The sequence below is a fragment of the Harmonia axyridis genome, chromosome 3 (genome assembly GCF_914767665.1).
Source record: "Harmonia axyridis chromosome 3, icHarAxyr1.1, whole genome shotgun sequence".
NCBI classification, from domain to species: domain Eukaryota; kingdom Metazoa; phylum Arthropoda; class Insecta; order Coleoptera; family Coccinellidae; genus Harmonia; species Harmonia axyridis.
In genome coordinates, this window is record NC_059503.1 from 37,191,509 (window position 1) to 37,313,404 (window position 121,896).

The 121,896-nt window shown below is 34.3% G+C and overlaps 5 protein-coding genes, 1 long non-coding RNA gene and 1 pseudogene across 8 annotated transcripts in view; 3 read left to right on the plus strand and 4 right to left on the minus strand.

Moving 5' to 3' along the window:
* Positions 1–100, plus strand: part of LOC123675856 — a 1,034-nt gene extending 934 nt beyond the window's left edge. The window contains exon 2 of the mRNA XM_045611397.1: positions 1–100. This exon is cut by the window's left edge and continues 671 nt beyond it. The gene's annotated coding sequence lies outside the window, so the exon portion shown is untranslated.
* The window catches only part of LOC123675855 (protein MLP1), a 5,307-nt gene extending 51 nt beyond the window's left edge, over positions 1–5,256 (minus strand). The window contains exons 1-10 of the mRNA XM_045611395.1: positions 3,904–5,256; positions 3,579–3,846; positions 3,180–3,525; positions 2,830–3,127; positions 1,780–2,201; positions 856–1,050; positions 718–798; positions 579–660; positions 317–512; positions 1–254 (exon numbers count right to left, since the gene is read on the minus strand). The exon at positions 1–254 is cut by the window's left edge and continues 51 nt beyond it. Coding sequence (XP_045467351.1) covers positions 117–254; positions 317–512; positions 579–660; positions 718–798; positions 856–1,050; positions 1,780–2,201; positions 2,830–3,127; positions 3,180–3,525; positions 3,579–3,846; positions 3,904–5,093 — 3,216 coding nt within the window. The 5' untranslated portion in view covers positions 5,094–5,256 and the 3' untranslated portion in view covers positions 1–116. The remainder of the gene's footprint in view (positions 255–316; positions 513–578; positions 661–717; positions 799–855; positions 1,051–1,779; positions 2,202–2,829; positions 3,128–3,179; positions 3,526–3,578; positions 3,847–3,903) is intronic.
* A 336-nt stretch (positions 5,257–5,592) lies between these two features.
* On the plus strand, positions 5,593–5,870 carry LOC123676502. The gene is made up of 2 exons (XR_006746955.1): positions 5,593–5,653; positions 5,710–5,870. It is a non-coding gene; the product is annotated as an uncharacterized LOC123676502 (long non-coding RNA).
* Positions 5,871–8,639: 2,769 nt separating this feature from the next.
* Positions 8,640–9,152, minus strand: LOC123676484. The gene is made up of 2 exons (XM_045612386.1): positions 9,016–9,152; positions 8,640–8,942 (listed from the first exon to the last, which is right to left on the minus strand). The coding sequence occupies exons 1-2, from the start codon at positions 9,122–9,124 to the stop codon at positions 8,749–8,751; spliced, it is 303 nt and encodes a 100-aa protein (XP_045468342.1). The 5' UTR covers positions 9,125–9,152; the 3' UTR covers positions 8,640–8,748.
* A 7,147-nt stretch (positions 9,153–16,299) lies between these two features.
* LOC123675908 (fatty acyl-CoA reductase wat-like) lies at positions 16,300–50,188 on the minus strand. 2 transcript variants are annotated; one of them, XM_045611468.1, is made up of 9 exons: positions 49,930–50,188; positions 30,546–30,760; positions 30,209–30,457; positions 25,811–25,956; positions 25,575–25,684; positions 21,084–21,288; positions 20,788–21,027; positions 16,706–16,963; positions 16,300–16,574 (listed from the first exon to the last, which is right to left on the minus strand). In XM_045611468.1, the coding sequence occupies exons 2-9, from the start codon at positions 30,735–30,737 to the stop codon at positions 16,439–16,441; spliced, it is 1,536 nt and encodes a 511-aa protein (XP_045467424.1). In that variant the 5' UTR covers positions 30,738–30,760; positions 49,930–50,188; the 3' UTR covers positions 16,300–16,438. The 2 variants fall into 2 exon arrangements, with proteins under 2 accessions (XP_045467424.1, XP_045467425.1); XM_045611469.1 differs by lacking the exon at positions 49,930–50,188 and adding an exon at positions 40,341–40,590.
* Positions 50,189–63,725: 13,537 nt separating this feature from the next.
* Positions 63,726–64,135, minus strand: LOC123675228 (annotated as a pseudogene).
* A 20,101-nt stretch (positions 64,136–84,236) lies between these two features.
* On the plus strand, positions 84,237–120,303 carry LOC123675837 (fatty acyl-CoA reductase wat-like). Of its 2 annotated transcripts, none has more exons than XM_045611380.1 (9): positions 84,237–84,255; positions 102,130–102,349; positions 102,455–102,703; positions 105,634–105,779; positions 106,983–107,092; positions 113,963–114,167; positions 114,224–114,463; positions 119,694–119,951; positions 120,040–120,303. In XM_045611380.1, the coding sequence occupies exons 2-9, from the start codon at positions 102,158–102,160 to the stop codon at positions 120,155–120,157; spliced, it is 1,518 nt and encodes a 505-aa protein (XP_045467336.1). In that variant the 5' UTR covers positions 84,237–84,255; positions 102,130–102,157; the 3' UTR covers positions 120,158–120,303. The 2 variants fall into 2 exon arrangements, with proteins under 2 accessions (XP_045467336.1, XP_045467335.1); XM_045611379.1 differs by lacking the exon at positions 84,237–84,255 and adding an exon at positions 93,864–94,012.
* Positions 120,304–121,896: the final 1,593 nt, after the last annotated feature.

Consider the following 121,896-nt stretch of genomic DNA (forward strand, 5'->3'; position numbering starts at 1 on the left):
TTTTATTATTAAAATACTTTAGAAATATACAAAGTCTTGACAATTTCCTAAATAATAATTATATACTTTTTTACAATTTTCTTACAATTCAATAAATTATTTGATTCAAATTCATTTCATTCAATGGTTTCTCCCGTATCCAATATAATATCACCTTCGCTATTTTTCATCCTAATTCTTCCATTAGAGTATCTTGTTTCTTGTGAACCATCTGGATATAAAATTTTAACTGTACCATCAGGATATTCACGTCTCTAAAATGCAACAAGAGAATGTGAATAAAATAAATAAATTACTTAAGGAAAAACTAACACACCTTCTGATCCTTAGTGTGTATTTCAACTTGTCCATTAGCCAAGAATAACATCCGATCACCATCTTTTTTCGTTAGTAGCTTCGAACCATCTGGATACTTAACTTCTTCTGTGCCATTGGTAAAAATGGTCTGAATCAAACCGTCTGGGAAGAATATAATGCATTTACCGTCTTTAAACCTTTTCTCCGACTGCCCACTAGAAAATTTATTTTAAATTCATTATTATTAGAATCTATGTGACCTTTTTTTGCTTTCAACTCACTTTGAAAACTCTATAACTTCGGTACCATCAGGAAAATTTGTATGCCATGTGTCATTACTTGCATAATAATACCTTACAGTACCTGAAATTAATTCAAATTCAAATAAATTTATAAAATATTTTAAAACATGTCACCTACCATTCTCAGATATCCTCTTAACATTCCCATTTGAATATTTTATTTCTTTAGTTCCATCTTCGAGAATTTTCTCAGTTTTTTCTTGAGGAAAAATTTTACACATAAGTTATTTTAGACTAATTTTTTATTAGCACTTACCCAACCCAACAGATCTTGTGGAATTTCCAAAACTAGTATTTTTTCTGTTCTCTTCAATAATGACTTCATTTCCACAAAATAAACTTTTATACTTCTCTTCTATATTATTTTCTGCTATGTTCTGAGAAATTTGCTTTTCATCATAATTCTCAATGGGACCTTCATCTTGTGGTTTCATCATATTTTTTAAAATACCTATATACATAAATTAATAGTATTATGTTCTTATTGTACTTACTTAGAAATCGTTCATTGAATGATATTTGATGTTTGAAATGAGAATTTAAAAATTTTGAAATTGCTAATACACCTCTCTCGGAGCGGCAATTACCTCCTCCTGAACAACAGTCGCAACCTCAGTTTTGTGAAAGGAACCAGTGTTGCCGGATATACAGATTTCTGCGTATTTATACAGATTTTCGGTACAACAGATTACCACTGCATTATTGAATCGAAATCTGCCAAGGGTCATACTATGAGTATGACCAATTTGATATAAGATTCATTGGTTCTTGAAATTTTTATCATTTTTATTTTGTGCTTTAAAACCTTTTCCCTTTTTCTCATTAAGAAATACTATTCTGACCAAAAAAAAAATATATGCATTGCTCATTCTTTCAACATTCAAAAATTCAAGTATGGAACCAAATGAAAGTTGAAGTTTCAGGATTTGTTTAAACAGTGAATATTGGAACAATACATGAATTAAAATGAGGAAACCGCATTCAACACACATATTTAACCACTCTTCATAGATCAGCTTCTGACATATGAATTTTATACACGTTTCAGTTTAGTTTGACTACTTTCATTGTTTCATATATATCTTTTCAAATTATTCAATCCTATTTTGAATTACTAGGATCAAATACTCAAGAAAATAATAAGAATGTTTTTAGTAAAATCTACAGAAGAAAGTTTTACCTTGAGAATTGCTCAAAGGCTTCCTTGTATTTATTTGAGAATTTCCTCTGTCAATCTTCTTCAAATTATCCTCAGAACTGGTATCTAATTTGAAAACCTGGTTTTTGAAAGTCTCTTCTGTGAGTTTACTTATGTTTTTACTAATCTCTTTCAACATTTTTTTCTCAGTAGTTTTGCTTGAATTTTTCTGTTGAGCTATCAGTTTGGACTTTTCTTTAATAAGTTTTTCATTTTCTGCTTTGAGTTCTGAATTATTTTTCTCCAGCATTTTGACCTGATTTCTCAACCTAGCTATACACATTGCATTTTTAGTGTCCCTGAGTTTCATCAATTCTTTTGTTTCACTCAATTCCATTCTAAGATTATTCAATTCTTCTTTGTCTCTTCTATGCTGAGCCTTAGTTTTGATATCCTTAATAGGTCTGAAAAAATTCAAGTTAATAACCAACCAAAGGATTCTTACAATTGGATTACTTTTACAAACTACATTCTAGAAATGTCTGAAGATGCCTAATGCAGCTTGAAGAAAAACTTTAGAAGAAAAACTGACTAGACCACAGCTAGAAATTCTCAAGTATGTAATAGATGATTTATTAATTTCATGAAAATGCATTATGAATGAAAATATCAAAACATTCTTATCTTATTTCCGTAAACACTTCATTCTTACTAATTACAAAAACCCAATATAAATAATAATAATATATTCCTATAAAAACAGCCTAAATCACGACCTAAAGAATACTTTGAGAACCAGTTGTAACTAGAGATAATGAAGAATAAGTGGCAATTAGATAGGTATTTTGACTAGTTGATGAGCCACAATCATTTTATTACACCTTCAAATTTGATTTCTTCAAGTTCAACCGTTCACAAGCCAGAGAGGCTGGAGGCTTTTGGCTAACACTTTGTGTAGCACTATTCTGCATATAACAATAAAAGATATTTTCCAAATAATCACAGTGTGCTCATATACATTAAAAGGTGAAATTATGTCCTACTTCACAATGTATCTAAAAAAATGGTTTTCAATAAAATCATATTACTAACTTATCCGATGCTGGTTTCTCTACCATCTTTTTCTTCTCCTCCTCTATTTCAAGCTGATATCTTAATTTCTGCTCTTCAAACTGCATCCGTCTGAGCTTCATCTCTTTTTCAAACTCTCTTTTATCTTTATCCATTTGCTCCCTAATAGCCAGGATCTTATCCTTCTCCACTTTCAAACTATCCAGCTCGCTTTGGCATTCCTCAATTTTATTTTTTATTAGGAAGCCACAGCTGGCACAGCTCTCTGAAGAGTCCAAGTTTTTGTGATTCCTTTTTATAGACTTTGAAGATCTGTAAGCTAAATAATAAATTCATTTACAAGAAAATTTAATTAATGAAGGAATGTATACCTCTTGATTTGTTTACCGAATAATCTTCAGATATGTCACTACTAGTACTTGAATAATTTGATGACGGCATCAATATATTGTTTGAGTTAGTCAAACTACCATTTGTGTGTCTCAAGTGATTGTCCATATTTTTATCAGTGTATGTGTCTTTTTTGGGTGTTCCATCTTCAAAAATTTCCTCAATTTCTTCTTCAGTCTCAAAATTTTCCTCAGATTCTTCAAGTTGAACTGCATCAATATGAGTATTGTGTTCTGGATGCCAATTAAAATTTTCATACTTTGGCATCAACTGATTATTCAAATCACTAGAAGTTTCAACATGAAAATTTTCAGAGTTTTGAACAGGCTGGAAAACTAAGAATAAATACCAGTCAATGATCTTCAATTGACTTTACTCACCAGTTTATCAACCCTATCACCCTTGTTAGTGATTTTATTCAGAACATGCTCTCCATCAATCTCATTATTCTCAAAATTGAATTTGCTTGGAGTACTAGCTAACAACTGAATTATGCTGGTATTGGTGGAGCAAAATCCACTCTGTTCAGTTCTTCTCTCTAAAGCTTCAAATATCCTGAGTTCAGTTTCTAAAGCTCTTTCATGCAAACTATTTTCGTTGGGAGTATAAGATAAGCTTTTACGAGCAGGGGGATCCCTTCTCTCTTGGCTAAAACAATGAAATTCAAATCAAGAAACTAACAAATGAATTATTTATTGAACTTACGGATTCCTAACCATTTCCACATCAGGCATTGTGCTTTCAATTTCTTTCACTTGTTGCACAAATCCATTTCTCCAATGGGACTGTACCAAAACTTGTGCACATTGCGAAGTGTATCTATCATTCAATAAAATCTTGTCATTTTGCTGCAAAATGTCATTAGCGTTTTTCCATACTTCATTTTGAAAGTTATTTGTAGTAATATCACACCAATTACCTCTAGGCTTTATTTGGATCTTTGGAATACTCAATGGTGTATGTTCATCTGGCTTATTTGTAACATAGTCTGTGAGATCAGGTGATTTCTGGGAACATTTTTTTTGAACTTCCAATTTCTCATTTCTAGTTTCTTTGTTGGATAGTTTCAGTCCTTGGGGATCAATTGCATTATGTTTCTTATTACAAAATTTTGGTTCTTCAGGATGGAATTTAACACTATTTTCAACTAACTCTGGATATTTTTCAGAAAAATCCCCATTTCTATTTATCTTGCTATGGTTTGAAGCTCTCTGTGATCTATTAGTGTTTTCCACAGTTGTCTTTGAACTTTTATCCCTATTTTGAGTACTGTTTCTTGAGAAGATGCTACTGGAAGTTCTAGGCCTTTGAGATGAATTATTGATTGTTCTAGTTGGTTTAAGAGTGTTTTGAGTTCTTCTAGAATTCAAATTAATATTTGAAACATTTCCTGCAGTTCTAGGTCTCTCTGTTTGAAATTGTACTGTTTTCTTTTTAGATTCAACAGACTTAGGCCGACTTTTTGGAGGTATTATAGTATTTGAATACTTATTGCCAATAAGTTTTTTATATTCTTCTGGCTTCAAATTATATTTCATTAAACCTGTTCCTTTTTTTAGAAATGGTTTTTTAGGAACAGAAGAATTATTTGTTGGTACATTATACTCATTGAATTCATTCAATTTTTCCTCAAGCAGTTCTTCAAAGTCTTTATCCAAAGGAACATTGATAAATTCTTCTTCCGGATTCTCATATGAATCTAAGGGCAATTGTTCATTTCTTTCCAAGTATTTAGTATGTACATTAATTGAATTGTGATGACTAGAATGATTATGTACTGATGTTTCTTGGAAGTCTTCATCGTTACCTGAACGTTGCAATAATTTTTCATGAGTTTCTTGCCATTTCTTCAGTTCGTGAAGTCGTCCAAATATTTGGTGAGGCGACAAAGACATTCTATTAATGAATTATCAGAAATTATGAAGATAAATTGAAAATTTCATTTGTAATACATTCATTTCATTATATTCCGTATGAATTACATGCATATAAAGAATTTTTTGACTTTTCGATCAAGTTAATAGGTTAGGAAATTGTTATATTTGAAAATTCAAACGATAAACAGAAATAATACATAGAAGTTTAAGAATCATAGATACGTAATAGATTAATAAAATTGTGTAATGAGGTCTACGACATAGATATCGATAGGCATCTGAGATTAAGAATGCAGCGACAAGGTGAGCAAACGTAGAACTATAAATGTTGCCATTGGAGTGTTTGGTTGTATTAGTTGTGTGTGTATTTGCGTTATTAAAATTCGATTTTACAATAAATATAACAACTTTTCAGACTTCTATAGTGAACAAGTGTGTTACTGTGTATATTTTATTTTAATTTTAGGTAAAGGCGGTAGATATCATCATTTGTTTCAGTTCAGTCTAGTGATATTGAAAGTTATGCAAGGATGGAAGACTTCGAAAAATGACGAATAACAATCGTGTGCATATAATATGTGAACGGTTCAATCAACATTATTATACTACAGGATTCTAATAGTACCTTTTTTAGGTCCAAATGGCAAGACTGAGTAGAATACTTGGGATATCTTAAAGGTACAAACACTTCTAGAAGTCTTTATGAAGGTGAAGAAGTTTTAAATGCTGGTCACATAATAAAAATGTTACATGTTATTTGCATGACTAATAAACTTTAGTTGAAAGGTTTTTTTACTTATCAGAATTGATCATTTCACATTACCCTTCAATTATACAGTCCCAACAAAATATTACAAATGCTAATGTATTCAATATTTTTAGGAATACTACAGAAAGTCGCATATCCATTTTTTTTATTTATTAAGAGATAACTCAATTTACATAAAATGTTTCTAAAAATAAATTCAAATAACTAGGTTACTTAAAACTACTCATATCGATACCTATTTATCGAATTAAATTATTGCTTGACTAATGAATCATCAAAAAATAATGAGAATTCAATTGAAAATATTTCACTTATGAAATGTATTTATTTTGAAAATATATTCGGCATATTATACGACTATTTTAAAATAATTAAAATGTGATAGAGAAGTATCATCAGTGTGCCCTGAAAAAAAATATATAGAATTTCAGAATACATGTCCAAATATTTCTGAGGAATTTTTCCAATATAGTGTAAAGGTACCTTAGATTTGAAGACAATGTATCTTTGGCACAATTCTTGTGAAATGCCAAATAAAACAGATAATGTCACATATGAAAGATCACATTTCAATTTTGTTAAAACTAAAACAATACACTGCTTGATCGTTAAACGATCTGATCTTTGATCACTGTAAATAGATTGTACTGCTTCTACTATTGTATCTTATAGTTTCATATTATTGAGACCAGTAAAAACAACTGTTCAGAGCACTATCTGTTGTTATCAGATCACACAAAGAAGATACTTCAGGAGTATTCACTTGCACTTCGTAATCCTTGAAAGTTTTAGGCCCATTATAATCAGGCTGACCCTGAAGAAGCTGTAATAGACCTTGTGCAGCTTCGATTTCATCTTGGGAAGTAGATTGTAGAGCAGGTTCGATTTCTTCACTAGAGCATTCTTCAGCAATAAGTTTTTCTTTGTTGATATTTCTTTGATTCAATCTTTCAGATCTACTACTAGAACATTCAGGTTCTTCCTTTGTGGTAGTGGATCCAACAGAAAGATTTCTGGAAGGCACAGCAGTCTTTTTCAAACATTCTTTCTGTGTAGAACTGGAATCTGTAAACGATTATTATTATTATTATTATCCCCATAAATATAATCTAAAATTCCACGTGCTGTCAGTGCTTACCTCGATAAAATAATCATCATCGATAAAATGCAGGGAACATACTTTCATATTTCTTGTCACTGGTTTATCGATTTTTAGTTTCAGTTGCCAAGCTTTTTGTCGATCCATCAGCACTTTACTCCCCAATTTCCCTTCCATCCAAACACGATATATATTACCAGTTTGAGGGAAAGCATGGAACTTGATATTTGACCTTTTTTTTCCCAGGAAGAACACTGAGGAACTGAACAATAGCGATTTGAACGACTCAGAACTATTGAAATGATTTAAAAAATATATAAATATTTGTAGAATATCACACAAAAACAAAGCAAAATACTAGAACCTCAGAGGAATGAAAAGGACCGACTACCTTTCAGGTAAGAGCCATAGCAAACCATGGCAACATTTATAGTTACTCTGATTGTCACCAGGTGGCGTAGCGCTTATCTTGATTCGCCTATAGGCATCTGAAATTAAGAATGCAGCGCCAAGATGAGCAGACGTAGAACTATAAATGTTGGCATTGGAGTGTTTTGTTGTATTAGTTGTGTGTGTATTTGCTCTATTTAAATTTGATTTTACAATAAATATGAAAACTTTTCAGACTTCTATAGTGAACAAGTGTGTTACTGTGTATATAATATTTTCATTTTAGGTAAAGGCGGTAGGTATCATCATTTGTTTCAGTTCAGTCTAGTGATATTGAAAGTTATGCAAGGATGGAAGACTTCGAAAAATGATGAATAACAACCGTGTGCATATAATATGTGAACGGTTCAATCAACATTATTATACTACAGGATTCTAATAGTACCTTTTTTATGTCCAAATGGCAAGACTGAGTTTAGTAGAATACTTGGGGTATCTTAAAGGTACAAATACTTCTAGAAGTGTTTATGAAGGTGAAGAAGTTTTAAATGCTGGTCACATAATAAAAATTTTACATGTTATTTGCATGACTAATAAACTTTAGTTGAAAGGTTTTTTTACTTATCCGAATTGATCATTTCACATCACCCTTCAATTATACAGTGCCAACAAAATATTACAAATGCTAATGTATTGAATATTCTTAGGAATATTACAAAAAGTCGCATATCCATTTTCATTTATTTATTAAGAGATAACTCAATTTACATAAAATGTTTCTAAAAATAAATTTATATAACTAGGTTACTTAAAACTACTCATATCGATACCTATTTATCGAATTAAATTGTTGCTTGACTAATGAATCACCAAAAAATAATGAGAATTCAATTGAAAATATTTCACTTAAGAAATGTATTTATTCTGAAAATATATTCGGCATATTATACGACTATTTTAAAATAATTAAAATGTGATAGAGAAGTATCATCAGTGTGCCCTGAAAAAAATATATAGAATTTCAGGGTACATGTCCAAATATTTCTGAGGAATTTTTCCAATATTGTATAAAGGTACCTTAGATTTGATCTTTGGCACAATTCTTGTGAAATGCCAAATAAAACAGATAATGTCACATATGAAAGATCACATTTCAATTTTGTTAAAACTAAAACAATACACTGCTTGATTGTTAAACGATCTGATCTTTGATCACTGTAAATAGATTGTACTGCTTCTACTATTGTATCTAATAGTTTCATATTATTGAGACCAGTAAAACTGTTCAGAGCACTATCTGTTGTTATCAGGTCACACAAAGAAGATACTTTAGGAGTATTCACTTGCACTTCGAAATCCTTGAAAGTTTTAGGCCCATTATAATCAGGCTGACCCTGAAGAAGCTGTAATAGACCTTATGCAGCTTCGATTTCTTCACAAGAGCAGTCTTCAGCAATAAGTTTTTCTTTGTTGATATTTCTTGGATTCAATCTTTCAGATCTACTACTAGAACATTCATGTTCTTCCTTTGTGGTAGTGGATCCAACAGAAAGATTTCTGAAAGGCACAGCAGTCTTTTTCAAACATTCTTTCTGTGTAGTACTGGAATCTGTAAACGATTATTATTATTATTATTATCCCCATAAATATAATCTAAAATTTCATGTGCTATCAGTGCGTACCTCGATAAAAATAATCATCATCGATAAAATGCTGGGAACATACTTTCATATTTCTTGTCACTGGTTTATCGATTTTGAATTTCAGTTGCCAAGCTTTTTGTCGATCCATCAGCACTTTACTCCCCAGTTTCCCTTCCATCCCAACACGATATTTATTACCAGTTTGAGGGAAAGCATGGAACTTGATATTTGACCTTTTTTTTCCCAGGAAGAACACTGAGGAACAATAGAAATTCGAACGACTCAGAACTATTGAAATGATTCAAAAAATATATAAATATTTGTAGAATATCACACAAAAACAAAGCAAAATGCTAGAACCTCAGAGGAATGAAAAGGACTGACTACCTCTGAGCCCTGAGGCAAACCATGTCAACATTTCTAGTTACTCTGATTGTCACCAGGTGGCGTAGCGCTTATCTTGATTCGCCTATAGATTTCATTTCGTTCGAGTTCACCAAAGGTATTATACAAGAATCGATCACTTTTGGAATACAAGGATTCTAAATGGTCCTTACGATGAGAATGAGATGACTACTTCAGTTCATGTCCCATTTTGGAGTACCAGAACTGAGTGATGTTCAAATTTTTTTTATATGTATGTCAGGCTCTTTTTTTTAGAAAACTGTACCATTGAACTTCTATTGAAATCAAAATATTTTTTTTTTTGGACTAACTTCTTATTATCATCTATTCCGGTCTCCGGAAGCTATTGACAACAAATTTGAACAATTAGGCCAACCAGTTTCTGGAAAAAACTCATTGTCCACGAGTGTTCTTTGAAAGGCTTCAATGAAAAATCTGATCAATATTTTTGATTTATGCCATTTTTGAATTTTTTTCCAGAATTCATTACCATATCCGAATTCAGTAACCAAAATTATCATTAAACACCTCGTATTTCGCTTATGCTTCGAAAACGGCATATTAATCTTGTAAAGCAAAAATGATTATCCCGATGTCATCTACACGACTATACAGGGTAATTCACCGCGATGGTCTAATAGAGGTTTGGAAAACTAATCATAATTTTGTTATGAAAATTTGTATATTGGGGTTTCAGACAATGATATTTCTCCCAAATATATTTTCAGATCTTTAGAACTTCCGGTTATAAGTAATCGGAAACATTGCATCTTTATAAAGGTATCTCATTTGATTACAATTTCACCAGAGTACCACCATAACTTGGGTATAAACTCTTTGGTTCCTGAGTCAATGAGATTCTCATGAAAAAAATTGTTGCGTCGAGGACTCACATTTCTTGAATATTTCTGCAGAAAAATTTTTTTCGAGAAAACTTTTTCATTTTCGATTCTGCAAATACTTAATATTATAAGACTGCGTTTTGGACCAAAAATGTACAGGGTGTTTATGAGAAGATCGTGAACTCAAATTTATTACAACCTATATTTTTTTATTCTTTCAATTGATTTTATGTATAAAAAGGAGGGAGGTTACTTAAGAAAACTTTCTACCTGAAATAAAAACTTTAAGAATTATCGAAAAAAAACTTGAACTAAGGAGAAAACCTCAATTTCTGAGTGGATCGAGTAATCTGTGACTTCTGAAAAAAACTAAATTTGACCTTTCATGAATTGTAAATAATTGTTCATAATTGAAAATTTCATCGGCTTGAGGATTAACAATCCCTACGACCAATTAATTACAATTCATGAAATGTCAAATTTAATTATCCAAACATCGAATTTTAGTTTCTTTCTATGTTTTTCGGAAGTCACAGACTACTCCACTCAGTTAGAAATTGTGGTTTTTTCTTAATTCTAGTTTTTCTTTGATAACTCCTATGATAAGTTTTCATTTTAGGTGAAGAGTTTGCTCAAGTAACCTCCCCTCTCAGAGCCGTATCTAGGTACTATTGCGCCTGTGGTGATATAATGACAGCGCTCCCCCTTTTCGATAATTTTTTTCATCTATTATATTTTCTTATAGTATTTTTTTGTTCATAATTTGAGAAATATATTTTCGTTAAAGTTTTTATATAATACACAATATTATACAGGGTGTATATGAACAGTTGCGAAAAAATTTAGGAAACGATTTCTTGTCGAAAAATGGGGTGGGTCTTTCATATTAACTTTTTTTTTGAGTCCTCCCTGCCTATTAGTTACAGCCTCTTTTAAAGATTTGGCAGAAATTTGTGAAAAGTTGATAATTGTTTTTTTTTTTTGTTACAATTATTTTATATTTGTACTAATGAAAATATCGTTTTGACATGCGTCTATTGGAAAAAATTTGAGGTCGAAAATAATTCCAACCTCCACAACTTAGGCGTATCATCTCTTGATATTTTTTTCTTTGCGAAGCAAGTTTGAGGGTTGGCTATTTCTATCCCATGGAATCATAGAGGAACATCTCCAAAAATGTTTTTGAATGCCTTCTCGCCCGCATAAAATGTCAGCTTAATTTCATTTTTGAATTTATTGGTTTTCAAGAAAAAAATTGAAAACTACTTTTCGGGCGCCATATTTGGGGGGCTGTAACTAAGTGGGAAGGGGCTCCAAAACACTTTAATTCATCAATATTCGACGCTCTAACAATTTCTTGCTCATTAACAAAATTTTTCAGATATTTCCAAAGAACTACTTTGTTATTTACTTTTACTACAACTTTGTTGTCTAATAAAATAAGTAACTATTGTGTCAATGAATATTTCTAGTTTTATTAACTGATTTTGCGCCCCTATATACAATTCGGCGACCCGTCAAAATGTACGGTATGCCGGTCCTGGCGGCGAACGCGACTCATGATGGTAACTCGACAATGTTGAATGTTGATGTTATTGTATTCGAGAATACAATACAAGACCGATTAGAAAATTTTGGATAGTAATTAGCCTTAAGCGGGTTTATTTTAAATGTCACACTCTATATTTAATTTTCTCATTCGGTAGATAATTTTTCTTGGATAATAAAATTTGCTAACTAATAAAAAATTAAGATAGTCAGTTAATTAGGTTTTTTCAAAGACCCTCCAATTTAAGAAAGATTGAAATATCTCGAAAAAAGTATATTTTAAGCAAACGAAACTTCCTTCAAATTTGGGTCTATTTATTCCATGCAAATTAAAAATTCAATAAAAAAGAGTTGTTCCACAAGAAAAAACATATTTTTGATCATTTACTATTTTTCGGTACACCCACACTGTGTTTTTCCAAAAATTTTAAGAATCTAGCTCTAAAGCAGCCTAATTATATTTACTGTGTAGAAAAAAGTTTCAGGTAAATAGTAAATAAATCGTCATCTCAATAGTGAAACACTCTGTATATATATTCCAATGAGTTAGGAATTATTTTCGTTTTCCCAATATGCCCCTAACGGGATCGTAATGTGACACAGTATACCTACATATGCAATGTGAGTTTTTGACTTGTATATACAATTTCAACCGAAGATTCCTGAGGTCAAAAGAAGCACTTTTTTTTACTATTTTTCCCAATCAATTTTTTTTTCACTTAGTAAGCGGCCATTCTGGAGGTGGATGGACTTTGGTGGAATTTTATGTTCGCAAGCCTGATGAGTGCATGTGTTTTTTAACGTTAATAACTCGTAAACAGCACTATGAAGGTATTACGAAAAATCAGGATAATTATTGAAAAAAAAAATATTCCAAAGACCGCCCCAAATAGGCGATAAAATTCGACAATGTTCAGCAGAGCAAACGCCGACAAGCCTGATGAGTCCATGTATTTTTTAGCGTCAATCACTCGTAAACAGCACTATGAGGGTATTACGCGACATCTGGATATTGAAGAATATTGAGTATATAGATAATGCATAATGCGGCACCTTTGATGGTTTTTGATGCTAATTAAATTTGTCGGTATTCCTTCCTGTTGTTGCTGACCGAATTAAATATGATTCGGTACATGCCCCTGAGTTTTTGTCACCCTTGAGTTTTGGCGCCCTAGGCGACCGCCTACCCTGTCTCCCCCCTAGCGGCGGCCCTGGTTTCGAACAGGAAGGATCAGAAAGAAGTGTGTTGACCGTCAAAATCATTTGATAGAATGTCTATTGATTTGTTGATTCTATACTTTTGGTATTCATTGAAATTTGTAACTATATTCATTGCTTTTTCTTAATTTAAAGGATACTGAAAAAATACAAATCAATGACTTTATCTTACTTACCCACTTGTAGTAAACCAGAAATTTGGAAATTATTGGAACTATTGAAATTATTGGGATTTTTATTCAGAAAATTATTGGGATTAAAATTCAAAAGAGCGATCGCGACTTGTGTAAACTGATCTTATCTCAGAATAAGGATGTTTTATTTTTCAATCAATGCTTTTCTTAGTTATCGTCTCACTGCGTTGGTGAAATCGATATATTTTCTACGGATAAGAAAAATAATTTAGATATGGGGAAATTTTGACTTATCTGAGTTCGATACATGCGAAAAACCGTCATGGTCGTTCTCAGATGACACAGCAAAAAGTTCGTTAGGAAAAATCGAAGTATGGTTCTTGCTGAGACTGCATAAAAATTTAGTTTGAAGTAGACGTAGGATCTCTTATTGAAAAAGGATAAAAATCTTTTAACCAATGATCTAATTGGCATGGTAACTTGGGCAATTGTTGGGGCGGTCTTAGATAAGTACGATGTTACGACTTTTGTGGAGGTCGAAAGAAGAAATCAGTATCGCTTAGGGTCTCTTATTGAGAAAGGTTGAGAATTTGAACGTCGGTCGCGAAACCGGACTTAGAGCAAAACAATTTCTTTTCAATATCAGAGTAATATTTAATGAGGATAAGTTAAATAGACGGTAAATTGGTATATGTGTGAGTTTTTGAGATTTTGAGTATTTAGGAAAAGGGATTGTTTTGGCTCTGAGAAAAGAAGAATTAGGTCAGAAATAGAAAAATAGGGATTAGTTTTTTTTGGGGATAAAGTTTAGAATTTGTTTTGGAATAAATTAGGTTAGATCGGAGTTCGCGGATCGGGAGTGAAGTTATTATATAAGGAATTACACTTTTCGAGTGAACAGCTTGAAAAACTAGGTTTAGGCAGGGCCTTAAATACTCACCTAGCATCATGGGATAAGGGCAAGTCTTTTGGCTATTTACTTTTTATTTGATTTGTTGATGTTTGAATGCTTTTTCGATGAAAATAAGTTTATTTGAGTAGTCCTGATTCTCCCAAATTCAAAGTTGGTCTTTTGTTTCTTTTGTTTGAATAACAGATTATTTGAGACATTTTTTGTTTTTTCATAAAGTTTTGGCCGTTGAGTAAACATAGAAATTTCGGGGATATTGTAATTTTGGGATATTTTAATTTTTTTTAATTATATTTAGTCTTAAAATTTAAATCGACTTTTATTGACCCAGTAAATTAATCCTGTCCCTAGAGAAAGAAAGTCAAATAAAACAGACCTGTCCATTGAAGCGACAGGCCGGACTCACACATAACATCTTTGTGAATTTACATAATTATTAATTCTCCGAGACCTCTGGAAAGCCGCTCTTCCAGGGGTTAAAAGAACATCTCAACCGGAGATAAGTGAACGTTGGTCAACATTCCCTGACCAACCCGTTCATGACACACTTTTGAAGACAACTTGTATGCCCATAAATCATCCGTTGATGGTCATACTTACTTCGATTTCGATTCCTGTGAAATTATATTGAATACATGTCGTATATCATTCAAAATAATTGAATTCAGGATGATTCCAAACTACGGTACGAAACTTCGGAGGGTGTTTCGTTAGATCGTTTTAAGAAGAAATGTTCTACTAACATAATATATCCGCAGTTGCTTCGTTTTCCAAAAGTTAAAAAAAATGGTACGTATTTATAAATTATCGAAAATATCCTTAATCCTTTTTGGCAAAGTTATTTGAAGTAGGTAATGAGGTGCTTATTTAGCCCTAACTAGATTGAAATTTAGTCCAGTGGCGTCTTTGTACTCACAACACCCAACAGTATTGAGGAAAAAAGTACGTCACTGATGTTTTTGCAGTTTTTTGATTTTTTTAAGATTGAGCAACTTAAAATATGTACAACTCTTTGGTCTTTTGGTTTTTTCGTATTCCCTTCGTTTTCGAGTAACAAAAATTGGAGCCAATTTATTGCTTATAATGAACACCTGCTTTGGACATCAGCTGATAGTGATATTATTGTCATAACTCGAAAACGAAGCATGATAACACAGGAAATTGAAAAAATACAAAAATATTTTAACCGTTTTCCTATGAAGAAAATGAACTATTACCATAAATACAGCGCGGATACTTGCAGAGTTGCTGAACGCAGGCAACAACTTTCTAGTTTGTGCAGTATACCCTGCAATGAAACAGCTCGAGAAAGGAAAAATGGCGTTGGGTTCCTATATTATCAGACATGTGAAAAGCGGATAACACAATAAAAAACATTCAGACACAGAAAAAGGCCACTTGGTTTTTTTTCAAATTGAGTTTTAGAGGATCTCGTAGAAAAAAATTCAAAGAGAAAAATGTTTTGACTGCTTTGGTCTCTATTTTTGAATGCTTCTTGTTCTGAGATAAAAAAATGTACAAATTCCTTGGAACAAATGTATGAGGTAAGATAAATAAATAAATGAATAACGTCTTTTTTCAGAGAAGCAGGATTTTAGAGATAGAGCCCTTGATAGAGAAGATCCCTTGATAATTCTTTTCCTGCACAACGCAACGGCTATACTTAACTACTTAACTGAAAAATGTCCTGCACACCTGAGTAGATATAAGAGCTTTCAATAAATTACGAAATGACATCAAATGCATAAACGAATGAAAAATTTCCAGGAACAAAGTTAAACATCTTCTGATAATGTTTGTGTTTTTGAAAGAGTTTGTGTTTTTTCATTTGTGACGTTATTCCATTCAAATCATGAATTTTTATCAAACATTTGTATTTTTATTTGAAATAAAATAATGTGTTTATTGTTGATATCAGATTTTTCACTATGAAAATATTGATTTTTTATGATATACTCATTACAAAACAGCTAACTTGGTATTATGTTCTTTGACGGCACATTTACTAACTATTGCAATGTTACTATTCGATGCCTGACTGATGAAAAAGCCGAATAAGTATATCAAATTATTTGGCTAGGCAGGAAATTGAAATATTAACGATACCCCTCAAATCCACCAGTTAATGAACTACTCCATCGAGTTCTAGTACCTTCAGGTACTTGGTAACTTTTTTTGATTTATTTAAGAAGCCATAATTGAAATCATTTAATTGTACCTGCTTGAAATGATGAGGAGGTAGGTAGTGGTATATATAAATCAAGTCTTGAAAACAACGATATATTTTACTACAAAATTAACCTATATAATGATGCTTCTTTTGGTAACTCCTGAATCTAACTATCCACAACTAAACATTCATGCGAAGAATAAATATAATACAATAACAACCAGATGATTCTTAGTTAAATAGCTATTGAATTATTTATATCCACACAAGGTTCTTGATGGCCTATTATCAACTTCTTAAAAATAGTCCAAACAAAAATTGACATCGTAAAGTAGAGGAACGCAAGTAGGATATTATGGAGAACGTAAAAACTGAAAAAAGAAAAAAGTTATGAAAAAAGAAGGTATCAATGAAAGAATACAAGAATTGAATTATGTAAATGAGAGTTATTTGAATTCATTAAAATATTCAAAATAGAAATAATATCAATTATTATTCTTACATCCGTTGTTTACTCTTTGCTGCTTCTAATGAATCAGGGGAGTCCTTCAAAATGTATTTCCTTATACCATGAACATAGGTCTTGTAATACGCCCATAGGTCCAGGGACTTCATATCAAAGAAGAATAAATTCTTCTCTGTGTCGTCCAGTTTGTTCCACAATTTAACAATATTATCATTTGAAAATTTCCACTGTCGCAGTGAGAAAAATGTGAGAACATCTGATAATTTATGAATTTTTTTGTACATTTTCAACATCCTGAAATAAAAAAGTAATATCCGATCAGAACTGATTGATATTATGGTAGACTGAGATCTTTTGCAACTGGGAAAATATCATACATAAGTTCATCCATTATCACCACTAAAAATCAGAAAATGCTCAGGCAATTCAGTTTTAACAGCTTTATATGTCATTCTGATTGTATAATTATCAGTTCAAAACTAACAAAAAAATGGATTGAACAATTATGGCCAATAACTTCGAATTATTGCATATAAAAAAATCGAAGATGGTCTCGTATGATAAGGTTCTACTCACTGATGTAAAATACCTAGTATTTGATCAACAGCATATCGAAATGGATGGTAATTTGTATTGGTAAAATAATTATTCGAATGTTCATTAGTCCAGTAGACAAATACAAAAAAGTGCTGGAAAAAAATCCGAACTTAATGAAACTTCTACAGGTTGTTCGGGGGTGTTGTGGGATGACTCTGTCAAGTTATCCAACACGAGGACTCTGTGCTAACTTGAGGGCGGCCGAAGAACCTCAACATTTTCGGACTTTTTGCAGTTTTTTGCTCATAATCTCAACTGAGTAGTTTTCGACCAAAACATTCATTTTTAAAATTGTAGATCATTAAATTCTCTACAATTTTGTATTCACAAACTTTTTCGTAAACCTAATAACAATTGAGATATAGTCGATCAAATTTATTGTCCAGTAGTCAAAGTAAAAAAGTTAGGTCTGCTGGGAAAAACTTTATGAAACTTCTACAGATTGTTCGGGGGTGTTGTGGGATGACTCTGTCGAGTTATCCAACACTAGGACCCTGTTCTAACTTGAGGAAGGCAAAAGAACCCCAACATTTTTGGACTTTTTTCGGGTTATATAGAATAATTATTTTCAATTGATTCTTAGTTATTATTCATTAATTTACCCAGTTGATCTGATTATTAAGGTTCAAAATAATAATGGCTTGATAGGAATTTACAGTAAGGTGATAACATGCCACGATAACATTGAAATATCTACTCTTCACATAAACATAGGCTTTTAGTCAAAGCTACCTCCCCCTCCACTCCCCTATGTTCAATATGTTGAGATTGATGAGTAATTACTATAATTATCATATAACGGCTGGTAATTGTTAGTTAGTGGGTCAAACCCTTTGTTTTTCACCAATTTTTGACATTTTGAGATAATTCGTCTAGTTTCTATTGGCTGTATCTCGGTTGATATAAGGTTTAGAAAAAAGTTTTGAGAAACAAAATTATAAGGAATCTACAACTTTGAAAATTAACGTTTTGGTCGAAAACTAATTAAGTTGAAAGTTTTGAGCAAAAAACTGCAAAAAGTCCGAAAATGTTGAGGTTCTTCGCCCCTCCTCAAGTTAGCACAAGGTCCTCGTGTTGGATAACTTGACAGTGTCTTGCCACAGTACCCCCGAACAACCTGTAGAAGTTTCATTAAGTTCGGAATTTTTTCCAGGGAAAATGTATTTATCTACTGGACTACATGCTGAATTACTTGAATACTGCTTCGTCAGAACTACTCATCATGATGAAATAACAGAGAAAATGATATTATAATAATTTATATCTCATGTGATATATTGAAACAGATCTGAGGACTTTAAGAGCGCTCGAAAGCTTTACGTCAGTGTGTTTTTTTTTTATAGTCTTGTGGGTTGTGGTCCTTATACTGTGATTATCAAGTAGTTCACGGCCAAGGACAAATTATGGAAATAAAATAACGGGATAAAAACACTTATTCAATTTATTTTCAACCCACTGAAAATGTGTGGAAAAGATGATGTTTAGATCTAATCGTTTTTTAAGGGTCACTGGACACTTGGGTCGTTGCGGCTCGGTCGCAGGTACTTTTTCGCCGGTCTCGAGAACAGTTGTGAAAATCTTTACTCTTCTCGTTGTCGGTGCAAGTGTTGCACATATGTTGTAGTTGTAGACTGAACTGAACTCAATTCCCTTATAAGCCCTGAAATGCCGAGTTTTATGGGCATTCAGGCCATTTTCCATTCGACCGTTAGCAAAGCCAGATCCCTAAGGAGTGTGGCTTTGATCATTCCAAGTTTTTAGCATTTTGGTTCGAAATTTAATTCAACTCGAATATTTTCGAAGGAATCGATAGATTCCCTACAGTCTGTTTGAATTTTTATACATCTAATATGTAGTTGTGATTGATTACGCGAACAACATGGACTTCTGTATGCAGCTCGAAACTCCTATTCCACATCTAAATTTTATCGAATGTGTAGTTTAGAAATAATCGGGAAAAACATTCTGAACGGGACACCATAAACATTGGCTGAGAATACATCGTCAAAGTTAGGGCCGGCGTTAGGAGTGAAACAGTAAAGCGAACGTATCGGGCGCCTCTGTTTAAGGCGCGGCAATTCGGCCCAGTTTGCTAGCCACCTTTTCATATTGCATCCTGCACTAAAAATCTCCAAATGGCCTTTACTAAGAGGAAGGTCATGTTGTTATTGATGCTATTTCAGCAGGGGCATCGAAAAATTCTTCGTTTCAGCACCAAAAATACTCGCGCCGGCCCTAGTCAAAGTGGTGATAGCGCTGTTGCGATTCATTGCCCCACTCAATGTCACAGCGCAGGTCACCACTCAGAGCCTTTCATATATCTTGCCTCTCTCTAACATCGAATATATTTTTGTACCCCCTTCCTTCGAGGCGTTGTTGATACTGGCAGGGGAGTGTGTAGTGAATCTTTGCTTGCCCGAGAGATGTCATCTGCTGCGTATATCTCGCTAAATTGCCTGCTTGGGATATAAACATAACAGTCCCACGGCAGAGTCAGCATGCTCCGCTATGGAAGAGGAAGGTGTATTTGGCAGGGACCACTGAGTGCTAAACTGACGATTCCACCAGTGATCCCGGGATAAAACACCGCAATCACTAGGTGCACTTTCGAAATTGGCTGAGATATGTAGGTATTCAATGTGGCTGATAGGCACTATGCAGAGTGAGTTTTAAGTATAGAATATCTCAATTATCTCAGAAACAAATTTCACGATTTTATGGATTTTGATGTGCAAGGATCTTGCGATATGGCCGATAGTATGGTGATATCATAACATTCCTTTATTTTCCTTTTTCGGAATAATAATGAAATTTGTTATTTCAAATAGATAATCCTTCATAGATTTGCGTTTTGAAATTCTTAAGAAATACTGAATATTTTCCATGTAATGTTCCCTATCTCATTATTTCGGAGTTATCTTTGCCCATGTAAAAATAATACACATGGATCTAACTGCTACAATATATAATCTAAAATTCCTAATTTTTCAACTAATCAAATGTGGGTATATCTCTAACATGATACAAACATTTAAAGAATTCAAATTATACACAAAAATATATAAGGTGGTCCATTTGAAATGAGAAAGTTCATTATTATTCAGGAAAATGAAAGATCTGACTTGGATGTTGTAAATACCATCATAACATCGGCCATATCACAAGATCCTTCTACACCAAAATATATAAAAATCCTACTCTCTATATCCGAGATAAATGAGGTGTTCCATACTCAAACACTCTGTATAGAGTCTATCTGCCAATAGATACGTACTATAGTACAAACTGCCAAGTTGAGTTTTTTCAAACTATAGAACTCTCATTCTGCAAAATTGTCATTCATAGTGAGGATATCATTCATAATTTTTTTTGTGATTCTTCGTTTCTATTGAAAACTAATAACTTATTCGACTGGCTTCACCAGTGCGAATTAATTCGAGCTAATTATGTAATTAGCTCGACAAAAATTGGAATTAATTCGCACTGGCGCAGCCAGTCGAATACGCTATAAGAAAACTTACCCCAAATTTTTGAAGAACAACGTACCGATCAAGTCGAAAATAATGGCAGGTATCAGGTGGTAAAACAGTTTTAAAATTAAGTATATGTAGACATTACACGTGAATGAGAGATTATGTATCCATACAATTTTGCTCGAGGGATATTTGTAGCCGTACATTGAATTTATGTTACAGTATTCTCCCCACGTTATATTGTTATCCATCGAGACGTAGTTATATATAGGAATTTCTTTGGTGTTGCTAAAAAACAAAACTGTTACAATTTCTTGGGAGGTTTTTATAACATTTTGACTTACCTTTCTCCTTTATGCTTCTGCGCAGTGTCCCACGCTGCAGTTATCAACGCCGATACACACATATCGCCTGGTACTAAATCGGCAGTTTTTTCAGGATCACAGAGAAGCACTCTCAATAGTCCTAGTGCCACCCCTGTGCATATGCCAGTTGGACCGTACAAGTTGTCGATCCATCCTTCTAATGGTTCTTTGTAGGTGGAAATAACTGCAAATATTACAGTTTTCATGAAAAATTTCCAAAAACGTGATATATAGATATAAAATGATAATATGCCAGCAAATAGTACAACATATAATCTAGGTATCTGATTTTCATATTCTAAACCCAGTGGAGGCTCTTGTGTATTTATCAAGAGTCGACAAGTTCAACATCTGGCAAGTTACTTTTTCATAGCGGAAATTTGATTGAGTTATGTCTTGTTTGTTGTGTCTTTGATACATGATAACTGAAATTGTCAAGTCTGCAAATATTTGATACGAACGAAGAACCAAAATCTTCAAAGGAACGATAGGCAACAAAAAATTCCTGAATCCACAACCGATATCACTATACCCCAAACTTAAAGTACAAACAGAATACATTTCAAGTATTCATTCAAGTCAAGTACTTAATAAATACTTGACTTGACATTGAAGAACTACTACTTGACTTGAACTTGAGTTAATTTCAAGTCAAGCTCAAGCTACTTGAGCTCGAGCCAAGAAGCTTGAATATCGAGCCAAGCCGTGAATCTCTACTACTCACATTACACAAAAATATTGCATAATACACTGCTCAACAATTGATAGGGATCACTTACTTGTTCTTAATTTATTTTTGAAATATTCGCTCCAAGATTATAAATTTAGTCAGATATCAGAGTATTTTCAGTTGATAATATGGTTCACTTGAGAAAAGAATGAAAAAATGGAAAGTTGGAGAGAAAAAAAGACTTTATTAGGAACACTCAAAATTCTGTGTTTGAATAACATAAAAATTTTATGATGAAACCACAAGAAGGCTGTAGTTTCGGTTAAGCTAGTACCTAGTTGGTCCCCCACGAGCTCGTCTCAAGCATTCTACCCTACGAGGCATACTTTCGATCAAACGATTTATAAAATTCGTCCAAATATCCCGTAAAGCGTTAGAAAGGTCCTCCAGGTTATTGATCGGTTGTTCTTAGGTTGACAATTGTCTAGACATCTTAGACCAGACATGTTCGATGCAATTCATGTCTGGAGAGCGAGCTGGCCAGTCCATTCTATCAATAGCATGAGTTTCTAGCACTTCATTAACCAGACGACTACGGTGTGGACGGGCATTATCGTCAATTAAAATGAAATTCTCGCCCACGGCAGCCGCAAATAGAACAATTATGGGTTCAATAATCATATCGTGATATCTCTGGCTGGTCATGGTGGTGTTCTGCAGAACAACCAACTCTGTGCGTTGGTTCAAACAAATGCCTCCCCATACACATATAGAACCTCCGCCAAAAGCTGTTGTGGGTACCATAAACTGTTCTGCATACCTTCGACCTCTTTCCCTCCAAGCAAGAATACGTCCATCGGAGTTGACCAAACGAAATCCAGACTCATCCGTAAATAAACATCGGCTCCAATCTTCAAGTGTCCAATTGCGGTGCTCCTCAGCCCATTGCCGTCGATGAACCCGGTGTTCCCTATTCAAACGGGGATGTTGTACCCTTCTACGTGCTCTCAAACCACGAACATGAAGTCGTCGTCTTACAGTCTGGTTCGAAATTAGAACTCCTGTTGCAACTCTCAGTGATCTATTGAGCCGCGACGCCGGGTAAGTGGGATTTCTCCTAGCATTGAGCATCAAAAGACGATCTTGAGCAGCTGTTGTACTGCGCTGCCGACCTCCCCCATGAACATAAGCTACTGAGTCGTTTTGGATGAACCTATTCCAAGCCCGAATCACGACAATTTGCGAAACATTCAACCGCCGGGACACTTCTCGCTGGGACAAACCTTCCTGTATCCACCGTATGATTTGGTCCAGTTGCACAGGAGCCAAACGTCTTCTCGGCATGACTGATAAGCTGATATTGTTCTCATTTCTTCAATTATTGTCACCTTATGTGTTTGAACGAGAGAAAAAAATAGATTTAATAACAAGTACCACATTGCTTTTCACTCCACCTGTAACAGCCTAGAGATAATAATCGATTTTGTGAACAAGAGCCGATGAAGTGGGGAAGACTTTGATATAATCAACTCACAACATCTTACTTTTTCCTTAGAGAACATGTAATGTACAGATATTCACGAGATAACTTGAAAAAAATACAAATGAAGAGAAGTTCATAAGTGATCCCTAGCAATTGCTGATCAGTGTATTTGTCCTCACACTCTCAATATTTTTGCACAATGCCGAGATCTTCAAAATTTTGCCAGTGTGAGAGCCCTTCAACAACAGAGTGAGATTATTATTTTTTTAATTTTTTGGGGGGTGTCATCAATCCCTCTTGATTCAGAAACTTGAATCGTGCAGAAGTCGCTATCTATCGATGATGTTGAAGGAAAGGTTAATAGAGTCGTGATGATCATCGACAGTGAATAGGTTTCTTTCTAACATTAACTTTCCAAAAACCTACTACTAACATTTGATTCTGCGGTTGGAACTTCCTCGGTGGCTCGATTGGTGAGAGCGTAGGACTAATCATTCGGAGGTTGAGGGTTTGAGTCCCGCTCGAGGAGGTACTTTTTTCATAATTAAAAACTGTCTTCAAGCAGTGATCTTATTTTCTTATATTAATTCAGACATAAAATCATTATTTCGTATTGTACGAAATAGGGCTGGGAATCATGAATGAATGATTAGAATATTCGAATAATTGAATTTTGCATTATTCGAATATTCATGAATATTCACTGAATAGTTGAATATTCACTAAATAGTCGAATAATCAATGACTACTTTTCTATTCATGAATTATCAGTGAATAGTCGAGTATTCACTGAATATTTGAATAATCAATGACTACTTTTCTATTCATGAATAATCAGTGAATAGTTAAATATTCACTGATTATTCAGTGAATAGTTTTCTATTCAGTGAGTAGTTGGATATTTATGAATATTCGTTACTATTCATAAATATTCAATGGTGATGAGTAGTTAGTTGAGTAATCAATCAATACAAAACTGTATCAGAAAACAAAGTTTTTTGAAAATTTCATATAATTGAACACGAAGTGTATTCTTGAAGGATTTAATGTTCTCAGAATCCGCTTCATCATTCTATTTTGCACCTGTAGACCTGTAATGGGCCTATGTATTGTCCCAGCGAAGGTTTTACTTCGTCTATTCAAGGATCTATTGTATTTTGTACGTTGTGATGTAATACAAATAATTTATGTATTTACCAAACGACAATTTGATAATAAAAATATGACAATTTTTTCGGTAAAACCAGAGTAGAGTAGTTTTTACATTTATGCATCAGATAATAGTAAACTGTGTTCAGTATTACCTGTTCGTTATAGTTCTGTTAAATATTTATGAATATTTTGTGCTAGATATCAACGAAGATTTAGTCCAATATCGGAGGCTAGATTTTTCGAGTGGAATATTAGAATGAGTATTAACTGAATAATCATTGAATATTTACTTAATATTCATTGAATAAACAGTTATAATATCATAAGAGCATAGAAAATATTTGATTATACACCGAGTCACGATAACGCAACTCGAGTGGTGTTTCGCGAAATACGTCGAGTAAAGAGGTTCGTATAATAAAAATATAAATAAAATTTTTAATTTCTTAATAGAACTATAATCGTAGCGCTGCCTATTGAGAAATTCAATGACATTTCACTGAGCTCGACTTGTTTTTTAGTGAAAGTCCAATTACGTTAATGTGGAAATGATGGCAATATGGAGAGAGACGAAACACCAAAACGATTATACCACGTCGCTAAGGGTATATTCACTCATCAAAACGCGGGGATTTTATTGGTCCATTAAAACATGAGTTTAATAATTGAATATTGACTGAATATTCATTGATTAATCACTGAATATTCATTGAATAATCACTGAATATTCATTGAATAATCTCTGAATATTTATTGAATAATCAATAAATATTCAACGAATAGTTGAATATTCATGAATAATCAAGCATTAATATTTGTTTGAATGAATTATTCGAATAATCGAATAAATTTGAGAATGAATATTCGAATACAAAAAGGTGAAAAAGTCCCAGCCCTAGTACGAAATAAAAAAAAAACGATTGGTCGGAGAACGAGTATTAAAAACCTCTTTTTTCAAAATTTTTGAATGAATCTCATGTTCTATGATCTGACAAAGCACTTGACGATCTACTTTAAAGTCATGGGATAGACAATCAGAAATAATTAGGTACAAGGGCATTGTGAGGGTATTACAAATCACTATTATATAGCTTACACAGAAATAGTCATGGAATAGAATAATTGAAAATCCAATTTCTAAATAGAGACATAATGGCAAACCTACCTATCGATGGTCTGAAAATTCCTATGGGTAGTGCTCCACTTGAATCTTTTATCATTATCTCAGCTACTGATTTTGTAAAGGTGTAGGTATTGGGCCACTGTCCTATGATACTAAAATGAAATCATGACATTCTTAAAACGGATATGAACTGAAAGTCTAATATTTTCTTTTATTTCATATGTAGGTAATTCGAAATGATAACAAAAATAGCTCTTTTTAGATGCCTGAGAACTTACCTTTTTGTATTTTGATCAGCTTCCGAAGGTGTCATTTGTTCTAATATTTGTCCTATTTTTTCATAATGCAGAGGGTGATCGTAAAATCTTTCTTCAATTTCCTCCCGATGACAATTTGAAAAGGCTGTCGAAACATGCATTGAACTCTAGAAGAAATAAAGTTTTAAAAATATGATGGAAGAAAAATATTCAGGAAAAAGATCCATTATGAACATATTTCTTAAGAGATTTTTCAAGTACTAGATTCATATCAATATAAGACTGAATTTCTATGGCAATCTATAATCGAAGCATTTCTTCATTTCGAAATAGTGAAGAATGAAAAATTCTTCAAGGCCCAGTTATTCGATTCCGTGAAATGATCTGATAAAAATTCATTATCAATTCTTGACACGTTTAAGACTTTAGAAAATGTACGTCTATTCCAACTGAATCACAATTATTTTTCATTGTATAATATTAGCATACAGTTTGCACTTTTGACACTGAGCTAGTTCTAATAGACCTTGGTTTCATCATCTTTGCAAAATAAACGGAAAGCCGATGGAAAAAATCGTTTACTTATGTAACTCGTTGAATATTGATACACCAAAGTAAATGCTTCCAAAACACACAATAATTTTTTCTCAGAATACAAATATTAATAATTAATAAAGTGTGCTGATAAAAGGAAACTCGAACTATCTCCGCTTAAAACTAAAAAATTAGCAATTAATGTAATATTAGAAGTTGAAATTTTTACCTCCCTTACTCAAATTCACTAGATACCCTTTATGGAGTACTCTTACCCTGAACAGATCGCTTTCGTCATAATAATATGAAGTTCTTCTCACTGATGACAAATTCGATGCTAAAAAGCCCAGAAATTCAAAATTTTCGATAAATGTCGCGTTGAGTTTGTTGATGGGCAAAATCTGTCTAGGGTCTCCTTGAATATGGCCATCCGAAATTTTGTTTTCTTGATGAAATCAAGACTTCATGTTTGATAGCAATGAATGATAGAATTGAGATTTGAAGTAATAATTTAGTAATAATTTCAAGCTTCATGCGAAATTTTATGTTGATTGCGTACCAAAGCCAGAGAGAATTCAAGAAGAATATCGCACAAAAATAACCTGATCTTTCCGCTACTACAAAATCCATGGTGTTGAGATTAAGCTTTGTAAAAAAATTTAAGGTTGATCACATTAGCGTTTTGAATGGTTATATATAGGGTGGGCCACGGTTGATGCACAGAACACCCTAACTACACAGAAGCGTAAGACCGCCTTCCCGCCCAAACTTTATCTGAAAGCGCTTGTGCTATGCTAAGTGTTACAAATGTCAACGTCAAATTTAATATATTAAACTAATGGATTTTTTGTGTATACTTACGAAAGTAAACGGTCAACTGAGAAGAAATCCCAGAATGTATTTTCCAATTGAACTGATTTAACTGCGCCTAGACCTACATTAATTTCATTCAATTCAAATTTTCCGCTCAATAGTGACAGATGTAATACTTAGCAGAGAAGCAAGGACACGAAAATTCGCCACTTGAAGATCAAAGTGCCGCCTTTTACTTACGCTTCTGTGTATTCAGGGTGTTCTGTGGTTGATGGTATACCCTGGTCTCTTAGGGGTTGTCCATTAATCACGTGATCTTTTTTTAGCATTTTTTAACCCCCCCTCCCCCATTGGTAATACGTAGTGAGGTTTAAGACCACCCCCCCTCCCCCTTCTCAACATCATGTGTATTTTTAGTACCTACAACGAATCTTAAAATTTTCTGAATATTATCTTAATTCAAATACAGGTGTATAAACTATAATCTTATTTTATTCTGAAATTAAGGACCATAATAAAAATGTCTACACCAGGTTGCAAGTTTTTTTTGATTGCCATAACAATAATAATAAACGAAGAGTGTAATCATAGGAAAAACATGTATTGTACTAGTACATGAATATATTTAATGTAGTCAAGGTCACTACACGCCGCGCCGTGCCGCTTAATATTTGTTTAAAAATCGCGCGTTTGACGAAAAAATAAATACACGTGATATCTTACTACACCCCCTCCCCTTGTGATATTTTCGTGATTTTTATCAAACCCCTCCCCCCCCTTTCAAGCCTCACATGATTAATGGACAACCCCTTACGGAGAACGGAAAGTACGATTTTATTAAAAATTTGGTTTCTTGGGTAGGAATAACTGCTCTATCGATCTGAAATATTTTCAACGCTGGAGTGTTGCCGCTTATATATAAAATAAGGATTCACGGCTAGGCCAAAAAAAAAAAAAATTGCGCCAGTCTCACTCTGTTGTTAAAGGGCTCCCACACTGGCAAACATTTGAAGATCTCGGCATTATACAAAAATATTGAGAGTGAGAGGACAAATATTATGCAATATTTTTGAGTAATGTGAGGGGTAGGGATTCACGGATTGGCTTGATATTCATGCAACGTGGCTCAATCTCAAGCTCAAGTAGCTTGAGCTTGAATCCCTAATCAAAAAGTATTTACAACTTCGATATTTCGAATAGAACAACCTATAATTTATTACTTTTTCGGTTTTCCGTAGGCTCTTGACTAATAACATACTAACTTTCTTGACCCTACCACAAAAGATTTTCAAGTAATTGATTGATTTACTTCACTTCTTTTTTTGGGCGCAACATAGCTTTAATTGAACATTCATCTTTTCGGCATACTTGCAATCCTAGAAAGCTGAAATTTCGGATATAGATAACGTATATACCATGTATCATTTAGGTGTAATAACACAATAATAGGTCCTTAATCAAACAGGACTGTTCGAAATTACAGGCTTCAACGAGACATACTGAAAAGATGAAAAGTACGTTTTTCCAAATGAAATGACAGCATATTATAAGACATAAGAGGCCAATTGAAAAGTCCCCGGTCTACCATAGTAAAACACATTTTTTGGCAAAATTCGATTTAATTATTTAACATAGTTGACTTTGAGGACGATACAGCGATAACAGCGATGTTCCAACTTTTCGATACCACTTTTGTAGTACGATTTGTCTTTCGCTTCAAAATTTGAATAGGCCTCAGTTTCGGCGATTACTTCTTCATTGGCGCTAAATTTATTGCCAGCTACCATTCTCTTGAGGTCAGAGAACAGAAAAAAGTCGTTGGGGCCAGATCTGGAGAATACGGTGGATGTAGAAGCAATTCGAAGCCCAATTCATGCAATTTTGCCATTGTTTTCATTGATTTGTGACACGGTGCATTGTCTTGATGACACAACACCTTTTTTTCTTCAAATGGGCCCGTTTTTAACGATTTCATCCTTCAAACGATCCAATAAGGCAATATAATAATCGCTGTTGATGGCCTGACCCTTTTGGAGGTAACATCCAAAACATCCAAGAATAGTGATGCCATAACCTTGCCAGCTAACTGTTGTGTTTTTCCTCGCTTTGGATTCGGTTCATCGTGTGCAGTCCTCTTAGCAGACTGTCAATTGGACTCCGGAGTGAAATGATAGAGCCATGTTTCATCCATTGTCACATATCGACGCAAAAATTCAGGTTTATTGCACTTACACACACATCTTCAAACACTACTCAGAATCATTAACACGTTGTTGCTTTCGGTCGACTGTGAGCTCAGGCGACAGCCTTTTTGCACACAGCTTTCTCATGTACAAATATTCGTGAATGATATCATGTACACGTTCAGATGATATCTTCACAATGTCTGCTATCTCGATCAACTTCACTTAACGGTCATTCAAAAATTATTTTGTGAACTTTTTTGATTTTTTCGTCGTTGACAACCTCTTTTGGGCGTTCACTGCGTTCGCCGTCTTCGGTGCTCATTTCACCACGTTTAAACTAGGCATACCAAACACTAGCATACCAAACACAAACGGTTGTTTTTCCTGGTGCAGACCCCGGAAACTCTTTATAAAGCCAAGATTTTGCTTCAACCGTATTTCACCTTCAAAAAGCAATATTTTACACACGAAATTCTTTTTTTCCATCTTTATTCGAATAACTAACGAAGCTACACTCACAACGCAATATCTTACAAACTAATGGAAAGACTGAGCTTTAATTCACACGGCTAATGGCCCTAGCAGTCGAACCCGGAAACTTAAAACTAAATTCAAGCTTCGTCCAATATTTCGTCTTGGGAGTATTGTAAAAGTTATAAAATAAGTATTTAATCAATCAATCAAAAAAAACTTTCATCTTTTAGATACGTCCGAGTTCAAGTTTTGCGCGTATATATAGGCAAATAGCATAACAACTTCCTTCGTTCATGCACCAATTGTACACTTGGATATAGCTATATACACTAGTCTCCAAGGTTGAAATTGATGCGTGAACGAGCAGTCAAAAGCTCCTAACTTCATGTCAGTGCTTGCCTATTGTCCTCACCTTCAGATTTTTCATATCTTTTCCGAGCTTGAGGACTTCCTGGGCTCCTTTAACGTTGACGCAGTAGGCGTGTTTAAGATTTTCGTCGAATCTCATTGTGGCGGCAACGTGGAAAATTAGGTCGATCTTTTCTACCAGCATCTGTCTGTCTGTTTTAGATATTCCTAAGTCCGGCAGAGATACATCTCCGCTAACACCCACGATTCTGTGTATAAATTTTGGACACTCCTTTTGCAGATTTTCGAATACCTGAAATCGAAATATTTGTGTTTTATATCGTTCAGTAAATAATGTTTCCTTTTACAATTTATGGGAATAGTAGAGATTATTAACTCACCACATCTTCGAATAAATTTTTTAGTCTCGTCTCAACATCTTTACCTTTCTTGGGCCTTATTAATAAATACAATGTAGACACCGAAGTACTCCTAATAAGTTTTTCTATGAGTATCTTCCCCAGAAAACCAGTACCACCTGTGATAAATACATTGGTATTCTCGTAGAATTTCAAAATCGGCGAAGTTGCCATTTCCAGAGAGGGGTAGGAAATGCCTATAAAAATTATTACAAATGAGTGACTGAGTTTCATAATGAAAATACATGAATTAATCCGTGAATGATTTGAGTTGTTCGATAAATTCAAAATCTTCATGATTTGAATACTTGCGTTATAAATTTGTGTAATTTAGTTGAGTTGAAATTTGATAAGATATGTAATGTTATGACATATCTTAAGCCTATAATTCCTGGCATCTGGAGACGCATTCTTTGGAACAGTACGCTCTCCATTTCTCAAAGATAAGTAGAAAGTAAAGTTAGTAAAAAAGTCGAAATTATGCAAAAAGCCATGATTTACTTCTGCTATTTTATTTCCAGAACAATTTTTTGTCATACCATGACATCTTCAGGTGAGTATTACCGGATACTCACTGCATTATCACTTGAATAAGTCATGGTGAACTTTCATCAAGTGAAGGTTGAAACAATCAAAAAGCAGAGGTTTTTTTGAACACTATATCAGCTCTAAAACGATTGATTGTCAGAAATAATCTTATAGGATTAAAGAACTACATGATCATTTGAACTGTGGAAAAATTAATCGTTTGATCGAAAACATGTTGTCTGATAGGAGACTTTCAAAACGTTGAATAATGGTCTTCCGCAGGGTTCGGTTTTCTCTAACATACTTTTCAATTCATACTTGTGTGATATCCCTGTTACTTCATCTGAGAAATTCATTTATGCCGTTGATATTGTTCTTTCGTTTCGTCATTCTGATTTTGGAATTATTGAAAATACTTTCAATGAAGATCTAAAAATTATGGAGAATTATTTTCTTGAATGGCGCTTATGCCCTATAATCCAAACGAAACAGTAGTATTCTGTTTTCATTTAAATAATCAACTAAAATACAGAAAATTGAAAGTAACTTGCAATAATTCCGCCTTGAATCATAATTTTGCTTCCAAATATCAAGTTAAACTCGATTCTTCTTTGAATTTCAAGGTTCACTAGGATATTTTGCGTTTGAAAGTTGAGAAATATATCCTCCAAAAATTAGCAGGATCTTCATGAGGTGCTGATGCCAGCACTCTTCGTACGGCAGCCTTGGCCTTAGTTTTTTCTGCTGCTGAATACTGTTGTACTGTTTGGTTCAATAGTGCTCATGTTCATTAAATTGATGCACAGCTTAACGTTTCTATGAGAATTATTGGTGGAACTATTAGACCTACACCTTTACATTGGTTACCGGTGCTATCACATTTAGTTTCGCCTCATATTCGTAGACAGGTTGCACACAAGAAATCTTGGGATAAATTTCATTTCTTCCCGAACTTATTTCCAATTGTATCCTACCTCCCAGATTCTAGAACTGATAGATTAAGGTTACGCAAACCTTTATGAATTAATACCTTTCTTCAATCTAATGAAAGCGACAAGGAAATTTGGCGTTCGGAATGGAGTTCTTCTAATGTCTTCAAAAAAGTCTTATCGTTGATCCTTCAGAAAAAGTTCTAGGTTTCAATCTTCCCAGGAAAATTTGGTGTATTTTGAATCGACTAAGGACTAGTAATGGTCGTTGCAATAGCAATGCTCTGCAACGGGCATTCTATTGAAAGCCCACTGTGTGAGTGTGGTGTAGCAGAAACCATTGACCACTTGGTGAATACTTGTCCAATTTATAAATTACATGATGGTTTCCAAGCTTTTGTTTGTTTTAGGTTCCAATTATAAAGTCGTCAACCGTTGGTAAAGACAGAGGATGGAGAAAATTTTGTTTTGGTTGAAGAGGAAGCCCTTCAATATAAATATATCAGCTTATTCTGTAAAAGTTTACACAAACAAGTCACTACACCGATACGGGAAGACAGAGTTCTTGCTGAGGTTTTTATTTGTTCTCTTGTATCATACGTTGAAATGTATGAGGCCTCGTTTATATTTCCTCTGCTAATACTGAAATTACATCTACACATGCTTTGTTGTTTGAAGTTGATAATTTTTGTATACACTTATTTTCTGATTTATATCACTTATTTTCTGATATAATGTTTTCAGAATTTATTTGTTCTAGTTATTTTCGAAGTTGGTTATCTAACAGTCATCATCATCATTATCATAAAGTTTATCTAACAGTATTCGTAAAATAATACTTTTTATGGAAACCGAAATTTTTTCAAGATGATTTTCCCAGTCCGAAGAGTATCTTAAAAATAGTATAAGTCCAAATGATTCAACCTTCCTTTTCGGTTCTTTCATGTCTGACCTCATGTTATTAGCAAAATAATCAGCAACCAAGGTAAAAGCAGGACGAAGATACAGTCGAACAAAAACTTTCCTTGACCTTGCATGAAGCCAACACTCGATATAAATACTAATTGACCCGTATTTAGCATGTTGATCAACAAAATGAAGAAGTTGTTTTATTACATTCATTTTTGAGCAGTCGTTCCCAGAACAGATCATTTCGTCACGATTAGAGTGAGTATTCTATGGTTCCGACTGTCCGGCCAGCCGTAATCGCTATAACATTCGAACGGAAAAACCTATAAACATAAAATTTTCCTTTAAGGTTCGGACCTAGAATGCCGCGGTCAAGTCTGTTAATGGCTAAAATCCAACTAGGGGTCCATATTTATGGACCTTCAAGATTTTGTTCTTCTGATAATTTCATTATAACAGATTCGATGAAAATCAAACCTTGCATTCTGATGTGACATACCAATTCCTCTAATTTTGTTTGTATTTTTCAATATAAAAATCACTATCATTGAAATTATTTTATCGATTTCAATAAAATTTCAGTGAATTAGAGAAAATAATGTATGATACTCTTACAGAAGACTCGTTCATTCAAAATTGAACTAATGGAAGAATATCATAATGAGAGTGCTCTTGTATTATAAATTTATATTAAAGCTTCATGCTAAATTTCATGAAAAAACATCGTCAGAATTGAGATTTCGGGTGAAGATATAAAATAACAACTTTCGTGCTGAATTTCGAACTGTTCACATCATAGAACAATAAAATTTCAAGAAGAATATTGAAAAAGAAAAAGGAATCCAATATTTTTGTGACAACAAATCCGATCGGGTTAAGATTTCACCTGTAGCAATAAAGTAAAAAATTCAAATTTAATAAAGAATGTTTTGTTAATCGCCACAATAGAACTAGAAAAAATTCAAGAAAAATAGCGAATGAAAATACCGAATATTACTGTAACAATAGATCCAACTAGATTCAAATTTAGTTTGTTCAGTAAATTAACTACTGAAATGTTAAAAGGGTCATATTATATGAACCAATCATCCAGAGCCTTTGCTAGCCAAACTACCGCCCTAGACAAAGATCCAATTTGCCACTCTAACATAAGTCAACTTTGGAGAATGCAAAGAATTAATATTTAGTAATCGGGGATAGAGAGAGAGAGAGAGAGAGAGAGCATCAACGATCCATCAACTGGACTAACGGAAAATATGAAGAAGCAAATGAACCTCTCTACAGATACTGGTGCAATATTCTTGGATATGGAAAGGCATTTGATAAAATGTGGTATCAAGGTATGATATACGAAATGTAGTTGATGAAATTTCCAATTAATACAATCCTACCTGGAAAATAGATTATTTAGAGTGAATATCGATAGTACTAGGTCAACGATCCGAGAAATTGAGTTCCCGGAGTTCCCCAAGGATCGGTGATAGGACCGCTGCTGTTCAACTTATACATGGCAGACATACCAAAAACGAATAGATGGAAGATAGCTCAGTTTACAGATGATACTGCCATATACTATCACAGTATATGGCATATCTAGATAAACTGATGAAATACTCCAAGAAATGGAGATTCGAAGTGAATAGATCGAAAACAGTTCTACTTCGGAGGAAATCAGTAAAAAAAGAGAAAGCAGAAAACGTCAAAATAGAAAATCAGATGACAGAATGGAAAAAGGATGCAAAATACCTGGCAGTAATACAAGATGAAAGAATGAATTTTAACAAACAGATAGAAGAAAACAGAAAAAAGGCAAGGCAATTGCACGGGAGACTGTACCCACTGCTCAACCCCAAAAGTAATATTTCCTTAGAAAACAAGCTGAAGATACTAAAAATAGTGCAAATACCAAGCAAAACGCATGCAGGAGTAACCTGGTATAAAACGAAAGATAATAATAAGGATCAATTGCAAAGTACGCTAAATACATTGATCAGAATAGCTGTTGGCGCCCCATGAAATTGAAAATATTGAGGAAATATTTAACAAATGAAGAAAGAAGACAATAGAGACGCTGAAAGAACATGAGATCAAGGAATTGAGAAAGATACTGCAAATCAAAATAAGAATGACAGATAAAAGGAAATGCCTCTTTTAAAGTACCAAATAGAAGAAAAAAGTGACATTCAGTAGGTAGGAAAGTCTCCTAATCAGACAACTACATTAAGAAATAGGAGAAATTAAAGTAGAGGCATAGGGAATAAAATTCAAGTCCTCATACAAAAAGAAGATCTGAGAATCTACCGAGAGATGAAAAAATTGAAGGCATCCCTTTGAAAAATGTCGATGATAACGTAGGAGAAATATTCATTAGCAGAAATCAACCATTCCAAACCTGTACAAAAAATTGAATTCATTTAAGAATTCGCAGGAAAAATAAACCTTTGTCCTTCCTTTTCATATTACTGCTTTATCGAATCCCTGTACTCTTATATTTTTGAGAGCTTGATTAATACTTTTTTTGAATATAACATTTTCAAAATTTTCCAAGTTCTTATGAACATATGTGGCACATTCCAGGTATGGTAGGAATCTTGAATTCTTGAAATACATCCCTAGCCATACAGATATCTGTCTGTTTTAGTCTTAAGCAGTGTTTTTTCACCATCTTTTCTATCGAATGAGGATGTCACTTGCATGAACAACGCCAACGTGTCCTATAAGAGAATTCCATACGTTTCAAACGGATAGAGAAGTAAGAGATGCGTTCCTAGAGGAGACTATTCAATACCGAGATTGTGTCAGTTTTCTTTTTTGTACCCTGATATGAAACTGCTCCGTCAAATATTATTCTTGATAATTTGATGTTCTCATTTTTGTGGTTTTTATTTTTGGATGTTGCGTTTAGAAATCATAGGTGGCAATAAAATTACAATAAAACACAGAGTCATCCCGCAACAACCTCGAACAATCTGTAGAAGTTTCATCAAGTTCGGAATTTTTTCCAGTAGACCCCACTTTTTTTGCTCTGACTACTGGACTATAAATTTGATCGACTATATCTCAATTGATATGAGTTTTACGAAAAAGTTTGTGAATACAGAATTGTGGAGAATTTAATGATCTACAACTTCGAAAATGAACGTTTTGATCGAAAACTACCTAGTTTAGAGGTTATGAGCAAAAAACTGAAAAAAGTCCGGAAATGTTAAGGTTCTTCGGCCGCCCTCAAGTTAGCCCAGGGTTCTCGTGTGGGATAACTTGACAGAGTCATCCCGCAACACCCCCAAACAACCTGTAGAAGTTTCAGTAAGTTCGGAATTCTTTCCAGCAGGCCCACTTTTTTTGTATTTGTCTACTGGACTAGAAGTTGAAATTGTAAAAATAGCTTGTGATTGTGATTTTTTGTGGTTTTGGAGTTTGTGTAGCAGATTGTTTAATGTGTCGATGGTGACCAGCCAAGTACATGGTGAAAAGATACATGGATGAATGAAAGTCTTCGATGATGCGAATAGGGGAAGTCATACTTTCTTTGGAAAATCGTGAAATACAGATGAATTTGATTGAGATCATTAAAAACATATATTCCGAGAACAGCGTACGGGTACAAATAAATGATAAACTATCCAGAAGAATACCTGAAAATAGCGGAATCCCACAAGGCGACCCTTCGAGTCAATTTTTGTTCGATACCATAATAGATGAGATCAGGAGTTTACGATCCTATGTAATGCCTCTAATCCAACCCTTCAGTAATTCAATATGTACATGTTTTCGGGCAACAACCAACATCACCACGTGGGAAGCTATAGCTACCTTCGTGAAAACCTAGACCTGGTAAAGATATATGGAAAGGTTATCGAGGGTCAAATTACAAAGCAAGGAAAAAAAAATTATAACTTGTATATTATTTATATATTTATATTTGTAATTTGACCCTCGATAAACTTTCCACATATCTTTACCAGGACTAGGTTTTCACGCAGGTAGCTATAGCTTCCCACGTGGTGATGTTGGTTGTTGCCCGAAAACTCATTGGGTCTTTCTGCGGAAACCACAAATGGACGGCTGGCTTCTGTTGTGGACTCCGTTTGTTTGTTGTTTTTCTTCAAGTGTTGCTCATCTAACACTTTTTCACCGTACTGATGAGGGCCGAAAGCCCGAAACACGTGTCTACGGTTAGCGCTTCTCCTGAGGGCATGTCCAATATTCTTTTTCCTTGCTTTGTAATTTGACCCTCGATAACCTTTCCACATGACTATAACAGTTCCAAACTTCCGTCAATTTGACACTTTCCCTAATAAATTGAGCGGTATCCTTTATTGCTTGGGTATAGATATTGACCAAATGTTGAGGTCGTTGATGTGGTGACAGGATATATAGGTTTATGAGTTCGGCATGAAAAGAAGTCAAGATGCTTCGAATTCGCGCTTTCAAACTCAGTTGAAACCTATGTTGTCAGTTTTTCTCATTACCTACCGTGGTGTTGTGCATTAGTTGTTAGAAGATGAGACAGTAAATACAGAATATCGTCTGAGTATTATGCGGCGTTTGAAAGTACGAATGAGGTCGGATTGTGGAAATAAAACTGATGCAGTATGATTACCATTACGAATTATTGGCGAACTTTTTCGGGAGCATACTTAAATGATTACTTGTGAAGGTTATATTGAAAAGGGCAATAGAAAATTACAAAAGAAATACATATTTAGTATTTATTGGCTAAAACAAGAACTTTTCAGGCAATTAATCGCCAGTTTTCTCCTTCGAAATGTTTGTTTGTGCCGAACAACATTCATTTCGGATCAAACCCCGAATTTTTGTTTCTTGAAACGAACGCAAACACTTCAGAGGTTTATTTTCTGTTCCCAACAAATGATCTCATCTCATTCAAAATTTCTTTTTATAAATAATGGAATGGAATGGAATATTCAAAAATTTTGTGTACCCGAAAACAATAGGTCGAAGACTTTGAGGTTAACATAATGTAGGTATTCAGTATAATTCTACCAGTAAAACTTTCCAATTTAATGATTGTGTATTGTCCAGTTAACAACGAATTTGTTTTTTACATAAGGATTTTTGATTTGACGTGTTCTCTAGCTTGGGTCGTCATATTGTTGAAATAACCAATTTTTATATTATAGATATTCCATCCACCGCCTTATCATAATACGATTAGGTTTAGTATTCATAATATAAACCTTCGGAAAATTCCAAAGCATCTTTCATAGAAAGACCAATATCTATAAAAATTTAACAGTATGCGAAGAATGAAGAATTACAAAAACGAATATTTCATCCATCTGCCGACTAAAAGTTTTCTTTGGAACTATAAGGGGTATTTGCAAGAGAAATTCTCTTGCTATGCCACTTTATTCCTTCCAGATGGAGAATCGAGAGATTATCGACTTCGAATAAGCTTTTGGCGATTACTTTCTGAGAAATATGAAAATATACAACCATATTGTTGAAATAAATTTTTGTTGCAAACTTATACCAAACAAAAATTCATTCAACGTCTTCGCCATGTACTTTTGAAAATTATTTGGTCTTCAATATTAATGATTGATGATAATTTTTATAATTATATTTATTCTATGATTTTCTATAGATATATGGTGATATTTCGAAAAATTAGAGAATAATAAATAAAAAATAAGTGTAGTTTTTCTGAAGATCATTTCCGGCAAATAATGAAAGTCAATCATTTCGCTATTTTTTCAATTCTGTTCTTATTTTCTAAAACGAATAAAAATTTATTTTTTTTACACTATGCCTCCTAAAAATTCTACACGCTTTTTATGAATTCCAAAACGTAAAACATGAAATCAAATATATTTTAAACATTTCCGAAGGTTTAATTAGTGGGGTTGTATAATAATAGTATATTGTGCAACAAGTGTGGAAAGTCCAACTTTTCTCGCGAGTGTGGAAGTTTGTGGCACGAGCCTGAAAGGCGAGTGCCGCAAACACACGAGCGAGAAAAGTTGGACCAATTTCATTGGTCTACCAAGCGAGGTGTTGGCAAAGTGCCGTGGGGAATAATATTTCCCACAGTATGAGCAATACATAGTTTTGGAATTGAGTAAACTATGCAGAATACGCTACTTTTCATAGCAGTTGTAGGAAAAAATATTTTAGCGATCAATTTCAGATCATTTTTTTCATTAATTATCGCGTAGATCAAATGATAACATTTCTGTTTAAATAATTACCAGTATTATACACGGTGTCCGAGAAAATGTGGGAAATCTCTCGGATTCATTCAACATTTTTCTTCCTAGCGGCCCTCCCTATGCAGAGACGGCCTCCTGAACGACGTCACTGGAAATCCATTTTAGAGGAATACATTTCAAACTACTCAATATAATTTAAAGAAAATTTGATATGATGAACTGTTCTAAGGACCTCTTAAAATACTGCCTTAAATTTAAATTAGCAGTGGACTGTAACCCCTTAATAACTATAAACTACAACGTGCCTTTCTGTGCCAAAACTGCATAGTTAAGAATCTTTGTATTATAATTTTGTTGGATTCAATAACGTAAACTAGAACTTTTTTGTTCCTCGCATAACTTTCGTATCACAACTTTGTTGCCGATAAAAACAATTAGAAATCATGGTTCTTTTTCATAGAAATAAAAAAATTAATTCTTTAACTGTTATTTCGTTTTTCGAAAACGGTTCATCTTATCGATGATAAACAAGAGTTTGTACCTTTTTTCAGTTCAATATTCAAGCTATCGAAATTTGTTCTTTTCTACTCTTCATCATACAGAGTGTTGAAAATGTAAGCATTAAAATGTATCCGCTCCTGGTAAACTAAAAGAGCTAATTTAAATTTAAGGGCAGTATTTTAAGAGGTCCTTACTACGGTTCATCATACCAAATATTCTTTAAATTATATTAAGTAGTTTGAAATTTATTCCACCAAAATGGATTTCCAGTGATGTCATTTAGGAGGCCCTATCTTCGTAGAGAGGGCCGCTATGAAAAAAAATGATGGGAACTTGTCATATAATTTTTTTATGTTTCATCTCAATCCGAGAGATTTCCCACATTTCCCGGACACCCTGTATAAAATATCTAACTGAAATAATAAAAAAAAATCATGGAATAACATACTAATAGATATAATAATAATAATGAAATTTGTAACAATTTTTCCATATCGATGAATAAATTTCTGAATTCTGAATAATAATATGTAATAAGGGTAGCGGTATGAAATCCCTAGCGATACACCTATCAGGAAAGTTGAATCGACTCCTGCCCACCCCAGGATAATTTTTTATGTTTTATCTGAGTCCGAGAGATTTACCACATTCTTCCGGACTCCCTATATATAACGAATCGAAATTGATTTTTGATTCATTAGTATAATTTCAATAAAAAAAAACTATTGATTTACCCAATAATCTCCAATTCTGCCAATGCCGGATACTATTTTCACTAAGAAACCGTTTTCTGCGACCACACGAACAGTTTCAGCAACAATGAAAACACTACAACACTCATCCCAGTCGGAAAACTATGAAAATTTTCACGTCCTTCTCCCGAACACCAAGGTGTTCAGTATCGCCGTAATTTTTAAAAGTTTTGACGAATCCCTCAGCTTCAGTCACGTCAAGTGATAAATAAACATTCGGCGTGTTTGTTGAGAAATATTTTTCAACACTGACGATTTTGTAACGGTCGCAAGTAGTTGGTGCGTGGTCAGCATTTCATTTCGAGATTGTCCCATTTTCGAGACCAACTGAAAATTTACCAGGAAATGGGTGTTGTTGGAATAAAAAGAGCCGTGTGACTCACCAATGTGTCTTCTGGAAGAACGCGATCAATTGGGAATACCTGCCTAATTGAATAATTTCGATCGTTAATTCTGCTATCTTATGTTGCGAAAATAATTTTTTGGTCGCATTTCTTTGAAAAAAGAAGTGAAAGGCAAATCGTAATCGGATGGAAATTATGATTTAATTTAGTTATGTGACAACAAGGTTTTTTTAGTAGGAAAATACGAGATGATGCGGTTTCAGATCGGTAAAACTTCCACCAAATTGCGTTTAGAGTTCATAGCACTATTCTGGAAAGAAGTCACCGTCGCACTCAATGAACTGACAATTTGATATCAAAAGAATAGTGCATAATTCGAAACATTTACTTTTTATAACGAATAGGATGTACGAAAGTAAAAAATTTTTGTTCGCTCACCATCCAGAATTTTTCTTGGAATTTACAAGAAATACATAGGTACCCCGGCAAAATTTGGAGAACGGACAAAATCTCAACGCATTTTGTAGTTAATTTTATCTTGAATCCTTCATTCGATTTGAGCAATTATTTTTTTGCATTGTAGCTTGAATACTTGAATAACATAACTGTCCTTACAAGGGCGTAGATCTTATTTTTCTTGGGGGTAATCGAAAAAAAAATATTTTACAACAACGCAGGGCCCCCGCAAGGGTCATCAACGCCCTCGTGCCGAAAATATTTTGGCGCCCCTTAAGGGGGGAAAGTGGAGAAAAACGTCGCAGGATAATCGGCAAAAAATGTTTGAGTTTTTGTTAGGAATTTATTTGTAGAAGGGTTAAAAAAACTATCAGCAACCTTTATTGAATGCCTTAAGAACTTTATGCTGTCAGTTGTTGCAAAATACATTTTTTAAATGTTTCATTATTTTATTCAAGCATTCGATCAAAACCTGAGCTTTATTCTTCTTTAAATTATTCATAATATTATATTAAAATATTAATATTATTATTAATAATTATAAAATATTATTCCATACTCCCAGCCATCTTCTCCCTTTGTTGAAGTCTAGCTTTTTTTTGCTCTCGAAATTTTGCATCAGAAGGTCGTTTTCTCTTGTATGGCTCCTAGAATTTAAGGAAAACTTGATCCAAAATTGGTAAGGACATTCACCCATGATTTACTTTGCGCCATCCCTTTGAGAATAACCCGTATGTTTTCATTTTTATGAATTTAAACCTTAAATCCGAGCCTTTAAACCTAAATGGAGTTAATATTAATAATAATAATAAGTTAAGACCGATCTGAAGCACATACCCTGTTCCTGTTATAATAATTAATTTTTGGCAAAGGTGAAATATAATTTTTTTAGAATGTCAAACGGCTACGAACATCAAATAAATAATACAGATCCAGGGTGCATATTAAAAAAAAATTAAGTATAATATGATGGTGGCCCCAGGAAACAAATTCAAAATATCAAAGTCGATTCAATTTTTTCACAATTACAAACAATACTTCCCTATTTGAAGCAAATAAAATAGTAATTTACGTAACAAGTCCGGAAAATAGGGTTTTTTTTCGGACGAATAGACAAAATTCCAGGACGAGCGTAAGCGAGTCCTGGAAGTCTGTGAGTCCAAAAAAACCATTTTCGGGCGTGTTGCGTGCAATATTTTTTCGGCAACCATGTAAAATAACACTATCGCTGCTGCTTTCCATATTTTATTGCGATTGCGATAAAAAAACATGCAAATTTTTGACAACTAATTTCATATGAACTGTCAGCCGTTATCTCGGTTGCTATGGATTCTATGATTCTTTTCCGGCCTAGTCCGGGAAGTACGTACTTTCCGGACTAGGCCGGGAAATGCTACTTTCTCAGAGAAAAAGCGTCCGGGAAGTGAGCACTTCCCGGACGGTTGCCGAAAAATAATATTATAGTATATAGGTATGGGCTAATTTAGGATGTGCACCATTTTAAACAGAAAAAAAAAATATCGAATTGTATAGACTAATAGAAATGCTAATACTGTATGTGGATAGGTACTTACCATTTCATAAAATTTAATTTAATCACAACAAGAAACAGTAAAACAAACCATAATTACACAAAATACAAATTTTTCCAATTATCTGAGTATTTTAATTTTTTGCGTCTTGACCTCAACCCCTAAACGTTTCGAAACAAAATAACTATTCTTTGGATAGGTTTCTGCTGTTATAGCATAGCAAGCAGATTTTGGTAGTTTCAGAAATTCTCTGTAACATGTAGTATTTTTCCTACAGATGGTGGCGAAAGTTTCAGTAATTCCCCTGGCTAAAAGCTATCGCTTCGGTATTTATGATTGTTTATGTGTACCATATGCGTTTTAGTGATGATCGAAGAAATGGTGCCCGCCGTCCGGTGCAAGGTGGTCCATAAAGAAATCACGTACCGACAAAGGGATGATTATTTATGATTTGTTTACTCGAAAAGAATCGTATAATTGCAATCTGTGGCTGAGGTTATTTTATAGGGATTGTGACGTTCGGGAACTTGTTTGGATGTGTAAAAGATGTCTTAGCACGTTTAAAATTGTTGAAAAAATAAAAAAAATCTTTTTCAAAAATCTTTGGTCTTTCGGATTTTCATGCGGTCTATAAGAGATTTTGGCGCCCCTTAAGAGTGGCGCCCGCGTGCGGTGCACGCGTTGAACGCGCGGTTGCGGGGGCCCTGCAACAACGTTTACTCATATCTGTAATGTCAGAAAAAAAGTAATCAAGATGTGAATGATCATTAATATGTGGTACTATTGGAAGTATTGTTCTTTAGTTACATTTGGTCAATTGTACAGGGTATTCCAGCAACTTACAATTTTTCAAGTTCAATCATAGGAAAATGGTTACAAATCGCCTTAGCGATCTACAATCAAAACATGATTATGAATCCTATTCTACACCTTATTCTACATCACCTTCGTAAAAATATGTGTGTTCCTTACAAACGAAAGCGAAAGTTATATATTCGAAATGTCCCGAACTGAAAACTGTTTCGAATATAACTTTCCCAAGCTTTTTTGAATATAGATCACTTAGGCGATTTGTAATAATTTTCGAATAATTGAACTTTAAAGAATGTAAGTCGCTGGAAGACACTATATAATCGAATGTAACAACACCAAAGAATAATGCTTTCAATAGTAGAAATCTCATATTAAAGACTGATCATATCTCGATTACTTGGAATAGTGATGATCATACAGGATAACGTTTTGTTTTGTTTAACAATAGAGAAAAACTTTTCGGGGTCCTGGGGCCTCTAGCGTCAAACTAGCGTATAGAAAAACTTTTGACTATTGAACTTTTTGTTTGGAATGACTTGGACATCATCAAAATTCAGCCAATTTGTCGAAAGGCCACTTTCCCTAATAAAGATTGTCCCATTTTCGAGACCAACTGAAAATTTACCAGGAAATGGGTGTTGTTGGAATAAAAAGAGCCGTGTGACTCACCAATGTGTCTTCTGGAAGAACGCGATCAATTGGGAATACCTGCCTAATTGAATAATTTCGATCGTTAATTCTGCTATCTTATGTTGCGAAAATAATTTTTTGGTCGCATTTCTTTGAAAAAAGAAGTGAAAGGCAAATCGTAATCGGATGGAAATTATGATTTAATTTAGTTATGTGACAACAAGGTTTTTTCAGTAGGAAAATACAAGATGATGCGGTTTCAGATCGGCAAAACTTCCACTAAATTGCGTTCAGAGTTCATAGCACTATTCTGGAAAGAAGTCACCGTCGCACTCAATGAACTGATAATTTGATATCAAAAGAATAGTGCATAATTCGAAACATTTACTTTTTATAATGAATAGGATGCACGATAGTAAAAAATTTTGTTCGCTCACCATCCAGAATTTTTCTTGGAATTTACAAGAAATATATACCCCAGCAAAATTGGGAGAAAGGACAATCTCAACGCATTTTGTAGTTCATTTTATCTTGAATCCTTCGGTCGACTTGAGCAATCATTTTTTTGCATTGTAGCTTGAATACTTAGGAACATAACTGTTCATAAATAATATGCCGTTCTCAGTTACTTCGTTTTCTGTTACAGTTACACAGGGGTGAACAAAAAACATTAAGAGTAAGCTTTTAAGAAAGTTTACGAACACACAGATGATGCCTCATCTTTTATTTACATTTCTTTTTTTTATTGATTGCGATATCTTAATTTTGAGACAATTTACAGCACTTCATATGGTACCGTAGTTGAACGAGAAATTAATTTAATTTTTATCGCGAAGGTCTTGAAGCTAATGTTAATAAATTGATATACTGAAACGATAGTATCTATGAACAAATTCCATGAAAAAGTCTATTATAATATTGAATTCAGTTATCATTTCTCAACAGATGAATAGTTACAACTTCCGTTAAACCAACTAAATGTTCATTATTCGATCGATTGTACTTTGTATCAATAATGTATCATTAGGAGTACAACTTTGATTCCGCCGTTTTGCAATAGATGGCTGTAGCGGTAAGTGGAAGTTGAAATGAATCGATCGTTCTTAGATGTCATACAATAAGCTTAGGTATTCGTAAACATGACGCCATCGAAATATTAGTCGATTTGTGTCTGCATCATGAAGTTATTCTCGATTAAACATTAAACAAATTCTCATCATTTGCGGGAGGTTTTAATTTTCTGCTTTAAAATGAAGAAATCTGCGACTGAGACTCATCGAATGCTCTGAAATACCTTTGATGAGGCCGCTATTAGTGAAAGAACGTGCCGAAAGAGGTTTCAATTCAACGCTTCAAGATCGGTGATTTTGACGTCGAAGGCCAGCATTGCGGTTAAAGAGAGGAGGTTTGCGAAGATGCAGAATTGGAGGAACTACTTGATCAAGATGCGTGCCAAACGCAACAAGAATTGGCAGGATCATTGGGAGTGACGCAACAAGCCATTTAAAAACGCCTGAAAGCAGGGGCGGATCCAGGCGATGTCTGAGGGGGGGGCCATAGAAAGTCACGGCTGATATCGATTAGCAAAATAGCGGAATTTTTTGTTGGTGCCTATCAAGACACGTGTTTTTTTATAGAAAGATGTATTTTAGTAAATCATATCATATTCAGTTTCCAAAATATTTGTAGTACAAAAACAAGTTCGAACAATTTCATGAATATATGTAGATGTATTTCATGAGAAAACTCGGGCACAAGAAAGTATGAGGTATAGAAAAAAATCATTATTTTTGCATAAAAATCAAGATTTAATTACCACAGTTAGAATGATCCGTTTCCTTTCGAATATGCGCCGTTTTGTTCTATAACTTGTTGCTTTTTTGAAGGTTTGTGTATGCCTCCCTCATAGAAGCCCTAGTCGATATTGGCGAAAAATTGAGACAGTCGAATTTCACAAGCCTCTGTTAAAACGAATTTTTCACCAGCAAAATTGTTCGCCATGGACATCAAGATATGATAATCCCTTGGTGCCAGGTCCGGATTATAAGGTGGATGCATAAGAACTTCTGGCGAGTCACTATTGATGTGTGTGGCCTTACGTTGTCCCCAAGGAACACAATTCCTCTCCTGGTGGTTGCTTCTGGGCAATTGCTTCCTTCAGAAGGTCTAAAGGTTGACAGTACAGATCCGAGTCAATATTTGTGCCTTAGGGGAGCAGCTTATGTAGATAATTCCCTGCCAATCCCACCAAATACACAGCAAAACCTTCCTGACCGTTTCCGACAGCTCACCGCTTTTTTACTAGGACCGTTTTCACTTGACGTTGTCGTAAGTCATTCACATTTCATCACCAGCCACCAACCGTTTCCACAATGGGGTTATTTTATTGCGTTTCAGCAGCGATTCGCAAATGGAAATTCGGTCCAAGAGGTTTTTTGCAGTAACTCGTGTGGTACCCATACATCTAGCTTCTTCTTGAGACCAGCCTTTTGCAAATGGTTCAAAAAGGTTTTTTACGCAATCTTCAACTCTTGAGCAATGGAAACAGGACCCGAAAATGTCCTTGATTTTGTCGATATTTTAGACAATTGGTCTCCAGCATCAAGCATCTTTGACATAAAAATTACCGGAACGGAATCGACGAAAACAAAATTGCGCGTAATTGGCTATTACAGTATCAAGAACATAAAACTATTTAAATTTTCAGCCGCTTGGCTCGCATTTTCGCCTTTATCGAAGAAAAACGCAAATATAACGTATTTTTTCTTTGTTATTTTGTCCATCTTCAACGCGCGCTGAGTAAACTTATCACAAAACTGTCGCAAAAGATTATGTAGTACAAAATCTCATCTTTCTAACGCCATGTTGTGGAACCCGATCGGACTTATTAAACGCGTAATACAGATAACTAAAGCTATCTATTGGAAAAAAAAAATTTAAAACTTAATGAGTGCATATTTTTCGGGAATTCAGGATACACTTTTATAGTTATAAGGTCCGCGAGGGGGGGGCCATGGCCCCCATGGCCCCCCCCCTGGATCCGCCCCTGCCTGAAAGTCATGGGAATGATTCAGAAACAGGAAAATTGGGTGCCGTACGAGTTGAAGCCGAAAGATTGTTTGCTTCTGAACATGAACATGAACATGCTTGCAAGGCAAAGAAGGAAGGGATTTCTGAATTGCATTGTGACTGAAGACGAAAATGGATTCATTTCGATTATCGCACGCGCAAAAAAAAGACTACCTTCGGTAGCACAGTGGTTTGGGAGACGGCTGTGATGCTGAAGGTACCGGGTTCGAATCCCGGCTAGGTCATGGATGTTATGGTATGATGAGGTTACATGTAAGAGTATCTAATTGAAGAATAAAGTCGTTAAAAAAAAAAACATCATGGGGATATTCCGGCTATGCTTCCACTTCTATGGCCAATCCGAATATTCACGGTTCCAAGTATCCTCCTCAGTATTTGGTGGGACTAGGTATCATGCTCTGTATTTGGTGGGACCAGCTGGGCGTAGTGTGTTATGACTTATGAGTTGTTGAAACCGACTGAAACAATCACAGAGGATCGTTATCTATCGCAATTAAAGCGTTCGAGCCGAGCATTGAAAGACAAAAGGCCGCAATATACAACGAGAGACATGATAAAGTGATTTTACAGCATGAAAATGCTCGACCCCATGTTGCGAAAGTGTTCAAGATAGGAATATTGGAAACGTTGAAATGGGAAGTCCCCGCCGTATTCTCCAGAAAGGACTCCCTCGGACTATCACTTATTTCGACCAATGGCACAGGGCCTGGCTGACTAGCACTTCCGGTCTTATGAAGAAGTAAAAAATTGGATCGATTCGTGGATCGCTTCAAAAAAAGACCGGTTTTTTCAACGCGGGATTCGTACGCTGCCCGAAAGATGGGAGTAAGTAGTGGCCAGCGATGGACAATACTATGAATCATAAATGTATAACCAGTTTTTTTACAATAAAGCCTCGAATTTCGGAAAAAAACGGCGGAAGCAAAGTTGTACGCCTGTAACAAAAATGAAGTAACTGAGGACTGTTCATACGAACAGTTATGTGTTATGTTTCAGAGGGATCAAGTTACAATAAAAAAAATAATTGCTAAAATCGGTCAAAGACAGAGACACAGGACTGTATAGGTAAATATGCACATATGAGATGTGATTGTTGTCAGTTAGTTCATCAAGATGACGGGTTCTGATGATCCGATCATTCATGCCATTTTTCGGCACGTGATTATTTTATAGTATAAACGAACTGAATGTCAACCTAGTCGGATCTTTTGTTTTGAAAATAATATTGATATTATCATCATTGAAAATTTTTTTTTTTGGATATTTTGGTTAAATTTTTATAGGTCTGACGATACGATTCACACATTTTGCATGAAGCTTGAATTTTTTATATTATATCTGCACGTAAAATCTTAAACCTATCGAATATGCTATCTATGAAATATTGAGTATTCATTTCCGATATTTTCTGTGATTCTGGTGACATGACCAACATGAAATTTTCCGAACGAATAACCTTGGGGTAAAACTCTACGGCATAATACCTATATTCATTGTATTTTTTGGTATTTTGTCTCGTATTTTGTGAAAGTTCAGAAAATAATATTGGGAATTTTTTTAAGGGTTTGGGGAGGGGCGAACAAGAATGAGAGAATCCTTGACTAATTTTGCCAAAAAGAGTCATGTAAGCAGGAGCCAGCAAACGCTTTGTTTTTCAGATGACTGATGAAGGGTGTCCTAACAAGCTTTGTTTTGGAGATATACAGTGTTAAAGTTCGAAAAAAAATCAGTTATTCTTTATAACTCCAGTATTATTACATTAATTGTTTCAATTTTTAGGTATTGAATTCTAGATAATGTTTCGAATGAGGTAAATGTCTTCTGCCAAAATTATTCAGTGGCGTAGATAAGGGCGTGCGATGATCCTTTGCCTATTGAGAATCTACTCCACTGTCTTTTTTTCGATAAAATAATTCCATTTGTGAAATAAAAAAATTAGAATAAGAGAGGTCTCCTGAATTTTTTTCATAGAATCTACCGTTTTTGAGAAAATTGAGTAACTACGAAGCAAACACTATCTAAAAAATAAATTATGGTTAATCATTTAACGAATTTAAATCGATCAATTTTGAGTCGGTACGAGGTGTGTGTTGAAAGAAATCGCTCATATTTTGAAAGAATTTTGTGAATATTTTTATCATTTAAATGTCCGGCAAATGTTTTTCCTGAAATATTCAATTAAATACCAAAATACCATCTGAAAGCGATGTAATAAACTACACCAATTTTTATACTTTCATCTATCACTAATTGGGAAAATTGGACAAATTTATTTTTTTTTATTTTTATAAACAGTTTTTACTATGTAGGTACTCGATCATCTCGAAAATGATACATTCTATGAAAAAATTTGAAGACCTTCTTTTTAGTAAAACTCTTATCTATTGATACTGATATATTTTCAATGAAGAAAGCATTGCATCGCATCCCTGTATCTACGCCACTGGATAATTTTGGCAGGAGAATATTACCTAATTCAAAACATTACATAATGTAGATTTCAATATCTAAAAATTAAATCCATGAATGTATTAAAACTAGAGTTACCTTTAAGTGAAAAACTGTAATAATTTGAATCTTAAACAGCCTGTATCTCAAAAACGAAGCATATTAGGAAATATGTTGTTCTATCTGACGCCAAAATTATTGAACTAAAATCTGGACCACCTTGTATATCTGGATCATTGAGTGAAATCAGAAACTTACTTTCTTAGCTTCCTGGTACCTATTTCTGAAGCACAGATTCTGCAGTAAAAACACCAATGATGTACAATTCTAAATGAAAAACCTCACAGTAAACAATTGGTGATTTTGCAATATCATGCCCAACGACAAACAGCATAAAAGAGGAACATAATTCAGTTGAGAAAACGGAAAGAACACACGCGTTAATTTCTGTAGTCCGTTTTCGGCCGAGTACTGAGGAAGTGTGTGTAATCAGGGACAGAAGTTTCACCAAATTCAACTCCCTCACTATATGTATCGAATATCAATTGAATCTATCGTAATTAGCGCTTATATTTATTCGAAATCTTGTGGTTCAAGGTTTCACACGTAAAAATACTGCAAATTCCAAGAGCCTTCTCTAGGAATTTGCAGTATTTTTTCCTAGGAAAACGTGATGGTGTTTAAATAACATTTTTCTTATTTGCACACTATCTCGTTTTCCTTGTACTACAAAATACTAAAATGGCAGATGGAAAAACTGAAAATTTACATACACTAACTATGGTTCAGTTTTTACTTTTTCCTCATTTGTCCGAATGAAATTCGGAAAATTGATACCTATCATCAAAACTATGAGGGAAAGGAACTAGCATTGAAAGTTTTGAATTGTATTATGGTGTAAGATATCAAATTTCATTTAATAATATAAATTTTTCGTTCAGACGAATAAATTTTTTTTGAGAATGACAATTTTCATTCTGCGAAAGGCTCCAAAAGGGCAAATGAAACTAAGAACTAGGGAAATGGTGTGATGTTGATACAAGAAAGAAAAGAGAGATTTCCAGAGGTAGGGATGTATTCTTTTCTCCCAAAATCTTATAAAATCACGTCAGTGCTTCCTCATTTTGTTTTCCATATTCTAATAGTTGAATATCCTCTATGGTTAGGACAAAGTTTAGTAAAAATGTATGACATAAATTACAGAATACAGATTTTAATTCATACAATCAATATTGCAGAATTCGTCAGGTGATTAATGATAAAAGATCTCATATAGTTCAAATACTAAAAGTAACAAAAAAAGCACACATAAATCAAACACAGATATACAAAGGTCACACGAAACCAACAACTCTAGGTAGGCACATGAAAACAATCGATGCTGATATTCATGGCGAGATACTCTTCTACCGCATAAAAACTCTGGTTGATGATGAACCTCTTTACCAATCTAGTAAACGATCTCACAGGTAGGGTTCTGATTTCTTGCAGTAGCTTATTGTACAATTTGGGTCCCCAGACGTCTATGTATATAGTATTTCCAGACAGTCGATGGAAACGAGTAGACAGCTTGTCCTTATTTCGTGTGACGTATCCACATGAACCTGTTCGAAAGATTTCAACATACCTGTGAACATAAATTAGACAAGTGAGTATATATAACCTCGGCAAAGTGAGTATTTTCCAATTACAAAGTAGCCCCTACAACTTTCCCTAGATCCCGTCCCCGTCAGCGCTCGGATAGCCCTCTTCTGCTGGAAAAATATTTCAGCAGAGTGCGTAGAGTTGCCCCAAAACACAATTACAAAGGAAATGAAGCTCTAGAAGAAGGAGATATAGGCAATCCTAGCATACAAATGAGTTGAGGTTCTCTTCATAGGTCTAATGGCGAATATTGCTCCATTCAACTTCCTTTTGATACCCTCAATATGCTCCTTCCAGTTTAGTTTGGAGTCTAGAAGAACGCTATTATTAATCAAACGATTCGCCGTGAACTATATCTCTATTTCGCCCATCCGCCTCCTCGATTCAAGTCTCAGCTACAAATTTGAATCACCTCGCAATATGAAGGAGCTGTCGTCAGCAAACATAAATACCCAAGTCATCCCAAGTCATTTATGAAATCCCAAGTCATTCCAAGTCATTTATGAAAATGAGGAACAGCAGGGGGCCCAAAATTGACCCCTGAGGTACTCCCATCCTTATGTGACTGCTGGAGGAGCATCGTTTCTGCCAGTAAATAGACTAAATAGTTCTACCACTTAAATAGCTCTTCATTTTTTCCAAAGTTACTCCTCTTACACCGTAGTGGTGTAGTTTATCCAATAATATTTAAATAATATTTTGTGGCTGACAAGATCGAAGGCCTTCGTGAGGTTGTAGCAAATTTGCTGGCATAGTTGGTGATTTTCAGGAATTCAGTCACCAGCAATCTGTATAATCCAGTATTCTATACAATACCTAGGAAATGTATAGAATTCCTATAACGTTCAAGCACTAGAGGAAATATAATGAATTACTAATTCCTTTACCTAGGTATTCATACAATACCAAATGTGCTGCAGTCAAAGAGTGTGGAAGACGAGAAGAGGAAAAGGTGACACGTGCAGGCAGGTAGTAAATGCGATGAGACATGTTGAACGTTCTTGCAAAAAACACTGAGATGCTGAAAAGAGTCTTCAAAGTGAGATTTCAAGCAGTTCAAAATGACACAATAGTTCCTGATGTAACAGTAAATAAATCTATTTTTACTTACTCAATTTTTTTATTTTTCGGTCTTTACCAATGATATAACTTATTCATAATTACCCATTTTTCAGAATACATCACATCTGCGTCATAGTTTTAGATAACTTTTTTGCTTCCTTTTTCTTTTTTTTGTTAGACCTTGAAGTCTGTTTATTGCGAAGGTCGGGTGGGGCGCGGCTTCCTAGGAGATATAACCCTAGTTATCTTTTCATCCTTTGGATCTTCCTAATGGTAGTCAGCTTGTTGGTTTCTGTCATTAGCGACGTGTGCTAATCTATATCAATATATTCTCCTCTTCCTTTCCTACCGCACTATATCTTCTTTTTTTTCCTCCCCTTTTAAAAGATACATTGCCTGAATATTTCCTGTTTATTTTCTCCATGTATTCGTTTCCTGGGATGTATATTGCTAGCTGCTCCACCATCGTTTTGGTGGGCGCCCTTACGGCCTCCTTCCGTGTGGTATGTTGTCTCTTGCAATCTTGGCCATCCTGCCTGGACTCATACTGTCGATGTGCTGGTTCCATATCCTTCTTTCCTCTCTAATCCACCTCACAACATCGCCTCTTTGGCACTTTTCTCTAATGGTTGTATTCCTCTGCCTATCGTTCAGTGTATATCCTGTGATTGTCCTCAGGGTCTTCATCTCGGTTGTTATTAAGATTCTCTTCGCACCGATGTTTCAGCTCTTGTTTCCGAGCCATATATCATATCAGCCATTTTTAGGATAAGTTTTTTCTGATGTTATTTTTTAGTATAATTGGGTTGGAAAATGAATGCTTATTATTATTATCATTATAATAAAGGCTTATTATTATAACTGGTCTTACACATGTTTATATCCTCGACTTACATTCTGTACTCAGATGTTTGTTATTCCAGATTGGATATTTCAGATATCCTGAGATGGCAGCGGTTTTTTTAGTCTGTTTCCTCACTTCATCTTTCGGGAAAACTGATCATGCCAATAGATGATAACCAAGAGGAATCAAATAAAAGACCAATCTACGCTGAAAAAAACAGCAAAAGCACCGCGATGAGAAAGTTAAAAAAGCAGAAAGTTGACATTTTTAGAGGCAATGGAATCCCCAACAGTTTGCTTAAACCAGCTCCAAGAGGAAACTGGATATGGTTGGGAGGTTTGTGATCCCAGATAACAGCTGAGGAAAAATGGCCTGACAAGGATATCTTATGTTTTGATCTGAGGTCGAAAACTTCGAAGAAGTCCTTCAAATTCGGTAGCAGCAACCTGACACTCGAGGAGCTTCTTCAGCCTGGTACCTAGCCTGAGGGAGTAAGAATTAGATTATTTTGAAATGTTTGATATAGGTATCTGAAACAAATCGTTCAGTTTGTACCACCAACCACAAACATAATTAATTCTCTAAAATGCTACTACCAGAATGTTAGAGGTTTGCGTACCAAATTGAATGAGTTTTCGAAGGCAGTATTTAATACTAATTATGATATAATTTTTTTAACCGAAACGTGGCTTTCCCCCGATTTCAATATCGCAAAACTAGGCTTGTATAACTATAATATTTATAGGAAGGACGAGGATACAAACATGTGAGTAATAAAAAAATTGGAGGTGGTGTCTTGGTTGTCATTAGGGTAAACTTTGTTTCTCATCCAGTATTGATTGATTCTTACGTTAATAGTATATTATTTCATAAGGAGGAGAAGTGTCACTTTTCATGGCGAGCTTATGTTTACCCGCCGAACGGAGTGAGGCGGGTAATTTAAGCGAGCCATGAAAAGTCACTTCAACTCCGAATGTAATATGCTATTTTTTTTTAACCTTTTTTAATTCATACAATCAAATTCTGGACATAATCGTACGAGAATATATCAGATTTGCACAGTTTTCATGGTTATATTTTATATGTTGGTACTAAGATGTTTGAAAACATGGTGAATACACTCGTCAAATTTTGAATGCAATGACATTCGACCAAATTGAAAATATTAGTTTTAGTTCGTGGCGGCGCCGCAATGTCATACTTGTCATTTCGATCTTTTTCCGTTGTTTTTGATTGGATACATTAATTAAAACCCGATACTGACCAATCAAAAGCGACGTGTAACCGAGTATGATCGTGCAAAGTCGTGAAACAAAACACGAAACGTTTACTGGAATGAATTCAAATATTTGTAATAGAGAGAGTTTATTGGTATTTCAATTACAATTACTTCCATAGATCATAACTATAATGAAAGATATACATATATGTACATAATGGCACAAAACTCGTAAATAATAAATAACAAGAATCTTAATTTGTCGATAGCGCTACCTACAGTTGACATAACGAAGCTTAACTAATATTCTCAAAATTGGCAAAACAAAAGCTAATCAGTTCATACACCTGGTTTTTAGACATCTTAGTTTATACTTCGAACTCTTCGTCTCCGGATTTATCTGTCACTTCATCGTTTATTTTCATTTCTGCTCAGAAGTCAAGTCGTGAAAAATAACAAATACAATATCTACTCTATACCTAGTAATATCGAAATTCCTGGACCTTACCTAAATAGAAATATATCAAGTAGATCCTGTGTTATCTCGAACTTATCTAATAGTATAGAAGAAGTTGTTTCATAAAATGGAAGGTAGAATAAAGCAAAATCATTACATCTCGTATGGCTACTATTTACATTTATTTTGCAGAATTGTTGAACTATCCAGGGTGAAAAAAATCGAAAATACTAATATGTACAATCCACACATACGTATTTATACATATATTTAATAAATGCATTGGATAACCAAAAGGATTGAAATAACTAGAAATATTTTCGATGAAGAATATTGTTTACAATGTTTTCTTTACGGATAAGTTATCGAAAAGCATTGATGAAATATATTTTAATATAACTAACCTAACAATTTTAGGATAAATATCATTAGTGTTCAGAATAAATGATTGAGAGTATTATTATTCTCATCAACAATATTAATGCACTTATATTTTTGATTACTAAAGAAGAATTACTGCAATTGTGCTAATATGTGATTTTATAAAAATACATGAGATTTGTTTTGATATAGTCTATTCATTCTATAATAATTTGAAGATTGAATGAACTCTCAGTCCATATTTTTGAAAGTATAATTATTGAAAACTTTGATTGTTACATTAGAATGCATAATATATCCCTGCATTGAATGATAATCCAGGTATGAAGTGGTTACCTTTGTCAATTGTATTTATAATGGGAACGTTCAAAATTTGACTACTCGATGCAAGAATATAGTTAGCCAAAATTTTAGCAATATCCATTTTTTTCTGTGCTGCAGTTCTACATAACTTTCAGCAACAGAAGAGCTCTTCCATCCTCCATGTTATTTGAAGGATATTATATTTTCTCCTTTATTTAGCAGGTGAGAGGTAAATAATTATTTATTATTATACTGCTCAACTCGATTCTTCTGAATGCACCAGAATATCTGATAATTAATATTATCTGCAATTTTGTCCCAAAATTATCAATCAATCAATGTTATTTATTTTACCAAATTTAGTACAATAATTTTCAAGAAATACTGTGAATTAAACCATTGGTTTGTGCCTGACAGTAACAATCATTACATCTAAACAGTTTCAAAATCAACAAATATACATGAATATACATATATATATTTTCATTTCACTAGCTTATAATTATACACACATATTCTCCTATTTATTATTTCCTTTTTTTTACCATTTTCTCCCCATTTTATTGATTCCCCCCCTATTTTTGTTCCTCCCCCTATCGACAGAGATGAATGCAGCACAGTACAACTCAAGAATTAAGTATTGTGTTTTTTATTTTTCTGACAAAATGTCTGAGGTCACTTACACGCTTTATCTCCTGAGGTAAGGCGTTGTATAATCGTATACCTACGTGTGAGGCATGTTTTTGAGAAATTGTTTTCTGTATTTTCGGCGTTTTTATTTGATTTTGGGATTGACTTCTTGTGCTATAAGTATGCTCATACCTTACATAATCTACACGGTGTTTATATATCATCAACAGAGCATTTTTGTGGAATAATTGTCCAATTGTGTACACTTTAGCTTCATTGAATAGAGAGTGAGAGGGGTATAAACGATCTTTTTTCATTATTATCCTCAGAATGAATTTCTGAGTGGTTTCCAAACTTTCGAGATGAGTTCTATAAGCTGCCCCCCAACCAACTATACCATATTCCAAAATTGACTGCGCTAAGGCAAAATAAATTGTAAATATTGTTCGTTGTGATAATATATTGACTAACAGTTTGAATTTTGGTAATGTACACCTAAGTAATTTTACTATATGTTTAATATGCTCATCCCATCGTAGCAATCGGTCTATGTACACGCCCAAGTATTTTATCTTACTGGCTTCTTCGATAAAATTCCGACAATCGCAATTATGGTCACAGTTCTTTTTCTTATGTATTTTAATGGTTTTTATATTTTGATCATGTCCTGCCAAAATTCAGATAAGATAAAAAGATAAGATGTGATAATAATATTGAGGATGATATACATATCTTGACATCGAGGAATCCAAAACTTCTCAATGTCTTCAAATTCTAAAACCTCAGATTTTTTTGGAATATATTTTCTTTTACAAAGATTTTAATAAGGGTTGTCATTTCGAATAATTCGATTTCGAAAATCAATATTATGTTATCGGTTGAGTACCTATACAACAATACAACGAATAGGTTTTCTCTTCCACAAATTTGACCACATTGAGCCTTTTGAACATAATTCTAACCGTCCGTTACCTACTATTTTTCATAATGCAACATCAATCAATTGCACAATATAACTTTGGTCAATAAAAATGACGTTTGAATTAGAATTATTCATTCTTGTCCTTAGTAACCAATTAATCGTTTCCTCAGCAACCACTTTTCCCTCCGCCCGCCGCGCCGGAGGGAATTAGTATATTGTGTTGCGCATAATGTGGGAAATATTATTCCCCACGGCACTTTGCCCACACCTCCCTTGGTAGACCAATGAAATTGGGTTTTTGAGTCGTTTCTATGGAAACGCAATAAATTAGCACATACTGTCAACGAAGGTCATTTTGATTTGAATCGAGTCCATTACTTGAATTATTGAAATTTGTGCAGTTGTAGGAAAAGTATAGTGTGCAACATGTGGAGAGAGTCCTTTTCTCGCTCGTGTGTTTGCGGCACTCGCCTTTCAGGCTCGTGCCACAAACTTCCACACTCGCGAGAAAAGTTGGACTTTCCCCACTTGTTGCACACTATACTTTTCCTACAACTGCACAAATTTCAATAATTCAAGTAATGGACTCGATTCAAATCAAAATGACCTTCGTTGACAGTATGTGCTAATTTATTGCGTTTCCATAGAAACGACTCAAAAACCCAATTTCATTGGTCTACCAAGGGAGGTGTGGGCAAAGTGCCGTGGGGAATAATATTTCCCACATTATGCGCAACACATAGTTTTGCAATTGAGTAAACTATGCAGAATACGCTACTTTTCATAGAACTTTTCGATGATCCTGTCAGTCGAGAAAAGACGTGGTTATTGTACGTTTGAAAAAAAAACAAATTTTTGTATCTATATGCGAAAATGAGGTCCATAGTATTTATATTGTCAAATGTTTATTTTACACCCGGCAGTACTGATACATTATATGAATCCTTTTTATTTATTTATTTCTTTCTACAACAGGAACCTCAATAGAAAATCCAATAACTGAGGTTCACAATGATTACAATATAAAAAATAATTCCACACTCTATGAGAAAATCATCAAATCATCAATCAAACAAAAAAATTAAATATTTCTTAAAAGACGAAAATATAAAAAACAAATATTAATGTTTTTCGGAATCAAGTCATGTAACTTCTGACAGATATGTCGTAAGCCTTCTGGTGAAAGTTTTTAAATCAAGATTGAAAAGGTCAAGATCATTAATAAGGCAGTTGTAAAATCGCAGTATTCTGGGGAAAATTGGAAAATTATGATGGAGATTAGTTCTTGATTTGAGAATCCAAAATTAAGCTCTAATACGACCAGGATACTGTGGTACAATTATCATATGTGAGCATACTAACGGATAACTGAAAAAATTATTTGATATCTTGTACAAGAACATAGCATCAAGCAGCGCCCTCCTCCCCTCTAGGCTAAAAAAAATATGTTCAATCAATGTACTTTTATAGTCTGTAGGTGAGCTGGTTGGATTGAATCTATAATTCAAACTTCTAAAAAAATTTTTTAACTCATTCAATTCGGTCAATATACTTGTGGTAATGAGGGTTCCAGATTTGGGTAGTGTACTCTAAGCTGCTTCTTACGAGGGAAATATACAGGGTTTTCAATGTGATCGCGTTTTTGAAATCTTTAGTTCTTCTTAAAACAAAACCAACCATCCCGAAACTTTTTTTGACCACCGCATCTATATGAAATTCAAAAGACAATTTTCTATCTAATAAAACCCCGAGATCTCTAACAATATCTACTCTTTTCAACTCAAGCCCGTCAAGAAAAAAAAGACAATCTGATAACTTTTAGGTTTCTTGTGTGGCGGCTTCTCATAGCAACAATAAACACAGCACTCGGTGGCCTAGAGGTTAAGAGTGTAGACTCACTCACCGAGATGCGACAAGGTGCCGGGTTCGAGTCCCGGCGGCTCCCGATAATAATAAATTCCCCAAGCGTCTGTGACACGGCACACACAAATATACCAAAGTCACACTGATGAGTCCGGTGTGTGTGCCAGGGACGAAACGCATAAATAGGCATATATGAAATCCTACACTTGTAAAAGTTATATGCTGACATGTTTTTACATTCAACTTAAAATATCTTTCTAAGCAGAAAACGAATAAACGGTCCAGGTCTTCCTGGCAGGCAACAACATCTCCCATATTTTAATAATATTTTATAATTTTTTTAATCATCGGCATATAAGCTATGATGGGCATTAAGAAATTATTCTGAGAGATCATTGAAATAAATTGAAAAAAGAAACGGTCCAAGATGGGAACCCTGCTGGACTCCTGACGTGACATCCACCTGCTCAGATGATTGACCATTAACGACCACGTACTCTCTTCTCCCATCCAAGTAAGATGCGATCGATTGAAGAAGCGATACAGTGATCCCAATATCCTCCAATATCAACATTATGATGCACCTTATCAAAAGCTTTTGCCATATCTGTGTGAATAGCTTCTACTTGAAAACCTTCATCCATTGACCTTGATAGGTAATCAACATATGGCGACAAATTGGTCAACACTGAACGACCCCTGAAGAAACCATGTTGATCTTTTGAAATTCTACTCTTCTACAAATGAAATAGTCTGTCTGTCACCAAGGATTCGAACATCTTGCCAAACTGGTCGAGAATGGAAACAGGTCTAAAATTGTTGATATTCTTCTTATTGCCAGACTTGTGTATAGGAACCACCTCGGCCAACTTCCACATGTCTGACAACAATCCTTCCTTGAGGAATCTATCATAAATTATGTGCATAGGTTTCACCAGGCTGGCCTTACTGACATTTAAAGATGTTATTTTTGCCTCTATCTCTGCCTCAGAAATGTCGTTGAAAAATATTATTATTAATCTTTTTTTTGTAAATGACCGACTTATAAGGATCTTCAAAAAAGTATGAGAAGAATCCACTCAACTTATTTGCTTTTACAATGAGAGTTTTGTTGTTGTGTTCCAATACTTGCGAAATTTGTTCATTTCTTCTAAATGCTCCCACATCATTTATGTGGATATACGTTTATTGTAGTCTTCTCTTATACATAAATCCTCCTTAAATAATTTCGAATTAGTGGTTGATAAATATGAAAACGTAAAAATCATATGCCGTGGGGATTTTAACATTTCTGGGGAATGAATTTTTCCTAAGTACTACGGCATCGCTTCTTCAGAGCCGTATCTAGGGCGTGGTACATCTGTATTTCGATTTTGTGCTCACTTATGGGAAGTTGTGACCCTGATATTTCCTTAAAAAAATTGAAGAAAGTTAGTCTTGCACTTTCGTTTTTCTTCGGCGAAAATTGCTTCAGATACTTTTGCTACATTTGTGCAGTTGCCTTGATCTGGTCAGATTTTCAGAAATAACTCTCTACTTTTTCTTCAAAGGATTGAAATCAGTTATCAGTAAATTGTTTGAAAATCTGACAGACATCAGTCAGCAGCATATATAGCCCAACTATACAGGGTGAGTCTTTGCTTGTACAGGGTGGGCAAATAAGCGAGGTAAGCGGCTATATCATATCATAAACATATATATATCTATATCATATAGCTATATCATAAACATTAATCGCAGAAGCCTCTGCGATTAATGTTTATGATAAAATAAACTACATTATTATTTTTATTATTATTATTATATCTCAGGATCCACTCATCGTAGAGACTTGCGGTAAAAAATTTTACCACTAAAGTGTACAAGAGTAAACACTGGAAATTGTTTTGAAGTTCATACCTCTACCGCTAGGGGCCGTAATAGCTACCGTCGAGTAGAAAAATGAATTTTACTCGAAAATGTTTCATATGAAGTTGAAGAAAAAATATCATCACTGTAATCCTTGGAAAATTCTCTATCTTTTTGAATTGTCACTTTCGATTTTACGACATCAAATAAGGGTAGGTGAAAGGGAGAAATCTGACTGATTGAAACGCCTGTAACTTCAGTTTGGCTCAACATTTTTGAACAAAGTAGATCTCGTTTGTAAGATAATATCTTGTTGATTGAGGACAAAATATAGTCATGAGAAATTTGTTTTTGCTGCTTTCGATAGGGCGCTAAGTCAGAAGTTCATTGTTTTGTTTTTTACTGCGAAATTTCAAATGTAATGATAGGATTTTCCTAACAGAAACAGAAATTCCATCAAATTTGCATGAAAACACCTGAAGGTCGCAAAGCGAACCTGAGATATAGCCGCTTACCTCGCTTATTTGCCCACCCTGTACATGTCCGATTCCAAACCATTCGCGAGATATAACTGAAAATTATATTTATTTTTATGGATTTTCAACAGCCCATATCTTTTCAACCGAGCCGATTCGGAAAAAATGGTGAAGGTAAAAAGAATTTTCTTTGACATCAGGAATTGCGAACTGCAAAATTCGAATTTAATTCTTCTGATAAGTTTATCGAACAATGAAATTCCACTCATAAGGCAATGTTTATTGATCACCCTGTATGACGGTGTCAATAATGGTTTTTGAATTTTCTCAAAGAATTAATTATTCGTGGTTACGAATTCGACGTACGGACGTACAGGGTGATCCAATATTTCCGAAAATAGAAAAAGTCCGGATCTGGTTTGTTCGCGATTTCAGAAATATTGGAGGAAGGCGATAGTAGAGTGACTACACTTCAAAATTTGAAATTATTCGGTCGATTAGTTAAAGAGTTATTGAACTATGAACAAATTATATAGGATGCTGAATGAACAAACGTCAACAGAATCAGGAGGTCCTCCCAGCGCCGAAGATATATAGAGTTTTTGGACCGATCAACTGTCAACACCAACCCCTTGTAACTTCTGAGCGAGTTGGATAAGAAGCGAGGAAAAAACATGTGAGACCATAGAAAATATGCCGCATAGTGTAGTAACATCTGAAGAATTACAGGAAATACTGGAGAGCACTCACAACTGAAAATCCCCAGGCCCAGATGAAATTCACAACTTCTGGTTGAAGAAGTTTTGGTGTCTGCACGGCAGACTAGTAGAATCCATAAATAACATAGTACACAATCCAAGGGATAGGCCAACGTTCTTGACAACAGGTATCATTTACCTCATACCGAAAGATTTTCAAACACAAAGGATCCATCAAAATACAGATCTATAACATGTCTACCAACAATATACTAAATCATCACATCATGTTTAGCATCTCGTATCTACAAACATTGCGAGATAAATAATATCATGACTACACAGCAGAAAGGATTATCCAAGAATGCACTAGGATCCAAAGAACAGCTGGTTATAGATTCCATCATATGCATATCATCTATAATAAGCAAGATTTCAAGAAAAAAATAAAAGCAAGCACTGTGAAGCTGCAAAAAAAAATGATTTGGCCCCACGTTGGGCGCCAAAAATTTGTAAACTACCCTTACAATGGGCCTATCAGCTGCTCAAATTGATACGGTGACGGTATAAGTTGTACCCATGAACCTCACAGGTCTTACCTTTAGTTGGGCGCCAGGTTTAACGAGTAAACGTCTTGAACGTTGCTTAAAAAAATTTGATAAAAAAATGTATTTATAATTTTATTCAACAAATTAATTTACTATCTGAAAAATGCTGAAGGCTGATTTAAAAAAAAAAATAAATAAGTTAGCTTTACAAAAATAAATTTACTAGATTCCAGGACAGAAATTTTAAGAGATCTCACTTGAATATTTACTCAATAATTTTGAATAGGTAAGAAACAGCGTGAACAGAAACGTTGTGCTCTCCAAAATTCAATTCATAAACTAGATTGGTATCAATAGCTTCTATTTGGTGGAGAATCGTTGGACAGATGTTAACCAAAGGGTTTCTTCCATAGTGTAATATTCTGATCTTCCTGAGCATCAAATTTATAAGATGGTGGACTCCGCCAATGTCGACTGATACTCGAACATGTAAAATATATAAATGTATCAGTAGAGATCAAAATGGTGGTTGATTTATATTATGTTCCAACTAACTCTTCCGGTAATACAAAATAAAATAATACGAATTATAAAATCAGTATTGAAAATCTGTAGAATTTCAATAAGAGTATTTATAAAAAAAATTGTTTAATAAGAACAAAAGAGAGAAAAAATGATCTAACTATATTTATAAGCGGGGCCCCCGCAACCGCAGGTGCAACGCGTGCACCGCACGCGGGCGCCACTCTAAAATAGCGCCAAAACCTCTTATAGACCGCATGAAGAACCGATGGACCAAAGGTTTTCGAAAAAGATTCTTTCAAATTTTTTCAACAATTTTTTTTTCCAAAATTCTTTCTTGCAATTAATACAAGTTCCGAACGTCGCAATCGGCATGAAATAGCCAGATATTGGTTTACAAAAAGCATACTCGATGCTAATCCTAGGGCATTTTTTGCGCCATGTGATGCACACAGCTTAAATTTAACTGAAAATGATGCTGCTAATGTTTCAAATGAAACAGTGGTCTCTTTTGATATTGTACAAGAACTTTATATATATTTCTCTTCATCCACAAAAAGATTAGAATGTTACAAAAAAACCATGATCCTCAGTTACATCTAAAACCCCTAAGTGATACTAGATTTTTCTTTATTTATTTTTTTTTTATTTATTTAAAAACTTGAAAACATAATTGTTCTTAAGCTAAGTCGAAGAGACCAAAGCCCATGTCATCATCAGACTCTGATTCTGCAGGTTCTTCCTTCTTTTTCTATTCTTTCTTTTCTTCAGCAGCTGGGGCTGCAGCACCACCGGAAGCAGCTGTGGGAGCAGCAACAGCACCACCAGAAGGTACACTAGCAAGTTTACCCTGTCCTTGTGCAATTACTTCATCAATAGACTTTCCATTTAGCTCGTCAATAACTTTTTTGACCTTAGCTAGGTCGCATTCAATACCAACAATATCTTTTCCAAATCTGAAGCAGTTGGATTAACTTTTCCGCCATAAGAGGCCAAAAGGTAAGCAGCCACGTAACGCATTTTTAAGTCGTTAGACACGAAACGAGTGATACTAAGTGATACTAGATGGTCAAGTAGAATTGATGCTAAAGTTTCATTTTATTCAAATATGTGATAGCCTTTCAGAAATAGCAGAATATGATACTTTTAACATAAAAACCAGACATAAAGCGAGTTCTCTTCTATTAAATATTCATTCTTTTAAATTTATTTGAAGTATAATAATTTCTTATGATGTTTCATTCGAGATTAATATTGTAAGCAAAATTATGCAAAGTGTAGCGATTGACATTAAAGTGTACCAAAACTATTTGAAGAATTCTCGAGAAAAAACTTGCGAAAGCTGGAAAACTAGCGGCTGCTCTTGAGATAGATCAAGGTTTTTCTCTATTATATACTGTAAGACGAAAGTATAAACCAAAATTGTTCTATTATGAGCAGACGGATGAGGCACCTCAAGATCCAAAAATCGCTTTTAAAATAAATTTTTTCTTGAAAATAATTGATCAAACACTAAGTTCCTTGAATAGTAGGTTTGATATGATATCTGATTACGATAACGTTTTTTGTTTTATTTGTGATATTCTTAAATTAAATGACAAATATCTATTAAAATGCTGTTATGCTCTTCAACAAAAGCTAATTGATCAGGAAAAAAGAGGCTGACGTGAAAGAAAATGATTTATTCAACGAGATAAAAGCCCTAAGTTTTCATTATCTGAAGCGAAAATCCTCTTGAAATTCTACAATATATTTTTGAAAATAATCTAACTTCTTCTCTACCGAACTAGTATTGCCTCAAGAATCCTTCTCACTTTACCTGTGTCTGTTGCTTCTAGTGAGAGATCATTCACTAAATTAAAAATAATTAAAAACTATTTGAAGTCTACCATGTCATAAGAAAGATTTTCTGGATTGGCAATCTTAGACATAGAGCAAGAGATACTCGATAAATTGATAATATAAAAGAATTTGCAGCAGCCAAATCTAGAAAAACATCCATTCAATTTCTGGATTGATCCTAATTAAATGTTTATGCCTTTATAAATAATTTATAGAAGAATACAGCTTAAGTTTTGAAACACATTTGAAATGTATTATGTTACGACTAATACCATGAAGTTCTTAAGGCAATGAAGGTTGCTGATAGATTTTCAACCATTCTACACTGAATTCTCAACATAACTTATCCAGCAGTGCTTTTCTCCACCTCCCCCCGTTAAGGGGCGCCAAAATATGTTCCGCACGCGGGCGTTGATGTCCCTTGCGGGGGCTCTGTTTATAAGTAATATAAAATTCAATATCTGCTTTCCGGAAAGAGAAAAAAATAATAAGGATAATCATCTGAAATTTAGTTTAATATTATGAAATCTACAAATGAACGTACATATTCCTGTTGAAAGGTTTCCTCATGAAAGCGCAAATTTTCCAAAGGAACGACAAAAATGTATATTCTTTCATGATTTTCCACCATTCAACACTCTCATTCTATAGTCATGAAATGAAAGGTAATGTTTAGGCAAAGAAAAAGAAATATAAAATTATTTTGAGTTATCATCTGAAAGAGCGCTCAAGCGCTGAAATATTCCTCTCCGTCGAATCCACATTCTCGTCCATATAGGCTGACTTAAGGTCTCGTTACCATCCACATCTTTGAGTTCGTAAACCAAATCTGGAACAACTGTAGTTACAATGCAAGGTACAAAATTAAGGACTAATTTGGCAGAATAATTATTAATAGCCGAAGATAGAGTAACATTCTTCTTCCACACCTTGTTACCGACATAAAATTTTACTTTTCGCTTCCTCAAATTGTATTGGTGAGAGTTCCTAAGATAAGCCTGATGCAACCTATTTCGTACGTTGACAAATAATTCCGGAAGCTTTTGAACATCCTCAATTCGTTGCAATTTGTCTGTAACAGTTAAAATTGATGTTACGATGACTTTGTTTACTCTCTCTGCGAAATTAACTTGCGAGTGATATTTTGCATTGTACCAAAATTTTTGAACACGATAAGTTTCCATCAACTATTTAAATCTTTACTGATGAATTGATTGCCGTTATCGACCGTAACAATCTGCTGTACGTCGTAAATGAGGAATACTATTTTCAATGAATTTAACTATATTTTTCGATGTAGCCTTAGACATCGGTTGAACCAAAGTAAATTTAGTAAACCAATAGGCAATCACCAACAAGTATTGATTTTCATTCTTTGATCTCGGATAATGGACCCAAAATATCCGCAGAAATAAATTGAAAAGGAAAATTTATGTTTTTATATGTACTCATCTGACTAGCGGGAGGTAAGTTCGTACTTTTATTTCATACTGATACATTACAAAGGAATAAATGCTTAGTTACCGTAACTATAAACATTGTCATAACTCCCTTGGGAGTTAAACAGGGCAGTTATAGTTATTTATGTATCAAGGGAGTTATGAGGGTTTTAACCACAGAGGGCAACAGATTTCAATCCCGAGGGACGTAAGTCCCGAGGGATTGTTGCGTTGCCCGAGGTGGTTAAAATCCAATAACTCACAAGATAGATAATTAATTTTATTTCATACTGCATGAAATATAAAAACCAAATTGTTTTGGTTTTCAGAACAAAACGAATTATCTTTATTAAGAATTAAGTAGGCATGGTTGCCATGGAAATGTTACTGACAACATTGTAGATATTTGTCATTTCGTGTTTCTCATCATATTCAAATTTGTGAAAATGAATGCAAACTCAGAGGGAATTGAGATTTCAAGAGATTTGTTGGAAAAGGCTGAAAAAGCTCGTCCGTACCACTACCGACAAAGTCGGAACTTAAGTACAAAAAGGAATATGACAAATTTCTGCAGTGGAAGGAAGTTAACCGTATGGATAGTAAAAACACGAGTGAAACTGTAATGTTGGCGTATTTTCAAGAGATGGTATCTATTTCTTCTTTTAGTCTAATATGTGAATTGGTTTATTTTTCTTACAGTCTGAATTGTATAGTCCTAATCCGCTGTGGACTAAGTGGTCAGTGCTAAAATTGATGATGAGAATACATGATGACATGGAAGTAATTTTCACGAATTGGAAGCGTTTCTCAAACGCAAGAGTAAAGGCTATGAGCCAAAAAAGTCTCAAGTGTTTAGTCGGGAAGATATTGTCAAATTTCTGAAGAATGCGTCTGATCAAGAATACTTACTTCATAAGGCATGTAATGCAAACTGTAACGATTGCACATTTATTGTTCTGTTTCACAGGTAGTTTTGATTATGGGTTATTTCGGGGGATGTAGATGTCAAGAACTTTTGAATATGAAAATTAATCACATCGAAGATAGAGGCTCTGTTATGGTGGTTGACATTCCGGAAAGTAAAACAGATATTCGTAAGAGATTTACTATTGAGGAAGAAAACGAGTTCTCTGCATTGAGTCTAGTGAGGAAGTATATGCTTCTACGTCCATCGGGCCCAAAAAAGATTTTTTCTAACGTATCGCGGAAAACGTTGCTCAGTTCAACCGGTTGGAAAAAATACATTCGGGAAAATTCCAAGCAAAATTGCTAGTTTTTTGGAATTGCCGAATCCAGAAACATTCACAGGACATTGTCTGAGAAGGACTTCTGCGACTGCCTTGGTCAATGCAGGAGCAAATATGACAACATTGAAGAGACATGGTGGATAGCGAAGTTCAACGGTGGCAGAAGGGTATTTGGCCGACATGGAATTGAAAAACAAAACTGCAAGAATGTTAGATGAAAGAAGGGAAACAACTTCATGTTTGAATACAGTCATTAACAGTGACAACCGTTTAATAGAAAATCCTTGCAATTCGGGTAACAACTTTTGTGGTAAATTCGACAACTGTCGGTTTGTTTTTGTGAACACTTTAGAGGGAGTTAAAGATCTATTACAGGCAGCACAAATAGGACACTTTCTGACATATTTGTAAACATCTCTTTTTATTTTAGGCCAATAATACTATTCAGATATTAGATTGAAAGTTTTAGATATTTCTAAGTGAGCAGAAGTTTTCCTGCCATGATGAAAGTTGAGAACTTTTGAACGATTTGCTGAAGGAACCACAATTTTACAATCGGTCAAGTTACTTATTAAATTATTGTTAGAGAGAATATGTTTATATAAAATTCCGTTTTCAACACGAAAGGAGGGATATTCATCGGGATTTTTCAGAACTTTGTCAATCATGGATTTATACCATTCATCAGGTCGAAAAGTAGAAACGTCAATTACAGAAATATCTGAGACCGAACGCGACAACATTCAATGATCTTTTTCAATGTTTAATTTAATTTATTGCGAAAGCTTTACAGCGTATCTAGTCAAACGTCCAGTCGGATTTGACAAGTTATAGAGGTAAATAAGAGAGGCATGATCCGTTTCAACGGTGAATTTAGTACCTTCTAAATAACTTCTGGACTCTCCATCCCGAAAATTTCCGCTAACAATTCCTTCCATGTCATAGTATATTTACTCTGACATGTAGTCAAGGTCTTACTAGCATAAGCTGCAGGATGTTCCGAACCATCGCTTTCTTTGTATAAAATAGCACCAACACCGGCATCAGAAGCATCACACTGGATAATGAAGGGTTTTTAAAAATCAGGGCTGGCGAGTACTGGAGCTGAAACCAAACGAGATTTCATTTCAGTGAAAGCTTCTTCGGCTTCAGGAGTTCAAGTTATTGGTTGTTCTTACGACCATGTAATGAATCAGTTATTGGGGAACAGATAGAGGAAAAATCTTTTATAAAACGATGATACCAACCGACTAGACCAATTGAAAGTTTGATCTCAGTTGTATTTTTGGGGGTTGGATAATTAACTATTGCAGAAACCTTTTTTGGATCAGTTCGCAATCCATATTCATCAACCACAAGCCCAAGATAAACAATAGACGAACGGCAGAATTCACATTTATTCAAATTTACAGTTAGATTCGCGTTTTTGAGTCTCTGATAAACTTCTTTCAAAACCTTGATATGAAGTTTAAAATTACTAGTGGCAATGATGATATCATCTAGATAAACAAAACAGTAAGGCGCCAAGTTATGGCTTATAACCTTATCCATAGCTTTCGGACTGTTCTTCAGTCCAAAAGAACAAACAACAAATTAAAATAAACCTCTACCTGGAACTGCAAAAGCGGTCTTTCCACAAGAAGAATCATCCAACGGAATCTGAAAAGAAGCCTTGGTCAAATCTATTGAAGAGAAATATTTCGCGTTCCTCAACTTACTGAGAATACAATATATCTGAGGCATAAGGTACGTATCATCTGCTGTAACCTGATTCAACTTTCGACCATCAAAACATAGACGTTACTCCCCTGTACGCTTTGGAACTAACCACAATAGACTGCACCACGAAGACCGAGAAGGACGAATAACCTGCAAATTCAACATTTCGTCAATTTATTTAAATGATTTTGCATAGTAGGTGACACCTCTTGTATCAATATAATGAGTTATTAAATGCGTACGACAAATCCCATCTATATATGATATGAAGTTCCCCTCCTCGTCCGGTGACAACTCGGAAAATGGCCTGAAACATTAACTGCATTTATAGAAGCTTTATACCAATATGAAAAATTTGAAAAGTTAGCTTCTGTTCGAAACAATTGAAAAAATCCAGTCCTAAAATTAGAGCGTGGGTAACAGAAGGAATTATCAAAAGAGGTAATACCAGTCTCAGCTAAGGCAAGAATTATTTGACCAAAAATTTCTACGTTCAAGTAGGGACGATTATCGTAAGATTTTTTTTACAAAAAGAGGTTTTTCACTCACAAAAGTACAGTTAAAATTTGAATGTACCCTCGAGGCTGACTTCATTGATGGCCTTGAGATGGAGTTTTCACAATATTTGCCGGTCTGTGACGAATTATTCTGTTTAGGCGATTTTAACATAGATGTGCTCGATTTGGCCAGCGGAAATTATGCCAGATTTTCTGAAATGTGTGATGCTTATTCTATCAAACAAAAAGCCGACTCGGCTGGCCCGAAATTCTGCGACTTCAATAGATCTCATTTTAACTACGAATACTGATCTAGTTGCTGATTGGGACACAATGAGTGCTGACAATATTTCTGATCATGAGTTGATTTTTTGTAACCTCACTCTACGTCCAGTTTCAGACAAGGAGATATCGCAAAATATCATTAATAAGGCCTTTTTGAGGGACAGTTCAGCCGGTTCTGATGGTTTGAGTTACCAAATGCTCGAATATTGTTATCCTCATATCATTCCTTATGTATCTCATATAATGAAGTTTTGTATCGAAAAATCTGTATTTCCAACTGAGTGGAGGAAGGCTTTAGTGACCCCTATTCTCAAGGTGAAAGTCCCCAAACATAAAGGTGATCTGCGTCCGATCAGTATTCTTTATGTTCTATCCAAGCTCCTCGAGAAGATTCTGAAGGATCAAATAAATGAATTTCTCAACAAATTTTTTTTGATTCCGGTTGTTCAATCTGCGTTTCATCGACGGCATAGTTGTGAAACTGCTCTCATACATGTTATAAATGATATCGTTTCTGCTCTATATAAGAACCATGTGACCATCTTGATTTTATTAGATTACCTCAAAGCGTTCGATTCTATAAATCATCAGACATTACTTTTTGTTCTGCGGTATACAGGTTTCAGTTCTGGATCACTTTCATTGATTCTTCAGTACCTATGCAATAGATCTCAGCTTGTTTTATTCGATGGCAGGACCTCTGCACCACTACCGATTACTTCTGGCGTGCCCCAGGGTAGCATCTTGCGGCCCCTGCTCTATTCGTTTTACACTGCAAGGTTACCATCACTTTTAAAATTCTGTAAAGTTCACCTTTATGCTGATGATACCCAGTTATACTTTTCCTTTCCGGTCTCTGATTTTCAAATTGCAGCTGAAAAATCAACGATGACCTATCTTCATTACATCGATTTGCTAGGAACCAATCTTTAAACTTGAATGCCAAAAAGTCAGAGGCTATGTTATTTGCACCAAATCATCTTCGAACGAGTCTCCGCTGCCTTGATTTATTCATTGATGGTGATCGTTTGGAATTTGTTCATGTGGCTAGAAACCTTGGTGTGATGCTCGATGATCGTCTCTCATTTGATGACCATGTGAAACTATTGCTCTGACGTTCTTTCAGTGCGTTGAAGCTGATTTATAGGAATATACACTTTCCTATTACCAAAACGAAGACTCTCTTATGTGATACATTAGAGTTATCTCAATTCATCTTTTGCGGCGTATTATATGGCCCATTTTTATCATATAGAAATGTAAGAAGAATTCAAATGGTTCAGAATTCGTGTTTTCGTTTTATTTGTTGTACCAGAAGACAGGAACGGTTCTCTCATAAAATAAAAGAGATTGGCTGGCAGGACATGGATGCTCGCAGAAGGCTCCACTGTGCGTGCATGTTCCATAAGATAGTTCTCAATAAAACTCCTGCATACCTTTATGACAAAATCACATTTAGGACTGACGTTCATAATTTGAACCTAAGACATAGAGGGGTGGTGATGATTCCGTCACATTGTACTCAATTTTTTCATATATAAGGTATACAACACATTTCCTGAAGAGCACATCAATTCATCGCTTCAGAGCAGATTATGTCAGATTTTTTCACCCTGTTCAGATATCCGTATATTTATATATTTATTTATTTTTGTTTGTTTCATTTCAATTATATGATACAGATTAATCCCATTACAATTTTATTTTACTTTATTTTTTATTGTTAGGGTTGTACAGGACTGTTGAATTAGTTCATTCAGGATGGCGGATCAGTATTTTTGAGTTTTCATTTGATGCACCTCCTCATGAAATGTTTATAATGAATGATGATTACAGGGATTATTTTTTGTTTGGATATATTTTTCCGAAGTGGGTATTGTAGACTAGTTATTTTATTGTTTTTTTTCTTTGGTCGGAATTGAAAACCGGTGGGAGTTTTGTTTCAAAACTCTCTTCGATATTATCACCAATTTCCAACAACTGTTTATATATAGAATTTCTTCTGTATGATTATTGTTATGAAAAGTGTTGTTGAAAATAAAATATATTATTATTATTATTAATTATTTATTGGTTCTGAGCGTTTTGTCCTTGGCGGTTTCTCGAATTCCCGGGAGCACGATTGGTCACTGTTTGATTTGTCGAAATATGGCTTGCCTGACTGGTGAAGAGATTGCGATTCTCGCCACCTTGTTTTCCGTTTTTTGAATTACAGTGACCACATTGGGACTTGAATGTATCTGTCATACCACATCCATAACAAAATACTGTTCTGAGTTTTCGACACTAGTAGGGGGAGCTTTATAACGACTGGCCCATATTCTAGATTCGTCCAGTCTTTTACACATGTTGGTGAGCTCACTGACGGTCTGAGGATTATACATAGCTGAACCTAAAATGAAAAATAGCAGCAGATTCCTACGAATTTTCTCAACCCTGGCCGCTTCCTCGGGTCTATTAGTCAACCTGTTGAAAAGACCTTCCATCGAAGAAATATGAAGAGATGCCCTGTCATTGGATCCTTGATCTTGATCCGTGATCAGTGTTGATCTCCTGTTCCAAGTCCTCCTCGTAAAAATATGGAAGAAAATCTTTTTTCAACTAGACGACAAGTTCATCCCAATTATGGAATTTACCTCTGCTGTTCACAAACCACGTCCATGCAGATTCCACCTTTTCTAAAAATGAGTTGACTGACTCTGTCTGATTTGAACCTGTGAAAAAATATTCCATTTATGCGGACAACAAATGAACTATTCAATGAACTACTATAATGAACAGGAGCATTCACCTGAGTTGGAGTAGAAGTCTTAGCAGGAGATACTTTCAAATCGAGATCTGCCTCTAACTCCAAAACCTCATACTCAATATTCTGCTTCCTCAAAATCTCAGCATCATCATCAGCAACATTGTGCAAAAGGTGAGCATATGACTAAAGCGATTTCTTCCTGCCTACCTCAATAATCGATTAGATAAGTGAGCTAAACGACTGGATATTCTTGCATGAATAGGATATTCTCTATTACCGCCAAAATCCGAAATGATCTTTCCTAAATCGCTGATAGTTTCACCAATTTCAACTACGTCTTCAGAATGAGAATATGGTTTTGCTACGATATGAAAACTACCATTAGCTTTCTCCTGACTGAGGAGTTCCCTTAAAATTTTTCTTTCAGTATCAAAAAAATCATCTTTTAATGCAGATAAATGTAAAAGAATCATCGAACAAAGTGGTTTGATATAAATTGTAGAAGATTTCACAAGAATCACCAGGGATAGCTCTACCTTAATCGATTATGTTGTGACAAATTGTAAATATGTTGACCACACCGTACATTCAACGCCAAAAATTTCTGATCATTCAATAATAACATTGAACTTAGGCAAACTGGATGCGAGTCCGAACAACTGCAAACTCATTGTGCATTCTTATAAGAGTTATAATTTGAGTGAATTTCAGGACAATTTGAGAATGGCGAGTTGGGAAAACTATATTACCAATGTGATTGTATTAACACATAATTTCATGGAACCAGTCAAAAGATCGTTTGACAGAATGTGTCCGATAATTGAAAAGAAGGTAAGCAATAAGCCATGCTAATTGTGGTTAAATAATGATATAAAACAATTGATGAAGGAAAGAGATGATCAATATAAAAAAGCAGTTTTCACAAAAAGTACTATAGAATGGGATTAATATAAGGTACTAAGGAATGAGGTAACATCTAGAATGAGAACCGAGGAAACAAAATATTATCATGACGTCATATGGAGCAGTACAGGTCAAAATATTTGGAAGAAATTGAAACTTTTAGTACAGAAGAAGGAAAATCGATTTGAGGATGGTGTAATTTTTGATGGTGTTATGTTGACTGAGGCCTCCAAGATAGCAGATAGGTTAAATAATTATTTTATTAATAGTATAGCAAATATTGTAACAATGATTCCAGAAGATGGTTCCTTTTAACTAGGTATGGAAAAAATAGGCTCGAGTTTTTCAGAATTTATGACACAAAGATAGGAATGAAACATTTGGAGCAGTTTGTACAAATGCTGAGAAAAACCGCTGGACCCGACGGAATCACAACGGGAATCTTTAGGGATGCCTTTGAGGTGGTTGGAAATCGGTTACTTGACGTGGTGAACACATCTTTGGAGTACGGAGAATTTCCTGAAATGTGGAAGGTATCTACTGTCACACCGGTTGAGAAGGTGGCTAACACGAAGAATTGTGAGGAATTTAGGGGTGTACACACTCTTCCGATATGTGAAAAAGTTGAAGATCAACTTCTTGAATATTTATATAAGAACATTATTCTTGTAGATAGTCAATCTGGTTTTCGTAAGAATCATTTCTGTGAAAGCTCACTGTTGAATGTCTGTCATGGATGGCTGAAGGAACTTGATAAGAATAAGATCGTTCTTGCTGTTTTCTTGGATTTCAAAAGAGCATTCGAAACAATAGATAGGAAATTATTGATACAAAAGTTAAAATCAATAGGGATATCGGGAGTGGCTATAAATTGGTTTGAATTTTATTTGACGGATAGGAGGCAATAAGTCAAATTCGGAGGAGTCGAGTCGAGTACTGTGGATACTGAGTATGGAGTGCCCCAGGGATCAACATTGGGACCTTTATTGTTCCTTATTTATATGAATGATATTGTCAAGAATATGAAGCATGGTAAGCTGTCACCATTTGCAGATGACACAATGTTGTTTATCACCGGTGAGGATATATTTCAAATGGAATTTTTAATGAACGAAGATCTTAATGTGTTGTGTAACTGGCTGGAAAATACTCAACTCCAAATTAATATAAGAAAAGCAATTTTATGATTTTCGGTAAAGAGAAATTCCTCAAAATGATCAATGGAAAGGGGGTTGACATATTAATAAAAAATAATGCGTTGAAAAGGGTGGAGTCGATAAAATACCTAGGTGTAATTTTGGACTCTAACTTGAAATTTCAGCTACATGCAGAATATATTATGAAGAAGATGGTGCAAAAGATTCACTTTATTAGAAGAATCAGTATAAAAATTGATATGGAAGCTGGAATGTTATAGTTCAGATCCATTGTGTTGCCCCATCTAGATTTCTGTACATCCCTTTTCTTCAATTTGTCATCCAGTTGCATAGATAAAATGCAGAAAATTGTAAATAGGGGCATGAGAGTGGTTTTAAAATGTGGCAGATGGACCCCGATAAGATTGATGTTGGAAGCTATCAATTTGATGAGTGTTAGACAGACGATTTTCTTCAGAACTTTGAATTTAATTCATAAAATTAGAAATAACATGCAACCAAATTATTTATCTCAGAAGTTAACATATGTTCATGAAATTCACGATCACAATACAAGATCCAGAGAAAATTTTTTTCTTGATACTTACCGTACTGGACACATGACAGGATCCACTCTGGCGAGGGGTCTGGTTTGTTACAATGGGCTACCACATACGATTAGAGATTCAGTTAATTATAGGACTTTCAGGAGAATGTTAATTGCACATATACGGAAATATTACTGATTTGAATTATTTCATTACTTTTTTCTGTGTAACTAGTGTTTTTCACTAAATGAAGAGTTATTATTATATCAACACCTCCGGTAGGTTCAATGCCTTGAATTTTCATTTCATATATCAATTTATTAATTTTCAAGTAATTGGGATTCATATCGTATATACTACAATAAAAGAATAATAATAATGTGTAAAGATATAGGTAGAAGAAAAAAAAATTAATGCGAGAGTACTGATATACCTTCTAAATCTTTATAAAAAATATATGAAAATGATCAATTATCGAAAAGGAAGGAAATAATTCAATAGCAAAAAATATCAGTGAATATATGTTAGTAAAATATACCTACACAAATTCAGTCGGATCAGATATTTTACAAATATTATCTATAATAAAAAGAAAACAAAAGAAAAGCAAGCATTGTGAAGCACCTAAAAAAAACACTGGGCCTATCGGCTTCTCAAATTGATACGGTGATGGTGTGAGTTGTAACCATGAACCTCACAGGGCTCACCTTCAGTTGGGCGCCAGGTTTTACAAGTAAACCGAGAGAAATCTTGCTTGAAGAAATTTGATAAAACAATGTATTTATAATTTTATTCAACAAATTGAATTACAATCTGACAAATGCTGAAGGCTGATAACAAAAACAAAAAAATAAATAAATTAGGTTCACAAAAATAAATTTACTTGATTCCAGACAGAATTTTGATTGGAACGAACTAGGATAGAAATTTTAGAGATTTCACTTGAATATAATATATACTCAATAATTTTGATTAGGTAAGAAGCAGCGTGAACAGAAACGTTGTGCTTTCCAATATTCAATTCATATATTAGATAGGTATCTATAGTTTCTATTTGGTGGAGGATCGTTAGGCAGATGTTAGCCAAAGGGTTTTCTTCCACAGTGTGCAGTGTTCTGATCTTCTTGAGCATCAAATTTATACGATGGTGGTCTCCGCCAATGTCGATTGATACTCGAACATGTAAAATAGATAGATGTATTAGTAGAGATCAAATATTATGATCCAACTAACTCTTCCGGTAATACGAGGAGACAAATTATAAAATCAGTACTAAAATCTGTGTAAAAATTGTGTAATAAGAACAGAAGAGAGAAAAATGATCTAACTATATTCATAAGTAATATCAAATTCGATATCTTCTTCTAGGAAAGAAAAAAAAATAATAAAGATAATTATCTCAAATTTAGTTTAATGTTATGAAATCTACAAATTGAAAATTTAATAAATGATCCCAAAGAAATATCCGAACAATCAAAAAAGAAGAAATGACTAGTAAAAAGGGAGCATGTACCTTCTGGCGATTGAAAAACTCCCAAAGATAATCCTAACACACTGATGGTGTGCCAGGCACGATTAATTGAGAAATCAAATATTTTAAATTGAAATAATAGAAATAAATAGGAAAGATATCATAAAAGAAAATATTCAATGAATATATAGGTAATCTATAAAAATCATTCACCAGAATAACGCACTCACTCTTTAGTCACCACTTCACATTCGCAATTCAAAATCTAATTACTTCTCGATGTGAATGGAAATCATGAAAATGACTCCCTTCCTTCTTTGGGAAATCGCGGTCCGTGATTGACCGATATCAGACTAGGAACTCGGAATCAGTAGCGTCACATCAGTTCTGACTTAAGGTATAAACAAGAAGCAACAGTGCAGCGTTATAAATTTTCACTATCTCTCAAATTTTTCCTCTTTTTTTCTGTTGATTCGCTGACTGAAAATATAAAATAAATGACATGATAATTGTACTTGGGGAGTACTTAATATTATTCCTGATAATTTATCTGTTTTGGTCTGTTATTATATCTAGTTTTCTGAAGTTGTTAGAATTTTCTTCAATCAGATAAGATGAAAATATTTCTAATGAACCCAAAAAGTCCTTCAACAGGTTTAAGGTGGATTTAATTTCTGTATCAATATTTTTAATATTTTTGTACCAAAAAAGCAAATTGAAGAGGTGAGACCATAAATTTTTTCCTCTTATTTTTCGAAAGTTTTAAAAATATTCAATTGAATCCTCTATTTCGTTATCATTTCTCGAAATAATTAAATTCGAAAAAATTGTTGGAACAGTGATTTCTTTCAATATTGAACATTTCATTGGAAAAAAAAATTTGATCATTTCATCCCCCTGTAGTACTCTCGTGTCGTATTATCTCGTCCTTCTCGAAATGTTTTTCATAGACAGAGCCATAAGGGATAGGAATGAAATGTATTCGTGGTATGGATTTGATCCATAGAAGCTTTCTTTTCTTAATTTTTTGGGAACAATTGAAATAACCTTCATTTTTTGTAGAGGAATTATAATTTTTACAGGAAGGGACACAATATTTCCTAACCATCTTTCTGAACCTTAGGCTCAGAAAGATGGTATATACCTACTCACGAATACAAAGTTATGCAAAGAATATTACTGACAAATAATAATAATCACTGCACTGAAATCACTCTATTGCACTAATTTATTAGATCTGTATTTCTCACTGAAACATTAACTAAACATGAACAAAACGAAATCACATGTGTAAAAACCGGTCTCTTGAAAAGAACTATAGTCCCTCCCTCATGTTGCCAGATTTACCGTGTTAAATCAACCTCCTCTAAAACCGGAAAGCCATGAGAGGCTCACAAAATGATCAGCCACCACGAAACCCTTACTAAACTTTGGTCTGCCTTGTCGACTTCCACTGGACTATCCACCTATGGACTATCAGGCTTTCGACTTTCGAGTCAGGTCATCTTACTTCCTGTAAAGCTGTTACGTCCATTATGTTCTTCTCTAATTATTCTATAGCGTGGAGCTCTGCACCTGGTTTATACCAGTTTCGTACATTCTATATTCCCATATTCATAATCCGCTTGCTTGATCCAAGAAATTTTGAAACTGAAAAGTTGTATCAATTTCAAACACACATTGATTAGTTTATTTGAGTATTTCTCATAGCACTGTTTGAAAAAAGAAGAAGGCAAGTCATTACAGCCCGGATTATTACTGGAAGAAAACCTGTGCAATACGATTTCACCTTCGAAGAATCATTGAATGATTTGATTGTTACCGAAAGCAACCAATTCATCAGTCTGGATAAAATTTGACCAAAAAGCATCTGGATTATAATCAATCAAAGACAACATTACATACAATTAATTGGTTACAAGTTCAAAACAGTTAATAAAAGGAAAATTCTTATTGTTAAACAGAAAAATATAATAAGTTGAGTACGATTTTATGGTGTCTCATTCAACAGTGGACTCTAGAAAAAAAAAAAAGTTTTTCAAGTATATTCAAGGGTAAAAGTAGAAGGAGTACTTTGAATGCTGGATTGGTGGATTTTTACCTGGATGTTTTGTTTTGACAGTGGTGATCATGAGGATTATATAAATCTATGAAGGAAGAATTATTTTATAATTGGGTTGCTAAATTTTCTGCAGATAATTGGACTAATGTGTTCACAGCTCAAATGATGAATTCAAAAAAATTATGGAGCATGACCGAAGTTATATTATATCAAGCTATATGAAAAACCTCTGTGAACAAAGTCTTGGCAGCGCATCTATTGTTTATTTATATTCTATTTTGAAATTAAGTTTTGTTATATCTGTTTTTTGTTCTTCAATGAGTAATCCAAAAATTTAATAATTTCTAATTGCTTTATATTATTTAATCAAAAAATTTCTTCACCTCTTAAAGATAATAACAGAATGCAATAAAATTTTGAAATTCACAAATTAAAACTAATTTCATGCAAATGCTTTTAGTAAGTGAATCAAAGCTGTTATGGGCAAATACTTTATGTAATTTAATAGTAAATAGTATAAGAGCATTTCAATAAATAATAGAAAACTTAAGTGTATAAATAGTATCTATATTTTTCATATAAGCTTTATCAATCATTCATGTCATGAACAGTTTCAATAAATAGTGACTTTAGAATAGTATATTCTAAAACAAGTTGCAGAATGGGCTCCTATTCCAACACGAATGCGAAATTCGAAAACGAGCGACGAAGGAGCGAGTTTTGGAACGCATGAGTGTTGGAATTGCCTTCTGCAACGAGTATTAGACGATATTTTCTCTATTTCAGTCAAGTTTTGCGAAATATTGTCGAAATTCAATGAAAAATTCAGATTATATATCCTAGTGACTTTTGTTTTGTATCTTGGTTGTTGGTGTGACTGTTACGAAAATTGACAGATTACGGAATTTGAATATGAATCGTATGTTTCGAATTTAGACATAATTTACAATTACACATTAAATTCGTGAATTATGTCTGACGAAATCGATTTAACACTACCAGAATTATGAGAATTTGCGAATATGTAGCAAATCATTTCTTTATATCCCCAAGTTATATTAGGTATATTGACCATTATTGACATTTGTTGAAATTTGATAGGATTGGAAGTCAGCATAGACAACCACAAAACGAAAAATATATCTGAAAACGATGCTGTAATGAGTTCATTACAGCACTGTTTTTTAGAACTGTAATGAACTCATTACGATACAGAAATAGAGAATAGTATATTCTAAAACAAGTTGCAGAATGGGCTCCTATTCCAACACGAATGCGAAATTCGAAAACGAGCGACGAAGGAGCGAGTTTTGGAACGCATGAGTGTTGGAATTGCCCTCTGCAACGAGTATTAGACGATATTTTCTCTATTTCAGTCAAGTTTTGTGAAATATTGTCGAAATTCAATGAAAAATTCAGATTTTAGATTCTAGTGACATTTGTATTGTATCTTGGCAGTTGGTGTGACTGTTAAGAAAATTGACAGATTACGGAATTTCAATTTGAATCGTACGTTTCGAATTTTGAAACAATTTATAATTACGCATCAAACTCGTCAATTATGTCTGAAGAAATCGATTTAACACCAACAGAATTAAGAGAAATTGCGAATATAATGTCGCAAATCATTTCACTAAATCCAAATTATATTACCTATATTGACAATTTGTCGTGTGTTGAATTTTGATAGGATTGGAAGTCAGTGTAGACAACCACAGAACGAAAAATATAACTGAAAACAATGCTGTAATGAGTTCATTACAGCACTACTTTTAGAACTGTAATGAACTCATTACGATACTGAAATAGAGAAAGTAATTTACACATCAGCTGATAAATTGGTTCCATTTTTGATAGTTACAGTACAACTGTGATGTTAAAATTCTTCATATACTAAATGGATTCTTTGATTTTATTTCTGTCTATTTATGATATGGCTCTTCCATTCACTAAGCTTCACTTTTTGAATTTATTATCTAGTTTTTTCTGTTTTCTTCACCAGTTTAGACACCACAGTTGAAATGATCCATAAGAGTTATATGATTAGAATTTTGCAAGCTGGTTGGTATCCAGTGTCCATCAAGAATGCAACAATTATTGAAGAGCCTTCGGTGAAATATACATATTTTAATGATATTCAATAGGATCTTCCATCGGCGATTCTTTAAGGAATTGATATTTCTTCATTGGATTTCCTTGAAATATGATAGCATTCCACTATATTTTTACATTATAAAACCTGAATTCCATTTTATGAAATCATGACTGTATGCGCCCATCGTAATTTATAAAATTTGGGATCTTAGGAATACAAAAATTATGGAAATAATATAAACTGATTATTTCTATGATGGATCAGCAATTTTTAGTGATATTTTTGTAACTAGAAATAAAGCCGCGACTAGGCGTTCAAGGCCTACTTCGATGTCAATAATTCCTGAACGGACTATATGTATTTCCGCATTGTATCTAATTCATGTTGGAATAAATTTGATTTGATTTAACGGAATATGAATTTAAATCGTACTTTTCGAATGTTCAAGTAATTTATAATTACGCATTAAATTCGTGAATTATTTCTGCTGAAATCGATTTAACACCAACAGAATTGAGAGAAATTGCGAATAATGTCATAAATCATTTCACTTGATCCAAATTATATTATGTTGACAATTGATGTGTGTTGAATTTTGACATGATTGAAAGTCAGTGTAGACAATCAGAAAACGAAAAATATAACTGAAAACAATGCTGTAATAAGTTCATTACAGCACTGCTTTTAAAATTTTAATGAACTCATTACGATAGTGAAATAGAGAAAATTAATTTCTGCATTTCCTGAGAAAGCTACAGGGTGAGTTTATTTATTTATTTATTCATGCAAATAATGAAACCATCATCAGAACCAAACTTATCGGCAGATTTAATTGAAACTTGGGATGTAATTGAAACATGCCAAAGTCGAGTCAGAGACATATTAATTTTTTCAATATTCCTGGACCGGACTCATTATTTCTCATTTGAAGTGTTCAGGTTAAAATTTCACTTAGATCACACTGTACGTGAACAATAAGATTTTTCTTCCTTTTCGTAATCACAAAAATTTAATTCAATATAAAAATTCTAAATCTCCGGCTTGTCACCGTCATACAGAATGATCAATAAACGTTCCCTTAAGAGTGGAATTTTGCAGTTCGCCATTCACTAGGTATGGAATCAATAATTCCCGTAATTTTCACGTATGGGCTCAGGCTAATCCAAAATTCATAAGAATTCCTAAGTTAGATTCTCGAGATAAATGTTTGGTTCGGAATCTACAAGAATCGTTTGATTTGCCCCAATATTTTTGAAAATACTTAGGTAGACAGGAAAAATTGATCTAAATTTTTAAGATTATAATTTTGTTTGTTAGAAAACATTCGAATGGAAACATTGTGGTTGCAATATGGAGCTAATGCGCATTAACAATATTTGACTGAGACTTTTGAAAAAAGATGGATTGGCAGAATGGAAATGAGGCCTTTATCTGACACCCTTGGATTTTTTATTATGTGGAGGTCTATGCGGTACAGACTAACACTAGGAAGTAACTGCTACAAAGAATTTGTTTGCGATATTATCAAATCACAATCGAATACGATAGCGAAATCAACGTGCTCAAAAATGTATTGAAATGGAGGGATACCACTTTGAACAATTTCTGCTGAACTGAAAATATTTTATTTATTTTGTTTTTGATTCATTGTTTTCAAGATCAAATAATCTCAAATTATTTGCTGTTTTTTGTTCTTTTCCTCATCCAGTTTGTTGATTTAAAGTTTTCTTGAATAATTTGAGAAATATTTAGGGAAGGCATTCGTGTGAAAAAAACTGCAATTTTCGAAATATCCTTTCCGATAAATTCAAGATATCTTGAACTATAAAATTTTTCTCATAAAGAAATATTGATCACCATGTATGACGGAGCCAAGCAGATATTTAGAGTTTTTATTATGAATTAATTCTTTGTGGTTACGAAAACGAAAAAAATCATGATATCAATGTACAGGGTATTTCAATATTTACGAAAATAGAAAAAGTCTAAAATTTTCCTGGTCCGGTTCTGATTAATTCGATTTGAAAAATATTTAAGGAAGGCGATAGTAAATGGCGATAAAACTTCAAAATTTTAAATTATTCGGTTGATTAATTGAAGAGTTATTGAACTAAGAAAATTTCACACTCGAGGGAATGTTTATTGATCACCCTGTATGACCGTGCCAAACAGAGATTCAGAATTTTTATTATGAATCTGTGCTCACTAAAACAAAAAACAAACATAAAGTTTTCCTTACGCATAAATAATTATAATAATAGAAGTTTATTGAACATAAACTACAATGTTAACAACAGAGCCAATGACTGTACGTGGCTTATAAAAGAACATAATAGCACCATTTCTCTATTTGTCAAATTGATCATTTTGATAATTCCAAAATTTTACAACAATATGGAACACAACCATTATGTAATTACAATCTTAAATTACAGTTGTCAGCATGTTTTCAGAATAGAAAATTACCACAAAAAATTTTTCGAGGAATTCATATTTTGTCTTCGAGTATAATTTTTGCTGCTTCCTATTGTTGTTTCACTGATAAATTATCTCGTTTATTAGCAAATTATTGTCATATACTAACAGTTTACTTTCATGTTGAAGAAAATGCTTACTCTTTATATTTATTCACGACTTTAAGACTTTTACGAGATGTCTCAATCCTGAATAAATCAAATTTTTCGAACTTTGTCCAATTTCGAAAATTCATAAGAAAATAATATTAGATGTGGAAACTTTGGGTGAAACCACGTATTGAAGCCGAATTTATGTACTTTTTGAAAATATGAACATTGATTTCGAATTCGAAATACAAAGTGATATTTTTACCTGAACACTTCAAATGAGAAATAATGAGTTCGGTTCTGGAATATTGAAAAAATTAATATGTCCCTAACTCGACCACGGCATGTTTCAATTACATCCCGAATTTCAATAAAATCCTCCGATAAATTTGGTTCTGATGATGGTTTCATTTTTTCTATGAATATGCAAACTCACCCTGTAGTTTTCTTAGAAGAGGCAGAAATTAATTTTTCCAGTTAATCCGTACTCACCTAGTCCTACTCTACCTCTAGTAAGAGTATGTACAGTTACTCCCGGGACACCCTGTATAAGTACGTTCAGATTTCAAGACTGCGAAGCCGTCAAGAGCGTTTCTCAGAAAACATAAAGGTAATTGAAGCTATATGCTTAAAATTTTATTTTTAAATTTGGAAGATAGAAAATTAAAAAGAAATCATTTCTTAAAAACTCAACAACATATAATCATGAAATCGAAAATATATTCCCACAATTATAGTGAATACGATTCTTTATATATTAATTTTCTGTCATTAATAGCTTCATGAATTTGTTGAATTTTCATTCTGATTTTGTAAGAATTCATTGAAATTCTTATTAGGTAATATTAATATTTTAATAGTTTTTCTCCGCGTGTCAATATTCTGCATTGAGAAAATAATAAAACATCGGTGTAAATTTTGCATTTTTTTAATATGGAATAATCTTTGTGACTTCTGAGCTAACCAATAAAGCAGCCACAATAGTGACATAAAATATTTCACTACTGAAAAATTACAACAATTGTATTGGGAAGGTAGTAAAAAATTTATGGTCTATTATCTGGTGTCTATTATCTGGTTAATACCAGAGATCCTGCAAAATATAGATATGTATAAAGTTAGCAGAGGCGTATCTAGGTACTATTGCGCCTGTGGCAATATCTTAGACAGAGCCCCCCATTTCAAAGATTTTTTTTTCATCGATTATATTTTCTTATGGTAATTTTTTGTTCATAACTTAAATCATATATTTTGTGATTATTTTATGCTTAGTATGCAAATTCTAGGCAAGGCTACCAATATTTTCAATGTTTCCCCCCAATATTTCAAAATAAATAATTTCAGAATTCTCGCAGAACGAAAAATGACAATTTTTCCATAAAACGAACCAATTATCATTTTACTTTCCTCTGAAATCGACACGGCAGTAAAAAATCGGACCCTTTAACGGTTTATGAGTTTATTATCGCTTTCAAGATGACTGCTTTTACTGCACTACGAGCACATCTATGTCCAAGGTTTATTATTTTCCTTCATCTATCCGCTTTGTCGGTGTCGCCCCTTATTTGCCATCTGTGATTTTTGTATTCGTAATTAGTATACCCTTACTAGTTGTTTCCGGTTTTTTGTTTCATTCTCGTTACAAAATTTTAATACTGTAGTTATCAAAGTAATGAACTAAGTAATTCGCATCGAAAAATTGTCTGGGTCGTGTTATACAATTTATTGTGATTCATTCAAATTGCAATTTATTGTGCAAATATCAGTTTTGAATTGATTATATCTAAACGGTGTTTCTAAGGTGTACAATTGAAAATTACAGATTTCTCGGATCATTTGAAGAAGAAAGTCCTATAACATGAATCCGCAAACGCTTTGGTTTTGAGATACCGGTGTTAAATTTCAAGTTTTTCTCTCATAGCACCTTTCCTTCGATATTTAACTTAAATTGGCATAGCTCTTCCGATTTAAAGTTTTCATCTTGTTATATACTTATTTTGTATGCAAATCTACAGGGTGATATTTTTTCTGGAAGGGTACCTGCTTCTTTCCACCAGAGCTATTATTTGGTGAAGCACTGGTTAGAAAAATGTGAAAAGAGTGGTCTAGTTCTAGTACAACACTTTTTGGTTTGTTGTAGTTTTGTCGTATCTGCTATCGATTTCGAAAAAAAAATTCAAACAGCTAGCTGTTTGAAGAGAGAGATAGCTCTCTGGTAGTCCTGAGGAAAATCCAAATTATTATTAAAATCCAGTTAGAAAGCTGTGATGAATAAATCAATTATAACTTTTGGTACCTATCAACCAATTCTGTAGCGAAGATTAATAAAAATTCGATAAACCAATAAATATAAGCAACACTAAAAAGTATGACTATACAAGAAACACCCTGTATCTCGAAAACAAAGCGTTTGCGGGCTCATGTTTTCATTCTTGAAACTTCGTTATCAAACCTCTTTTTCTCACATTACAGATATGAGTAAACGTTGTTGTAAAAAAAATATTTCTTCCTCGGCATTGCTCGTTGCGAGGCGTATACATGAAAACCTTTTTTCTTTTTTTTTTGTTGAAGCAGGGGGAATCCATTTACAGACGAACCTTATCCAAAGGAACAAGTGTGAGGGTCCTGGCGCATCAAGAGCGAGAATACTCACTAAACCTAACCTGCTGCTTCTTAGGTTTCGGGCATAAAGCCTATAAACCATTTATCTCTTGGTCGGATAAATTTCTACTTGCACACTATTGTGCTGGGTTATTCGGGAGTCCTTTTTATTCGGATTGTTTCTTCAATTTGATGTGTTTCCTTGAGTTTCCTATATATTTAGGTCATCGCTTCGCAATTGATCCCTGGGTCTTTTGCGGTATGTTCTCATTCTTCTTGCATCTTCGGCAGGGTCGTAATCAATTAATCTTCTCAATTCTTCGTTGGGGTGTTCTATCAATTTTTCGAATATTCTTCGGATTTTTTCTTCATGAAGTCAGTTATTCTGTCCCATTTTAGGTCTCTGTGGATTTGGATGTTTCTAACAAACCAAGGGGCATCTATTGCCCATCTTAGATATTTATGTTCCGTTGATTGAATTCTCTTGATGTGGTTCTTTGCCGCGTATCCCCAAGCCACAGAGCCGTACATGAGTTGGGGTCTGGCAACGGCTTTAATTATCCTGAGTTTGGTGTTTATGTCCATTCGGCTTCTTCTTCCGATGATTGGGTATAGACGGTTCATCGCTTTGTTGGTTTTATCCACCGCATACTTAACATGTTGTTTCCACGTTAGTCCCGTATCCATGATCACACCTAGGTATTTTGCTTTTTTTTGCCATTCAACTTCGTTGCCATCAATTGATAATTTTTCCTCCATTTGTAATCTTCTCTTTTGTACTAGGATAGCTTGGCTTTTCTGTCCATTTATTTCAATCTTCTATTTAATGCACCATTTGGTAATTTCATCTGCTGCTTCTTGTAATCTTTGGTGTATGATATTTGCTCTTCTGTGTTTGACTGCTATTCCTGTGTCATCCGCATAAAGGGCAAGCAAATTTCTCGGATTCCTTGGTATATCATGGATGTATATATTATACAGAAGAGGTCCTAATACTGAGCCTTGTGGGACTCCTGCTTCTAAGTGTCTCAGCGTTGATTTTTCATCTTCTAACTCACCGTAGAAATTTCTATCCCTCAAGTAATTTCTGATGATTTGGCACATCTTAATTGAGTATCCTACTGTTCTCATCTTATAGGCTAGTCCTTCCTGCCATACTCTGTCAAATGCTCCTGTAACATCTAGTAATAACAGTCCAGTAGCTTGTTTGTTTTGAAAGCCTTGGGTGATATACTCTGTTAGTCGGAGAAGTTGTTGTTCAGTTGAATGTTTATCTCTGAATCCGAATTGTTCTATTGGTAGAATATTCAGATTTTCGGTTTCTTCTTTGAGTCTCTTGGCAACTACGCTTTTTATTATCTTTCCTAGGGCTGGTAAAATACTAATCAGCCTGTAGTTTTGCGGGAATTTTCTATTCTTTCCAGGTTTATTGAATACAATCACTTCGGCTGTTTTCCATCTGTTTGGAAAATGTTCTGTTCTCATTACTGCGTTGGCGATGTTAGATATTGCAGCTATTTCTTTTTTGGGCAAATTCTTCAGCATAGTGTTTGTGATTTTATCTTTTCCTGGTGCTTCCCTATTTTTCAGTTTCCTGATTAATTCTTTGATTTCTGTAGAAGAGGTTGGACTCGTCATTGTCTTTTCTAGTAGTGTCTTCATTTCTTCTTCATGTTCTTCTATTATTTCTTCGAGTTCTTCATTATCGTCGTCTTCTCTATAATTAATCCTAGATTCCCTTTCAATTGTATCGGCTAAGGCATTTGCTTTGTCGTAATTTGTATACGCCATTCCATTCATACCATGGAGTGGTGGTATTACTGTGTTTTCTTGCCTAAGATGTTTTTGCATTTTCCATGCGGAATGATCCATTGTGTTTAATTCGCTTATTTTCTTATTTCATCTATTTCTTCTCAGTTCATCGAGTGCATTTTTCAAAATTTGACTATGTTTGTTCAGTTTTAGCCTGTCTTCGTTCGTTTTGTAGATTCTATAGTTTTTCCTTAGTCTTCGGTTGATTTTTATTAACTCTTTTATTTCTCTAGGGTTCCTTCCTTCTTTGTGACTCAGTGTTGGTTTGATTACCCTCTTCGTGCTGTCCTCATATGCCTTCAGTATGTGTTCTTCTAATATATAGGAACAGAATCTTATGATGAAAAATTGCAAACGAGAGATTATACGAACTGGAAGAAATTCAGTAACAATTTGAAATTGGGAATAACGAAAATACCAAAGATTGACACGCCAGAAGATTCTGTTCCTAGAATAAATTCGATAGGGTTATGATCAGAAGTTCCATCCTCTATGGTTCTCAGTGTGAAATCCTGTCTCACATTTTTCATTAATACTATGTCAATCACATCCGATAGCCCTGTACCTTTTGGGAGGTATGTCGGTGTTTCAGGTCCGATTACAATTGCTTCATGTTTATCAGCATATTTTTTCAATTTCTTTCCATTCGGGTTCTCGACTCTGCTATTCCATTCAGGTGGTTTGCAATTCAGGTCTCCTTTAAGAATCCTCGGGTGTTGTCCTTCTAATAGACTGTGCATTTTCTTCAAGTAATTGTACATCTGGCGGTTTATAAGTTGAGATTATACTTATTTCTTCTTTGTCCATTTTCAGATTGACCATTATTATTTCTATTAACATATCAGGGTTGGCTCTTTCGACGTTATGGTAGATGCCTCTCTTGACAATCAATGCCACGCCACCTCCGTCTACCGTGTCCGGTCTATCATTTCTATGTACCACGTAATTTTGATACAATATTTTATCCTTTGATGTTAGCCTTGTTTCTTGCAAGGCAATTATATCAGGATCTTCTTCTGCTATCAGTTCTTCTTATTCGGTTTTTCGCGATTTCACGCCGTTTATGTTCCATGACACTATCTTGATATTTTTCCTTTGTTTCGTAAGATTCATTAATTCGTTTTACCAAATAAATTGTTCATTTTCGAATCTATTACGGATTCAAATTTCCTCATTATTGTACTGAATAGTTTTTCGGTGATTTCATCTAATTCATCGACACACTCTTTCTGTTCCGCTCTCTTTTTTGCGGGCTGAGTCGTTCTAGCAAGTTTCTTTTCAACGGGTTGCTTTTCAACGGGATTCTTTTCAACTGTTTCATTCTTGTTTGTGGTTTTTTGTTCTTTTTCTGTCGATTTTTCCTTTGTTGGAGATATTTTAGTTTTTGTCCTTTTCTTCGTCACGAGCTTGAATTCGCTACAACCTTTGTAACTTGGGTGTCCAGTTTCGCCACATAATGCACATGTAGCATTTCTTTCTACGTCCTTCCTGGTTAGAGTGCACTCTTGGCTGCTGAGATCTCCTGAGCATTTCACGCATCTCCATGGAAAAGTGCACTTATTCTGTGCATGTCCATATCTCTGGCATCGATGGCATTGCCCAGGTCCTTCTGTCTTCTTTTTTGGTTCTACTACAATACAAAGATTGTAAAGCTTCATGACATGAAAACCGAGTTGTGATCTTTCGAATTATTCTGTCTGGCGTTCCAATTTTTTTTTCTCTTGATATTATTGGCACCCCTGCAGACCTTGCGCCTGTGGCAAATGCCACCTTTGCCACGCCCTAGATACGGCACTGCAAGTTGGTGTTGGTATATATTTTTCAAAGAAAGAAAATATTTTGAATTCAATTAGTGTGATGTCCCTGAATTCAATATCTCAAAAACTTTATAGATAATAATAAAAACACTCCCGAAAGTAGAAAAGTTATTTGAATACAAGTGTGATTTGATATATGGGAATCCAGGTTCTATAACGTTAAAACATAGTGGAATGCTTTCACATTTCAAGAAAATCCAATGAAGAGATATATATCTATTCATTTAAAAGTCGCTCATTGAAGATCAATAAAATATGTTTATTCCTTTTCACCGAATACTTCCATAATTGTTGCGTTCTTGATGGACACCTGATGTTTGCAAAATTCTATCAAATAACTCCAAGCGTGCTATTTTATCCAATGATTTACGGATCATTCTAATCCTTGATAAATTTGAATAGTGTATCTAAGTGCATGGAATGGCAATATCATAAGACAGAAATAACATTTTAGAATACATTTAGTTTATGATGGAATTTAACATTGCAGTTTGTAACTCTCAAAATGAGAACCAATTTGTCAGCCGGGGTGTAGAATACTTTAATAAGACACTATTAAAACTGTTCATGACATGAATTTTGAAATTCTATTGTATTCTCTTATTTTCTTTATGAAGTTTCGAATTCTAAGGAAATTTTTGAGTTTAGTCTCCTGAATACATAAATCATCATCATCATCACCATAAAGCTTATCCCGTCCACTGCTGAAAGAAAGCCTCCCTTAACTCTAGCCATCTTTTTCGGTTTTGTGCTGTCTGAATCCAGTTTCCAGTTAGTCTTTTTTTATCGTCTATCCATCGACTAGGAGGTCATCCTCTACTTCTATATGCCTCATGTCTAGGTCTCCATTCCACAAGTCTGTTCGTCCACCTGCCATCACTCATTCTCGCCACATGTCCAGTGCAGCTCCACTTGAGCTGTAGGATAGCCTCAACTGCGTATCTTACTCCTGTTCGGTTCTTTATAATGGTTTGGTTAGGTTTATCATTATGATTTGGTTAGGTAACCTATCTCTGTGGGTAACTCCCAGCATTGACTTTTCCATTCTCCGTCGCATCACTTGTATTCTGCAGATATTCCTTTTCGTTAATGTAAGTGTATCCCCCCCCCCCCCAAAATGAAACCACTAAACACTCAATATGTTTTTCAAGCAAATATCATACGAATTGGTCCCATCAAAAAACCTGAAGCCCATAATGGCGACCCCCCAAAATTTAAGGCTAGGACCGCCCTTCTTTTTCTTCTTCTTTCGGTGCCGTGTCTGTCTTCAGGCGTGGGCTTCATGACAACTTGACTGAAGTGGTTTCTGTCTTTTACTGCTTGAAATAGTTGTTCAACTCCCAGTCCAGTCCAATTTCTAATGTTCCGCAACCACGAAATCTTCTTGCGGCCTATTCATCTTCTGCCCTCTACCTTCCCCTGTATAATCAATCGGAGTAAATTTTTAAGCCTTCTACCCATGATGTCTCAAACATGCTCTATGGGCGAAAGATCGGGAGATCTGGGCGGCCATGACAAAAGATTTACATAGGTCGCTTCGAAAAAGTTTAAACTCTGGCAACATGAGGTCAGGCATTATCTTGCTGAAATATTGGATTCTCGAGCCGGTTAAGGTAAGGGAAAACATATGGCTCCACTATTTCTTGAAGGTAACGTAGCACTGTCATGTTACCTCGAATAAAGACTAAAGGTGATCTACTTGCATATGCAATAGCGTCCCATACCATAACGACTACTGTCCGGTGTACATGACATGACGCCCAACATCAAACTGAGGTTCACTTCACGTATTTCTCTCCGACGTCGTCTAACCCTTCTTCGGCCATCGTGTGCACCCAAGGATAATTGAGATTCATCAGAAAAGACGAGCAGATGCCATTTCACATTCCAATGTTGACGTTCTCTGCACCACTGTATTCATTGCCGGCGATGCTCAACCGTCACAGGTAACACTAGATAGGGTCGATAATGCTGCAGTCCAAAAGACCTTATCCGACGGTCAACCGTTCGGACAGTTACGGGATGGCCTTGCTCTCCTGACCACTGATCAGCCAAAGATCGAATTGTCGCAAATCGGTCTCTAATATAAGTCTTTGGCGTCGATCTTGAACTCCATTTGTGCCCCTTCGACGTCCGGTGTCTACTCTTCTTCGATTGTGGGCATTATCAAACCACGCTTGATAACATCTAATAACAATAGTTGGATTTCTGTTCGTACGGTTAGCGATTTCTCGAAATGACAACCCCGCTCTAATAATTCGACCTCTTTCAAATTCACTTAGCTGGCGATAAATTCTGCGACACGTGCTCTAGGTATTTTAACAACAACTGAATATCGACTTTGGATCTCCTCGAACAGCTAGTTTGTTGTCAAATTTAAAAAACTTGCAAAAACGACAACAATATTTATTCTCTCCAGTTTCCAGGTATCATATATATTACTACGGTTGGAAATTGTGTCATGCGAACACAACGTTGTTTTTAAATTTGTTCTTGGGTGTACCATATAAGTACGATATATAACTTTAGTATATCCAAAGTCACTTGAACTAGTCCATAAAAACGCTTGTCCAGATGTTCCTTTGAAGTGGATACCGCGATCCGCTAAATACCAGGATTTATTCAACAATATTGTTAGGCAATGAATTCACTGGTCTCCAAGGAATTTCTGGAAACTTGGACAACCCTTGTATAATCGAAATATTCTGGCTTCCTCCAAGTGACTTTGGATATACGATACCAGGCTTGAATAAAATCGAAGCGCCGTCGTAAAAATTATCCTAATATCATTTTTGTTATTAAATGTTTAGTGTTTTTTGTACAACATGAGTCCTCCCCAGAAGAAGCTTTCAGAAACTAGTAAGTAATGAATTTTTAATTACACTTTTTTTGATGTCATTCATGTTAAGGTTTAAGGAACAGGTGTAGAGTATTTGTGTAATGAAATATTAGATATTGTACCGATTCCAGGGTCATTTTGTCAGAGTATCATGGGTGAAACTTTGAATGTTTATTCGGATAATATTTTGTAGATAGAAATTTTTTTGATTAAGTTTTTCGTTTTGCTCTTTGTTATGGTAAGGGCATAGGCGGAACTATAAAACATACTTTTTAGATATTTAGATAATATTTTGTAGATAGAAATTTTTTTGCTTTAGTCTTCGTTTTGCTCTTTGTTATGGTAAGGGCATAGGCGGAACTATAAAACATACTTTTTAGGTTGGCTCTTGAAGGTTAGAGTTAAATTAAGATTGTATTTCTAAAGTTGTTCACTTGAATCCAAAGATGTTATCAACATTTATTGTTTCTGCTTGAGGGAAAGTAAATACCATGCATTTTTTTTTATTTTAGAGCAGTACCTCAGACAACCTGAACTAGAGGGAATTGTCTTGAAATAAACTGAAACGAATCGGATCTAGATGACGATGTCCTGGCTGATTACGACGAGGACGAAGACGAGGCAGTTTTGTATTTCACGAAAATTTGTGCTTTTAAGAAGGAATTGCTTCTATGTTTTGTAATTATAATCTAAGGCATTTTTTCTGTTTGTTCAAAAAAGCAGTCTTCAACCTATTTTGAATTAAATCAATTAATCAACGTTAATTTTTTTGGTGGTTTTTCACAACTGAAACAAATCCTTAGCAAATTTGTAGGACTCCGAATCCAAAGTTGGGAATAAGGAAGTTTAGTAACAAAAAATGTTTATATGAAAAAACCTTCACGATTTTTTTCTCCAAATTCTATCTTTTACTGCTTGATATACTATGTTTTACCAAAAAAAATTTAAATCTAAAATTCAAACAGCTCCTTCTGGCTGTTGCAGTTTCTTTGTCAGTTAATATATTTATATTGAAAAACCTTCAGCAACTAGACTCAAATAACTTTTATAATCCAATGGATAATTTAAAAACGGTGGGAGACATTAGGGAAATGACTTGATGTACACCAGTCTGAGTGGAAAAACTTCTGCGATGGCGCAGGTAGATCAGTCTTATGTATATGTTCTTTAAGAATTGGACGCACGTGTGAAACTTGTCAGTTAAGCCGTAACTCGTGAAGAAAACTTTTGTGATTTTGTGTTTGTTTGCCATTTCATTTCGGATTTCGATTTTGGAGCTGACCGTCTAGAATTGTTGAGTATGTTTTTTTCATTTGAAATTCAAATTTTCATTTTGAATAATCTACGTAGCTAGATTTCGTAAATGAGCGGGTCAGTACTATTCGAATCAATTGTTATGTGGTTCCATTTGAACGCTTTGAAATATTCGGCAGAACGGAATCGTTTAGGATATTAACCCAACTTTATACAGGATGGGCCAAAAATGTGCACCGAGCTTTCTGGGGATGATAGTTCATTGAAAAATAAATAGAGTTTGATGAATGAACTTATGGCCGAAAATGCATATCAAGATTAAAAACATTTCTCCGCATAACTTCTAAGCGGTGATAGTCACCAGATTAAAATTTCGTGCAGATAAATGTATGTTGTTGAAATACATACGCTTCTATTCCATGGCCCGCTCGTTCACCTGAACTTAATCCACTATATTCCTAGATCTGTGGTTTCATGAAATCTAGAGTTTATGAAATTAAAAATATTGAGGAGAGGGGGGCAACAAGAGTAGTATTCACTTTTGGCCACCTTTTATTTTCGAGTTATGAGCGGAAATTGGAAAAACTTCGATATAGAAAAAAAATATATCACCGCTAATCCTGATATCGTATGGTTTAATCAATATAAATTATAGAAAATGGTCAAAAACCTTTTTTCATCAAAAAGTCGCAATATTTCTATTTCTACTTCAACTGTTGATGTGCGTCATTCTGAAGACTAAAAATAATCTTCTGATGCATTCATCTAATTACAACTGTATCAATTGAACAATTGAAGTCGATCCTTTGAATCCTTTCACAGTTATAGTGAGTTATAAAAAATCATGAAAAATATCTAGATTTCAGTTTTGTAGAATTCAGTAGAAAGCATTGAAACTCGCATTGAAATAATGAGATTGACGGAAGTAGGCTTCTCTTGTTTAGGAAGCTCTTTTTTTCTGTGCTCATCAGCAGTAGAAACCATAGAAATATTGGTATTAAAAAGGTTTTTGACCATTTTCTATTATTTATGTTGATACAATCCATACGATGTTATATATTTTTGAAATTAGTGAAAATTAAGCATTCAAAAAATGGCACAAAAATTTAGTGTTCCTATTCAAAAAAACATAACTTTGGGTCATAGCTCCGTAATTCCTTCTAAAAAGACAACCACGCCACTGTATTCTACGTAAAAAAGTGTATGTATAACGTTTCAATTTCAGAGCTCTATGATCATTATCAGCGGAGATATTATTTGTTTTCGATATCGCCATTTTTCCAATTGTCGCTTTTACCCTCATTCCCAACTTTGGATTGGGATTCCTACAAATTTTCCATGGATTTGTATCAGTTGTTTAAAAAAAAAAAAATGAAAAACTTTTTCAAAAAGTAAGGTGCATGTGCTGGTATGCTTGGTCAGTCTAGCAGTTATCCATTTGATATTATAAGAACAACAGATACTTAAGGAAAGTATCCAACAATAATGGCAACAAGTTTATACATGCATAGAACGGAAGGTCTATGGAGAGCTTTGTACAAAGGGCTTTGAATTGGATTGAAGGACCTATTGCTGTAGGAATAAGCTATGCAGATTATGACAATACTAAAGATTCATTACGTAAGCTTTTTATTCAGAAACAATAATGAGAAGAAAAATTATCAGTTGAGAGACCAGAATGAGTTAACACAACAAAATTATATATGATATTCTAGAACTGAAAACCCACCAAAAAAAATTAACGTTGGTAAATTTATTTTATTCAAAATATGTTAAATATTGCTTTTTTGAGAAAACAAAAAAAAAATACCTCAGATTATACAAAACATAGAAGCAATTCCTTCCTAAAAGTACAAATTTTCGTAAAATACAAAACTGCCTCGTCCTTGTCCTCGCTGGAATCAGCCAGGACATCGTCATCTAGATCCGATTCGTCCAAGTTCCACATGCACTTGAATAAAAAAAATGCATGGTATTTACCTCAAGCAGTAACAATAAATATTGATAACGTGTTTGGATTCAAGTAAACAACTTTAGAAATACAACTTTAATTTAACTCTAAACTTCAATAGCCACCGTAAAAAGTGTGTTATATAGTTCTCCCTATTGCCTTTACCATAGCAAAAAACAAAATGAAAAACTAAATCAAAAAAATATCTATCCACATAATATTATCTAACTAAACCATTACACCCACAGTATCACCCATGATACTCCGACAAAATGACCCTGGTATCGGTACAATATCTAATTTTTCATTACACAAATACTTTACACTTGTTCCTAAGCCTTAACATGACTGACATCAATTAAAATGTAATTCAAAAATTCATTACATACTAGATTTTGAAAGCTTCTTCTGGAGAGGACTCAACATGAGTCGGTACAATACATTTATGAACAAAAATGATATTAGGATAATTTTTATGACGGCGCGGCGCTTCGATTATATTCAAGCCTGGTGGTAATATATCGTACTTATATGGTACACACAAGAACAAGTTTAAAAACAACTGAGTGCTCGCATGAAACAATTTCCAACCGTAGTAACATATATGATACCTGGGAACTGAGGAGGATAACGCGAAAACAAAAGACTGTGGCCAATAATGAATACTACTGTTGCTAGTTTCTCAGAAAAAGAGAACGATAATGTGGTATCAGATGTTGTCTATCTTCATCTTCTCTGGTTCAAAAGGTGTAGTGCTAAAACATCGAAATTTGCCCACCCTATACATTTTAATCTTAGACCGGCCTCAAAACCCAATAAACCCAATAAGCATTTCGTCAACGCAAACTCTTGTTCCTACTGTGTTCTGACAGTTCGAAATTCGATGAAAATCCACGAAATGGAGGCCGTTGGCTCATTTTTTAGTCGTTCAGCTCGATCCTGAACGTTGTCAAAACGCAATAATACAAAATTGTTAGCGTCCGTTCCCAAGACATAACGCAACGGAAAATGTCACGCCCTGTACTATCGGATGCGAATAACCAGAAGATTTGAAAAATGAATTGTAAATATAATAATACATAAAAAACATTCAGTTCAAAGTTCAATTAAGTCTAAGTCCTTCAGGTACGTTTGTAATTATTTAGTAGTTTTGCTAGCTTTCTGTTTGTATGAAAATAATATACTGTGCAACAAGTAGGGAAAGTCCAACTTTTCGCGAGTGTGGTAGTTTGTGGCACAAGACTGAAAGGCGAGAAACACACGAGCAAGAAAAGGACTTTCTCCACATGTTGAACACTATACTTTTCCTATAACTGCACAAATTTCAATAATTCAAGTAATGAGCAATACATAGTTTTTAAATTGAGTAAGCTATGAAGAATACGCTGCTTTTCATAGCAGTTGTTGGAAAAGACTTTTAAGCACTATGCTGTCCGAACAAAAACATCTCCTTAGTAAAGGTGACGCGTTTCTGACAATATTTTCTGAAGAATCACGTAATCCTGACGAAAAACAGATATTGTATTAAGAAATTCGGCTTCTTTGTGATGGTTTGCTAGACCATTCATACCGGGTTTTCCCGTAAAATCTTTTTTCTCGGATTGACAGCAAATATTAATTTTGCAGACACATATCAATTAGCAAAGTATTACTTTTTCTGCCTAGACAGTAAAGTGTGGACTTTCTTGCCTAGGCAGCAAAATTATTATTCCTAATGGAAATGAAACATTTCCATAAGTTGTCAAACTATAATTATTATCATGGAAATATAGATTTCTGTAGCAACCAACCACTGTGTTCAATTAAGTCACTGTACCTATTGCAAAAATTTGAGCAACGGTGCCGCTGGGGTCGGAAGGGCATCACCAAGTCCGTAGTCAAAAGTTAAGCGCCCTGCTGAAAAAGCATCAATAACAACATGACCACTCTCTCCCTCTCATTCACTGATTTCCTGCGATCTCCTTGATGTCATCTCACCATCTCTTAAGTGGTCTCCCAATGCTTCTTTTACTTATGCGTGGTCTCCATTGAGTTATTTTCAATGTCCATCTATTCGGATTCTTGCGTGCAACATGACCAGCCCACTGCCACTTCAACTTTGCTATTTGCTCTGTGATATCGTTTACTTTTGTCCTCTCCCGAATTATTTTGTTGGAGATTTCATCTTTCAGAGTTACGCCCATCATAGCATGTTAGGTCATAGTTTCTAGCCCGTATGTTGCGACAGGTAGTATGCAACTATCATATGCTCTTCTCTTAAGAGCCATAGGGACTTTACTGTTTTTAAGAATACTACTAAGCCTACCGAAAGACATCCAAGTTAGGCTTACTCTTCTCTTCACTTCATGACCACCCCTTGTTTATAATTTGTTCAGTAATGCTTCGAAAACTAATTTGGATTACAAACATGTGTTTCGCTGAAAACATTAGGCATTTAACAGTCACTAGTTTCACATGCAAAATCGTAGGAATTTTACATAATATGTTGAATGGGTAAACATCAGCTTCCCAATATTTCGAAAGCGAAGGTATGTTGTTTTTCATATTTGTGAAAAACTTTGTGATTTGATCCCTTATTCAATTAGGTAATTGGGAATTATGTTTGTATTGGTGGGGCTGCCATGTGTTACGATTTTTATTGCAGGAAATGTTGACAAACGCAGCGAAACGGAACAACTTTATGTTGTTTTTAAGAATCAAGGATGAAATATGAAAAGGCGGTCAGCAAACTGGGCCGAATTTGCGCCCCTCAAATAGAGGCGCCTGAAACGGTCGCTTCACTGTTTCATCCCTAACGCCTAAGATAGATAGATAATGAGGGCCGGCTTTTCCATATGCGAATGAATAAATTTAGCGCAGGTTTTATTCGTACCTACTTAAAACCTGCGCTTGTGAAAAAACAGGCCCTCAGGCTGAAATAAAAATGAATGAATATCTCAAAGCGTTTCGTGTTTGAACTGGTATTGAAGAAAAAGTTACGTCTATTCGAAGGAGTACTCATTGCTCAATGTGATGCTGACAAAATAAACCAGGTATAAATTAGACTTGTAAACAGGTCCAAGAGAGGAAAAGCCATAATGGCGCAAGGTGGCCATTCAATGGATAATAAATAAATTACTGAATTTCAATTGACTTTTTCAGTACCTTTTAAATTGTTTTGATTACCTACCGCTATTACTACTAGAATTAAAAAATTATAATATAATTAATATTCCACAATATAATTGTTTCTTTAATTAATTCAATGAATACTGAATTGAAAAATATTCCTTCAAAATAACTAAACATTATTTTGAATCACAATAAATCGAGAACAATTACATCGCAGCGATCTCAATCAAAAATATATTTATTTTTCACACAAAATGTTAAATGAATCGATTATCCCTCTGGAAAACATGGTACGGTACGGATAAGTAAAAAAAAAGTTATAACATATCAAATAGACAAGACATGTAGCTGGCGCCATCCCCATAAAAGAGACAATCTAATATCAAAATTGATTTTGGCCAAAGTGATTTCTCTCGTCTGAAGATTTATGCTATAAAAACAACGAACGTTACTGAATTGTTCAAAGATGCACCACCTACTGGAAGGCCAATTGTCGATATTATCGATAAAATAATGGACATTGTTCAGTCCTGTTTCGATTGCTCAAGAGCTAAAGATTGCACAAAATACCGTTTGGAACGCTTTTTGCGAAAGGCTGGTCTCAAAAAGAAGCTAGATGTATGGGTACTACACAAGTTACCGCAAAAAAACCTCTTGGACCGAATTTCCATCTGCGAATCACAATAAAATCACCCTATTTTCGAAATGGGGATCACTTACGATAACGTCAAGCGAAAACGGCCGTGGTAAAAACGCGGTGAGTAGTAGGACATGGCCAGGAAGGTTTTGCTGTATGTTTTGTGGGATCATCAATGAATTATGTACTATGAGCTACTCCCCTAACACACAAATGTTAACTCGAAACTGTACTGTCAACAATTGGACCGTCTGAAGGAAGCAATCGTCCAGAATCGGCCAATAGAAGAGGAATTGTGTTCCATGAAGACAACGCAAGGCCATATACATCAATAATGACTCGCCAGAGGTTCTTATGCATTCACCTTAAAGTCCAGACCCGTCACCAAAAGATTATCATCCCTTCCTGTCCATAACGGAAATTTTGTTGGTGAAAAATTCGCTTCAACAAAGGCTTGTCAAAATGAACTGTTTCAATTTTTTTCCGATAGGGACGAGGACTTCTATGAGAGAGGCATACACAGACCTTCCAAATGGCAACCAGTTATCGAACATATATGACCTAAAGCGGATCATTCTAATTATGGTAATCAAAGCCTTGTTTTTCATGCAAAAATAATAGATTTCTTTTTACTATACCTTATACTTAGTTGTGCCTGAGTTTTCCCATGAAATAAATCTTATTTATGGAATACATATGTCAAATTGTTTGAACTTGTTTTTGTACTACAGACAATTTGAAAACTGAATATGATATGTTTTACTAAAATTCATCTTTCTATTAAAAATATGCAGTCATTTCGAACTCCCTAAGAGAACATGAGATCGGCAGTCCATAACTCAAAATTATTTTTTATAAATTAATGAGTTTACCTTTCAAATCAGGTTCAAGACCCTATTCCTACAAAAAAAACAAACATTTTTTGGAAATAAATAAAGCTATTTGGAAACTTTCAAGAAAAATCATATTCAACACGAGTCTGAAACGACCAATTTTAATTACCTTTTCGAAGGTTCCACATAAATTCCAAGTTCTCCATCGCAAGAACAGTTATTATATTATGTTGACTAATAAACACGTAGATTTTATGATATATCACTTGGAACGCAACTATTATAATATTTTCTATAATTTCAGAAATATGCTTGAATATTGTTTTATAGTATCTGATAAAATAGTTGGTTACATCCTTATACGCAGATATTCGAGAGATGGCTCAATAGCTTGTGTTAAGTTAGTATAGTTATTTATAATACAAGTGCAGAAGGCATTGATATTCTTCCACGAGTTCAAAATTCAAAAACGAGCCACGAAGTGGCGAGTTTTGGAATGAACGAGTGGTAGAATGAGCCTTCTGTACGAGTATTATACATTATTTTCTCTAATTCATTGCATTTTCATTGAAACTAATGAAATATTTCCATAAATATATTTTAGTGATTTTCGCATTGAAAAATGTTGGTTGGCAGAACTGATTTCTTTAAGGCAAATTGATGAATTGACAGATAAAGCCGTGGCGGAAAGTTCGGAGTACCAACATAGAATAATAAAATATAACCATGAAAACCGTGCGTTTCTGATATATTCTCGCACGATTTTGTTCTACAAGATGTGGAAGAATGAACGGAATAACCACAGAATTAGAGAAACTATATACCGAACGAATATATGAGACTTTATTTTCTCTCAATTAATTGATAACCAACAACCATCAATTTCCAACTAACTTCGATAACTATATTACATTATGACATTCTATAATAATATCACATCTCCTCTCAAGTCATTTTTAACATTTTTTCGATTTTTGAAGTCAAAGTTCCCCAAGGATCGGTGATCGGACGCGGACCGCTGCTGTTCAACTTATATAGGGTGTTTTTTTTCGAGGTAGATAACTTTAAGTTGGCATTACTGTTCGAGATGGGGACCGATTTAACAGCTGTCAAGTGATTTATTCTCAAATTGGTTTGGCAATTCATTATGAATAGACTCACGCCTGAACAACGCTTGCCAATAGTGCAATTTTATTTCGAAAATAATGGTTCTGTGCGGAATACGTATCGCGCACTACGTCCATTTTATTTTATTTAGCGATGAAGCTCACTTCTGGTTGAATGGCTACGTCAACAAACAAAACTGCTGCATTTGGAGTGAAGCTAATCCTCAAGTGTATGTCGAAACACTTACATCCAGAAAAACTGACTGTTTGGTGCGCTTTATGGGCTGGTGGAATCATTAGTCCGTACTTCTTCAAAAACGATGATGGCCAGAACGTTACAGTCAATGGTGATCGGTATAGAGCCATGATTTATAAGGTCCTGTCAATATAATTGAGTCTCAACGACGAATTCTGGTGTGATTCACCAGAATGTGAAAATCACATTCGACTTCAATTTTACACTGAATTATAGTAAATTTTTGAAAATCATGACTTCACTTCTAATTAATGAAAACACTTTCAGATATTTTTTTCCTAACCTCACCTCCGAGATGACAACTTCGCAGATTTTAGAATTCTACGAAAACACCAACGTATTTATCACAGGTGGTACTGGTTTCCTCGGGAAGTTACTGATAGAAAAACTGCTCAGGAGTACATCAGTCTCTACATTGTATTTATTAGTTAGACCCAAGAAGAGCAAAGATATCGCCACAAGGATAACAAATATATTCGAAGATGTGGTAGGTAAATAATCATAAAAATCAATTATTAGAGGTATTCACAGAAATCATTATAATTAGAACCTTCTGAATACTAAACAATTATGTTTGTTGTTGCGATTTCAGATTTTTGAAAAATTACACAAGGAATGTCCAAAATTTATGAATAGAATCGTGACTATCCACGGAGATATATCTCTGCCTGATTTAGGAATATCGAAGACGGACAGACAGATGTTGGTAGAAAAGGTTAACATCATTTTCCATGTCGCCGCCACAATGAGATTTGACGAAAACCTTAAAATTGCATATTGCGTCAACGTTAAAGGAGCTCAGGGAGTTCTCAATCTCGGAAAGAATATGAAATACCTCAAGGTAAGTAAAGTGGAAGAATGATTCAAATTGATTCGTACCTTAAGGACTAAGGAAAGTTTTAACTAATTGAATTAATTCATTACTATCGCCATACTAGTATATCGCAAAAATTGAGATTCAAATGATAAACGGCGACTAATTTTGCAAAATAATTTTTATCTACCTGCATCATCTTCCTTGTTTCGTGAACCATTTAGAATTAATAATATTAATGAAACTCTTATGGCCTTAACGAACAGGAAATTATATCCGAATTTCTTCCTTCAACCCCGAATCATTGCACCTTATCATCTACTGGGTAGCTTTCTTATTGCTGGGTTTGAAACTAAGAACTCGATATTAGCAATTAACCCAGAAGAAATAACATAATAAACCACATTAACAAAGAAGGCAAAGTACATAACATCCGATCAGATATCAGAAAAACTCACTATCAAGAAAAGTTAAAAAAATATGAATATAATTATGGATCGCCACCATTATTATAAATACGTTCTTCTTATCCAAATAACGGAAATTTGGACACATTGATCCAAAAATCTAAAACCATCAATACATATGCTTGTTCACTCCTAACGCAACAATCAACGCAAAATGAGAACTTTGAGGACATAATAATAATAATAATAATAATCCTTTATTCATGCTTATATCTTACGATTTACATTCGTCATCTTTACAAATTTGCTGTTACCTATATTTGCTTAGCAAAGAATTCTTCCAATGAATAAAAAGTATTATCAATGAGATATTTCTTAATGGTAAAACGGAATTGTTCCTTTTGGTTTCTCATTGATTGAGGCAACTTGTTATACAGTTTATATGCCCAGAAGTTCGGACCATTTTTTGTTTTTGATAATCTGAAGAATTCATTTCTGACATCCATGCGTGCTCTGGTGTTATAATTGTGAACATCTGCATTTAGCAGTTGAGTGTGGCTTTCATGAATATAATTCAGACATTCGTAAATAAACACACATGGAACAGTCATAATTTCAAATTTTTTAAAGGAAATTCTACAATTCGCCTGATAGTGTAAATTATCCATAATACGGATAACTTTTTTCTGCAGTGAAAAAATTTTTCCTGCATGTGTGGTGTGACCCCATACTAAAATAACATACTTCATTAAAGAGTGACACAGAGCATGGTAGGCTGTCAGCAATGTTTCAATCGAGACTTTAAGTGCTAGAGTACGGATAACAAAAATATTTTTGCTCAGTTTTTTAGAGAGTTCCTCACAATGAACATCCCAAGTGAGCTTAGGGTCCAAATGTAATCCTAAAAATTTTACATATTCTTTCAAGTTCTCATCTATAGATCTTAATGAACCAACTGAAATATTAGTTTTTTCTTGATTCTGCACAATTGATTCGAATTGAACCAATTTTTTGCACTCGACTGTACCCCACGCGAGTCCTCTAGCAGTTGATTGAGCACCGGTCCACTCAGAAGGAGTGAAGCGTCATCCGCGAATAAAACACATTTTACTGTGGTTGGTAGACATGATGGAAAGTCATTTATATGAATTAAAAACAAGATCGGTCCTAGAACCGAACCTTGAGGTACTCCTAATGTGATATTCTTCAAAGTTGACTCCTTTCCACCCACTGAAACTTTTTGGCTTCTATCGGAAAGATAAGATTGGAGCAGTTTTATACTGCTCTCCATAAAACCATAATACTTGAGCTTAGTCAGAAGAATCAGCGGTGAGACACAGTCGAATGCTTTGAATCTAACAATGTTACCAACGTATAATCACCCCTTTCAAAACTTTGCATAATAAAACTGATTAGATTCAAAATGGCCGAAGTCAATAGCAAACAAGCACCATCAATGGTGTAGAAATGGGAGGTACTGTAGCTTATTACCCCCCCAAGATTCCCAAAATACAAAATTGTGAATTTTCGCAAAGACGAAAAACGACAATTTTTCTATAAAATGAACCAATAATCATTTTATTGTTCTTCGAAATCCACAAGGCAGTGAATAATCGGACCCTTTTACGATTTATGAGTTTATTATTGCTTTCAAGATAAGTATTTTTTGCTCTACGAGCACCTCAATGTCCGAGGTTTATTATTTTCTTTTATCTATCCGCTTTGTCAGCCTCTTATTTGCCATCTGTAGTTTTTGCATCCGTCATCGGAATACACTTGTACCCGTTGTTTTCGGTTTTTGTATCATTCTCGTCACAAAATTTCAATACTGTAATTATCAAAGAACTGAACTGAGTAATTCGCGAAGAAAAATTGTCTGGGATGTGTTTCATTCAAATTGCAATTTATTTGTGAACACATCGGTTTTGGATTGACTATATCCACATCTAAATTGAAAGTACAAATGGAAATGGCAGATTTCTCGGATCATTTCAAGAACAAAAAAGTCCTATAAATGAGTCCCCAAACACTTTGTTCTTGGTATGCAGGTGTTAAAGTTTAAGTTTTTCCTCATAGAACGTTCCCTTCACAAAATACTTAATTTGAATTGGCTATAGTATTTCAATTTGAAATATTCATGCTAATTTTGAATGCAAATCACACTAGACACACTAGAAACACCCTATATCTCGAAAACAAAGCGTTTGCGGGCTCATGGTTCATGGGACTTTCCATTCTTAAAATTATCCAAGAAATCTCTCATTTTCCTCCGTAACTCTGATTAAGGAGCATCCAGTATAAGGTAAGAACAACTGATTTGGTGATAAAAAAAATTATTTCGAGTTATTTGGGTCAAACTTCTATCTCTCCCATTACAGATAAAAATGTTTACTTCTATCGAAAAAATGTTCTCTCCTATCGAAAAAATGTTGATGTGAACAATGAGAAACGAAGTTTAATTCCAAGAAATTTAATCATTCGGCAAATCCAGATCTTATAACACGCCTAATAACTACTTGTTTGTCAACGTATATTAAAACTATTTTCTAGTGTGCAATGCATGTTTCGACAGCTTATTCGAATGCCTACTTGGACCTAATAGAAGAAAAATTTTATGACCACCCTCTTCATTATGAGGAAGTAGGAGGAATGCTAGAAACGATGACTGAATCGGAAGCTGACAAACATACAAAAAGGTAAGTTTTTCAAAACGCATTTTCAACCGCTCATTCTCTGATTATAAACAACTTCTCCTATTTCGTTAAATCATATTTCATGCTTCAAATCGTTTTCTTATAAAATCCTATTCAAAGTTCAATAACGAACCCCAGCATTGAGGTCAGCCTCGAAACTTTTAGAAATTCAACAACCTAATAATATAGCTTGCTTGGTCTAAATAAAGATATTTCCTTCCATCATCCATTTCAATTGCTCTAGCATCAGTATCATTTCCAACCAAGATACCAGCTAGCTATTCTCAAAATAAACCATTCAGAAATTCAGCTTATTTATTATTTATGAATGTTCTTAAGGATAGAAACTAGAGGGGCATTCTAAATATTTTGATCGACATCCATTATAATACTGTTACAACTAATAATCATTATCCTAGAACATCGAAAGATCATAAATGAAATGGACGCAGTCGGAGGTCAAACTGGGAAAATTGAACATTATTTGCCAGATCATATTTCCTAATTAACACGGAATTGACCTGCAACCGGTCAAAAATTAGTTGTAAATAATTCACTACCGTACCTATTCTACAATTAAAATATTCAGAAATTCAAATATTCTTTTTTTCGAAGAATGTTTCTTCACGGAGCACCAGCCTCTCAATGCTACGACCCCTTAGATGGATTTTATTGTCTCCGAAACTAACTCTTCGGTGATTATGAAATTCAGTATGACTTCATGACGTCAAACTCGAACTAAATTTTTGAACATACGATGAAAATTTCAATTAGGTTTTTCTCCAACTGAGGGTTTAAATGTTGAATTTCACAACAACCTTTTCGTATCTCAATATTTTCCAATGTTAAGGAACATTTCTATAATGAGATGTTTTTAAACCCTTTTTTTTTCGAAAACAGTGTTTCCGATCGAGAGAATAATAGAGCAAATGTTACTACTGGAAATTAGTCAAAACTCAAAATTGCACTTCTCTCCAAAGACCCCTTCCCACGCTGTGACTTTTTCAAAACAGTGAACCATTTTTCGCTACTTGTATATAGAGATTTGTGTGTTTATTGTCGTTTTCAATTTTACGAGAATTATCGAAATTCCTTCTAAATTTAGGAGTTTCGGGATAGAAAACATTATTCACATAATGAATTCACAAAGGAAATGCAATTTCAGTCATAAAATATCACAGTAGAGAGGAAAACAATTTTTTTTAGGATTATTGGAGGCTTTCCGAATACGTACTGCTTCACAAAAGCACTAGCTGAATCAATGATAAGAGATACAAGTGACAAAATACCCATAGGAGTTTTCAGACCATCTATAGGTAGGTTCACTAGTAATCTTATATTTAGTTAACTAGCTTACCCTTCACGCGATGCTGCGTTTTCAGAAATGAGGACAATGCAGATTATCCATTTTCATGAAAATCATATCATTTTCACCGAATTTATTCGTTTTCATATTAAAAACATTTAAAATCTGACCTGATTCGATACATTAAGCTTTGCGTCACAAAATGCCGATTCCACGGGCTTCAAGAGTATGTTAAACATTTATATAGGCAAGAGTATATTCAACCATTTACGAAGTTCGTATGAATGGTATAGTATTATAAAACCAATAACCACCAACAGACCATCGATGTTTATGAAATATATTTACACTTCCTATTGAGATAAGAATGAGGAGACTGAATAAGGCATTCTATAATAGGTTACTTCAGTTGGATGAAGTGATTTCTCAATACCAGGAAGACAGAAGGAATACATCTAAGAGAAACATCCAGAACTCCCACTTATAGCAAAGATCAAAAGTTTAATATGAAAAAATGAAATAATAATAACCTTTCAACTTAAACAAATTCAATGTACCAAAAATTGTTAAAATACAGGCTGAAGGACCCTTGGTCGATGGCCAGTTGCATATGCAATAAAGTACTGTTATTATTATTATTTACACTAATTGTGATAGTATCTCTAAGTGTCAATGATCAATCACAATATCTGGAAGAAATATCCAATATAGTTATATGTTATATGATTAATTTATCGTTGCGGTAGTGATGACCGAAAAGGAGAAAACCAATGATAATAAAGGATGGTCCAACGAAAACTTAACACCTCTATTATCTGACTTTAAAATTGATATGTGGAAAATCGCTTGGATCCGTTAATTTCTGATTCGAGGAGAACAACCCTCTAAAAAAGAAAAAGGAGAACAACACCGCTCTAGTGGAACATGTGTCAAATACACTCCATTTTTTTGATTTTAATAACGATTCAATAAAAATATTGGGACATCAAAAAATTTGAAAAAAACGAATACTACATGAAATGATCTCAATAAAACAATACTATCTGATCAACAAAATAAGAGAAAAAATAACTTGAACGAATTTTTCAAATCGAATGTAAATGTCATTTGTGTAGATATAAACAGTAGTCTTTATTTACTTATTACAAATGTATGATCAGAGCGATCTGTTCCTGATTTATCAGTTCTTTTGTTAAATTCTAATTTGATGGTGTCCAAAAGTATTAATTATTTTATATCTTTCATGGTTCCGACTTAAAAACCACAAAATAGACTGTAAGTAATTGTTTTTCCCTTTTTTAATGTTAAATCATCAAGTACCTGTATGCTGAGCTGAATTATTTCTAATGTTTCTGTCACTGTTCGTTTTAGAATTTGTTTTTGCATTGTAGTTTTCAATATTTATATAATTATTCATTCAATTGTTGTACAATTATCCCATTGTATATTGCAACATAGGTTACTTATAAGTGTTTTGAAAAATCTTTCTAATTCTAACTTATTTTCGAGCCCTGAAGAAGATTTTAGAATAAAATCGAAACATGTCGGCAATAGTCTGAAAGGTGTTCAAACAACCTGACCTTCAACCCTGTCAAGTAAATCAGTTCATCAGTAAAAAAGGTCTCAAGCCAAAAACTCATGACCAATAATAAGCCTTTATAATAATAATAAGCCTTTATTTCCAACAGGTATACCCAATTACAGGAAATCAAAAACAACAATTAATACTAATTTAACAAGAAAAAAAAAATTAATGCTATATCATGAACATAATCCAATAAAATCATGAAAATTAAGAGATAAACAACCCATACACACCCCAAAAGACAGTTTTCAGGCCCCGGAAAATAAAAACAAAATACAAGAAATAAATGGAAATCGAATACAATATAATATCATGCGTGTTCCCCTCAACTTCAGATGTTTTCATTCAAATACAAATCACATATATAATCCAGAGATTGAGAATGCAGATCACATCTATCCGCTAGAGAGTTAACAACGGAACAAGCAAATCTCAATGGTGACTGCAACAGCAAATTAGTTCTTGGTGTACTTATGTAAAAAAAATATCTAGTTCTAGCATTCGGGCGAGGTACGAAAAAATCCAGCTTACTCAGCAATTCAACGCAGTCAATTCTACCACCCAGAAGACCATGAAGGAATTTGATGGCATGCAAACCTCTTCTGCATTCGAGGCTTTTTGAATTAAATCTTGATAATAAGATTCTATGATCGTATCCCCTAGGTGGGTATAGTCCATCCTCACGATATGAAAGCCACTTCAAAAACCTTCTTTGTACAGTCTCTAGATGGTGAGCATGACAGTTATAGATTGGGCGCCAAATTAGGCAACCATACTCGAGCTTACTTCTGACCAATGCGTTAAATGAGTGAATTATTGTTGACGAATTCTCAAACAATCTCGCGTTTCGTACAATGAAACCATATATTCTACATGCCGATAAGGTTAACTGAGTAATATGTGGTATGAAAGAAAACCTTTGATCAAACACCAAACCCAGGTCCTTGATTTCAGAAAGCCTAGAGAGATTTATACCTCTGATATTGTAGTCAAATAGATGCACTTCCTTCCTCCGTGTGTAAGACACTACGCTACATTTTGATACATTTAAATGAAACCTATTGCTGCTACACCACCTATTCACAACATCTATGTCTTCCTGCAAACTCAAACAGTCATCAGCAGATGAAATTTCCGCATAAATTTTGAAATCATCAGCATAGGCTAACTTCAAATTCTTTATTATCTGTGGAAGGTCATTAATAAACAAGATAAATAATAGCGGTCCTAGGTTAGACCCCTGAGGTACTCCCGAAGTAACGGTAATCTCTCTAGATCTACAATTTTCTATTTGAACAAATTGACGACGATCGCTCAAATAGGATTTAACAAGATCAGCTAATGCATACGAAAAACCAAAAAGTCTTTTAATTTTCGCGGTAAGAATTTCATGATTGATCTTATCGAAAGCCTTTTGAAAATCAGTGTATATAACATCAACCTGTCCTCCCAAATCTAATTTCTCATATACGAACTGCGAAAACGTAATTAAGCTAGTTGAACATGATCTTTTTTTCATGAAACCATGCTGTTCCGCTGCAACACTACTTCTAACTCTAGGATATATGGCGTTAAACAAAATTATCTCAAATAACTTAGAAAAATTACACAATATTGATATAGGTCTATAATTACTTATGATGGAGGAGTCGCCTTTCTTGAGTACAGGAATGATTTTTGCAGCCTTCCACCTGGTCGGAAATGTGCTGGTTTTCAAAATCAAATCATAAATATGTTTGAGTGGGTGCACCAAAACACCAATGCAGTCCTTCACAACGAAACTAGGAATCAAATCTGGCCCGGCCGTCAATTTGTTACTAAGTTTTCGCGCCGCCAACCTAACCTCACCATCCGATACACTTTCAACTGAAATAAAATTCTGATCACATATTTCCTCAATTCCATCACTATTAACACAGTCATCAGCTGCATAAACCGACCCAAAAAAATCAGCGAATGCACCAACAACTCCAGCCGGACTGCTGTAAGATATGTCGTCATCCTTCACAACACCAGGAATCCTCGTGTATCCCTTTCCGTCCTGAATAAAAGCCCAAAAACTCCTCGGATCATCACTTATTGAGCGTTCCGCCGATGATATGAAATTTCTGTAGAGTATTTTAGTTCTTGACTTAATAATTGATCTGAGAGATCGGAATTGATCAAAATCATTGGCTCTATTATAGCGTTTATACCTATGATGACAGCGCTCTTTCATGCGAATTAGCTTGATAAGCTCTGACGTATACCAATGCGGAAATCTTCGGGTCCTCAACTTCTTGTAAGGAACAGTGGCAATGAAAATTGTATTCAAGACTGAATAAAGAGCATCGCAAGCCTCATCAGGGTGAGCAGCACCCATCACTCCAGACCAGTCTTGGGCACCTATCATCTCATACATCATCCTAAAGTCCGCTTTCTTGAAATTAAACTCTTTATGGGAATCATGAACTCCAAAATTATGAGGTCTAGGGGATTGTACACCGAAGTATATCAGGAGAGGGGGATGGTATGGATCAACATCAACTAAACCGGCTGCATTCTCCGGTGGTGACAAATATAAATTTGTCAATACAAGATCCAGCATTCTACTGTTACAATTAACGATATCATTAAATTGCTTAAGTTCTAAGATTCCAGAAAACGTCGATACTGTAATGGACCTATCATCAGTATTATGACCGCTGTTGTACAAAGGAGCATTGAAGTCGCCAACAAACAATAAGTCTCTATCCTGCATCAAATCCAGAGAGACAAGAGCATCAAAAAAATGTCTATATATGATATTGTTCACGTTAGGGGGGATATAAATCACAAAAACGAACAAACACATCAATCCCGTAAACAATTTGCAGCCCACTATATCTATGGAAGGAGCCAAGCTACGTAACACCGACAGATCTAAAGTTTCAGAACGATACCTCCTATCAATGGCAAGCAGCACACCTCCTCCCGTAGAAGACCTACACAATGCCAGATTCCTGTCACAGCGATATACACAATAATTATCGGTAAAAAGTTCTGAATCATACACACTCTCTTGCAACCATGTTTCACTTAGGCAAATAATATCGTAATCGGAGGCTGAGATGAAACAGTAAAAATCATGAGTTTTAGAATTCAAACCCCTAACATTCTGATAGAAGCAAGAGAGCTTATTATGCGTGTAATCGGGTATCATCAGTTTAAAGGCTTAATTGTGGGAACACCTCTAACAAATCTCATCTGCACACTTTCACCATCATTTTTTCTGCGCTCGAATTCAGCTTTTACTCGTTTAAAGTATTCATTTTGCCTAGGGGTACAATCGGATGAAAGAAATAGGTTTGGATGTTTCCTATATTTTTAAGTTGTCCGGATCTACTCAAGAGCTGCCGCACAGGAGCATCGGAATTCAGAGTTATCTTTAATGGACGCGGTTTGCCAGTAGATGCATAAGATTTTCCAACCCTAAACACCTTCTTAATGTCCAGCTGAACATCAGGATTTACAAATTTCAGTGCTTCTTCCACACTTTTAATATCTGTCTGAGCTCTAACCTCCGTAGCTATATCTTGGGAAGGCTCTGCCAAACCATAAAGCATGATGTTGTTCCTGTGCTGCATTCGATCTTCCAACTCTTGAACGATTTCTTCAAAAGATTCATCTTGAATTTTCACCGTTTGTGAGGAAGTAGCAATAGACGATCACTTATTTCCTTTTGTAAAGAGACAATTATACTTTTGAGTGACATAATGTCACTTCCAATACTTTCACATTTACTACAATTCCACGAGATAGATTTCTTTGAGTTTATAATACGCACTTCGGAACTACTCATTCCTACACAGGAATTCCCATATAAATGTTGACAAACAGAACACGTTAATGAAAGGTGATCGTCGTACACTTTTTTGCAGCAAAAACACGGCTTCCCCATATCGAGATAAGATAAGCACCAGCAACAGCAGACGGATAAATGATAACAATATCCACAACTCGTTCAGATCGTTATAAAGGAAAATTAATTAACTTTTTTTTCAGTTATTCAACCAATCAAAATAACAACCAACTCGAAGATGAGAAAACTTTCACTCACGATTTAATCGTGAAATCAAAAATAAAAAGATTAAATTAATGCTTTGAAAATAAATAATGTAGAGCAACTGAGAAACACATGCGATCACGTTCATTGAAGAATAAACCAATAAACCTAACATAACGTACATGCGGCATAGTCATGTATTCATTAACAATGAAGTATATACAGGGTCCTGCAATAGTGTGTTAGGCTTCCATAGCTGCCAAACCAGTTGTTTTAGAAATTTAGTTGAAAAGCATCCCCTTTGTACTTTCGATTCTGCATATCCCTCTGTATATCTGTATATCTCTGTATATTGTGCTGGATTAGTTTCTATATTACAGAATATAAGAAACCTTATAATTGAACAATGAATAGGAGATGAAAGCAACCTTACAAATGAAATAGAGTCAAAACAACTTATAAGGCAGGTATGGTATACAATGTATGCCTGAAACAAGATTGCAAAAACAAATACTATAAGGAATAGGTTTCAGGAGTGTATCACATTTATATGAATTAAATATGCTGCCAAGTTATTCAAATACAAAAGATGGAATTACTACCATGTAAAAAATACAAAAATATCAATTCATAACAATATTATAATAAATAAACCCTGTAATGTGTTGGATTGGTTTCTATATTATAGAATATAAGAAACCTTATAATTGAACAATGAATAGGACATGAAAGCAACATTACAAATGAAATAGTCAAAACAACTTATAGGGCAGGTATGGTATACAATGTATGCCCGAAACAAGATTGCAAAATATAGTAATGGTACTTTCTCCATAACCTTTGAGATTTGTAATGAAATGTAAAATTTGAAAATAATGATTTAAAATTCAGATTCATATTCTCCTTTTTCTTAACAAAAGAATTGATTTTTAATTGAATTGAACAAATATAAATATAATACGTATTTATTTGTATTCATTCATTTTATTTGTATGTTTCAAGGTAAATAATAAAACTAATCTGATCTATACAACTGTGCATTAAATTCATACAGAAGTGCCAGCGTCAGATGTTTGTTACTGTATTGAAGCACAATGCTTTGGCACAGCTCTGCTTTTACCTGAGGAATATTCGGTTGAAGTATATGTACAAGTCAAAGACTTGCTCTGTATAAGTAGTAGTAGTAATTTAGCAGTCACTTAGTCGACATTATTATCATGTGAATTTGTAAATACTTTTCATTTTTCATCATACTGAAACAATATTTTCAGTTATTTCAACCAATAAAGAACCAATCAAAGGATGGGTTGACAACTTGTATGGTCCAATCGGACTTAGCGTAGTGTTCACGCTAGGACTGTTGAAGGTTATATTCTGTGATTCTGTGAAAAAAGCCAATATAGTACCTGGAGATATGTGCGTAGCAGCGTTGATTGCTGCAGCGTGGGACAGTGAACAGAAGCAGAGAAGACAAGGGTACGCTAAAAAGTAATGAAAATATTTTCGGGAGTCCCAACAGTTTCATGTTTCAGCTATACTAAAGAAATCCCAATATACAACTACGTTTCGATGGAGAACACTTTAACATGGGGAGAATTCTGTGACTTACTCAGAATTAATGGCCAAAAGTTTCCACACAGCAAAATACTATGGACCATTGGTTATACATTCACGGGTAATATCTATTTCTACATGATTATAAAGATATTTTATCATATGATACCGGCCATCATTATAGACGTCATTGGAATGTTATTCTTCAAGAATTTAGGGTAAGTCAGTCGCATCTGGCGCCATTTAAGAATTTATGGTACCTAATTTTGAGAAAAAGACAAGTTCTCTCTTCAAGAATTGTAAATATTTCACAAGGGTTGATTATTTCTCATATATTATCTTGGTCTTTACCGTATTTTTCCATAATTTAGTGAAAATAAACCATTACCATTTACCACCACGTGGTTTTTCGTGTATCAGTCAAACTTTGTTACCGTTTCATTTCCCCTCTGGCGCTCCTGCGATGACCAAACTTTGTACGGTGTACGAAGTTGTTGTTGTTGTGTTCCCTTTCGATAAATGAAATCCTTAAAAATATTTTGAAATATTTTTTGTATGAATTGTAATCACATAATTGGAAACAACTACACTCATATCCACGCAATCTTTATTTTCGCTTAATAGTAATTTTCCTACAACTGCTATGAAAAGTAGCTTATTCTGCATAGCTTACTCAATTGCAAAACTATGTATTGCTCATACTGTGGGAAATATTATTTCCAACGGCACTTTGCCCACGCCTCGCTTGGTAGACCAATGAAATTAGGCTTTTGAGTCGTTTCTATAGAAACGCAATAAATTAGCACATACTGTCAACGAAGGTCATTTTGATCTGAATCAAGTCCATTACTTGAATTATTGAAATTTGTGCAGTTGTAGGGAAAGTATAGTGTGCAACATGTGGAGAAAGTCCTTTTCTCGCTTGTGTGTTTGGGGCACTCGCCTTTCTGGCTCGTGCCACAAACTTCCACACTCGCGAGAAAAGTTGGACTTTCCCCACTTGTTGCACAATATACTATTTTTCAACGATGATGACAATATCATCATCAGACTTTAGGAGCAACTTTTAGTTTTTGGTGATGTAAGGATTTCGTATATAAGAGTGAAATTCCTTCAAACTCACTAGAAAATTTTCTATAACCCATTTTAACAAATTCAGAATGAAATCACGGTGAATTACGGTTATAATTATAACCGATTGTTTAAACAATCTGACAAGATCGAAAAATCAAAAAAAAAAAATTTTTTCGGCAACCGTCCAGGAAGTGCTCACTTCCCGGACGCTTTTTCTCTGAGAAAGTAGCATTTCCCGGCCTAGTCCGGAAAGTACGTACTTCCCGGACTAGGCCGGAAAAGAATCATAGAATCCATAACAACCGAGATAACGGCTGACAGTTCATATGAAATTAGTTGTCAAAAATTTGCATGTTTTTTGATCGCAATCGTAATAAAATATGGAAAGCAGCAGCGATAGTGTTATTTTACATGGTTGCCGAAAAAATATTGTACGCAACACGCCCGAAAATGGTTTTTTTGGACTCGCAGACTTCCAGGACTCGCTTACGCTCGTCCTGGAATTTTGTCTATTCGTCCAAAAAAACCCTATTTTCCGGACTTGTTACGTAAATTACTATTTTGTGCTCCTGTATTGTTTTTTCTACTTTGGTTTTTTTTTCGGTTTGCATCTTATGAAAATAAAATAATACCTTTGAAATGAAGGTATTCTGTGTATTGAAAAACCTGAATATTTACCATTTGTAATTGGTAACCATGTTTCCCGCTTCTGTAAAAGATGTCTTTATAAATCCCTTAGGTACAAAATCGCTTTTGTAGTGTGAGCCCGTCGTTCATAATATAGGTCTCAAACACTTACCAGAAGTAGCTGTGTGAAGTTGGCACCCCCAAATGCGAATTTTTGGATGAAAATTTCAGGGTCGTTTGTCCATCGTAGGTCCACGTTTGTCCACCCAATAATTTCATTTGTCCGCCCCAAGAAACCAAAACAATCGACCAATCGAAATTACGCGAAGTGTGAAGTTGACATCACCAAATGCGAATTTTAAGCTCAAAATTTCAGGATCGTAGGTCCATGTTTGTCCACTTTTTTTTTCATTTGTCCAGACACCGTTCAAGAGATATGAAAAAAAAGGTTCTTTCCGAGCAATATCTGAGCAGGACCCACAGATTGCGAAAACGTGTTTTAAAAAGCAAAGGCCGTTTTTCTACCGTCTAGTCTTATTATATTTAGCAATTTATATTCGTTTCTTCACCTACAAAACTGTAAAAATCAATCATAGAAAATTTTGGAAGAAGGGAGGATAAAAAGACTCCTGAAATAAATCAAGGTAATTTGTCTAGGTTCTATTTATGAGACGAGAAAAACAATTGATTTTTTTTCGAAAACCCTCGTTGGACTTTGCAAGAATTTGATGAATATTTTTTAAAACTGAATCCTTTGTCTATCGTAGATTCACGTTCATCCAATATAAATATGTAATTTTTAATGGTTCACAACAATATTTCTTCATAGGAATAGTAGTAGTAATGTGCATTTTTATATCATTTTTTGACCGTGTATCCGCATTTGGGGATGCCAACTTTACACTTCGCATAATTTGGAATGGTCGATTTTTTTGATTTCTGGGGGTGGACAAATGAAATTATTGGGTGGACAAACTGGACCTACGATAGACAAACCATCCTGAAATTTTGAGCTCAAAATTCGCGTATGGGGGTGCCAACTTCACTCTTCGCGTAATTTCGAATGATCGATTTTTTTTTTCTGGGGGTGGACAAATGAAATTATTGGGTGGACAGACGTGGACCTACGATGGACAAACGATCCTGAAAATTTGAGCTCAAAATTCGCATTTGGTGGTGCCAACTTCACACTTCGCGTAATTTCGAATGGTCGATTGTTTTGGTTTCTGGGGGTGGACAAATGAAATTATTGGGTGGACAAACGTGGACCTACCATGGACATACTATCCTGAAATTTTGAGCTCAAAATTTGCATTTGGGGGTGCCAACTTCACACTTCGCGTAATTTCGAATGGTCGATTGTTTTGGTTTCTGGGGGTGGCCAAATGAAATTATTGGGTGGACAAACGTGGAACTACGATGGACAAACGATCTATGACATTTTAAACACTTTTTTGCAATTTTGGGGTGCTGCCTAGAAAATTAACGGAAAAGATGTATTTCCTTATATCTCTCGAACGGTGCCTGGACAAATGAAAAAAAAAAGGTGAACTAACGTGGACCAACGATGGACAAACGATCCTGAAATTTTCATCCGAAAATTCGCATTTGGGGTGCCAGCTTCACACAGCTACCAGAAGTAGCACTAGAAGAAATCGCTGAAATAGCAAGAGCTTTATTAGAAACAGGATATTTCCCAGAACTATAGAAAACCGCAGACACTATTCTCATATCCAGCGCTGTATTCTTAGACATAGAAAAGGCCTTTGATCAGATGTGGCAAGCAGCATTAATATACAAGATGAAACTCAGAAAATTTCCGAGTAAACTAATTCGGGTAATCAAATCATACCTGAAAGTTCAGGGTCAACATAGATGGAACGAGATCAACAACGAGAAAATAGAAGCAGGCGTACCTCAAGGATCGGTTTTAGGAGCACTGCTTTTCAATATATATTTGAGCGACATTCCTTATTTAGGAAGTACAAAGACAGCACAATTCTCAGATGCCACTGCTGTATATCACTCAAATAGACAGAAGAAAGAAAAGAGTTGGATTGATTATCAGTATATTTCAAGAAATGGAGAAATGGAAACCCTAAGAAGACAGTTGGATAATATTTCGATGCCAAGAATAGGAAAGACGCACCGGAAGAACTTATCATTGAAATACAAAAGATTGAGTGGAAAAAGACAGGCAGATACCTGGGAATAATTTTGACAAACAACTCATCTTCAATAGACAAATTGAAGAAAACAAAAAGGAAGCGAGACAACTCCATGGACACCTGTACCCCCTACTAAACCGAAGTAGCAAGCTGTCACTGAAAAACAAAATGAAAATAATGAAATCTGTGCTCTTTCAAGTATAACATACGCATGGCCGATCTGGTTCAACGAAGGAAGCCAGAAGTAAAACGAACTGCAAAGCACCATTAACAAAGTGATAAGGTCAACCAAAGGAGCGCCATGGTATACATGAGAAATGAGCAAATTAGGAAAGAACTCAAAATTTGAACAATATTCAGATAAATAGTAAAGAAACCCACAGAGAAGATTATAGAAACGATAAAATACCACTCAAATAACGAACTGAAAAGAGTTCTGAAAATAATGTAAGTAGAACAGGCAAGAGGTCTTTTCTGATAAAAACAGAAAAATAGAAGAAAACGAGTCAACAACACAGAGGGTGTTGATTGAAAGTCTCGGAACGCGAAGAAAGTCGGAAGACGAAATTTAGACTATTTTTGAAAATCAAAACAAATTACATAGGAAGAATTGCAGAAGAACGGAAACTGAGACATGAGGCATATGGAATAAGTTCCGGCCCTCTTATTCAAAAACAAATGATCAGAGTGAATCCGTCGGAACTAATATTTTTTAAAGTGTTCGTGAATTCGTTCAGTGAAGCATTAACATTGATTTCTATGTAAATGGATCAATTTTTGAAATGATTTTAAATTCCTGTTTATAATTCGAACTTGGCGCCTAAGACCTCATCATGAGACGTTCGTATTCTTTTTATCGAAATTTCCATTTTAAATCATTGAAAAAAAAATGTCTTCTAGAACTAATACTCTTAGGACTGATATTTAGAGCCTAATAATTCCATTTCTCCTCAAAAAAAAAAAAAAAAACAGAGGGAACAACTGAAATAGTTAATCACTGGAAAACATTGGAATTTATAAAAAAAGTTTTTTGTGCCCTTATGTTTCGTGAGGTCAGTTGACTCTTCAAAAGGTATACTTATTTAATAAAATGACATTTTTTATTAAATGAGGAATGTACTGACGTGAAGACAGGAGTTTTTGATCTCTTGTTCATGAATAGAGATTCACGGCTTGACTTGATATTCAAGCTACTTGACTTGGCTTGACTCGAAATCAAGTCAAGTAGTAGTTCTTCTAATACTTGAATTCTATGAAACTACTTGATTTTTGGCATTGTGTAGTGTTACATCAATAAATTAATGATGAAATGAGAAGGAACCTTACATGAAAGAAACAAAAACATCAACTATTAATTTTTCAGATTTAGATTAGATTCTGAATTATCATTAATTTCAGTTGAGGGACTTAGAATATGTGCAATACAGGTTTCTTTAGTATTCTAGTAGTTTATGAATTCCATTTAATTTTTGTAATTGCCCCTGGGAGAGGGCGCACCCTGTAATTTGGCTCGAGAACAACTCGCCAAACTTTGTAGCGACACTAACGACTATGATTTTTCATATAACCTACTTTTCAGGATGTGGAAAACGTACGACAAAATTCACAAAGCATCTTATGTCGTTTCTTTTTTTTCTCTGAGAGAATGGAAATTTTCGAACAATAATATTGAGAAATTATGGAACAAACTAGACGATACAGAAAAGAATTTGTTCTTCTTCGATATGAACTCCTTAGATTTATGGATGTTTTACAAAAATTACGTTCTGGGCATTAGGAAATATGCCCTGAAGGATTCTCTTGACTCTTTGGAAGCAGCAAAAAGAAAACTGCGAATGTGAGTATAATCAATATTTCAATTGATTCTTGTTGTTGATTGAATATTCTGTAAAACTTACAATTGACTCAATTCTATTTGCTTTCAGTTTATGGTTCCTCCACAACATTCTGCTTTTTCTGCTTTATTTCACGATGTCAGTATTGGTTTGGACTGTTTTCCGGAAGTTTAAAGGTGTTCAGCAACTTTGTGGGGATATCAATTAATTCAAATTTGAAGTAGATTGGTGATTATTGTTATGTTGCGTAACTTCAATTTATTGCAGCGTTATAAAACCTTAAAATTATCTACGTTAGAGTTAAAAATAAATATTTCAACTTTTAAGAGGGAATATAATTATATTAATTTGAAAGTAGTTTTTATATTACCCAACCTTTTGTATACTTATCGATTTTTTGTGAGGTTTGAAATAACCCATAAAGCAGCAACAAAAATATCATAATATAGGTACATTTCACAGCAGAAAAATAGCAAAACCTTTATTAAATAGGTAGTTAAGGATTTATGGTTCACTATCTTGTAATGAATACCAGATATTTTGAAAAATATGAAAACGAGATGCATATAAAATTCTTTATAATATAAAAAAAATGTTTTCCATTCAGTTTCGTTTGATTTCCCTGAATTTTGTTCTTTAAATTCACAACAGACGTTTCATCAATAATTTTCAATCATCACTCATCAATAATGAAGTTGGTAGAAGGATTGGTGAATTGTAACACTTCACGCGTTTTTTCATAATAAGTATTTTAGAGAAGGACAAATTTGTTTGATATATGTATGTATAAAGATATATTAGGTGTACTAAGAAGAAATTCATAATTTTTCCAATAGATTGGTTTAGATATCTGTTTCTCGCGTTGTATAAGTAAGATCGGGATCCACTACTTGGACTTAGAAAGATGAGATTTCGTACTTCAAAAATTTTTCTGACAGTTTTGTGATTATTTGACTCAGTTTAGTTTGAGACCGCATCAAAGATGGACACTAGCAAATAGAAAATATTGTATTTTTTACAGTTGTTCTGCGATAAAGGCGAAAATGAAAGCGAGGCAGCTAAAAACGTGAATAGTGTTTATGGTCTTGAAACTGTAACAATCACGTGCAATTTTGATTTCGGCGATTCCGTTCCGGTTATTTCGATATCAAAGATGCACCTACAGAAGAGCTTTGATCCTAATATTGCCATGGCAATATTTGGAACTTACCATGAGAATTCATAGTTGAGAAAGAATATCTTTTTTTCAACAAAATGCCAAATAAAATAATATTCTAGGTAGTTCTTATTGTCTGTCAGAGCCATATCTAGGTACTATTGCGCATGTGGCAATATATTAGACAGCGCCCCCCATTTTCGAAGATTTTTTTTCATCATTATATTATTTTCGCATAGTATTTTTTGTTTATAATTCAAGTCATATATTTTCGTTGGAGTTGCAAGAAAATACACAATAATATAGATATTCACTTATCCATATTGAAACCATTATACAATATACATTTCATATACATCAAATCGTCAATAGTCATAGTTTGAATAACACTTCCATTCAAAAAACTGAAGTTGTCTGACACTTCAAGCAACAAATCTTTTTCCAATTTCCATTATTCTTTTATCAAGCACTTGTAACATTTCAATTCTTAGTTTTGCATTTGCATCTATAATATATAAACACGCTTGTGACATTTCGGCGAATTTTAAACGTAAAATCACAGCCCAAACGGGACCATCTGGACCAAAAATGACAAGAATAAGACCCCCCTCGAAATCGTCTCGAGATCCCGGGAAAAATACCAAACCTTCGATTCTCCTCGCGGTTTTCGAATATACAGGGTGTTTCGGATTATTTTGACATTTCAAGTCCCATATTTCTGTGGTATCTGTGGACAATTTGACTGTCAGTGTCATGTTAATAATAAATATTCCATTTCGATATATGAAAGT

Excerpts from the sequence above, each read along its gene's own strand:
- LOC123676484 (XM_045612386.1), bottom strand. The coding sequence starts at position 9,124 with ATGGATCGACAAAAAGCTTGGCAACTGAAATTCAAAATCGATAAACCA. Across the intron at positions 8,943-9,015 it reads TGATGATTATTTTTATCGAG|ATTCCAGTACTACACAGAAA; the intron begins GTACGCACTGAT and ends AATCGTTTACAG.
- LOC123675908 (XM_045611468.1), bottom strand. The coding sequence starts at position 30,737 with ATGGCAACTTCGCCGATTTTGAAATTCTACGAGAATACCAATGTATTT. Across the intron at positions 25,957-30,208 it reads AAGATATGAAAAATCTGAAG|AGTTCAATGCATGTTTCGAC; the intron begins GTGAGGACAATA and ends TATTTCTTCTAG. Across the intron at positions 16,575-16,705 it reads GCAAAGAGTAAACAACGGAT|TTTTTACGTTCTCCATAATA; the intron begins GTAAGAATAATA and ends TTCTTTTTTCAG.
- LOC123675837 (XM_045611380.1), top strand. The coding sequence starts at position 102,158 with ATGACAACTTCGCAGATTTTAGAATTCTACGAAAACACCAACGTATTT. Across the intron at positions 102,350-102,454 it reads CAAATATATTCGAAGATGTG|ATTTTTGAAAAATTACACAA; the intron begins GTAGGTAAATAA and ends TTGCGATTTCAG. Across the intron at positions 102,704-105,633 it reads AGAATATGAAATACCTCAAG|TGTGCAATGCATGTTTCGAC; the intron begins GTAAGTAAAGTG and ends ACTATTTTCTAG.